The sequence below is a fragment of the Protopterus annectens genome, chromosome 13.part0 (assembly GCF_019279795.1).
Source record: "Protopterus annectens isolate FY-2018-M chromosome 13.part0, PAN1.0, whole genome shotgun sequence".
NCBI classification, from domain to species: domain Eukaryota; kingdom Metazoa; phylum Chordata; order Ceratodontiformes; family Protopteridae; genus Protopterus; species Protopterus annectens.
Genome location: NC_056747.1, coordinates 205,410,904 through 205,555,082, shown reverse-complemented (window position 1 = coordinate 205,555,082; position 144,179 = coordinate 205,410,904). Strand labels below are relative to the sequence as shown.

The window sequence follows — 144,179 nt, the reverse complement described above, 5'->3', positions numbered from 1 at the left end:
CGCCCCTGTTTCTCTGGCGTGAGGTAGGCCATCTGGGTGTTTGTGTCCAAATTGGCACCCAGGAAAATTATCTTCCGAGAGGGTATTAGCCTTGATTTCTTTTTGTTGACTATGTATCCCAGAGAGTTCAACAACATTATTACATAAGCCAGATGTTTCAGAAGAATGTGCTTGCTGTCTGCTTGGATCAGGCAGTCATCCAAATAGGGGTATATTTGTATCCCTTGAAGTCTGCAGTAGGCAATTACTGATGCCAGGCATTTCGTGAATACTCTGGGCGCAGTAGATAAGCCAAAGGGCAATGCAGAGAATTGATAATGGGTTGAACCTGCAAGAAATCTGAGGTACCTTCTACAATTTTGTCTGATTGGGACATGCAGGTATGCCTCCTTGAGGTCCAATGTTACCAGCCAAGACTCCTTGCCCAGCATGGGAAGAAGTTGCTGTAGAGTGAGCATCTTGAATTTTGGTATGAGTAGAAATGTGTTTAGGATGGATAGATCCAAAATAGGTCTCCACTCTTTTCCCTTCCTTGGCACCAGAAATAGCCTGGAATAAAAACCTTGACCTTGTTCGTGTGTAGGTACCTCTTGAATAGCTTTCATGTTTATGAGATCTATAATTTGCCTTTGTGTCTCTGCCCTTTGATTGTGTGGCAGGTTTGACATGCCTCTCATTTTTGGAAGGGTGTGAAAATGGAATTTGTAGCCTCTGTTTATAATGTCCAGGATCCATTTGTCCTTTGTGACAATATGCCAATTTTTTGAAAATAATGACAGCTTTCCTCCTAAGGGAGCTGCCATTTGAGACCTGGTTGGCATGCAAAGGGGAAAGTCATTGGGTTTGCTTTCTGAAAGATTGCGAGTTGTCCTCACCACCTCTTTGTGTAGGAGCTTGCCATTGTCTGCCTCTAAACGATCCTTGGGATTGTCCTCTGCCCCTCGGGTGCCTGTATCTGCCTCTTTGGGATCTGTCTGTGGCAGGAAAGGACCAGTTTTTGGAAGGCCAATTTCTACTAAACGTGGGGTTGAACCTGTAGAAATTCTTTCACAGTTTGCATTGATTTAGCCTTTTCCTCCATTTTCCTTAATACCTCCTCAGCATTAGCACCAAATAGTACATCCTTTTGAAGAGGGCGCCTAGTAATTTAGCTTTGACATGATCAGGCAAGGCTTGTTCCTTGAGCCAGGCATGCCTACGTATGACTGATCCTGTAACAGCAGCTCTACATGAGGCCTCTAGAGCATCAAAACCACATTGTAAGGTATGCTTACCCACTTGTTCTGCACTATGCATTAAATCCTGCAACTCCTTCAAGTCTGGTTGTTCAGGTTGTGACATTTTACTTTTCAATTGTGATAACAAAAACTGTTGGTATTTTAGCATATGAAACTGACAGTTTAAGGCCCTCATGGATAAGGTAGCAGAGGTATATACCTTTTTTCCCCACCTTTCTAAGGATCTGGAATCTCTCTCGGAAGGCAATGGATTTTTAGCAATGGAGGCCTTAACTCCCTTGGGGCCCTGTGAGATGGTTTCTGGGTCAGCAGCATGGCTTTTGTATAGAAATTGGTGAGAGTCAGGAACCCTGTAGTACCTGTCAGGCTTAACTAGAGCTGGAGGTAGAGAGTCCGGGTTAAGGCAGGGCTCCGAGTAAACATCATCTAGGATGTCCAAGACAGGAGGTATAGCCAGAGGCCTGTGCTGAGGTAGCAAGAGAAATTCCCTGAGCCTTTTCTTGGAATCTGAATAATCCTGGCCTTCCCAGTGGAAGTGTTCCCTTAAGGTATGCAAAGTTTCCCCAAATGAGTAATCTTCAGGGGGGGGATACAGAAGGGATGGACTCCTCCGCATCAGAGTCTTCAAAAGGGGAGTAAGAATGTTCCTGATCATCAGAGTGTTCTGAAATAATGGAGCCCTGATCAGAGGAGGGGGAATCTTCCTCCACTCTGGGCCTTTTGTCCGGTGGGGGCTGAGAACCTCTGATAAGAGTAATTAAATCCTCAGCCATTTTAAGCATCTGTTTCTTAGGCATGGGGCCTGGAGATGGGCCCTGTGTAGCTGGTCTCAAGAGTGCATGGTTGCTTTAGACTTTGTGAAAGCCTTGATGGAGAAGGAAGAGGAAGGTCTGAAGACACCTTGAGTGGAGGCGGACCTGTCCACATTCTGAGTTTCAACGCCAAGAGTGGCTTCGGTATCTGTAGTCGGGGTGTGGGCCGAGGAGCCTGCGACCTCGGGCACAGGAGACACCATCAAAGAAGTGTTGTCGGTAGTCAGGGGCTGGGTAGGCGCCTCGCTGAGAACCGGACCACGTGTAGTCGGCTTTGGCGTGGTGTTGGTAGAGGCCGCGGACCTCGTGTCGGTCCTTGTCTTTGCATTTTTTAGACAAAACCGGAGTCGGAGTATCCGACGACATAGTATAGTTAAATGCTTTCCCAAAATAATGCTGGGCGAACTCCGCCCGACGCTTAATAGTGCGTTTGTTGAATGTAGCACAAAAGCGACAGACCGAGACGTTGCGGTCTGGGCCTAAACAAGGTATACAGAGGGAATGGAAATCCTTATGCAGTATTTGCTTCCCACAAGAAATACAATTATTAACTTTGTCTGACATCGGTCTGAGGCAAGAAAAGTTTCCCCAACGGGGTACTTAGCTTTTAAGAAGACTTCGGTTTCCAAATTTTCGTAATCTCAGGAGCTGGCCGACCGGCACTTGCGAACTGCTTCTGCTTTGGGCACCGCACGACAAGAAAGACTGAAGAAAATGGCGTCGGCTGGCTCCTTTATACCCCTGTCGCATTGACGTCAGGGAAGAAGCGACGACAACCGACGCCGGACCTAGACTTTGGAATTAGGCCGACCGAGGACCTGCCTGACGGCAGGAGAACCCATCTGTTATGACTGCAGCTGTATGCACAATGAACATCCAGGACTGCAATAGTGAATACACTCAAACATCTAGTAAGTGTGCACAACTGCACTATGTTCTTTGTGTTCCACTGTTGCAGTCATCACACTTGGGTTGATTCTCAAAGCTGAGGAAGGGTGGAGGCAGTCAGTCAAGAAGTGTTAGGGCTGGCTAATAGGCCTTGCAAGACTGCTGTAGCAAACCCACCTCTGGATTTAGAAAAAATTGGTAAAGTGGTAATGCTCGGTGAAGGTGTGTACAGAACTCCAGGTTGCAGCTTCCAGAATGTCCCTGGTAGGGACTCCCCTGAGAAATGCTGTAAAGGTGGAAGTAGCCCTAGTGGAATGTGGTCTGATCCCCTGTGGGGTAGGTTTTCCATGGTGCTTGTAGCAGAAACAGATGCAGTGTGCTATCCACTTGGAGATAGTTTGCTTTGAAATGGCCTTACCCTTTGCCCCTGTAGCAAAGCTGAGTAGCAGCTGGTCAGATTTTCTGAAAGGTTTAGTCCTGTCCAGCAGAACCTGAGCTGTCTGTGCACATGTAAGGAGTGCAGGATCCTTTCCCCTTTATTCTGATGGTTAGGGAAGAAGGTTGGCAAATGGATGGATTGGTTTAGAGCCACACTGGACAACACCTTAGGCATAAAGGACGGGTTACTCCTAAGGGAAACCCTGTCAGCATGGAAAATATTGAAGGGCTCCACAGCCATTAGTGCCCATAACTCGGACACACTTTTTGCTGAAGTTATGCCTAAAAGCAAGGCTGTTTTCCAAGAAAAAAATTTTAACTCTGCTGAAGCTGCAGGTTTAAAAGGGGGAAGCGTGAGCTTTTCCAATACAAAGTTAAGGTCCCAGGCAGGGGTGGGTGTTCTCCTAGGGGGCCTTAAGTTGTTAGCTCCTCTCAGGAACGGTTTGATGAGAGGGTGAGAAAATAGAATTGGCTCAGTATTATAATGAGCTGAGATGGCAGAGGCATGAATCTTAATGGAAGAAAAGGATAGGCCTCTGAAGTAGCTCTGCTAGGTAATTCAGGATTAGAGGTAAGGAAGGCACTGCTGTGTCCTTCCCTTGAGACTGATTCCAAAAACAATATATTTTCCACTTTTCAGCACAGGATTTCCTAGTCCTAGGCCTTCTGGTTTCAAGAATGACATCCAGCACCTGTTTGTTGACGGTTGCCGGTGGTGTATTCAAGGGATAAGCCAGGCTGCAAGGTTTAGGGAATAGCAATTGCGGATGCAGAATCTGTCCCTCCTGCTGAGACAGCAGGATAGGAGTCTGGTGAAGATGTCAGGATGGCACTGTTGTCAGACTGCTCAAGAATGGGTACCAGTGCTGGCGTGGCCAGTCTGGGGCAATAAGAATTGCCCTTGGCCTGTCCTGTTTTATCTTGAGTAGTACATATGAGAGGAGGGGCAGAGGGAGAAAGGCATAAACTGAGAGGTTTTCCCATTGAAAAGATAGGGCCACCTCCAGTGTCCCCCACCTCTGGATCAGAAGGTTGAAGGTGCTGGGCTCCAATTTCCAGTTGTGTGGGTCTAGGAGAATCCTGCTTAAGTCATCTGCCAGTGAATTTTGTTTGTCTGGCAGGAACTGAGCTTGTAGATGCACTTGGTTGCTCAAGGCTGTGTTCCACAGGGCCATGGCTAACCTGTAAGTATGGGTTCCCCCCTGCTTGTTTATGTACCACATTAACTGTGGTCTTGTCTGTTTTTATAAGCAGTTGTCCTAGAAGGATTAGGTATTTGAAGACTGTCAGAGCATTCTGTACAGCTAGCATCTTTTTGATTGATGTGCAGGAGAATTTGGGCTGGGCTCCAGTGGCCCTGAATGCATCTGCCTGCCATGTGAACCCCCCATGCATAGTCTGAGTCTGTTGTCAGGGATTGGGAGGCGAGGGGTTGAATGAAAAGCAGTCCACTGTTGTGGTGGCATGCTTCTGCCCACCAAAGGAACTCTGCCCTTAGACAAGGTATGATTGGAATGACTGTTTCCAGGTCCTGAAAATGCTGGCACCTAAGACTTTTTAAGTACCATTGAAGTTTCCTCATATGCAGTCTTGCATATGAAATTAGAAGGATACAGGAGGCCATGAACCCTAGGGCTTGCAGTATTTTTCTTGCAGATAGCTGGGTTCTGGTGGCTGTTTTAAGTAGTTTGTCAGATGGACTTATTTTTCTGAAGTGAGACATGCCATCTGGGAAGTTGTGTCCAAGCTTGCTCCCAGGAATACAATCTTTTGACTAGGCACCAGTTGTGATTTCTTTTCATTGATGGTGTACCCCAATGAAGTGAGAAGGTTTTTTTACAAATGCCAGGTGCTGAAGTAGCAATTCCTGACTGTCTGCCTAAGCAGTCGTCCAAGTATGGGAATATTTGGATATTTCTCTTCCTGCAGTATGCAATGGTTGGAGCCAGGCACTTTGTGAATACTCTGGGTGCAGTAGATAAGCCAAAGGGAAGTGCAGAGAACAGATAGTGCAAAGAGCCTACCCTGAAGTGTAGATATTTTCTGCATGACTCCCTTATTGGGATCTGCAGATAAACTTCTTTTAAGTCTAGAGTGACTAACCAGGCATCCTTGGCTAGCATAAGGAGAAGCTGTTGCGGGGTAAACATCTTGAATTTTGGGACCACCAGAAAGGTGTTGAGAGTTGACAGATCCAGGATTGGGCGCCAAGAGCCCTTTTTTCTGGGTAGCAGAAAGTGTGGAGTAGAAAAGTACAGTTTTGTACCTACCATAAATGTAGATGTCCGAGAGGTATGCATCTGCAGTCCTAACAAATGGGTTGTTCTGGCCTCAGGCAGCCCTTCGGTCGGCCGGATTCCAAAGTCTGGGTCTGGCCTCGGCTGATGCCGCACTTCACCCGACGTCATAGCTGCAGTTCAGCGGGTATAAAGGCATCAGCCGACGCCACATTCCTCAGTGTTTCTTGCCCCAGATGCCAGGAGCCCTCTAGGAAGGCTAAATTTGGATAAATGCAAATGTTTCCAAACAATAGAGAGCAAATAGAAATAAACAAGTATATACATATATACAAACAAATACACCATAATAGATTCCCCCAGCTAGCTACAAGATGGGCAAATACCCTAGGAGTACCACAGAGGGGAAGGAGGGTGGGTAATCCTGACTGCAGATGCATACCTCTGACATCTACATTTATGGTAGGTACAAAACTGTACTATGTCCTTCAAGGATGCATCTGCAGTCCTAACAAATGGGTAGAATACCATAGCCAAACTGGGGGAGGAGGTAATAATTAGATTATGGTGTAGTTAAGATCCCTTGCAAAACAGCAGTGGCAAAACCTGCTCGGGATCTGGAGTATAAGGGTAGATTATAATGCTTGGCAAATGTATGCACGGAGCTCCAAGTAGCAGCCTCTAAAATGTCTTTGGTAGCCACTCCTCGTAAAAAAAGCTGTAGTAGTGGCTGTATCCCTTGTGGAGTGAGGTCTGATGTTTTCTGGAGTTGTCTTTCCATGGTAAGAGTAACAAAATCTAATGCAATTTCCTATCCACTTTGAGATTGTCTGTTTTGAAATTGCTTTTCCTTCCATTCCTGTTGCATATGCTACCAGTAGCTGGTCAGTTTTTCTATTGCTCTTGGTTCTGTCCAGGTAGTAGCGCAATTGCCTATGTACATCCAAGGTATGTAATAATCTTTCTCCCCTTTTCTGTGGGTTGGGGAAGAATGTAGGTAGGTGGATAGCTTGGTTTAGAGATACCCTGGAGACCACCTTTGGCATAAAAGTAGGATTAGTTCTCATGGACACTCTATCTTGATGGAAGATAAGGAAGGGCTGTACTGCCATTAATGCCTGTAATTCAGAAACCCTTCTTGCTGAAGTGATTGCAAGCAGGAAAGCAGTTTTCCATGATAAGTACTGTAATTCTGCTGTTGCTGCTGGTTCAAAAGGAGGGAGTGTCAACTTTTCCAGCACAAAGTTCAAGTCCCATGTGGGCAATGGTGGCTTCCTTGGTGGCTTTACATTTTTAATTCCTCTCAGAAACTGCCTGAGTAGAGGAGGAGAGAAGACTGGAGGGTCCATGTTGTATTCTGCTGAAATAGCTGATGCATGAATCTTAATGGAAGAATAGGACAGGCCATTGTGGAGAAATTCTGCCAAGTATTCCAGGATGTTAGCCATGTTTACCAGTGACACATCTTCTCCTTTAGCTGCACTCCAAATGAGATATCTTTTACATTTTGCTGAATAAGTTTTCCTTGTTGAGGGTCTGCGAGCCTCCAAGATAATGTCTTTAACCCTTTGAGAAAAATCTGGGTTATTTTGTCTTATGCAATGTTCCAGGCAGCTAGCTGCAACGTTTTCAAGTTTGGATGCAGGGTTTTGAAGTTGTTCTGTGTTAGCAGTAAGGAACTAGGGCAGAGGCCATATTTGTTCCCGAGACATACTCCTCAGTAATGGGTACCAATGCTGCCTCGGCCAGTCTGGAGCTATCAGGATGATCCTTGGGTCTTCTTTGATCTTCAATAGCACCTTGTGCATCAAAGGAAGAGGTGGGAATGCATATGCTGTCAGGTTTTCCCAACTGAAAGATAGGGAGTCCACCTTCCAAGCCAGAGGGTGGTAAGTCCTTGTGCAGAATTTTTTCAATTGGTGGTTGTGTGGGGATGCGAATAAGTCTATTTCTGGTAGTCCCCATTTCCTTGTAATGGATTTGAAGATGTCTGGATGCAGCATCCGTGGTAGTTCTGCTTAGGATGTCTGCTAGTATATTTTCTTTTCCTGGTACAAATATTGCCTGGAGCTGAATGTTGAAGCTCAGGGCCACATTCCAGAGGTCCATTGCCATCCAGCATAGAGGGTATGAATGTGTGCCTCCCTGTTTGTTGATGTACCACATAACTGTGGTGTTGTCCGTCCTTATCAGCAATTGACCCTGTTGAAGAAACTGTCTGAATGTCTGAATTGCCAGTTTTACTGCCAGCATCTCCTTTTGATTTATGTGTAGGTTCAGCTGGTCTTGAGTCCATAAGCCTTGTATGCACTTGTCCAGCATGTGTGCCCCCCAACCGAGGTCTGAGGCGTCCGTGGTGATAGTCTGGCTTGGTTGAGGGCTGTGGAAAGGCAGTCCTTTGTTCAATTGACAGGCCTGAGCCCACCATTGGAATCCTTGCTTCAGGCATGGAATTATTGGAATTTGGGTTTCTAGGCTGTGCTTGTGCTGAGACCATAAATTCCTTAGGTACCATTGCAACTTCCTCATATGTAGTCTGGCATGTGGAATCAATATTATGCAGGATGCCATGTAACCCAGGGCTTGCAGGACTTTCCTTGCTGTTAGCTGGTTCTGCGTTGTTAATGCCATGAAATAGAGAGGAAGGTGCTTCTGCTTTTCTGCTGTGAGGGATGCCATTTGATTTGATGTGTCCAGTTCTGCACCCAAGAAAGTTATCCTCTGGGATGGTATCAGCCTTGACTTTTTTATATTGACTGTGTATCCCAGGGCTTGTAGCAGATGAATGACCTTTTTCAAATCTTCTGCTAATTTGTTTTTGTTGTCCGCTTGTAACAGGCAGTCGTCCAGGTAAGGGTAAATTTGAATTCCTGAAGCCTGCAATGAGCAATTACTGATGCCAGGCATTTCGTGAATACTCTGGGTGCAGTAGATAAGCCAAAAGGCAATGCTGAGAATTGATAATGCTCTGATCCTGCAAGAAATCTGAGGTATCTTCTGCAATTTGGTCGTATGGGGATGTGCAGGTATGCCTCCTTGAGATCTAGAGTTACCAGCCAAGACTCCTTGCCCAGCATGGGAAGAAGCTGCTGTAGGGTCAGCATCTTGAATTTTGGAACAATGAGATATGTGTTCAGAGCGGACAGGTCTAGAATAGGTCTCCATTGGTTTTCTTTTCTTGGCACCAGGAAAAGTCTGGAGTAAAATCCTTGCCCTTGTTCCATAGACAGTACCTTTTCTATAGCTCTCATCCTTAAGTTGTCTATTTGTTCTAGAGCTTTTGTCTTTTGATTTGGAGGTAGGTTTGGCATTCCTCTCTTCCTTGGTAGAGTATGGAAGTGAAACCTGTAACCTTTGTCTATTGTCTGTAAAATCCATTTGTCTCCTGTGACGTAATGCCAGTTTACTGAAAATAAGGCTAGCTTTCCGCCTAATGGTGCATCTAGTTGTTCCCTGGTAGGCGGTCTCAGAGCCAAGTCACTGTGATTGTCCTGTGGAAGTGGTAGTGGCTGGATCTGTGGCAGTACTTCGCTGGTTGTTAGGCTGCCACTGACGTCCCCTGTAGGCACCTCTGGATTGACCCCTGCCTCTTGGGCGCCTATTCCTGCCTCTCTGTGCTCTGGTGATGTCTGGAAAGGACCAATTCTTGGAAGGCCAGTTCCTACTAAACCTTGGAGGCTGGACCTGTAAGAAATCCTTGACTGTCTGGACAGATTTTGCTTTCTCTTCCACCTTCTTCAGCACCTGCTGTGCAGGTGAGCCAAACAAATTATGCTTATCCATGGGAGCATCTAGGAGCTTTGATTTTACATGGTCTGGTAAGGACTGCTCTTTTAACCATGCATGCCTTCTGATCACTGTACCAGTCATAGCTGATCTAAAGGAAGCCGCCAGTGCATCATAGCCGCATTTTAAGGAATGATTACTGACCTGCTGTATGTTATGTACCATTTCCTGAAGAGACTTTTTGTCTAATGGTTCAGGCGAGGACAGTTTTTTTAGTTAACTGGTCTAACATAAATTCCTGATACTGAATCATGTGGAATTGACAGTTTAAGGCCCTAGCCGAAAGAGTAGCAGAAGTATAAACTTTTTACCCCATCTCTAAGGCCCTAGATTCCCTTTCAGAGGGAGGGGTTTTGGCAGAGGTAGCTGCTACAGCCTTGGGTCCCTGTGAAATAGTTTCAGGATCTGCAAAAGGAGCCTTATACAAATGATAATGTGTGTCCAGAACCCTGTAGTACATGTCGGGCTTAGCAGGGGCCGGAGGAAGTGAATCAGGGGCAGTACAAGCATCATTAAATGCATCATCCACAACAGTAAGTACTGGAGGAATGGCCAAAGGCCTATGCTGTGGCAAATGCAAAAAGGTCCTAAGCCTTTTCCTAGAGTCTGAAAAATCCTGGCCCTGCCATTGAAATTGTTCCCTCATAGCATGCAAGGTTTCCCCAAAAGAAAATTCCTCAGGCGGAGAGGCAGAAGGAATGGAGTCTTCTGCATCAGAGTCCTCATAAGGAGAATAAGGGCCTTCTGGAGGGTTTGTATTTTCTGAATCATCAGAAGAGTAATCTGAAGAAACTGGCTCAGGGGGCTCTGCTCTAGGCCTCTTCTCTGGAGGTGGGTGAGAGGCCCTGTCAGGGGGAGGTTGGGATCCCCTGATCAAAGAAATGAGATCCTCTGCTAGACTAAGCATTTGAGTACTAGAGCTAGGCCTGTGAGAGGGGGTCTTAATAGGCACAGTCTTGGTTGATTTTGCTGCTTTAGCCCTGGCAAAAGCCTTAATCGACATGGATGCAGGAGGCCTAGCAGCTCCACGTGCAGGAGTGGATATATCTAAAGGGATAGTATCAGATAAATCCTGTGAACCTGTAAGAGCAGGTGGAATTTCAGTAGCAGATTCAGCCATGCTGGATGAGGCCTCGGTGAGAGGCAAGCTTTTGGCCGAAGGAAGAACAGAGGGCTCTGTTTCAGCCGAAACCGAGACACTCGCGGTTGACTTAACCGCGGTTTCGGCCGAAACCGCGGACCGCGAGTGTCGGTCCTTTTCCTTGCGCTTTTTAGCTAAATGTGAAGTCGGAGTTTCCGATGGCATGTTGTAAGCAAAAGCGGAGCAAAACTCCTCAGCAATTCCGACCGCCTAAGTGTCCGTCGGTTGAAAGAAGCACAGGCTAGACAGGCTGCTACGTCGTGGTCTGGGCCTAAACAGGGTAGGCAGTAAGAGTGGAAATCTTTATGAGGTATTTGTTTCCCACAAGTTAAACAGTTATTCACTTTTTCTGACCGGCTGAGGCAAGAAAGAGTCCCCAACGGGGTACTTAGCTTTTTAGAAGTCTTCGGTAGTAGCAATCTCTGGTTCTGACCGACCGGCACTTGCGAACAGCTTCTGCTTCGGGCGCCACGCGGCAAGAAAGACTGAGGAATATGGCGTCGGCTGATGCCTTTATACCCGCTGAACTGCAGCTATGACGCCGGGTGAAGTGCGACATCAGCCGAGGCCAGACCCAGACTTTGGAATCCGGCCGACCGAAGAGCTGCCTGAGGCCAGGACAACCCATTTGTTAGGACTGCAGATGCATCCTTGAAGGACATCCCTGCCCCCTTTGTTCTACTGGAACAGGCTGAATAGCTCTGATATTGAGCACGGAAAGTACTTGCTTTTGAGCCTCTGCCCACTGGTTTGGAGGAAGGTCTGGAAACCTGCTTGGGGTTGGCAGTGTATGGAAGTAGAATCTGTACCCTTGGGATACAATGTTTAGGACCCATCTGCCCTGAGTAACAGACATCCAGTTTTTTTGCATGGAGGGCAAGCTTTCCTCCTAGGGGCACAATTAATTGGACAGGGCTGGGAAGGAAAACTGAAAAGTCATTGTGAATTTTTTCATAAGGGGGTGGCTTACCACTCCCTGTTTTTGAGGGGAGGGCACTCCATTGTTTAGATCTCTGCAAACCCTGAGACTGTAGTCTGGGTGGCCTGTTTCCCCTGAGTTTGGTCTGAGAAGGCCTGGAAGGGGCAGGAAAGAACCAGTTTTTAGAAGGTCAATGCCTACTGAATCTAGGTGGTTGCACTTGTAAGAATTCTTTAACAGTTTTCATATATTTAGCTTTTTCTTCCATCTTTTTAATGCTTTGGTGCCAAATAAATAGTCCTTATTTAAAGAAGCATCTAGTAATTTGGATTGGACATTATCTGGCAAGGTTGGTTCCTTCAGCCAAGCATGCCTTCTCAGTACAGACCCAGTGACTGAAGCCCTGCAAGATGCTTCTAGGGCATCCAAGTCACACTGCAAAGTATGCTTACTAACTTGGTTTGCAGAATGCTTTAGCTCTTGTAAATCTTTATTTTCTGCACAATCTGAAATTAACACCATTTTTTGTTTAATTAGTTCCATAATATGCTGCTGGTACTTCAACATGTGAAATTGGCAATTCAATGCCCTGATGGCAAGAGTTGCAGTGGTATATACCTTCTTACCCCCATCTGTCTAAAGCTCTGGAAACCCTGTCTGAAGGGGTAGGATTTTGGGCTGTAGTAGCCTTAATACCTTTAGGTCCCTGGGAAATGGTCTCTGGATTCACAGTAGGATTCTTGGAGAAATTTGTGGGAGTCAGGTACTCTGTAGTACCTGTCAGGTTTCCTAGGGGCCAGGGGTAAAGTATCTGGAGTAAGACTGGATTCCATAAAAACATCATCTACAACTTCCAGGAAAGGGGGTATAGCTAGAGGCCTGTGCTGAGGCAACTTTAAAAATTCTCTGAGTCTCTTTTTGGACTAGTCCTGGCATTCCCAGCGGAAATGCTCTCAAAGTATGCAAGGCTTCACCAAAAGAAAAATCCTCTGGAGGGGAGGCAGAGGGAATGGATTCCTCTGCATCTGAATCCTCATAGGGTGATAAGGGCATGTCCTGATAATCAGAAGGGTCACAGTTATCGGACTCCTGGTCTATAAAATCAGAATGAAACTCAATTATTTGTCTCTGAGCAGGGGGAAGGCTGGCTTCCCCTAATTAGGGTAATATATTTGTTTTTGTGGCATGGGAGCTTGAGCATGCGCTTTGGTCGTTGTTCTAGGCATAGTGCGTAATCTGGGCCTCAAACTCGGTAATTTTAGCTAAAAACGAAGTCGCTGGTTTAAGTTGAACATCGGTAGGTTGGAATACACCCTTAGAAGCAGGTGCCTGCACAGCGGCTCCAGACCCATCCAAGGTAGAGACATCCGCAGGTTCCATAGTTGAAGAAGCATCTCACGGCATACCGGACTCCAAATGGGTCTCAGCAGAGGCCTGCAAATCTGTAGAAGCGGGCATCAGGGGTTGCAAAGGCACCAGAGTACCGGTGGACTGGCGACTAGCTTAACGGAAGCGTCGTCGGCAGTTTTGGACTTATGCGGTCTGTCTCTGTCTTCATCTTTGTTTTTTTTTCAGAAGATTGGTAGTCGGATGGCTTATAGAAGCCATTTCGGAATATGGAGAATGAGAGCAAAAGAATTTAGCAACAAAGATAGCCCGATGATAAATGGTTCGGGCGTTAAAACAAGGCACAAAACAGACAGTGAGGGACCTTCATGGTCTGGGCCTAAACAGGCGACGCAGTACGAATGAAACTCTCTGAGGTATTTGCTTTCCACAGGCAAGACAATTAACTTTTTCTGACATCGGTTAGAGCAAGAAAAAAGGATCCCCAATGGAGTACTTAGCTTTAGAAGACTTCAGGATTACAAACTCGAAAACGAAAACTTCAGGTAGCGGCCGGCCAGCACTTGCGAACTGCTTCTGCTTTGGGCTCCTCCACGGCAAGAACGACTGATGTAATGGCATCGACTGCTTGTTTTATACCCCTGACGACATGACATCATCCGATGCACAAATCCCAAGACTCTGGTATTCGGGTAGACTGAAGGCTACCTGCAGGCAAATAACCCAGGTGTGATGACTGCAACAGTGAAACACGAAGAACATTTGCACTTTGAGAGTATAGAAACTCTCCCTCTTTGCTGCACTGCAGTGTAAGTACTGGATCATTAATCCAAACACCCAAATGCAGGCTCTTTAATAGCTCTGGTCTCCAAAAACTGGTGAACCAGGTCAACCTCCGCACTAAGTAATGATAAAAAACCTGCCTCTGTCACACCATAAGGTACCCTCTGGGGTCAAAAGTTCACTAGAATTGTATTAAGTCCAGTTGGACTTTCCTGGTAAACAAATGTAAAATACACACAAAATCAACCACTCTTCCCCCCTCATCTTACTTACCAAACCACCTTTTTCTGCATGCCTCTCTCGCCCCTCGCTCTACTACCGGTTACTCCCTCCTCATCTTGTAAAATCAATATTTGTATCTGTACACTGTACATGTACCTTATCTTTATTTATAAATGTGGAGCTTCTCACCGGGCCTCAGCTGAAACAAGGCATTTTGTCCAGTGGGACTTTCACTGTAAAAAAGTGTAAATTAAATAAAATACATAAATACATTTTGGACACCAAGCATTAATCACACTGCTCTTTTAAATGAGTCAGTATCAGTAATGCCAATTGGCAAAATTATTTTACTCTTTGTGAGGTGGAGTCTTTTCCTGTCCTGTAGAAATTCACTAGTGGTCAGCATACCGGTCACCGTAGAAAATGTGCCAGCACTATTTTCAAGATCAAGAATTCTCTTTTCCTATTAAATGATCCCTTGTATACAAGCTTGCAGGATTATACAACCCTGCCCAAACAAACCATTTCTGAAAGTGACAAAGACATAGAAGCTTTGTAACCAGGCTCACCATGAGCACATCTCACTAGACCATAATTGCAAGCCCCTCTCCACCAGGAATACCATCCAAACACCAGCTCCTGCTACCCAGGACCTAGGAAGCTACTCTGTACACAATAGACAGCTGTGAAACTAAGCTCACCATGAGCACATCTCGCTAGACCCTAATCGCAAGCCCTCCACCAGGAATACCATCCAAACATCAGCTCCTGCTACTCAGGCCCTAAAAAGCTACCGTGTACAAAATAGACAGCTATGAAACTAAGCTCACCACAAGCACATGTAAGCTAGTGTTCTATCTTCCAACTGCTAGAGCATTCCCCAACAGCAAGCATACTCGCTCTCTGCTCTATACCAGTACCACCAGCGTTTTTCCACAAGGCGGAAGTAAACATCCACTCCTCCCCTAATACCAATTCACCATTCCGAGCCAGTACATACCCCTATAGCACTCCTGCTCCAGGATCAGACAGCACCTCTCCCTAATCTAAACAGCCTTAAGCCCACAACTTACCCACTGCTGCTTTACAGGTTGTAAGGGATTGCAAGGTTCTACTTAATTTAAGTGGGGTGCAACAGTACTGATTGCAACCAGCTGATTTCACACCCAGTTCCCTCAACCAACTAGCCACTACCTGCATCTGAAATCAGCTATCACAGATAGAATTTTGCTCACCACAGCTGGGGCTGTAACCCTCTCCGTTCGCCCTGAAGGCTCACTCCACTCCCCTACCCTGCCCCCCACTACCTGTACACATTTATTCCAACCACTGCTCCACCCATTTCTCCCAAATAATTAACACTTTGCCACACCCATCACACACTAGATCCTCTCATACTTTCCACCCAATAAACTATGCGTCCTACCTCACACCACCTCCTACACCTTATCACCATTCTTACCTTCCTCACTCATATCACCTATCTTACTCAACTTCCACACCCCAACCATACAGCCCCTTCTCATTCCAACCTACTTACACACCACCTTTCTCATCTATAACACAAACTCTACTCTTCTAACCCAATTCTATTTAAATACAAAATTCTTCCCATCCTACATACTCAACATACACCCCCTCACCCCCATTCCAACAAATCCTTCCCCTTTCTACACTCAAGCACTTCACTCGCACTGAACCACCTTACACTTATCCTCCATCAAATCATCCTATCACTCTCCATTGACATTCACCCCAACCACAGACCCAAACCCACAACTATAACCTCCAACTCCACTCACACACTCCCACCCCTAAATCTATTCGCCTTGCCACATTCAATGCCCAAAGCCTTAGAAATAAAATCCCTAATCTCCATGCCTGGCTTTCCCACAACCATCCCGATATCACTGCCATCTCAGAGACCTGGCTTAAACCCTGCATAAAATACAGTTGTGTACCTACCATAAATGTAGATGTTCGAGTGTATTCACTGTTGCAGTCATTACAATTGGGTTATCCTGCTGGCAGGCTACCCGCAGTCAGCCCGAGTTCCAAAGTCTAGGTCCGGCGTCGGTGGTTGTCGTCTCTTCCCTGATGTCAGTGCGGTAGGGGTATAAAAGATGCAGCAGACGCCATTTTCTTCAGTTTTTCTTGCCCTAGATGTCAGGTGCCCCCCAAAGGGTAGGCGAAAAATATGTCTATAAAGCATGCATGCACCAAGTAACAAGTTTCCTTCATCTACAAGCAAATACACCACATAGGTTGTATAGAATAGAGAAGTACAGGTAAGGTCTAGCAAAGATAAGGGGGATGGTGGGAGGGTAACCTGGACTGCAACAGTGAATACACTCGAACATTTACATTTATGGTAGGTACACAACTGTACTTGGTTCATCATGTTTCACTGTTGCAGTCATTACAATTGGGTTGAATCCCAAAGCTAAGGTTGGGAGGCTGGAACTAAACAGAACTAGGAGCGGCTATGAGGCCCTGCAGGACTGCAGTGGCAAAGCCTGCCCTGGATTTGGAGTAGAGTGGTAAGTGGCAGTGTTTTGTAAAAGTGTGCACTGAGCTCCAGGTTGCAGCCTCTAAAATGTCTTTGGTTGGAACTCCCCTGAGGAAGGCTGCTGAAGTGTCTGCTGCTCTGGTCGAATGTGGCCTAACGCCCTTAGGCACTGACTTGCCATGTTGAGAATAGCATAAACGAATGCAGTGACCTATCCACTTTGAAATAGTCTGCTTAGAGATGGCCTTTCCTTGTGATCCTGCAGCATATGCCACCAGTAATTGCTCAGTCTTTCTGAATGCTTTGGTTCTGTCCAAGTAGAAGCACAGTTGTCTGTGTATGTCCAAAGAATGCATAAGTTTCTCACCCTTATTCTGTGGGTTTGGATAAAAAGTAGGCAAATGAATAGTTTGGTTGAGGGCCACACTGGACACTACCTTAGGCATAAATGTGGGGTTTGTCCTTAGAGAAACCCTGTCTGGATGGAAAATGATAAAAGGTTCCACAGCCATGAGTGCCTGTAGCTCTGAAACTCGTTTTGCAGAGGTTATTACTAGGAGCAGAGCTGTTTTTCATGATAACAATTTTATATCAGCTGAAGCAGCTGGTTCAAAAGGAGGCACTGTGAGTTTTTCAAAGACATAATTGAGGTCCCATGCAGGTATTGGTGATCTCTGAGGCCGTACGTTTTCGGCTCCTCTGAGGTACTGCCTTCATAAAGGATGAGAAAAAATAGGTGGCTCTGTATTGTAAGGAGCTGAAACGGCAGAGGCATGAATCTTAATTGATGAAAACGATAGTCCTTTGTCCAGCATCTCAGTTAAGTATTGCAAAATCTGAGGGATATTTGGAACAGTCATGTCGATTCCTTGTGCCTGGTTCCAAACACAGAATCTCTTCCATTTTTCTGCATAAGATTTTCTGGTACTGGGCCTCCTAGCCTCCAAGATAACATCCATCTCTGCTTTAGAGAGAGTGGTGTTTTGAAAATCTACATTATCCGCCATGCTGCCAGATTTAGGGTCTTGAGTTGGCTGTGCAAGATCTGATTGTTTTGTTGGGTCAGTAAGTGAGGAATTTGAGGTAATGTCCATGCTGGACATTGAGTCAAGTTCCTTAGGATTGGGTACCAGTGCTGGCGGGGCCAGTCTGGGGCAATCAGTATAATTGTTGGCTTCTCTTGTCTGACCTTTAGGAGTACCTTGGGGAGGAGAGGCAGTGGGGGAAAGGCATATACTGTTAAGTTTTTCCAGCTGAAAGATAGAGCATCCACTTTCCATGCTTGTGATAAGTCCTTGTGCAGAATGTCTGTAGTTGGCAGTTGCGAGGGGAGGCAAATAGATCTATGTCTGGGCATCCCTAATTCCTTGTTATCATGTTGAAGAGTTGTGGATCCAATTTCCACTCATGGGGATCCATGAGGTTTCTGCTTAGTTCGTCTGCCAGAGTATTTATCTTTCCTGGCAGGAATTGTGCTTGCAGATGTACTTGGTAAGTCAATGCTGTGTCCAACAAAGTCATGGCTAGTCTGCAAAGGGGGAAGGAATGTGTGCCTCCCTGCTTATGTACCACAGGACTGTAGTATTGTCCGTCTTTATCAGTAGTTATCCTGGATGAAGTAGGTCCTTGAAGGCTGTCAGAGCATTTTGAACAGCTAGCATCTCTTTTTGATTGATATGCATTGGATTGTAGACCATGAGCCCTGAATACATCTTCCTGCCATGTGGGGCCCCCCCAGGCATAACCCGATGCGTCTGTTGTCAATGTCTGCCTGGCTGGGGGTATAGTGAATGGCTGCCCCTTGTTGTGGTGACAGGCCTTTGCCCACCATCGAAACTCCTGTTGCAGGCAGGGAATGAGGGTAATTATTGTTTCCAGGCTGTGGCAATGTTGAGTCCAAACACTTCTACATACCATTGTAGTTTCCTCATATGCAGTCTTGCATATGGAATTAGCAGAATGCAGGATGCCATGAAGCCCAAAGCCTGCAGAATTTTTCTTGCAGTTAACTGGGTGTTTGTTGCCAACTTTTTGAAATAAGTAGTCAGTTGCCTTTGTTTGTCTGGCGTGAGATAAGCCATCTGGGCAGTTGTATTTAAGCTTGCACCCAAGAATATTATCTCTTGAGAGGGTACAAGTTTTGATTTCTTTTCGTTTACTGTGTACCCTGGGGATGTTAGTAATCTTTTTACAAACGCCAGATGCTGTAGTAGTATGTCCTTGTTCTCTGCTTGAATAAGGCAGTCGTCCAAGTAAGGATATATTTGTATTTCTCTGTTTGCAAAATGCAATTACTAGTGCCAGGCATTTTGTGAAGACCCTGGGCACAGCAGACAAGCCAAAGGGCAGTGCAGAGAATTGGTAGTGCATTGAGCCACTTATGAATCTGAGGTATCTTCTGCATGATTGTCTGATTGGGACCATGCAGGTATGCCTCTTTTAGGTCTAAAGTGCCAAGCCTTCTTGCCCAGCATGGGTAGAAGCTGCTGCAGAGTCAACATTTTGAATTTTGGAATATCCAGGTATGTGTTTAGAATTGATAGGTCCAGTATTGGCCTCCAGGCTTTGTCCTTTCTGAGCACCAAGAAAAGTCTTGAATAAAATCCTTGTCCCTGCTCTTGCTGTGGTACTTGCTGAATGGCCCTCATGCCATGGGGGATGAAACTTGTTTTTGTGCCTCTGCCCATTGATTTTTTGGCAGGTCTGGCATACCGTTTGCCCTTGGCAAGGTGTGAAAGTGTAACCTGTAACCTTGTGACACTATGTTTAAGACCCATTTGTCCTGGGTGATTAGGTGCCAGTTTTGAGGAAAAAGTGTTAGCTTCCCCCCTAAAGGAGCTGCCAGAAGAAAAGTGCTTGGCGCTGGCAGGGGGAAGTCATTGGGACTGCTTTCTGTATGGCTGTGATTTGTCTTCTCCGCTTTTGGAGGTAGAAGCACCCCATTGTTTAATCCTGTATGAGCCTTGGGGCTGGGATCTGCCTCTAGGGCGTCTGTATCTGCCTCTTTGTGGCCTGACACTGGAAAGGACCAATTTTTTTGTAGGCCAGTGTCCGCTAAATCTTGGAGGCTGTACCTGTAAGAAACCCTTGACTGTCTGCATAGATTTAGCTTTGTCCTCCATTTTCTTTAACACCTCTTCTGCTTTAACGCCAAAGTATTATGCTGTAATGGAGCATCTAATAATTTTGCTTTAACATGATCAGGCAGATTCTGTTCTTTTAACCAAGCATGCCTCCTAATGACAGAACCCGTAACAGCGGCTCTGCAGGAGGCCTCCAAAGAATCAAAGCCACATTGTAAAGTATGCTTTTCCAACTTGTTCAGCTGCATGCAATAAATCCTGCATTTCTTTATTTTCTGCACATTCAGAATTTGTCAACATTTTCTGTTTAAGCATTGACATAATGTATTGCAGATATTTAAACATATGAAACTGACAATTTAAAGCCCTTGTAGCCAAGGTAGCAGAAGTGGAAATCTTTTTTCCCCATCTATCCAGTGCTCTGGAATCTTTGTCTGAGGGGTAGGGTTTTTTTTGCAGTGGAAGCCTTGACCCCCCTTGGGACCCTGAGAGATAGTTTCTGGGTCAGCAGCAGGGTTTTTAAATAGAAATTTGTGGGAGTCTGGAACCCTGTAGTATCTGTCTGGCTTGACAGGGGCTGGAGGAGTCAGACTGGACTCTGAAAATATGTCATCTACAATGTCTAGCACAGGTGGAACAGCCAGGGGCCTGTGCTGAGGCAGTAAAAGAAAGTCTCTGAGCCACCTCTTAGATTCTGAATAATCTTGGCTCTCCCAGTGGAAATGCTCCCTCATGGTATGCAGCGTTTCCCCAAAAGAATAATCCTCAGGAGGAGAAGCTGAGGGGCTAGATCAGCATCAGAATCCTCATAAGGAGGAAGAGAGTATTTCTGATCAGAAGAGGAATCAGATGAAATGGAAACCTGATCTGAAGATTCATATTCTACCTCTTGCCTAGGCCTCTTGTCAGGAGGGGGATGAGAACCCCTGATCAAAGTAATCAGGTCTTCAGCCATTTTGAGCATCTGTTTTTTAGGCATGGAGGCCTGTCCATGGGGCTGTTGTACTGGTTTCTTTGTCTTTAAAGCTGCTTTAGTCTTTGAAGCTGAAGTTGTTTTGATATAATTGTGTAGGCCTGAAAATGCCCTCAGAAGACTGTGCCTGCTCAGCGGCTCCAGACCCATCTGAGGGAAAGGTTTCTGAAGGTCCAATACCTTGAGTTTCTGTAGGCCTGGTTGACTCCACGTGGGAATCGGTATTGGCCTGTGGCTCTAAAGTTGCAGTCGTCAGGGGCTGTGAAAGCGCCTCACTGAGAACCGGCGACTGTCCTAGAAGAAGCCTCGTCGGTTTTGGACCTCAGATGCCTGTCCTTCTCTTTTTCCTTACTTCTTTTTGTAAACTCCAGTAGTCGGGTGTTCTGACAGCATTATATAACTAAAATCTTCTGCTAAAGTAATGAAATGCAAAATCGTACCGACACTTAATAGAGCACTGGTTAAATCTAGCACAAAGCAGGCAACTAGCAACGTCGTGGTTAGGGCCTAGGCAAGGAATGGAGTAAGAATGAAAATCTTTATGAGGTATTTGCTTCCTACAAGAAATACAATTATTAACTTTCTCTGACATCGGTCTGGAGCAAGAAAAAAAAGTTTCCCCAACAGGGTACTTAGCTTTAAATGAAGACTTCAGATCTGAAATTCGAACTTGAAAATCTCAGGAGTCGGCCGACCGGCACTTGCGAACTGCTTTTGCTTCGGGCACCGCGCGGCAAGAAAGACTGAAGAAAATGGCTACGGCTGCATCTTTTATACCCCTGCAGCACTGAAGTCAAGGAAGAGGCGACAGCAACAAACACCGGACCTAGACTTTGGAATTCAGGCCAACTGCGGGTAGCCTGCCAGCAGGATAACCCAATTGTAATGACTGCAACAGTGAAACACGATGAACATCAGATAACAAAATTCTCCCTCCAGGCTACCACTTCAAACAAGAAAGGGGAGGTGTAGCTATTATCTACCCTTCCTCCTATACCATCACCCCATATACCAAACTAAAGCGCTACTAAAACTCAATCACAAATCCATATGCATAGCCGTCATATATATATATATATATATATATATATATATATATATATATATATATATATATATATATATATATATATATATATATATATATATATATATATATATATATATATATATACACACATATACATATACATATACATATATATATATATATATATATATACACATATCTACATATCTACATACACACACACACACACCCCCCCTGCAACTTTAGAGCCACAGGCTGATACAGATTCCCACGTGGAGTCAACCAGGCCTACAGAAACTCAAGGTACTGGACCTTCAGAAACCTTTCCCTCAGATGGGTCTGGAGCCGCTGAACAGGCACAGTCTTCTGAGGGCATTTTCAGGCCTACACAATTTTATGTCAAAACAACTTCAGCTTCAAAGACTAAAGCAGCTTTAAAGACAAAGAAACCAGTACAACAGCCCCATGGACAGGCCTCCATGCCTAAAAAAACAGATGCTCAAAATGGCCGAAGACCTGATTACTTTGATCAGGGGTTCTCATCCCCCTCCTGACAAGAGGCCTAGGCAAGAGGTAGAATATGAATCTTCAGATCAGGTTTCCATTTCATCTGATTCCACTTCTGATCAGAAATACTCTCTTCCTCCTTATGAGGATTCTGATCTATCCCCTCAGCTTCTCCTCCTGAGGATTATTCTTTTGGGGAAACACTGCATACCATGAGGAAGCATTTCCACTGGGAGAGCCAAGATTATTCAGAATCTAAGAGGTGGCTCAGAGACTTTTTTACTGCCTCAGCACAGGCCCCTGGCTGTTCCACCTGTGCTAGACATTGTAGATGACGTATTTTCAGAGTCCAGTCTGACTCCTCCAGCCCCAGTCAAGCCAGACAGATACTACAGGGTTCCAGACTCCCACAAATTTCTATTTAAAAACCCTGCTGCTGACCCAGAAACTATCTCTCAGGGTCCTAAGGGGGTCAAGGCTTCCACTGCAAAAAAAAACCCCTAGCCCCTCAGTCAGAGATTCCAGAGCACTGGATAGATGGGGAAAAAAGATTTACACTTCTGCTACCTTGGCTATAAGGGCTTTAAATTGTCAGTTTCATATGTTTAAATATCTGCAATACATTATGTCGATGCTTAAACAGAAAATGATGACAAATTCTGAATGTGCAGAAAATAAAGAAATGCAGGATTTATTGCATGCAGCTGAACACGTTGGAAAAGCATACTTTACAATGTGGCTTTGATTCTTTGGAGGCCTCCTGCAGAGCCACTGTTACGGGTTCTGTCATTAGGAGGCATGCTTGGTTAAAAGAACAGAATCTGCCTGATCATGTTAAAGCAAAATTATTAGATGCTCCATTACAGCATGATACTTTGTTTGGCGTTAAAGCAGAAGAGGGGTTAAAGAAAATGGAGGACAAAGCTAAATCTATGCAGACAGTCAAGGGTTTCTTACAGGTACAGCCTCCAAGATTTAGCAGACACTGTCCTAGAAGAAGCCTCGTCGGTTTTGGACCTCGGATGCCTGTCCTTCTCTTTTTCCTTACTTTTTTTTGTAAACTCCAGTAGTCGGGTGTTCCGACAGCATTATATAACTAAAATCTTCTGCCAAAGTAATGAAATGCAAAATCGTACCGACGCTTAATAGAGCGTTGGTTAAATCTAGCACAAAACAGACAACTAGCAACATCGTGGTTAGGGCCTAGGCAAGGAATGGAGTAAGAATGAAAATCTTTATGAGGTATTTGCTTCCTACAAGAAATACAATTATTAACTTTCTCTGACATCGGTCTGGAGCAAGAAAAAGGTTTCCCCAACAGGGTACTTAGCTTTAAATGAAGACTTCAGGTCTGAAATTCGAACTTGAAAATCTCAGGAGTCGGCCGACCGGCACTTGCGAACTGCTTTTGCTTCGGGCACCGCGCGGCAAGAAAGACTGAAGAAAATGGCTTCGGCTGCATCTTTTATACCCCTGCCGCACTGAAGTCAAGGAAGAGGCGACAGCAACCGAAGCCGGACCTAGACTTTGGAATTCAGACCAACTGCAGGTAGCCTGCCAGCAGGATAACCCAATTGTAATGACTGCAACAGTGAAACACGATGAACATCAGATAACAAAATTCTCCCTCCAGGCTACCACTTCAAACAAGGAAGGGGAGGTGTAGCTATTATCTACCCTTCCTCCTATACCATCACCCCATATACCAAACTAAAGCGCTACTAAAACTCAATCACAAATCCATATGCATAGCCATCATATATATATATATATATATATATATATATATATATATATATATATATATATATATATATATATATATATGTGTGTGTGTGTATATATATCCTCTCCTGGTTTTCCTCCAACATTAAAAATGAAACCTATATCCTAGGTGACACTAACATTAACTGGGCCACAATAATTTCACAAACCCCATCTCGCTCAGTCAACCTCAACTTCATCCAACTAATAAACTACCCAACCAGACCAAGCAAAAATGGGTCCTCTGGCAGTATCACTGACTGGATCCTTGCGTGCCATCCCACCTTTGCTCAAACTCAGGAATCCTTCCAAACGCTCTCAGCGACCACCTTCCTGCTTTCGCCGAGCGCCACCACTCCCATCTCCAGCATCATCACTACATACACACTCGCAATCTCTCTCATTTCAAACCTCTAATATTTGCAGAATGTCTAAAGCTTACTAACGAGTCCCCCCTAAGAATCCTGCCCCTCGATAATGCCATTACCTACTTCAACTATACCTTCTAAATCATACTCAACAAGCATGCTCCCCTAAGAACCAGATGAATCAAAGCCAAACCCTCCACTTGGCTATCTAAAGAAACCACACACACCATGCTACAAAGAGAATAAATATGGAAAAAAATAGCAAAATCCGCTCAACTTCTTACTAGAATTCAAACAACTTCAAAACTCAAAAATAATAACCAGAGACCGTAACATTTACTACTCCAAACTTCAATCCAAACACTCAACCAACCCTAGAAAATTCTGGAACACAATTTCCTCCCTCCTCCACCCAGGTAACAAAGAAAACCCCTGCCCCAAACCAAACCTTACAGATCTGGACACTGCCACTCAATTCAACTCCTTCATAGATTGCATTTCCAAATTGCCCTCCTCTATCCCTCACACCCCCAACCCCTACTCCTTGGGTCCCTCCAAACCCCACCAAACTCCTTTCACATCCTCCCCTCCTCCTTCAACCTAAAACCCATCCCTACAAGTACTATAAAAAAAAAAAACGACTTCAACTAAAACCTAGCCGAAATGCACCTGAGAATCTTCCACTAACCCTCCTAAAATATGTGCTGACAGTATTGCCTTTCCCATTTCCATCTTAATGAACAGATCCATCCACGAAGCCTATATGTCCCTTTCATCTGGCGCCATGCATACATCATCCCACTTCACAAAGGGGGCAAAAACACATACCTCCAATTTCAGGCCTATAGCTCTCCTTTCCCCACTTTCAAAAATCATGGAGAAATGTATCCACACTCAACTTGTGTCTTATCTGACTCAAAAATCTTCTCACCCCCACTCAAAATGGCTTTAGTCCCGGCTACAGTACCATGACTGCTCTGCTATCCTTCCTCAAAACCATAAACCAAGCACGCGACACTGGTAAATTCCTGTCTTCCCTGTTCCTTGACTTATCCAAAGCTTTTGACACAGTCTCACAGCCTAAAGCACCTAAACAAGCATGTTCAGGGGTCAGCTTCCAGTGATTTCTCCTGTCCACCTAGTGAATATGGGCATACTGGGGCAATGCGGCAACTGCCTCATGTACACAGACAACCCTCTCCTTTTACCACCCAACACTACAACCTGTGAGAGATGCACTTACATAGCCAAACTGGAAGCAAAGCTCTCTCCAGCCAAGATTGTGCTAGACAGTCAAGAGAACAAGGTTAACACCTGCACTACACATCAAGCAACACATAGCCCTTCAAAGCCCACACCATCAACACCCACACCTATCAACAGTAAACCCACATATGCAGAGGCCCTTAACATTACCCTGGCCAAGCAACAAGGACTTCCAAAGCTGAAACGCAAACAAACACCAGTCACAACCAAAGTGACACACAGCTCACACCAGTGTGCCACTCAACAGCCTCTAAGGCAAGACAATGTACCCAACACTTAAGTCATACGTGACTCTATAGTCAGGCACACTGATGTCCCACTCACTAGACTGAACAAGAAGAAAGTTACAGTCAGCCGCCTGTCGGGTGCCAAGATCCGCCACATAACGCATGCACTCAAGTCACTCCACAACAAGTACAAATACAACTCTGTCATTGTCCATGTTGGAGTGAATGACTTGAGATGTACCTCCCTGGACTACATGAAGAGACATGGAAGAGTTCTCAGATCATGTGGCCCATGCAGGTATGACCCTAGCCCTGAGTAGCATCCTGCCTTCGCCCAGAATGATACCACAGTATAAGGACAAAATGACTGACTTCAACAACTGGCTAAGCTTCTGGTGTCATTCAAAGGGGATCCAGTATCTGTCTGCCTGGGAAGACATGATCGACAAACCACGATGCTTTGCCAGAGATGGTCTGCACTAGTCACCCCTGGGATTCAGGTTACTGGCTAAAACTCTTGCCAACCCTATAGTGCCTTTTTTAGGCAAGGTTCAAAGAACAAAACCACCACCATAACAGATACAAGTATGCAAAATCTAAAGGTAATGCTACTCAATGCTAGACGTCTAAACCTCAAAATGCACTCTCTCGAGGCACTCCTAAAAATGGAGAACATCGATATCTGTGCAGTAACTGAGACCTGCTTCAAGGCTCCGGAGAGCATCCCTGCAATACCAGGCTACAACTCTTACCACACTTTTAGGCCACCAAACCAAGACCGAAACACTAAAGGTGGAGGAGTGCCCATATTCACCAAGGATATTCACACCTCCAGGCTAGTTGCCCAACACAATGCATCTGAAATTCTCCAGGTGCAACTAACACTAGGTAAGACTGCGATCCAAACTGTAGCTTGCTACAGATCCCCCACCACGCCCCAAGATTCTTACTACACCTTTCTAAACATACTGGAAAACATTAAGATACAACCAAATACCCTAATACTGGGTGATTTCAACTACCCTGCCATTAACTGGGAAAACTACTCTGGTACCAACACCTTTTCCCATAGGTTCTTGGAATTCAAAAATTCCAACGCCCTGGATCAACTAATCCATTATCCCACCAGGGGCTCCAATATCCTAGACCTGGTCATTACCAACATGGAAGATGGATGCTCCACATCAGTGGTCATGCCCTCATTGGTCAGGTCTGACCATAAGCAAATCACCCTTGACATCCACATCCCACCCCCACCCCACAGTAAGTAAACCTCCATAAAAAACTTATCCAAAGCCAAATTAATGCTACTCAAGTCAAAGGTGACAAACTTCATGACACCCATGCAGATGGGATCTAAAAGTTCGACTGCTGAATCCTACACTACGGCACTGTACGAGCACATCCACTCATGCATGAATCACGCCATCCCAAATAGAACCAAGATGCTCTCCTCCAAAAAAAGGAAGCCAATCTGGTGGTCCCCTGTCATAAACAAACTATACAACAGAAGGAAGAAACTGTTGCAGAAAAGAAGAAAATCCCAGGATGAAAAAAACTCCCTTACCAGCCCTCAGTAAGAAGCTGAGATCCCTCATAAAAATCCTCAAAAACTAGTTATGAAAATAAAATTGCCAAAGATTCCAAAGACAACCACAAGGCATTCTATAGTTATGTCAAGAATCTAAATGGCAATGCTCAGATCTGCTCTGAGCAACAACAGAATGGCATTAAATATACCGATTCCCAAGGATATTGCCAATATTCTGGCAGATCGATTTAGTGCCAACTTTATCCCCCTCTCACCCCTTAAAGGGCCCATCTCAGTACCAAAAGATTGCCAAATTCCGGTAATCACGGCCACACATGTATAAACCGCACTCTCCAAAGCTAAGAATACAGCATCCATGGGACCAGATGACATCCCGGGCTGTGCACTACATAAACTACAAAATGAACTGGTGCCTCAGCTAAGTGTCATGTTTAACCATAGCCATACCTCAGGCTTTGTGCCCACTGAGTGGCGCACAGCTACAGTTATCCCACTCCACAAGGGAGGATTCACCTCGGATCCAAGGAATTACCGTCCCATCAGTCTGACGAGCCTGATCTGCAGGGGCATAGAAAGCATGATCATGGAACTTATAAACAAAGACATTGGCAACCTTCAAACACTGGACCCCACCCAGTTTGGGTTCGTGAAGGGCCGATCATGTCTCCTGAACCTGACTTGACTTCTTTGAATCAGTCTCCAGAGCTGTGGACGAGGGTAAGGCGGTCCGATACAGCCTATCTGGACCTTGCCAAGGCCATCGACACCATTCCCCACTCTGGAATCATAGATAAACTTACTAAACTGGGCTTAATTCCCTAAGTCACTCGATGGGTTACCAACTGGCTTACTGACAGAACCCAGACTGTAAATGTAGCAGACTCCAAATCCAGCTCCAGACAAGTGGAGTACCTCAGGGTTCAGTCCTGGGACCTCTCATTTGGCATCTACTTCTCAAGTACAGACCAACACTAAAGGACTCTGGCTAACAAAGTTCGCAGATGACTGCAAACTGGGAGCCATTATTGAATCCCCAAATGATGTGGATATTCTACAAAAGGGCCTTACACAAACAGATGCTTGGTGCCAGAGCCATGGGCTCAAGCTTAATACCAAGAAATGTACAGTTGTGCCCTTTGGGAAAAACCATGTACCCATGAATTACCACATAGGTGGCAGTACACTAAACACCGAAAGTGTGATGACAGACTTCGGGACACAGGTGGACAGTGGTCTCACCTTCGATAACCACATCACCACAACAGTCAGGAAATCCTTTATGTGGCACACCTCATCACTAAGGGCTTTTCATCCAGGAAAAAGGAGGTCATTGTCCCACTGTACTCATCCCTCATTAGACCCATTATAGAGTACAACGCCCCATTTGGTATGTACCTCACAAGACATCTGCAACAGCTGAAAAGGCCGCAGAACTACCTCACTAAAAGAATCACAGGCCTAAAGCAGATGCCATATGCTGACCGTCTAAAAAACTCCAGCTATACTCTGTGGCATATCGTCTACTCAGAGACCATCTCTGCTTAACATACAAGGCCATGTCAAACCCTGAGCTGTTGGACATGCTCCACTTAAAGAAACCATTTTGAGCAACTGTTTTTTGAGCATAGAGGCCTGTCCACATGGCTCTTGAGTTTGTTTCCTTGCTTTAGAAGGTGCTTTTGTCTTTGCCTTTGATGCTGAAGTTGTTTTAATGTAAAGATGTTTAGGTCTGAATACACCCTCAGAAGCCAGTACCTGCTCAGTGGCTCTGGACCCATCTGAGGGATTAGCGTCCGAGGCGCCAATACCTTGAGTATCCAGTGGCATGGCCGACTCCACGTGGGAGTCGGTAGCAGCCTGCGACTCTAAAGTAGCAGGCGTCAGGGGCTGCAAAAGCACCTCACTGAGAACTGGCGACTGGCTTAAGAGAAGCTTCGTTGGTTTTGGGCCTCGGTTGTTTTTCTTTTGCTTTGCGTTTTTTGTAAACTCCGGTAGTCAGATGGCTATCAGACGACATTTCAGGATAATTAAACTGGAGTCCAAAAAAGTTTAAAGCAAAATCATACCGACGCTTAATAGTGCATTGGTTAAATCTAGCATAAAACCGACAACCAGTAACGTTGTGATTAGGGCCTAGGCAAGGAATACAGTAAGAATGAAAATCCTTATGAGGTATTTGCTTTCCACAAGAAATGCAATTAACTTTTTCTCACATCGGTCTGGAGCAAGAAAAAAAGTTTCCCCAATGGGGTATTTAGCTTCATTGAAGACTTCGGATCTGAAACTCAAACATTAAAACCTCAGGAGTCGGCCGACCGGCACTTGCGAACTGCTTCTGCTTTGGGCACCGCGCGGCAAGAAAGACTGAAGGAAATGGCGTCAGCTGCTTATTTATACTCTTGATGACCTGACGTCAGGGAAGGGGCGACAGCGGCCGATGCTGGACCCAATACTTTGGAATTCAGGCCGGCTGAGGGCAACCTGCCAGCAGGATTACCCAAATGTAATGACTGCAACAGTAAAACACGAAAAACATTCTCAGTCCCTCAGAGCCACACACTCCAGGGATCTAAACCTTGTCATCACAATGAACAAAACATGCTGGAGGGGTAGGTTCCTGACCCACAGACTCCCCATACTCTGGAATAGACTGCCCCCATACATGTCAAGCAGAGCACCTCCTTGGCCCTCTTCAAAAGGAACCTTGATGATTGGATGGGAGATAGGAAATTCACCCCGGGGATCATGTCAGTCGCCATGCTAGACAGGGGTCCAGGGAAGTAAATATTGTGGGAAGAAATATCCAGGGAATTATTATGGTTAGGCTTGTATAGGCCCTAGGGCAGATTGCCTAGTACCAACCTATGAACCTTTACTCTCAAGTCAACTCTCATCTCTCAACCACTCCAACTCTACCTCTCTGAACGCTAACAAGCCGTTCAATGGAAATCCTCTATCTCTCCCATTCTGCACACCCTCACCGGGGTGACAAGGTTCAATTCAAGGACCACTACTATTCAATATATTCAACAACTTTTATAACACCATTCCTGACTCCTCAATAATCCAATAAGCGGAAGACTCTACAATCATCTGCTAAGCTTACTCCCACCCCCGAACTACTTCAAAAAAACTCAATCAGCCTTCTCCAAAACTGAACCCTGGATTTACACCTACCACCTTGTCCTAAATGCTAATAAAACTAAACAGCTGATCTTCTCCCCCCCAGAAACTCCCCAAGTGACAAAAACTCTATACTCAGTAATGATAATATATCCACTGAAATTGTATCCAATACCAAACTCCTTGGTGTCTTCATTGATGAGCATCTAAAATTTGACACCCATATCTAAATCTGTCACCAAAACACCCACCAAAAGCTAGGTCTCCTATACAGGCAACTGCTACCACACTCACCCTCCACCAGGAAAACGCTAGCTTCCTCCTACCTTCTCCCCTCTCTTATGTATGGAGCTCCACTGCTAAACAATCTCTGACTTGGACTACAATCCAAACTCTAATCATAAATAAAATATGTAAATTCACCAGCAACTCAAAAAACTCCTCCCACTACTGCAACTCTCTCCATATCCTACAATGGCTCGAACTGCCAAATTATTTGTGCTTGCTTAAACTCACCAATGCCCATAAACTCTTATACAAACCTGCCAGCTGCCCCTCTCTCTACCAGATTAACCCCTCACATCCCTAACTGCTCATTCAGATCAGAAAACCAAAACCTCCTACAAGTGTACAAGCCCTCATATGGCCCCCTGGCCATGTCCTGCTTTCCTGCTCCACTTCTAAACTGTGGCACTCCCTCCCTTCGCTCTACCCCTGACTTCAACAAAGTCAAATCTCTCCTGTTCTCTCATCTTATACATAATCCCCCCCCCCAAGTATTCATTTTCTCCACCATCTACTACACCTACTTTACATATCTACACTAACCTATTACAACTCTCTATTACAACCTTACTGGACAGTCACTGACTGCACCTAACTTTACTCCCTATTATGAATTGTATTCTTACTCACTAAAAAAAAAAATCCACCTGTATTCTAACTTGTCTGTACCAAGTTTATGTTATCACATCTATAATAATTTTACACTATTGCTATGAATATAAAAATGATTGTATAACTGTATACTTTGTATTTCTATGAACATAAAAATGTTTGTATTGATTGTTTGCAATGTCTAATCATCACTGGTGCTTTTCGCCCCGGGCCTCCACTGAAAACGTGCTCTTCGTGGCCCAGTGGACTTCCCCAGTCACCAAAGTGAAATAAATAAAATAAATATTAGTGTTAAACATTTTCTTCATTAACACATTTAAAATAAATATGAACCACAGATCAAGTTACAGAGCAATACAGGTTTTATTTATGCAGAAGCCAGTAGTGTGTGTGACCTAAAAGAAACAGGAAGAGTCACTGATGACTACAATGCATATGGTAGTTAACAAAAGACAGAGGTTTCACCCTGGATCCACTGCATACGGGGAAGAAAAAAAAAAACACTACCTCTGCTCAAAAGGCGCAGAATACCAATACATAATTTAGTTTTCATGGAATGTGGAGTACTAAGGTTTACTTCAAAAACTTTGAAAAATGAACGACAAGTCAACATATAGACTGGAGATTTTCTCAGTGCTTTTAAAGAGGACTGATCCAGACAACTTCCATTGTAGCTTCAGTGGGTAAGCTTCTCTTCTGAGCAATGCCCAACACCTGACACAAGAATCTTTAGAATGCAAGGAGTCTAAATCATTGAAACCATCCTCTTCTACGGACATCATTTTTCATAAACTGGAAAATCTCATTTTACTGGAACAGAACGGACCAAAATTACACTGCAAACTTAAAAAAAAAATTCCAAATTTGTTTCATCTGCCATCACTTACTGCAGTTCAGTATTACACAGAAGGCTTTGTGGTACTGAACTGCAATACACAGAACGCTGTTTTCACATAGTAAACGGACACATTTCAAATCAGACTCAAATAAAAATTTAAAAATGTCTCATTTTTATACTGGCCATCCACAGCAATTCTCCAAAAGGTGTCGAGCTGCACTCTGCTGTTTAGTTTAGACCCAACCCCACCAAGCAGCTCTTTGTGGTTCATTAAATATTTTTGTGTGTGGTTTGCAATATAAAATCTTACCACCACAGAGGAGGTGTAAACTAATACCACAACTATGAAAGAGTTCTTTAAAAATCTGAATGATTAAAATTCTTTTACTGCCATCAGTTCAGTAGTATGGTCGTCTTGGATTGTTCTGCAATGACAAAAAGAAAACAGGATGAAAATTACTTATCTTGGACAACTAGGTTAGTGGGCAGATTTACAATCGATAGCAGCTGCAAGTTAAAAATGCGATATAGTAACAATTTATACATTTACGTACTGGAAATGACAATCACAGACAAAGGAATACTGTCCTACTACAGGTGAAAAAAAATATTCTGAACCCAAGCATGTCAACAAAGCTATCAGAATTTACAGAATTAATGAGGGAGAAAAATAGGTGTTAGGATAAGGAAGTTGTTGTTGTTGTAGAGGGATGGAAAAAAGAAGAAAAAAAGGACATTCAGAAACACTTATTTGAATAGTGTAAGCTCACAGCCCTGAATACAGGAGGGACATAAGTTTTTGAATGAGAGGGGTGATGGAAAAACAGCAGACTAAGAAGAAATATTCCCTTCATGAAGGCCTTGCATAACCTACATGTTGAAATGGAAGCTAACAGATGTGAATCATCTGTGATGTGAAAATTAGCAACTGCTGCCAACTGCAATTTTAATGTAGAGAAACTGGCTCCCTCTTGGAAAACAGAACTTAAGAAAAGTAGGATGACTGAAATTGGAGCAGAGAAGAGCTCAATGTTCTGATTCCATGTCCACACTGAGAATCTTTTCCATTTATTATTGTAAACTGTTTTGGTAGCAGGTTTTTGAGATGCAAGAATAATGTGTCAGATGGGAGAGGCTAGCCTGGACTTTTAGAATCACTGGAAGTGGAGAAACCAAGTGCTTAGTCTCAAGGATCTCAGGTTGGGGGGCTGTTGGTCTGACAGGTGAGAAATCAGATCCTGTCTAGGATCAAGTATCCATGGTGGATACTTAGTGGGAGACCGCAGGAAGTGGAACCATAACTGTCGATGCCAGAAAGGGGCTGAGGATCAGTGTGCTCTTGAACCTGATGTTTTTTCTGTAGGACTTATATCAATGGAACTGGGGGGATAGGTGACAAGAGTCCCAGCAGCCAATTGTGTACTACAGTATCCCTGGGTGACTCCCGTGTTGAGGGGATGAGAGTGAAGTACTTGCTGCATTTGGTGTTCAATGGGGGTGCAGAAAGTTCACAGCAAGGTTGCCCAAATCAGCGAAATATCTGGTTCACTACTGACTGACTGATTCAGGGAACACTTGTGTGGACTCCGAATGGATCGGCTGAGTTGGTCTGCAAGAACGTTGGTCTCCCCAAGAATGTGCATTGCAATCAGAAGGCAGTTCAAGGAGATCACCCATTCCCACACTCTCATGGCCTCTATGCATAATGGGTAAGAGTGGGTTCCCCCTGCCTGTTGATATACCAGAACCACTGACACGTTGTCTGTATGAATTGCTGTAACCAAAAGAAATAAATGCACTTACCAGAGGATTGTTCAAGTTTAAAATCCACAAATTCATAAACAGTTAATAAAACAACTTTGAGCGTTTTTGTCCCTAACAAACTAGGGACTTCATCAGAATATAATAAATGCTGTCCCTAAATGTTTTAAATGTACAGAAAAATCATTGCAATTGGTTATAAAACCACCAATAGTATTGAAATATTTCTCACATGATGTTCACATAAAACAGCACATCATATACCAGAAAGTGTCATCCTATTACAAGAACCCAATACAAAAAATAAAATTAATATGAAGGGTATATTTCCTTCTAAAAAAAAAAAAAACTTTTTTATATATTTTTATATATGTGCTTCCAAATTAAAAAAGCTCTTTATATATCATGCTCTTACTCAAAAACATGTATATATTAAAAATGTATACATGCACCCCCCATTATAATCAGCTTTTTCTTTTAGTACTGCGGCTACAGAAAGTAATTTAACCTTGGTGGAAATGTCTCAGCTAGTCTCAGCTGCCACTGCAATTCCCTCTTAATAAGCAAATTCTTCCAATCACCTCCCCTGGGACTTATTGCAATCTGCTCTAGGATACTGAAGGTAATTTTTTTTTAAATTTCTGCAACAAAGGAAGTGCTTATACAAAGGATTAGTGTCTTTTGATTGCATTTCTCAGAGCACGCTCTGCTTTTCCAATGTAAAACCCTCCACAAGTTTCACAATTAGCTAAATACACTTTTTGTTGAACAACAATTATCTCCCCTAAAGACAACTCTGCTTTGCATTTTGTTTTGTAAAATAATACTCTTAATCTTAGTGATGTATCCACACTGGTGACAAGAACTGCAGGGTTTAGTACCTGTCCCATCTCGACCATATTTGTTATTTTTGTTTTCCAACAATCTCTTGAGGTTAGCACCAGATTTTAGTAAAAAAAATAACGGCTCATCCATCACTAACTTATCTTCAGGTCAAATTTGAAAATATTCCAATTTCTCCTAATGTTGTCCTTCATTTCCTTTGATACATGGTTACAAGGAATAATACATGCCTTCTCAATTTTTTTCCAAAACAATATTTTCACTATTACTATTTTTGTGGAGACCCACGCCCAACAGTGGCTTGTACTTACCCCCTCCATTCCTTATAAACCTCACCAATAATGTCTTCCACCATTCTCCTTGGATAACCTCTCTCACAAAACATTTGTAATGCTTTGAATAATTCTTCCCCAAGGTCTTCAAAATGCGAGGTCATCCTTGCTACCCGTATGACCTGCCCCCTTCGTCAAACTCTTTCTGTAATATAGGATGACTTCTAGCAAAAAGCAAATATGAATTACAAAAAGTGTCTTTACTATATTCATTGGACTTGAGTCAATCCATCCCTGGTGTGTGAAATATGTGTGTCTAAATAATTAATCTTAGGCTTGTGCCTTTCATTACTGTTCAAATATAGTATAACGCCATCTACTTTTTCCCTTTCGCCTTTCCACAGAATAAATATGACATCCAAATATCTAATGTACAGGTGAATAAAGCACCAAAATTTACTGTTGAAAACTTTTTTCCGATCTCATCCTAGGAGGACATTATTGGCATATACTGGGGCACAAAAGGCCCCCAATCACTACACCTTTGATTTGCTGAAAATACATCCCCTCAAATTTGATCATAGTTTAGATCAGAACACGAAGTGAGGGTTTCCTCAAAGAGCTCCAACCACTCAGTTTTTGGTATTTTAGAAAACAAATCCTTGACATCTACAGTCAGGAATATTAAATCCTCACACTAAAGATCTTTAAGTTGCCCCAAGAGTCTTTGACCAGGTGTGGAGCCTTCTCAACCACGTTTGACCCATATGTCAACCAAAATTGCCAGAGAATGGGTTTTGGAGCGGTTGGCCGAAACAACTGGTCTAAAAGGGGATTCCACTTACATTGTTATGCACCTTGGGTATTCCAAAACTGGAGAGGACAATAGGGTTAGTGTTGAGCAGGAATTAATACCTTGATGGATACGTAGACTTAGAATAGACTCATACCTTGTAGGATATGTTAAGTGTATGAACTGCTATCGTTCCATGATGCAGACAGTCTTGAAAGACTTGCAACGTCAGAAGGAACGATCTCATCTCCAGAACACAGATGTGCAATTTGATCAAGACGGATCATAAGACTTGGACCAATCTTCCTCCAAAATGTCCCCCACCCCAACAAGGAAATATCCACCGTCACTGTGGCTGATGGGGGATGGGAGAGAGATGGGTCTGCCTACGTGAAGATCATCTGATGACATCCATCATCAAAGATGCTGCCTGCAGATTGCAGCTGCTCTTACGGGAACATTTAAGGGATGACATAGGATGGACCACTGGACCTCTAGTGTCCAGTGAAGTACTCACATATGGAACCTTGCTAAGGGCACAAAGTATGGCAGCTGACATGGAACCTAGAGCTCTTAGGACAAGTCTTGCTGGGGGAGAGCAGCTAAACTTACTGTCATGGAGACAATACTCACTGTAACGGCAGGCTTAGTATTTGTGTGACAGTGTTCAGTTCTATTCCTATTAATTCTATTATCTGCACAAGCATCAGATTCAGTTTTGCCAAATTTACTGTGATGCCTAGCTGATGAAAGCCATGCAAGAGGTACTTTGTTGCCAATTCCAGCTGATGCCTTGATAAAGCCAACAGGAGCGAATCGTCTAGGTAAGGAAACACCTGGAATCCACACAGTCTCAAGTGAGCCACCACTACCAACATGCATTTGTCAAACACCCTGTGGGATGTGGCGTGTCCAAAGGGTAGTGCTCTGAACTGGTAATGATTGGCTCCCAGCCGGAAGCGCAGATGTCTCCTGGAGCACTTGTCGATTTTTATGTGACAGTATGCATCTGGTCTAATGAGCACATCCAATCGTCCTTGCGCAGTAATGGCAGAATAGACTGAACTGTTACCATGTGGAACTTCAACTTCTTGACAAACAGATTTAGATTGCTCAGGTCCAATATGAGGCTGCAGGTCTCCTGTCTTTTTAGGCACCATAAAGAAGCGTGAATAAGTTCTGCATCCTTGCTGTGCGGCTGGGACCAGTTGGATGGCTGTCTTTTCTAAAAGTTTTTGAACTTCATTCATGGTGTACTCCCTCTGACTGGGTGGAACATCAGGGAGCTTCTTTCCGGGGGTGGGGTGGGGGAGAGAATGTAATAACCTCTGGAAATTATGTTTAGCACCCAGGTACCATTTGTTAGCTTTTGTCAAGGTGTCTAGGTGCAATGAATCTGCCCCCCCCGACTGCCTCCAGAGTACGACAGTCAGGCCAAGCTTCAACACAAATATGGCCGGTCAGAAAAGGGTTCCCTGAAGCCCTGATTCTGTGGACCCCCTCTGCCTTTCAGGCAGCGTCTTCTGCCTCTAGATGAGAATTTCTTGAGAATCTGGGAAAGAGCCCGGAGACTTTTTGAACAACATTTTCTTCCCACTATGCTCACTCCTTGGCAAAGGCACCTGCAAGGGAGAAAACTAGCTCCCTACAGCAGATAAGTTCTTGCCTTCTTGCTCACTCTGGGTAAGGGTATCTTACCGATGGTCTATACAGTGATGACCCGAAGGGGGCCTCGGTAAAAGATGCCTTAAAATGTTCCACAAACCACCAAAGTCTCAACCAAGCATGTCTCCTTAGGGCTATGCCTGATTCGGCTTGCCCAATAGGTACCTTCCCCAACATTGGAATCAACCTCATCGATGCATTAATTAAAGACTCAAGAGTCGACAACTGGAGAGAGACCTTACTAAAGTCCTCTTCTGATATGCACTCTGACAGAGACCTGGTGACAACCTGGGCCAGGTCTCTCTGAAGACTTGTGCCAAATAATTTAGTGCTCAGCAAAAAAAAAAAAAAGTTACTGAGGTGTATACATACTTCCCATCTCTGTCTAAGGCCTGGGACTCCTTGTTCGGGGGATGGACAGAGCAGGTCTGCTCTGCTAGCTCCTTCTTTGTGGCCACAAACAATATAATGGCATCAGGCATAACACCTTTACTCCAATGGGAGAGATCCGGAGGGGGGCTCAAGAACTTGTCAGCACACTTGGGAACAGGCTCCATGGCATCAGGTTCCTTCCAAACCCAGCGGGAGACCAAATCAATAAGCTCATCTGCCAATGGAGAGACCCAGGATGTAGATGAGCCCATCCTGAATACCTTCAGAAATAGAGTATCCTTTCTCCCTCATTTTTAAGACCAGTTGGAAAAAAAAAGAAGAGAAAATGGATAGTTTGGCTAAAAGTAAGCTTGGATACCACATTAGGCATAAGAGACAGATTAGCTCTCAAAGACCCCTGGCATAAGAGAGAGATTAGCTCTCAAAGACACCCTATCATGGAAGATGAGATAGGGCTAACTCACTCTTCTTGCAGTGGTCAGAGCAATTATTAAAATTGTTTCCCAAGTGAAGAACCTCAAAAAGTCATCCAGATTAGCTGGTTCAGATGGGGCAAGTGTTAGCTTCTCCAACTCAAAATTTAAGATCCCAAGAAGGGGACTCTGGTTTTCTTGGAGGTTTATTAAGTAAAACCCCTTTGAAAAACATTTGACATGAGAAAGCCTTGAAAGAGGGGGATCCATGGGCAGACATGCTGAAATGGCCAATAAATGAACTTTGATGGAGGGGAGGAGTAAGAAAGGCAATAGGAAACTAATTCATACAACTATTGTAAAACCAGAGAACAACTATCCCTGAATGGGTGCTGGTTATGTTGTTACTGGCACAAACAAGAAAAAAATTATCCATTTGTTAATGTATGATTTTTCTTGCAGCAGGGCTTCTCTCCATTCATACCTGTTGCACATCCTCAGTAAACAGATGCCTAAAGGAAAAGAAGACCATCATTCAGTCAGTTGAAGTTGGTTTGGGGGGTTGGGGGGTCAGGTTTATAAAGAACCCCTGTTCTTGTGTCAGTAGCTCCATTCTGTGAGGAAGCTTGTAGTAACTGCCTCTGACCATTTCCAAAGGAAGAGAGCCACTGCTACCTTGGTCAAAAAGGGAGTCATGACAAAGATCTTGGAGGATTCCTTCTGAATCTTCAGAAGTACCCTGTACATCAGTGGAAAGGGTGGAAAACTATACAGGAACATTCCTGTCAAAGAAAATGAAAAAGTATTCGGTCTTTCAAGCCTTCTAGCATGAAGTCCTGGAAAAGTGTTTTGCCAGCTGATTAGACAAGAGGCAAACCAGTCTACTTGAGGAACTCACCAAAGATGGGTCAAATCATGAAAGACAACCTGATCTAGTTTGCATACATGACAGTCTACCCTTTCCTGTTCAGCTTGTCTGCCTCACAATATTGCTGGCAGAATGAAGGCTGTCTGAAGAGTGAAGCTATACCCCAAGCTAACCTGGCTAGTCTACAAAGGGGGTACAGCCTAGTTCCCTCCTGCTTGAAGATGTGCCACATAACCATCACATTGTCAGAAACAACTTGAGATCCTGGAGTCCAAAGATGATTTAGAGAAGAGTGCTTTGATGAGGGCAAGCACCTCTTTCATCTTTATGTGCTTGCAAATGTCCTGAGTGCCCCACATATTTTGCACCATTATCCCTCCAGAAACTGCTCACCAAGCCAAGTTCAAGAGGTCTGTGATGACTGACTGCTTTGGAACAAGGAAGGATAAGGTGAGACCCAAATTTAGGGATATTTGCTGCCTCAAACAAGTCATTTTTCTACTGCCAAATCTCAGCACTGCAATTTAAAAAGAGAAGGGATATTGATGTCCAGACCAGACAGACTTCTAACACTACATCTCTCTCTAATGTGGAGTCTTGTCAGGGTTACCATGACAATCACAGATGCCATGAGACCCAAAATTCTGAAATATTCCCTTGCAGTGACCAAAGTCAGAGTGGAATATCTTAGAAATAGATGTAGATAAAGATTTACTGTTCCTGTGGTAGAAAAAGCTCATTAAGAGGTCCAGCTAACACCCCAGGAATACAATCCTGTGTGCAGGAGTCAAACAGAACTGTTGAATGTTCTCTTGGAATCCCAACTTTGTGTAAGAGATCTCTCACCCAAGTAAGAGATTAATGACACTTCAGATGACTTGCTTATCTTTGCAGAGTCTTTTCCAAATATGGAAAAAAGAAATAGGATACCAAAGTAGTCTGCAACAAGCTATAACTGGAACAGCCACTTAGTGAAATTTCTTGGTGCAGTGGACAGTCCAAAGGGTAAAGATAAGAACCAATGAAGTGATCCAAATACACACATGTTAAGAAACGCCTGGATGAAAATGAATGAGAAGCATCTTTTAAAAGCAGAGTTGCCAGGAAACTTGAATGAGCAAACAAAAAAGAGGTAACAGATTGTGAAGTTACACCATTCTGAAGTTAGGCACCAACACAAACAAGTTTAAGAAGAAACAAAATTGGTCTCCAAGCATCTTCCTTCTTTGTCAGTAAAAACATCCTTGACCAAAAACTTTTTCCTAAGTTGAGGAGGAAGAACTGGTTCGATCACTCCCTGGAACAGCATGAAGGACAGGTGTAGATTAACTTGTCTGGTGGAGGAATAACTCACGGCAAAGAGGAATACCCCATCACTACCATCTATAATATAACCTTGATGAATGATCTTCAGAACAAATTTCTCTAAAACGGTGTGCTGCCAAAGAGAAAAATGGAGATTCAGACTTCCTGGAAAGGAAGAGTGGGTACTATGGTGGGACAGGGAAAATCATCAGACTAGTTGGACTGTCCTAGGTTTGGGGGGGGGGGGAATTCATGATTTTTTTCTGGATTACCCTTCTCATTCTGCCAGAACTGGATGAGGGGTTACAGATTCCCTTAGAAAATTAGAAAAAGGAAGGCAGAAAATCTTAACAGATACCCTGATTTAACTTACCCATTTTATAACACTTTTTGATTGCTACTGCAGCAAAGGAATCAAAAGGTGAATCTCTATATGAAAGAGAAAATACAACTTTATTCACATCCTCTTGGGATGGTTTGAGAATGTAGCCAGGCAAACCTCAAAACAGTACCAGAGGCCATAGCATAGCCTGGTAGACTTATCAGAGTCATACACACACTGTAAACAGAGAGCACTGGTTCCTACAATGGAAGAAATTAAGTAATTTAAAGCAGATGTTTCCTAACAAGAAGAAACTGCAGCTCAAACGTTCATCATATTTTCACAAGTCAGAACAAACTAACACGTGAGCCTGACGATTCAAAATTCTGAAAACCACAGTTGCAGAAGCATACACTATTTTCCCATACACATCAATAATTTCCCATCATTATCAAAAAGAGTAGTCACCTGATGGTGTAAACCTTGGCTCAAGATGAAAGTCACTATTGAAGGGACACCCTGACCCCATGTGCAAAAATGTGAAAGAGGGGTTGTGGATGAATGTATCAGAAAGAGTAAGATTGGAATTGAACTGTTTAGCAGCAGTCGGAATAAAAATAAGTCATGTACTTACCATAATGTTCCATCTGTGTTGTCCATTTTCATATTTCAACACATGAGTTCGGATCCAATGCTCTGATCAGACTGCCATTATTCTATCTCATGGCCACCAACAAACCCTCAAGCTCCTTCCCTACCCATAATGCACTACCCCTAACATCCCTCAGATCTTATTTACAGCTTGACATGAAGACCATAAAGAATTTAATTCCTCCAGAATTCACTTGTGATAAATGGAAGGGGATGGATGGTGGGGAGATGAAGAATGAAAATGGACAACACAGATGGAATGTTATGGTTAAGTACATAAATTCTTTATCTGATGTTGACCATTTTCATTCTTCCTCAATGCATGGGACAGAGTTCCCAGCTATCAAAATTTCTGGGCGGACTTTAATGAAGGATATCCCCGAGTATGGTTGAGGCAAAGGTCTCTCAAGACTGGCTACAATTTGTAATGAATGATAAAGGCATTAGGATTTGACCAAGTAGCTGTCCCATAACTAGACTCCATGCGTAGTCTAGACTGGAATACACTGGAAGTGTCATAGGTGTAGTTGAAAGAGCCTCTAGTGGCTAGTTAGGGGGAAATTCAATTTAATGGAGACGAACAAAATATAATCTGTCAACCACTTGGTTATAGTTATATTTGTGACCAATTTGCAGATTTTGAGATGTGTCAAGGATGCCAAAAATTGATCAGTCTTCCTAAGTTTTTAGTTTTGCGCAGGTAGAACCACCATTATCTATAAACATCTAGTAAGCACAGCATATACTCTCCTTTATTTGGGAAAGCCTGGGAAAAACAGCAGGTTAATTTGGTTGGTTAATGCTGGATTCTGACTTTAGCCTCATTTGGGAGGAAGCATCAAAATGTGGGTCTATATTAGACACTCAGTTACTGAACTTCGAATACGATATGTTCAACACCATATCATCTAAGTTCAGTAACATCGAATCCCTAATAAAAAACAGTTAAAAAAAGTCAGGAAAAAAACCTACTTGCTGTAAAGCAGGGGGGCAAGCCCCCCTGCACCCCCCGCTACTTAAATATACCAACTCAGAGACCGCACTACACTGAAGTAAATGGAAATCTTCCCTTACAGAGATTTCTGTTTACCTCTTCAATGTTCTGCGGTTTCGCTGTTCACGTGTCGACAATGTCGGATTCGACATTGTCAACATTCGTGGATTCAATACAGACCCGTGAAGTGTCCCTATTCATGTGGAAAAACAAGGGCGTAGAATATAATGCTAGAAGTTCTGACATTATCCAACAGAAGTAAATGCGACTAAAAGGATAGTGTACCAGGTAAAGAAATTTAGATTACATCTGTCTGTAGTTTGAAAAGAGGGTGGCCTGATGGTTAAGGTGTTTGCCTTATAAACACAAGGTGCAGGGTTTGAGTCTCTCAAGGGATAATTGGCTAGGGTTCAAATGGCTCGCAAGGGAAGTTAGCCTAGTACTAATCTTCCAGCTCTATTCAGTCGCTTACCACTTGCTCAGAGGTGACCTGTGCCTGACATACAAGGCCATGTCAAACCCAGATTTGATGAACATGCTTCACCTCAAAAAATCTAGATCCCTCAGAACTACAAGGGCGGGAGACTTAAACCTTGACACGGTTATTAATAGGACGTGCTGGAGGGACAGATTCATCACCCAGAGACTCCCTATGCTGTGGAACAAAATCCCGGTACATGTGAGGCAGAGCACCTCGCTGGCCTTGTTCAAGAGAAATCTTGACCAATGGATGGGAGATCGCAGATATACCCCAGGGATTACCTCAGTGTCACTGCTTGACAGAGGCACAGCAAAATAATGGGCATAGTTTCCTTCAAACTAAAGGGGTGGCGAAAGCCACAAAACTCTGGGCTAGGCTTATAAATGCCCTTGGGCAGATAGCCTAGTATGAACCTATGAACCTAAGAGTGTGTCAATGTTCGCCGTACCAAATGTATATAGCATGGAGGTATGGGACCTTTGCAAGGAGATCCAAGTAGAAGAAAACCATTAAAAAATGCTTTGCAACGTTTACAGGAGGCTAGAGAAGAATTCTGAAAATCTACATAGAAATTTGAGAAAGTTTATCGAATGTCTAACTTCTCCTCACAACCTAATACCCTCTTAAAATCAACTGGCTAGAAATTCAAGGAGAGAATGTATCGGAACTGTGAAAGGTTAAAACTGATACTCCCCTATTCAAAGAGAAAAAAAATCTTCTCCATAAATTTCTGTAGAACTTTCTCGTAAAGAGTTATCGGAAGGTAACAGAAAGGAACAGACAGGCGAAAGAGAGAACACAGGTTGCCTGGCTATCAATATAAAGAAGCCATGCAGTCAGTTTTAGGCTAGAGATGATGTGGGGATGAATCATGCCTGTCAGGTAAGACAGAAGTTCTGTAGACAGATCTAAATTCAATGGTGAGTACAGGACAGAAAAAAAAAAAAAAAAAGGAAAGGAAAGGGAACCATCCTAGTCTAGGTCAGTAAGATACAGTGAGGATGGCTTGTTTTTCAACATGGCTGCTTTCTGAAGTAATTTTTATTAAGATGCATTTAAGTGCCTATCATGTTTTATATTCTTCTACCTTGTTGTTGTAGTACATGTTTAGTATGCATAAACTGTTTTTTCCATTTAAATATGCAATTTCATTTGCCTCAAGTCTGTACTCGGGCACACAATGAAAAATTGCTCTTATAAGTGAATGAATAATCACTTTGCTGCTGAGACACAAGCCATAAGAAAATAAGATGGAGCTGTTCAAGTTGACAGCTATCAGGCTGAACTTCCTCAGAAAATGGTCTATAATTAAGTGGTTGGAAAAAAATCGCCCACTGCCACACCATCAGTATATTTAAGTTGGCCTTCTCAGGGGATCAAGTGCCCTGGACTGTACTCCTAAGAAATTGTCCACGCCGTTTAATCTGAACCACTGAGTAAAGAGGCACACAGAAAAAAACAATTGGTTAAAAAACAAAGAAAAATCTAGCAAAGCTAGACTTTCCACTGTGAGACTCCTTGATCCTCTTGTATTAGAGGTGACATGGGATATATGCAAATTACTCTTTAAGAACATCAGATGTTTCAGCTAAATAGCAATTCTGAATGTCCATGACTTCTTTTAAGTCTATTTATGGACAAATTCAGGCAATAAAGCCGAGCTCCACTAGCTGTGGACATGCATGTTTCTAGCTTCTTATGGCATCATCAGCACAGTATAAATGGAATGTTTGGCTAACATTTGGAAACACTGGGTTGTTGTACCCAACTGATATCCATAAACCTTAGGGTGACTGCAAAATATCCCAACTAACAAACAATGAGTAAAAAGGTCACACAGAAAAAACAATGGGTTTGAAACACGTCAAGTGCTTAAAGCGTAATTTGCATATATCCCATCCCACCTCTAATACAAGAGGTTTAAGGAATCACACAGTAGAATGTCTACCTTTGCTAGATTTTTCTTTTTTGTTTAACAGATTGTTTTGGTTAGGTGGGACACGAAAGGAGAAAGATGGAAGAGAGTTTTTTTTTAACTGATGCTGAGTGCACAGGGATAGGGTAGAGGTAAAGGAAAGATAAGACGGTACCTGCAAAGAAGTAGTAGTAGAAGAAAAGAGAGGAAAAGACCACAATATAACTTGTTACTGTTAAACGTAGCTTGGAACTGAGGAACTATGCTGCTGTTCTGACGAGCAGCAAATGAGATCTGAGGGGAGGAGGAAGACAGGGGCATTATGGGTAGGGGATGAGCTTGGAGCCTGGACCGAAAGTTGTAGTATGCGGCTGAGTCGGATCTGTGGCCAGATATGGGTCCCTCGGGTTGAAGATGACATGAGAACTACATCAGATCAAGTTTTTTAAATACTTGAAACAACTTTTAAACTGACAGGAAAAATGAACACTCACTTTTAAAATAACTTTCCTGAAGAGGAAAGTAATAATAAAAATAAGTGAATGGAAGATTTTTTTTCCACCAAAGAGAACTTGTATGCCCAGCAAAGGAACACCACAAGTTGACTGTCAATCCTCAAAAGCCTCAAAGGAGCATACTCTTAAGCTCTCTGCGAACCATAGCTCTTTCTATAGCAGGCAACTGAGTAAATGTAAAGAAAATCCTACTAGGACAGCTGAACTTTATTTTGGGTTAATCAGAGTCTCTAACTGATGGCAGGTGTGTACCCAAGAAGACTGAAAGCTGTGATTAAATCAAAAGGTGCTTCAGCAAATTATTAGTTTAAGGGTGTGCACGCTTATGCAACCAGCATATTGTAGGTTTTTTATTTTTATATTTTATCCCTAACAGATTAGTTTGTTTTTCAATTGAATTATACAGGTTATAGGTCACATTAAAGGTGGGTAAAGTTTTGAAATGATTTATTGGGGTTCTTATTTTTTTAGATCACAAAATCCTGGCATTTTAACAGGGGTGTGTAAACTTTTTATATCCACTAAACCTCAGAACTGAAAAGCCCCAGAAGGAACAGCAGTCCAAGGAGAAAATGAGAAACATGCATCCAGAAAGAAAAAAGTACAGTTGTGTACACTTGCCATAAATGTAGATGTCAGAGTGTATTCACTGTTGCAGTCATTACATTTGGGTAATCTGCTGGCAGGTTACCCTCAGTCAGCCTGATTAACAAAGTCTTGGGTCCTTCATCGGTCACTGTCCCTTCTTCCATGACGTCAGGGGTATAAAACATGCAGCCGACGCAAAAAAAAAATATATATATATATATATATATATATATATATATATATATATATATATATATATATATGTGTATGTATGTATAAAATAAACACAAAACATATACCTCTAAACAAAAGCAAATACACCAAAAAGGCTACTGAAGATAGTAGCAGAAATGTGAGGTATAGCTAGAGAAACACAGGGGGCTGGTGGGAGAGTAGCCAGGACTGCAACAGTGAATACACTCGAACATCTACATTTCTGGTAAGTGTACACAACTGTACTATGTTCTTCGTGTTTCACTGTTGCAGTCATTACATTTGGACAGAATCCCAAAGCTATGGTTGGGAGGATGGATTTATACAGCATTAGAAGCAGCTATAAGGCCCTACAGGACAGCAGTGGCAAAGCCTGCTCTGGGTTTAGAGGAGAGGGGTAAATGGTAATGTTTGGTGAACGTATGAACTGAGCTCCAGGTGGCAGCTTCTAGAATGTCTCTGGTACGAACCCCTCCGAGAAAGGCTGCAGAAGTAGATGCAGCCCTGGTGGAATGAGATCTGATCTCCTTGGGGACAGGTTTACCATGGTGCATATAGCAGAAATGACTACAATGGCTTATCCATTTGGAAATAGTCTGCTTTAAAATAGCCTTTCCCTCTGCAGCAAATGCCACCAGTGATTGTTCAGATTTTCTTAAAGATTTTGTCCTGTTTAAGTAGAATCTTAGTTGTCTGTGTACATCCAATGAATGCAGAAACCACTCACCCTTGTTCTGTGGATTTGGGAAGAAAGTTGGCAGATGAATGGTCTGATTAAGGGCCACACTAGATACCACTTTAGGCATAAAGGATGGACTGGCCCTGACAGCCATCCTGTCAGGGTAAAAAAACAATGAAAGGCTCCACTGCCATAAGAGCCTGTAGTTCTGAAATCCTTCTAGCTGAAGTGACTGCTAAGAGGAAAGCTGTTTTCCATGAGAGAAATATTAGGTCCGCAGTAGCAGCTGGCTCAAAAGGAGGTAGAGAGAGTCTTTCCAAAACAAAATTTAGGTCCCATGCAGGAGTTGGTGCTCTCCTGGGAGGTCTTAAATGTTTTGCCCATCTGAGGTACTGCTTTAGCAGAGGATGAGAAAAGAGGGGAGGCTCTGTATTGTAATGAGCTGAAATGGCAGAGGCATGGATTTTTATGGAAGAAAAAGATAGGCCCTTGTGAAGCATCTCAGTTAAGTATTGCAGAATCTGAGGAATATTGGGTAGTGCTGTGCTTATTTCTTGCGCTTGGGTTCCAGGCACAGAATCTTTTCCATTTGTCAGCATAAGACTTTCTAGTACTAGGCCTTCTAGCCTCCAAAATGACATCCATCACGGGTTTGCTGAGAGATGTAACTGGTGAAATTAGTTGATTAGCCATGCTGCAAGATTCAAAGTTTGGAGCAGTGTGTGCAGAATTTGATAGTTCTGCTGAGACAGTAGGTGAGGTGTTTGAGGCAGGTACCACGGAGGAAGGTGCGACATATTGGGCAGGAGCGGGTACCAGTGTTGGCAAGGCCAGTCTGGAGCAATCAGAATCATTTTTGTTTTTTCCTGTCTGACTTTTAGTAAGACCTTGGAGAGCAGAGGCAGAGGGGGAAAGGCATAGACTGATAGGTTTTTCCAGCTGAAGGATAGAGCATCCACTTTCTAAGCTTTTTTGTGATGAATTCTTGTGCAGAATTTGTCCAACTGATAGTTTTGGGGTGAGGCAAAAAGATCTGCACCTGGGCTCCCCCACTTGCGTGTCAACATGCTGAAGATTTGTGGATCCAGTTTCCATTCGTGTGGGTCCATAAGATTTCTGCTTAGTTTGTCTGGCAGAGTATTTTGCTTTCCTGGCAGGAATTGAGCTTGTAGATGTATTTGTTAAGTCAAGGCAGTGTTCCACAATGCCATGGCTAGTCTGCATAGGAAAGTGTACCCCACTGCTTGTTTATGTACCACATGACTGTGGTGTTATCTGTCTATCAGTTGTCGTCCTGGATGAAGATGGTCCTTGAAGGCTGTCAAAGCATTCTGTACAGCTAGCATCTCTTTCTGATTGATATGTGGGTGCATTTGATTTGGGCTCCATTGGCACTGAATGCATCTCCCTGCCAGATGCACCCCCAAGCATAGTCTGATGCATCTGTACTCAAGGTTTGGGCGGCAGGGGGTGGAATGAATGACAGTCCCTTGTTTTGGTGGCAGGCCTCTGCCCACCATAGGAACTCTAGTTGCAGGCAAGGAATGATAGGAATCATTGTTTCCAAGCTGTAACAATGCTGACTCCATAAGCTTTTTAGGTACCATTGTAGTTTCCTCATATGCAGTCTTGCATATGGAATTAGAAGAATGCAGGAGGCCATGAACCCCAAGGCCTACAGAATTTGTCTTGTAGATAGCTGGGGTTTTGTGGCCACCTGCTTGAACTAAGTTATCAACTGAATTTGTTTTTCTGGCATAAGGTAAGTCATCTGGGCAGTTGTATTCAAGCTTGCACCCAGGAATGTAATTATTTGAGAGGGTACCAGTTGTGATTACTTTTCGTTTATGGTGTACCCTAGACAAGTCAGAAGCCTTTTTACAAACGCCAGATGTTTTAGAAGAGTGCCCTTGCTTTCTGCCTGAATTAGACAATCATCCAGGTATGGATAAATTTAAATATTTCTTTGCCTGCAAAATGCAATTACTGGTGCCAAGCACTTTGTGAAGCCCCTGGGTGCAATAGATAAGCCAAAGGGCAGTGCAGGGAACTGGTAATGCAAATAGCCTGCTTTGAAGCAGAGGTATCTTCTGCAAGATTCCCTGATTGGTTTATGCAGGTAAGCCTCTTTTAAGTCTAGAGTTACCAACCAGGCATCCTTGCCTAGCATAGGTAGTAACTGTTGAAGAGTCAGCATCTTGAATTTTGGAATGTCCAGAAATGTATTTAAAATGGATAAGTCAAGAATTGGACGCCATGATTTGTCTTTTCTGGGTACCAGGAAAAGTCTTGAATAAAAACCTTGTCCCTTTTTTCTTTTCTGGTACTGGTTGAATAGCCCCCATATTCATAAGGGACATAACTTGTTTCTGGGCCTCTGCCCACTAATTTGGAGGCAGGTCTGGCCATCCGTTTGGGACTGGCAACGTGTGGAAATGAAATCTGTATCCCTGGGATACTATACTTAAAACCCATTTGTCCTGGGTAATCAGTTGCCAATTTTGTGCATGAAGTGCCAGTTTTCCCCCCAAAGGGGCGGCCAAAAGATAAGTGCTTGGTGACTGCAGTGGAAAGTCATTGAGACTGGTTACCATAGGAAGGTGCCCTGTTACTTCCAGATTTGGAGGTGGAGGCACCCCATTGCTTTGTTCTAAAAGTTCCTTGCGACTGAAACCTGGAGTCTTTGGAATGTCTGGGTTTGACCTGAGCAGCTCTAGTGGGTACTGGAAAGGACCAGTTCTTAGTAGGCCAGTGCCTACTAAACCAAGGCGGCTGCACTTGTAGGAAATCTTTCACAGTTTGCATAGATTTAGCTTTATCTTCCATCTTTTTCAAAACTTATTACCAAATAGACTGTCTTGTTGTAAAGGAGCATCCAACAATTTTGCTTTAACATGGTCAAGCAGATTTTGCTCCTTGAGCCAAGCATGCCTTCTTATCACAGATCCAGTTACAGCAGCTCTGCAAGAGGCCTCCAAGGAATCAAAACCACATTGCAAAGTATGTTTCCCAACTTGTTCAGCTGAATGCAATAAATCCTGCGACTCTTATTTTCCACACATTCAGAAATCAACATAATTTTCTGTTAAAGTAAACCCATGACAAGCTGTTGACATTTAAGCATATGAAATTGACAGTTTAAAGCCCTGATTGCCAAGGTTGCAGACGTGTAAACCTTCTTACCCCATCTATCCAGGTCACTGGAATCTCTATCTGAAGGGGTAGGATTTTTAGCAGTAGAGGCCTTAACCCCCTTGGGACCCTGAGAAATGGTTTCAGGGTCAGCAGTAAGGTTTTTAAAAAAGGAATTTGTGGGAGTCAGGAACTCTGTAATATATGTTTGGCTTACTGGGAGCCGGAGGCAGGGAATCAGGAGTCATACTGGATTCTAAGAAAACATCATCAACAATGTCTAGAACAGGAGGTACAGCCAAAGGCCTATGCTGAGGAAGAAGAAGAAAATCCCCAAGTCTCTTTTTAGATTCTAAGAAATCCTGACTCTCCCAGTGAAAGTGTTCCCTTAAGGTATGCAAAGTTTCTCCAAAAGAAAAATCTTCAGGAGAAGCAGAAGGGATGGAAACTTCTGCATCAGAGTCCTCATAAGTGGGAATAGATAATTCCTGATCAGAAGAGGAATCAGAAGAAACAGAAACCTGATCTGAAGATTCATAGTCAGTGCCTTGCCTAGGCCTCTTAGCAGGAGGGGGATGGGTACCACTGATCAAGGTAATTAAGTCCTCAGCCATTTTGATAATTTGTTTTTTAGGAATTGAGGCCTGTACATGTGGCCCAAGCGTCAGTTTTTTAGACATAGAAGTAGTTTTTGGCCTTAGTTTTGAAGAAGGTGTCTGTTTAACATGCAGATCTTTAGGCCTGAAAACAACCTCAGAAGCCGGTGCCTGCTCAACAGCTCCGGTCCCATCTAAGGTAGAGACATCTGCGGGTTCAATACTTAAGTATCGCGGCATTCCGGACTTCGAATGGGTCTCAGTAGAGGCCTGCGAATCAAAAGTGGCAGGTATCAGGGGCTGCGAAAGCGCCTCACTGAGTACCAGCGAACCAGCGACTGGCTTAGGAGAAGCTTCGGTTTTGGACCTCGACGGTCTATCTTTTTCTTTGCATTTTTTAGGTATTCCGGTAGTCGGATTGCTAACAGACATTTCTGGATAGTTAAATCTTGAGCCAAAATATTTAGAGGCAAAAATATACCGATGTTTAATAGTGCACTGATTAAATTTAGCACAAAACCGACAGCAAGGCACGTTGTGTTCAGGGCCTAGGCAAGGAATACAGTACAAATGAAAATCCTTATGAGGTATTTTCTTCCCACAAGTAATACAATTATTAATGTTTACTGACATCTGTAAGGAGCAAGAAAAAGTTTCCCCAACAGGGTACTTAGCTTTTAGTAGAAGACTTCAGTTCTGAAACTCGAAAACGAAAATTTCAGGAGTCGGCCGACTGGCACTTGCGAACTGCTTCGGGCACCGCGCAACAAGACAGACTGAGGTAATGGCATCAGCTGCATGTTTTATACCCCTGATGACCTGACGTCATGGAAGAAGCAACCGACGCAGGACCCAAGACTTTGTTAATCAGGCCGACTGAGGGCAACCTGCCAGCAGATTACCCAAATGTAAAGACTGCAACAGTAAAAACATGAACAACACTGGGGGGGTGGGGGTAAGCGAATACTGCAACAGTGAAGGAAGAACATTTACTGTCCTTCCATATCACTGTTGCAGTATTCCTTACTAAAGGGAGAGTATAAAAGCTCAATAGGAGGAAGGCCCAGCAGGGCCCTCAAGAACGCCATGCAGGATAGCCCTGACAAAACCAGCTCTAGCCTTGGAAACATCACCCAGCTTTTAATGCTTAGCAAAGATATGGACAGAAGACCAAGTAGCAGCCTCAAGGATGGAAATGATATCCAAATCCCTTGAAAAAAGCATCAGAGGAAGCCACAGCCTTGATAGAATGAGCCTTTACAGAAGCAGAACAGTCTTTCCCATGAAAGGAACAAAAAATAAATGGCCTGAGAAAATCAAAGACAATGTTTTCCTTACAAACAGCCAAACCTTGAGATCTACGAAGAAAGGAAACCAAAAGTTGATCAGATTTCTGAATGACCTTAGTCTTATCAAAACAATATCTGAGCTGCCTACGCAAATCCAAGGTGTAAAGAACCTTCTCACTGGTAGACTGCAGAGAAGGGAAAAAAACAGAATTTATGTTCTCAATATTCGGTGCGGTCCATTTTCACTCTTCAACAGTTGGGCTCAGATCCAATTCTCGGATCAGACTCTTCCACTTCTTCCAGATCGCAGAATACTTGAACTCGTGAGCTCCTCCCTTTACCCACAATACCCCACCAACTTAACATACCTCACATCTACTTTGCTAAAATAAAGGAACAGAAGCTAGATGGAGTAGATGGATGGGAAGTTGAAGAAGAATGAAAATGGACAATACAGACGGAACGTTATGGCGAGTACATAACTTATTATTCTGATGTTGTCATTTTCTTTCTTTCTTCAAAGGTTGAGAGAGTCCCCAGCTACCTAAATCCCTGGGGAGGACTGTAACGAAGGATATTCCTGAGCAAAGCTGAGCCAAAGGCTGCTGTTCCCCTAGCAACCAGATCTAGTTTGTAATGAGCAATAAAGGTATGAGGATTAGCCCAAGCAGCAGCTGCACAATCATCATCCAATTAGTTATACACATAAAAAGGCTCAATATTATCATAGACCTCATGGACTAGACTCTTGGAGGTAAAGGCAAACCCACTTTCTCATAAAGGTAATACAGTTAGTTAACCATTTGGCCATAGTTACTTTAGATACTGGACTGCCTAGTTTTGAATCAGAAAAGCAAATAATTGTTCATATATTCTGAAATCTTTGGTTCGGTGAAAGTAAAAATGAAAGTGTCGATGGACATCCTAAAAGATGCAACATGCATTCTCATTTGAAAAATTAGGAAAAAAGACTGGGAGGTTGATGACCTGACTAAAATTGAATTCAGATACCACCTTTGGTAAAAAGGAAGGATTAGTCCATAAACAGACTCTACTGAAAAATTAAATAAAGAGGTTTAGAAGACAGTGCTTGAAGTTCAGATACTCTTTTGGCAGAAGTGATAGAAACTAGGAACACAGCTTTCCAAGTCAAAAACTTCAGATCAGTCTTACTTTATGGTTGGGGGGGGGGGGGGGTTGAGTCAAGGTCGGAACAATATTTAAATGCCAAGGAGGAGGAATATCCTTTAAGAGAAGTTTAAGAAGGTAGGTTCCTCTGAGAAAGGCTTTACAAAGCTTGGAGAAAACTAAAGTTGAATTATTTATTCCTATATGAAAGTTCGAAATGGCTGCTAATTGTACCCTGATATTTGAAGAGCTAGCACCCTCAAGGGACCTTTGAAATCAGTGCTGAAAAAGGGTCTAAATTCTTTCTATGGGTCCAAAAAACAGATTTTTTCCATTTACTTTTGTAAAGTTTTCTAGTGGAAGCTTTATGGAAAGACAACAGAATATGATGGATGGGAGAGGAGAGCCTGGGTTCTCCAGCAATCAACAGAACTGGTGAAATCATGGGGTCAAACTTCAGGCCTGAAATGTCTGGATGAGTCATGCCTGTCGGGTGAGACAGGAAGTCTTGAGTTGGATCCAGAATCCATGGCGGATGTAGAAGACAAGGTCAAAGGAAGAGAAACTAGATCTAACAAGGCCAGTAAGGGTCAATGAAGATAACTGTGCTCTTTAATCTATATGCTTTCTGGAGAAATTTGGGAATGAGGGGTAATGGGGGTAAGCATACAGGAGACCAGATGACCAAGCATAAAGTAGAGTATCCCTCAGGGACTCCCCCCACTGCAGGGATCAGGGCAAAGAACCTGCTGTTGAGGGGAGATGAAAAAAGATCACAGCATGGTTGGCTGCATCAACAGAAAATCATTTCTGCCACCTTGATACTGAGAGACCACTCGAAGCATCAGTATGGACCTGCACAACTTGTCTGCAGTCATGCTGTACTTCCCTGTGATGTGCACTGCTATCAGAAAGCGACTGGCGGAGATCAACCATTGTCATACCCTCGTAGCTTCTCAGCAAAGATGGTAAGATCTGATTCCCCCTTGCTTGTTGATGTACCAAACCACTGACATACTGTCCACCTAAATCGCAATAGTCATGGTTGGGAGAGTGTCTTGAAAGGCTTGCAACACTAGGACAGCTCTCATTTCAAAGACATTTATTATGCATGCTGGCCTCTTCAGGTGACTATGCGCCTTGGACTGTTCTTCCCAAGTAGTCCCCCCTCCCACTTAACTTGACAGGTGTCAGTGGTCACTGTGGTCTTGGGCTAAAGAGTAAACAAAGAGACATCCTTTGTGTATTCGACTGAAGTGAATCCATCAAGAGACAGAATCTATGAGCTCATCAGCAGGTGGAATCACCCAGAAGTAAGATGGACCTGACCCAAAGGCCTCCTGAAACATGGATGCCTCTTGGGAAAGGTTATTGGAGACCAACTACCCCTTTGTTTGAGGAGTTCTAAGATGAGACTTAATTGTGTGGTGATCTGCGGACCCTTCCCCTCATTAAAATCAGTGCCCTTAGTGACAGACTCTTGCAGAGAGTCTAAGTGCTGCTTTTTGCACTTTCTCTTCTGAGGGACCTCCTCCATGGGGTGTTCTGGGGAGGTACTGGAAGAGATAACTACACCCTGCTTGGTGGCCTGGAGACTGGTTCAGGCTGGCTGTCCCAGTGGAATGGATGACTGAGGCTCTGGATGGAAAACTGAATGAGATTGGAAAGCTGGAACCAAGGTGGACAAAGTTGTCTGAACTTTAGATATAGAGAATGCTCTCTCCACTAGCTTTTTAAGCAGAGTGCCTGGGAGAAGCAGAAACCGATGAATCCGATACGGCAGACTTGTGGATCATCATCTCCCACTGTCCCACAGGCAAACTACCTGAAGAGGGAGTCAGAGTAGAGCTAACAGCAGTGCTCCAGTGGGAGGAGACTACAACAACGTCAGAGTTGAATTCAACACCCCAGAGCCAGCGCCAATGCTTTGGCTCGGTCTCTTCTGGTTCCAGGGTACTTGAGACTGGACAGCTCAGAGACACCATTAGAGTCGAGAATACCAATATCTTTGGATCCAAGGCTTTCGGATCTGATGGCTCAAAAAACTAAACACTAAGGACAGTCTCCAGACCAGATGGGGCTGCAGCCAAAAGGACTCCCATTTTGCCCAAAGGAACTTCCTTAACTTATCCACATCTTCCTCGGATAGGTTCTTGGAAGACTGAAGGAAGGAAGCCTTGGACGAAGGTCTCAAGTGAAGTCGGAGAGACTGCTCCAGAAAGAGTGACAGAAGCAGCTTAGACAATATCAGTTCCGATAGTAAAGGAGGAAAATGGATCCGAAGAGATTTTTTGGATCTTAACTTTGGATCCGATATCCAAGGATGGAACTGAGGGTCTAAGCTGAAGTGCATTTCAGGGATCTCTTATGAGACTCTGGAAATAAAATAGCTCTTTTTCTTCTGGTCTTTTGGGAGGTTTGAGTCCCAGCAGCCATTCAGAAAGACTTGGAGGGAAGTAATCCCCTAATGATTACCTTATCCTTCCTGTCTGAGTGCGGTAGTTGAAATCCTTACAAATATCAAAATGTCCAAATGTCTAGGACCTAAACAATAAACACATTCAGCGTATGCATCTATATTCGGTATTTTCCGTACATGCCACACATTTCTTAAAGCCAGAGAGCTTAGCTGACATTTTCAAAAACAATTTTACACTACAATAGAAAAGAATAGCATTTTTTTTTTTTAAACAAAAAGAAATAAAGGAAAGGGAAGGTAATTCCCAATTATGGTAATTAAGAGTACTAATGAAGTAAAAGAAAGGGAAAATACCAACAGTGGTATTAAAGTACACAGAGTGCAAGGAGAAAAGGGAGGGTAAAAAGGAGTAAAAAATAAGTATGCAAAAGCCAAGAAAAAGAAATTAAACTCATCGACCTGAGAGAAAGAGATGAGAGGGGAATTAAATTCAAAACTCGAGAGTCAGCAATGTACATACGAATGCTATGGCAGCAAACAAGATCTGAGGTATGTTAAGTTGGAGTATTTTGGGTAAAAGGAGGAGCTCAAGAGTTCAGGCATTCCACGATCTGAAAGAAGCAGCTGAGTAGGATCTGAGGATTGGATCGTCGGATGTGGGCAAATGAATAGACTGATTAAGAGACAATTCATTAACCATTTGGGCATATGAAGAGACACCTGGCCCTATGAAAAACTAAAAAAGGAGAGAGAAAGACAAGGGCCTGATGTTCAGACACCCTTCTAGCTGAAGTAAGGCCCAAAAGAACAAACTTCCATGGACAATGCTGCAAGGAAGCTGAAGCTGCAGGCTCAAAAGGAGCCTGAGTCAATTTTTCAAAAACAAAATTAAAGGTCCCAGAAAGGGGGAACAGACTTTCTGGTAGGCGTAATATGAAGGACACCTTTTTGTTTGACTTCAAACCTAGAAGCCACAGAAAAAGTCAAAGGCAGACAAACAGCTGAAAGGTGAGCTTTAAATGAAGAGTGTCAACCCTGCATGGAGCAAATCACACACAAGACAGAACCAAAGGAACCTCTACAAAAAATGGATCCTGGTTATGAGCAAGACATCAGATAGAAAAGCTCTTCCATTTGGATAAATAAGATTTCCTGGTAGTGGGTTCCTGCCCTCCTGAAGAACCCAGAACACATCCTCAGAAAAAAGGTGCCTAAAGAGATCAAAATCCTATCACCCACAGTGCTAGATGGAGAGAGGACAAGTGATGATGGATGACAGACCCGTTTGTCTTGTGTGAGTGGGTCCACACTGTGAGGTAGTTAGAAACCACAGTAGAACTAAATATCAGGTGCAGCAACAACAGATCACACATGACCATACCTCTCAACCTGGAATCATCAAAAATCTGAACAGCCCATGAAAAGTAGGTACAACTGGCCAAAAATCGGAATGCTGATTAATATAAAATTTGCATACATAATTATGCAACTCCACCCACTCCAATGGGGACACCAAAACACAAACTGAAGAACAGACAAAATATTAAACACAAAATATAACCAGTCAGACAGCATAGTAAACAAAGGAAGTTTGCTCAGAGGATAAAACTCCCCTATTGCCTACAACACCATAGCCAATAATTTTTTTTCAAGTCTAGAATATGGTTTGCCATTACTCTGCTTCTGACTGTTCTTCCTACAACACACAAAAAGATTACAAAAATAAAAAGTTGCCAGGTTTGCTCCCTTAGCAGGCTCTCAACTGGCTTCCAATAACACAAAAATCAACCTCTCTGGTTTCCACATTATTGCACAAGATCCTGGAAGAGGGCTGTTGTCCCCCTCCAAAAAGAAAACTATCATTTCAGAGAATAAGCATATTCTTTAAGAATTAGCCAAGACAATGCCCTTTTGCCCAACTATCCCCTTTCAAAACATCAAATGGACTGCAGCTTTTCTATACATGATCCGGCTCTGTAGAATAAGCTCACTCCTAAAATCAAGTCACAAGATTGCCAGTTTTCAAGAGATCACTTTCTGAGCACCTCCAACAAAAACTGAAAATTGCACAGGTACAATGGCTAAGAAATGACTTAATTCAGAGACCACTGTCCTGACTACTAACCTTGACATTATCAATTTGTTTAAATGAGTTGTTAGCTAGTCATCATTTAACTTTAATGCTTTTCATTTGCTTGGTTTATCACTAATTTACATTTCTGAAAGTCTTAAACATTAACTTTTTAATCAGCACCATACGTAGAATGGCTTAATGCACTCCAGTCTATCTGCTTTTTGTTAATGTTGCTTGGCCTCTGTCAGTCTGAAATGGTTCTTTGGGCCTGACCATCTATCCAGTAAACAAAAGGCAAATCAAATAAGTATATAGTCTGGGGGCAGAGTGTGGAACTGCAAAGGCTCAAAGCCAAATATCTCAAATCTAAGCAAACTTGCACTACCCCAGACAATTCTGTGAAGTAAATAACACCTCTAGGAGAGCTCGTCCAAAAGAACTTTCCTTTCAAGGACATATTACCGCTCACGCTAGCATTAGCATGCCTTCTCACTTCCTCCATACAAATTAATTCTCCTTCCCAGACACTGTCTTTTTCCCCTGAGTGTGGGTGAGTCTGTCTGTCTCATACCTCTCAACCTCTTTCGTGCAAAAATCAGGACAAAGGACCAAATAGGAGCATATTTTAAACATTGCTCTTATAAACTTAGAAAGTTGCTAGAATAATAGGATTTGTGTTGGCTTGAATTGTTGAAGGATATAAAGTTTGAAACTCAAATATGTCATAATTTAGTGATTTTCACTCAACAGCGATTTGCCAGAATACCACAAAATTTATGAGGAACAGACCAAAAATATGAGGCAAAAATCTGGACAGTTCAGAGGTATGCAGACTTCACGTTTAATCATTTTACTGTGCTGCATTAAAGGACAACCACACTCAAAAACATGTTTATTTAATCATGGTTTGGTGTTTCCTACATTTTAACACCACTCTGGGGCTATTTAGAGCTTTTAGATATTTTTATACACAATTTCTGAATCTGACCACATGGGGTCTGGCATCTTGAAGTAATTCTGACTGTTTAGTCTGCCTCTACGTATCCCAGAATGCATTGTCTCCAAAAAATTGCATCAGATCTGCCACATTTTCCCTAAAGCTCCTGTCAGCACACTGATTTTACAGATTTTGGTCAAAATTGTATCCTTTTTCAAGGACTACTTCAAACACAAGCAGTGCAATGCTACAGAACAGAACTGAAAAGTGCATTTTATTGCTCTTTCTTCTTAGAAATGCTAACTTGATTTATTTTGTGAAGGCTGAAATATAGTTCTTCAAGGTATCTCCCCTCCCCCTTCACACATACCTTCCCTAGCTGTCAAAGAGCTAAGGGTAATTTGACCAATAATCTGCACGTGATTGACAGCTCACTGCAAGTGACTAGACTAACGTACTGTTTTCTTGTCAGCCTTTCCTTCCTTACAGTGGGAGACTTTCTTTGTTGCACTCCTCCTGTCAAATTTAGAACCAAGCTCCATACCACTGGGAATAATCACTGTTTTGCAAAGCATCAAAACTCCCACTTAATTTTCCTTCCTGTTTGGTTAAACAGCTAACAAACGATGCACTATAAACACAAAATATTTCACAAACTTGCATGACAGCACCCACATGCTTTTTTTTTAAGTGGTAATTTAAGAAAATTACGGTATTGCTTACCTCTTGTAATCTGTAGTGTTGTTTGTGACAGACATCTGCTTCTTATGTAAAAACATGCAATTAATGTCTATGCATGGTCATTGCAAATTTATGCTCTTAGATTTTGCAGCTGTTACTGTGCTTCTGCCTGTACTTTGTCACATCAGTAGGGCTCTTCAGAAAAGTGAGATTATAGTTTGACATTTTTGCTAGGTTAAGAGTGGGCTGGGCAAGGCAGCTCCGACATCACAATGTGGGAGGTCCACTGGCTCTTCTATACAGCATGCAAATCAGGCATGGATTACATCACTTTGAGGGAGGAAATGTCCCGGTAGCTAGAGCAAGAGTTCTGGCAGATGTGACATCATTTCAGAGCCAGCTAGAGGTTTTTCAACTTGGTTTTCAAAGTGAAAGTAAAACAGTACGGAATGGTAGGAAGCCTAACAGGGAAAACAGTTGAGTGGATTAGTTTTTAAAGCTGCAGGGGTAATTTTTCGAGGCTGTATCAACGAACAGGGACTAAAAGAGACAGTAGGTTGAGCAATCTGCTTTAACATCCCATTGTTGTCCTTTAATACTTTCATTTAAACCACTACAATCCACTTTATTATTAACTGGGAGAGACTCAGTCCTATAAACTGTGTAGATTGTGAGAGCACAGAGTATGATTACACCACCACTCACCTTTTCTCCACCATTCTTTAGTTTCTTGTGCCCAGCCTCCTCATTTCCACTGTTCACCTTGCTCTCTTGTTCTTGGGGTCAGGACTGATTGGACTGTCACCCTGCACCAGGAACACCACGTCACCTCCCGAAACATCAGCCCCACGTGGCTTAAAAGCTGATCGGTTTTCCCTGTGAACCATGAACAGGTGGACTCAACTGGGCGGCTGTACCTCGCAGATGTGCCCTACCACCTGTTGATGACCTCCATTCTCTATGTTCTCACCGTTCACCTCTACCAAGAGGTCTCTGGCACGCAATCCCAGAGTGCTCAGCCAGACAGCCTTCTTCCACCAGGTAGATAAACTGGCCAGTTTTACCCTTCTTGCCGTGCAGATGGAAGCCATAACCATAGGAACCTTTTGCCAGGATGCATAGTTGGGGTACCAAATCTGTTCTCTTACTAGACATCTTGACTTGACCACAGTCCACTGCAATGGAGTAAATTGCTACTACCTCCCTGTAACAGGACACAAGCCGTATACCATCTTTTCTAAGTTCCCAACTCTAAGCTCTTAAGCAGCGAACTTACAGCGCCCTAGTCCCACTCCAACTTACAAGCAAACTTGCTGAGACAGTAACTAGATGCAGAAAATTGCAGTTTCACAGGAGGCAAACTGATCCACATGAGCAAAGACAGAACAAAATAACAGAACCTCTAAAAGTTTGTTGCGAAACACCCAAAATCCGTTACAGGACTCTTTTTTTTTTTTTTTTTTTTTTTAATACTGTTGGGAGGTGTACATGGATAGAAAATACCAAAAACCAAGCAAAATTCTACCAGACAAAATATTTCTGCCTATCTGGAGCTGCAGAACCAAGTCAAGTTGGCTTTGGGCAGAGAAATCTTAATCCCACTGTAGTAGGTGAGCATGGCAGCTAGCTTAGCACTGAACTTCACAGGAAGTTAATATTCTTAGTTGCAACTTACAGGGTTAAAAAGTTTGCTTAGCCATAAAATTCACTGCATCTCTTAGCTTCAGGGTTTTATCTGTTTACCACTGAGTGACAACTGTGTATAACTAACTCAATGACACATTAAGAATTACTGCTAGTTACTCTGTTCTAAATTTAGGTAAAAAATCACATATCAAATAAAGCGAAGGGCATTAGTATAACTGCAGTAATACATACTTTCAGATGTTATAAAAGTAAAGGAGGGCACCACCCTGGTTTGATCCAATCCACACTTCTGACATTATTATGGGAAATCGCTATGCACAGTTAATTTTAACAAAGTAAGACGCAGTAAACGTGGTTGTCACTTCATTAGGATGAAAGCAAATCAATGAAACAGAGTTTCCATTTTGCCAGTTCAATAATCTCAAGCCACAAATTTGAAGATGAATGTTCGTTAGGTCACTAAAGGAGTGGGACTGTGGGATACGCCTCAACAGTATTAAAGGGATGGAATATTATTTATTTATTTATATTTGTTGACCGGGAGTGTCCGACTGGACGTAGGTCCATTTTCAGCAGAGGCCCAGGGAGAAAAGCTCCACAGTTAAAATAAACAGACAGTAGTTACATCGGATTACATAGCGATTAACAATTTACATAGCAATTACAACATATTTACAGATGAAGAAAGTACAGTTTTGTACCTACCATAAATGTAGATGTTCGAGTGCTAATACAGCTGCAGTCATAAAGTACAGTTTTGTACCTACCATAAATGTAGATGTCCGAGAGGTATGCATCTGCAGTCCTAACAAATGGGTTGTCCTGCCAGGCAGCCCTTCGGTCGGCCGGATTCCAAAGTCTGGGTCTGGCCTCGGCTGATGTCGCACTTCACCCGACGTCATAGCTGCTGTTAATTGGGTATAAAGGCATCAGCCGACGCCATTTTCCTCAGTGTTTCTTGCCCCAGATGCCAGGTGCCCTCTAGGAAGGCTAAATTTGGATAAATGCAAATGATTCCAAACAGTAGAGAGCAAATAAACATGTATATACATATATACAAACAAATACACCATAATAGATTCCCCCAGCTAGCTACAAGATGGGTAAATACCCTAGAGTACCTCAGAGGAGAAGGAGGGAGGGTAATCCTGACTGCAGATGCATACCTCTCGGACATCTACATTTATGGTACGTACAAAACTGTACTATGTCCTTCAAGGATGCATCTGCAGTCCTAACAAATGGGTAGAATACCATAGCCAAACTGTGGGAGGAGGCACTAAGGAGGCACTAAGAGTTTATGGTGTAGTTAAGATCCCTTGCAAAACAGCAGTGGCAAAACCTGCTCGGGATCTGGAGTATAAAGGTAGATTATAATGCTTGGCAAATGTATGCACGGAGCTCCAAGTAGCAGCCTCTAAAATGTCTTTGGTAGCCACTCCTCGTAAGAAAGCTGTAGTAGTGGCTGTAGCCCTTGTGGAGTGAGGTCTGATGTTTTCTGGAGTTGCCTTTCCATGAAAAGAGTAACAAAATCTAATGCAATTTCCTATCCATTTTGAGATTGTTTGTTTTGAAATTGCTTTTCCTTCCATTCCTGTTGCATATGCTACCAGAAGCTGGTCAGTTTTTCTATTGTTCTTGGTTCTGTCCAGGTAGTAGCGCAATTGTCTGTGTACATCCAAGGTATGCAGTAATCTTTCCCCCCTGTTCTGCGGGTTGGGGAAGAATGTTGGTAGGTGTATTGCTTGGTTTAATGATACCCTGGAGACCACCTTTGGCATAAAGGTAGGATTAGTTCTCATGGACACTCTATCCTGATGGAAGATAAGGAAGGGCTGTACTGCCATTAATGCCTGTAATTCAGAAACCCTTCTAGCTGAAGTGATTGCAAGCAGGAATGCAGTTTTCCAAGATAAGTACTGTAATTCTGCTGTTGCTGCTGGTTCAAAAGGGGAGTGTCAACTTTTCTAACACAAAGTTCAAGTCCCATGTAGGCAATGGTGGTTTCCTTGGTGGCTTTACATTTTTAATTCCTCTCAGAAACTGCCTGAGTAGAGGTTGAGAAAAGACTGGAGGATCCATGTTGTATTCTGCTGAAATTGCTGATGCATGAATCTTAATGGAGGAGTAAGACAGGCCATTGTGGAAAAGCTCTGCTAAATATTCCAGGATGTTAGCTATGTTTGCCAATGATGCATCTAACTCCTTTTGTTGCACTCCAAATGAGATATCTTTTCCATTTTGCTGAATAAGTTTTCCTTGTTGAGGGTCTGCGAGCCTCCAAGATAATGTCTTTAACCCTTTGAGATAAATCTGGGTTATTTTGCCTTATGTAATGTTCCAAGCAGCTAGCTGCAGTGTTTTCAAGTTTGGATGCAGGATTTTGAAGTTGTTCTGTGTTAGCAGTAGAGGTAGTAGGGGTAGAGGCCATGCGTGTTCCCGAGACATACTCCTCAGTAGCGGGTACCAATGTTGCCTCGGCCAGTCTGGAGCTATCAAGATGATCCTCGGGTGATCTTCTTTGATCTTCAGTAGCACTTTGTGCATCAAAGGAAGAGGTGGGAATGCATATGCTGTCAGGTTTTCCCAACTGAAGGATAGGGAGTCCACCTTCCAAGCGAGTGGGTGGTATGTCCTTGTGCAGAATTTTTTCAATTGGTGGTTGTGTGGGGATGCGAACAGGTCTATTTCTGGCAGTCCCCATTTCCTTGTAATGGATTTGAAGATGTCTGGATGCAGCATCCATTCATGGGCATCCGTGGTAGTTCTGCTTAAGATGTCTGCTAGTATATTTTCTTTTCCTGGCACAAATATGGCCTGGAGCTGAATGTTGAGGTTCAGGGCCACATTCCAGAGGTCCATTGCCATCCGGCATAGAGGATATGAATGTGTGCCTCCCTGTTTGTTGATATACCACATAACTGTGGTGTTGTCCATCCTTATCAGCAAATGACCCTGTTGAAGAAACGGTCTGAATTGCCTGCTTTACTGCCAGCATCTCTTTTTGATTTACGTGTAGGTTCATCTGGTCTTGAGTCCATAAGCCTTGTATGCACTTGTCCACCATGTGTGCCCCCCAACCGAGGTCTGAGGCATCCGTGGTGATAGTCTGGCTTGGGTGAGGCCTGTGGAAGGGCAGTCCTTTGTTCAATTGACAGGCCTGGGCCCACCATTGGAATTCTTGCTTCAGGCATGGAATTATTGGAATTTGGGTTTCTAGGCTGTGCTTGTGCTGAGACCATAAATTCCTCAGGTACCATTGCAACTTCCTCATATGTAGTCTGGCATGTGGAATCAATATTATGCAGGATGCCATGTAACCCAGGGCTTGCAGGATTTTCCTTGCTGTAAGCTGGTTCTGCGCTGTTAATGCCATGAAATAGAGTGGTAGCTGCTTCTGTTTTTCTGTTGTGATGTATGCCATCTGGTTTGGTGTGTCCAGTTCTGCACCCAAGAAAGTTATCCTTTGGGATGGTATCAGCCTTGACTTTTTTGTGTTGACTGTGTATCCCAGGGCTTGCAGCAGGTGAATAACCTTTTTCAAATCTTTTGTTAATTTGTCTTTGCTGTCCGCTTGTAACAGGCAGTCGTCCAGGTATGGATAAATTTGAATTCCCTGAAGCCTGCAATGAGCAATTACTGATGCCAGGCATTTCGTGAATACTCTGGATGCAGTAGATAAGCCAAAAGGCAATGCTGAGAATTGATAATGCTCTGATCCTGCAAGAAATCTGAGGTATCTTCTGCAATTTGGTCGTATGGGGACATGCAGGTATGCCTCCTTGAGATCCAGAGTCACCAGCCAAGACTCCTTGCCCAGCATGGGAAGAAGTTGCTGTAGGGTCAGCATCTTGAATTTTGGAACAATGAGATATGTGTTCAGAGCGGACAGGTCGAGGATAGGTCTCCATTGGTTTTCCTTTCTTGGTACCAGGAAAAGCCTTGAATAAAATCCTTGTCCTTGTTCCATAGCCGGTACCTTTTCCATAGCTCTCATCCTTAGTAAGTGGTCTATTTGCTGTAGAGCGTTTGTCTTTTGGTTTGGAGGTAGGTTTGGCATTCCTCTCCTCCTTGGAAGAGTATGGAAGTGAAACCTGTAGCCTTTGTCTATTGTCTGTAAAATCCATTTGTCTCCTGTAATGTAATGCCAATTTACTGAAAATAAGGCTAACTTTCCGCCTAAGGGTGCTTCTAGTTGTTCCCTGGTAGGCGGTTTCAGAGCCAAGTCACTGTGATTGTCCTGTGGAAGTGGTAGTGGCTGGATCTGTGGCAGTACTTCTCTGGCTGTTAGGCTGCCACTGGCGTCCCCTGTAGGCACCTCTGGATTGACCTCTGCCTCTTGGCGTCTATTTCTGCTTCTCTGTGCTCTGGTGGTGTCTGGAAAGGACCAATTCTTGGAAGGCCAGTTCCTACTAAACCTCGGAGGCTGGACCTGTAAGAAATCCTTGACTGTCTGGACAGATTTAGCTTTTTCTTCCACCTTCAACACTTGCTGTGCAGGGGAACCAAACAAACTGTGCTTTTCCATGGGAGCATCTAGAAGCTTGGACTTTACATGGTCTGGTAAGGATTGTTCTTTTAACCATGCATGCCTTCTGATCACTGTACCAGTCATAGCTGATCTAAAGGAAGCCTCCAGTGCATCATAGCCGCATTTTAAGGAATGATTACTGGCCTGCTGAGTGTTCTGTACCAAATCCTGAAGGGACTTACGGTCTAAAGGCTCAGGTGAGGACAGTTTTTTAGTTAGCTGATCTAACAGGAATTCCTGATACTGAATCATGTGGAATTGACAGTTTAAGGCCCTGGCCGAAAGAGTAGCAGAAGTATACACTTTTTTACCCCATCTCTCTAAAGCCCTAGATTCTCTTTCAGAGGGGAGGGGGTTTTTGGAAGAGGCAGCTGCTACAGCTTTGGGGCCGTGTGAAATAGTTTCAGGATCTGCAATAGGAACCTTATACAAGTGATAATGTGTGTCCGGAACCCTGTAGTATCTGTCGGGCTTAGCAGGGGCCGGAGGAAGAGAGTCAGGAGCAGTACAAGCATCATTAAATGCATCATCCACAACTGTAAGTACTGGAGGAATGGCTAAAGGCCTATGCTGTGGCAAATGTAAAAAGGTCCTAAGCCTTTTCCTAGAGTCTGAAAAATCCTGGCCCTGCCATTGAAATTGTTCCCTCATAGCATGCAAGGTTTCCCCAAAAGAAAATTCCTCAGGAGGAGAGGCAGAAGGGATGCAGTCTTCTGCATCTGAGTCCTCATATGGAGAATAAGGGCCTTCTGGGGGATTTGTATTGTCTGAATCATCAGAGGAGTAATCAGTAGAAACTGGCTCAGGGGGCTCTGCTCTAGGCCTCTTCTCTTGGGGGAGGGGGGGGGGGTGAGAGGCCCTGTCAGGGTGAGGCTGGGATCCCCTGATCAAAGAAATGAGATCCTCTGCTAGACTAAGCATTTGAGTACTAGAGCTAGGCCTGTGAGAGGGGGTTTTAGCAGGCACTGTCTTTGTTGATTTAGCTGCTTTAGCCCTGGCAAAAGCCTTAATTGACATGGATGCAGGGGGCCTAGCAGCTCCACGTGCAGGAGTAGATATATCTAAGGGGATAGTATCTGATAAATCCTGAGAACCTGTAAGAGCAGGTGGAATTTCCGTAGCAGATTCAGCCATGCTGGATGAGGCCTCGGTTGTAGGAGGCATGCTTTCGGACGAAGGAAGAACCACGGACTCGGTTTCAGCAGAAACAGAGACACTCGCGGTTGACAACCGCGGTTTCGGTCGAAACCGCGGACCGCGAGTGTCGGTCCTTTTCCTTACACTTTTTAGCTAATTGTGAAGTCGGAGTCTCCGACGGCATGTTATAAGCAAAAGCGGAGCCGAAAAACTCCTCTGCAAACTCCGACCGACGTCTAAGTGTCCGTCTGTTGAAGGAAGCACAGGCTAGACAAGCTGCTACGTCGTGGTCTGGGCCTAAACAAGGTAGGCAGTAAGAGTGGAAATCTTTATGAGGTATTTGTTTCCCACAAGTTAAACAGTTATTCACTTTTTCTGACATCGGCTGAGGCAAGAAAGAGTCCCCAACGGGTACTTAGCTTTTAGAAGTCTTCGGTAGTAGCAATCTCTGGTTCTGACCGACCGGCACTTGCGAACAGCTTCTGCTTCGGGCGCCACGCAGCAAGAAAGACTGAGGAAAATGGCGTCGGCTGATGCCTTTATACCCAATTAACAGCAGCTATGACGTCGGGTGAAGTGCGACATCAGCCGAGGCCAGACCCAGACTTTGGAATCCGGCCGACCGAAGGGCTGCCTGGCAGGACAACCCATTTGTTAGGACTGCAGATGCATCCTTGAAGGACATCAGATGGGTTTTCCTGCCATCAGGCGGGTCCTCGGTCGGCCGAATTCCAAAGTCTACGTCCGGCGTCTGTTGTCGTCGCTTCTTCCCTGACGTCAGAGCGACAGGGGTATAAAAGAACCAGCCGACACCATTTTCTTCAGTTTTTCTTGCCCCAGATGTCAGGTGCCCCCAGAAGGAAGGCAAAACATACATTTATGTAATAAAGCAAATGCAATATAATCAAAAAACAGTAGTTGCAAGCAAATACACCATAAAAGAATACCCCATGAGGTTGTATGAGGAGGTGTTAGCAATAAGGCCTGTCCCAAGAGGGGAAGGAGGGAGAGAAACCTGGAATGCAGCTGTATTAGCACTCAAACATCTACATTTATGGTAGGTACAAAACTGTACTATGTTCATCGTGCATACAGCTGCAGTCATAACAGATGGGTAGAATCCCAAAGCTAATAAAGGGGTGGTAGGCACTAAGTGGAACTAGGTGGAGCCAGGATGCCCTGCAAGACTGCAGTGGCAAAGCCCGCTCTAGTTTTGGAGTATAATGGAAGGTGATAGTGCTTGGAGAAAGTATGTACAGAACTCCAAGTGGCTGCTTCCAAAATATCTTTGGTAGGAACCCCCCTGAGGAAAGCTGCAGAGGTAGCTGTGGCCCTTGTGGAGTGAGATCTGATGCGTGTAGGTACAGTTTTACCATGAAAGTGGTAACAAAAGCATATGCAGTGGGCTATCCATTTTGAGATTGTCTGTTTGGAAATAGGCTTCCCTTGAGCACCTGTAGCATAAGACACAAAGAGTTGCTCTGATTTTCTGAAAGGCTTTGTTCTGTCCAAATAATAATGGAGCTGTCTATGAATGTCCAAGGAATGTAGTAGCCTCTCCCCTTTGTTTTGTGGATTAGGGTAAAAGGTAGGTAAGTTGATAGCCTGATTCAAGGCTACCCTGGATACCACCTTTGGCATAAATGAAGGACTGGTTCATAAGGAAACTCTGTCCTGATGGAAAATGATAAAAGGCTGCACAGCCATGAGGACTTGTAGTTCCGAAACCCTGCGTGCTGAGGTGATAGCTAGAAGGAAGGCTGTTTTCCATGACAAATATTGCAGATCTGTAGAAGCAGCTGGCTCAAAAGGAGGCAGGGTTAGTTTTTCTAGAATGAAATTGAGGTCCCAAGTAGGTACTGGTTGCTTCCTTGGGTTTTATATTCTTAGCCCCTCTGAGGAACTGTCTTAAGAGAGGGTGAGAGAATAAAGGAGGATCAGTGTTGTACTCTGCAGAAATGGCTGAGGCATGGATTTTGATAGAGGAGAATGAAAGTCCACTGCTTAGCAGCTCGGCTAGGTACAGTAGTATTTGAGGTAAATTCGGTATTCCAGGATTTTGACCCTTTTTCTGATTCCAGAAACAAAACCGTTTCCATTTTGCGGAGTAGGCTTTTCTAGTAGAAGGCCTTCTGGCCTCCAAAATGACATCCTGCACCGCCTTGGAGAGTAGGGTCTGCTGTGAATTTAAGGAATCCTCCATGCGGCTAGATTGACTGTTTTCAGCTGACTGTGAAGAGTTCTGAAGTTGTGCTGAGTCAGTAGAAGAGGCATTAGAGGCAGAATCCATGGTGGGGAATGCGTCAGGCTTCTCAGGAGTGGGTACCAGTGTTGTCTTGGCCAGTCTGGAGCAATGAGAATCATCTTTGGTCTGTCTGCTCTGGCTTTTAATAGAACTTTGGCCAGCAGTGGAAGAGGTGGAAAGGCATAAACCGTCATTGTTGTCCAACTGAGAGAGAGCGCATCCACTTTCCAGGCCTGTGGATGAAAGGTCCTTGAGCAGAATTTTGTCAATTGGTAATTTCTGTGGGTGGCAGTCTGGCCTTCCCCATGCTTGAATTATCATTGTAAAAACTTGAGGATGCAACTTCCATTCGTGTGGATCTGTCATATTTCTGCTCAGGTTGTCTGCCAGTGTGCTTTCCTTTCCTGGCAGGAATTGTGCTTGAAGTTGGATTTGCAATTTCAGAGCCGTGTTCCAAAGGGACATGGCTAGTCTGCACAGGGGATATGAATGAGTTCCTCCCTGTTTGTTTATGTACCACATCACTGTGGTGTTGTCTGTTCTTATCAATAGCTGTCCTGGATGCAGTAGGTCTTTGAAAGCCATAATAGAATTTATTACTGCTAGCATTTCCTTTTGATTGATGTGTAGGTGCTTTTCTTTTTGTGACCATTTGCCCTGAATGCACCGATCTGTCATGTGCGCCCCCCAGGCGTAGTCCGAGGCGTCTGTTGTGATGACTTGATTTGCTTGAGGCTTGCAGAATGGGAGACCTATGTTTCTTTGGCATGCTTGAGCCCACCACAGAAATTATTTTTGAAGACATGGAATCAGTGGTATGATTGCTTCCAAACTGTGGCTGTGTTGAGACCATAAGTTTTTTAGGTACCACTGAAGTTTCCTCATATGCAGCTTTGCACATGGGATTAGCAGGATGCAAGATGCCATGAATCCCAGAGCCTGCAGGATTTTCCTTGCAGTCAGCCTGGTGAAGGTTGCCAGTTTTCTGAAGTATTGAGTTAATTGCCCTTGTTTCTCTGGCGTGAGGTAAGCCACCTGGGTGTTTGTATCCAAGCTGGCACCCAGGAAAATTATTGTTTGAGAGGGTATTAGTCTTGACTTCTTTTTGTTGACTGTGTATCCCAGAGATTTCAACAACATTATTACAAACACCAGGTGTTTCAGAAGAGTGTGTTTGCTGTCCGCTTGGATCAGGCAGTCGTCCAAATACGGGTATATTTGTATCCCTTGAAGTCTGCAGAAGGCAATTACTTATGCCAGGCATTTCGTGAACACTCTAGCTGCAGTAGATAAGCCAAAGGGCAATGCAGAGAATTGATAATGGGATGAACCTGCAAGAAATCTGAGGTATCTTCTGCAATCTTGTTTGATTGGGACATGCAGGTATGCCTCCTTGAGGTCCAAAGTTACCAGCCAAGACTCCTTGCCCAGCATGGGAAGAAGCTGCTGTAATGTGAGCATCTTGAACTTTGTGCAGTAAATATGTGTTTAGGATGGAGAGGTCCAAAATAGGTCTCCAATCTTTGCCCTTCCTTGGTACCAGGAATAGTCTGGAATAAAAACCTTGACCCTGTTCTTGTGCAGGTACCTCATGAATAGCTTTCATGTCCATGAGATCTGAAATTTGTTTTTGTGCCTCTGCCCTTTGATTGTGTGGCAGGTTTGGCATGCCTCTCATTTTGGAAGGGTGTGAAAGTGGAATCTGTAGCCTCTGTCTATAATGTCCAGGATCCATTTGTCTTTTGTGACAATATGCCAATTTTTTGAAAATAATGCCAGTTTTCCGCCTAAAGGTGCTGCCATTTGAGCCTTGCTTGGCATGCAAAGGGGAAAGTCATTGGGTCTGCTTTCTGAATGGCTGTGAACTATCCTCACCCCCTCTTGGTGTAGGTGTTTGCCACTGTCTGCCTCTAAATGATCCTTGAGATTGCCCTCTACCTCTCGGGCGCCTGTATCTACCTCTTTGAGGTCTGTCCGTGGCTGGAAAGGACCAATTTTTTGAAGGCCAATTTCTACTGAAACGTGGCAGTTGTACCTGTAGGAAATCTTTCACTGTTTGCATTGATTTTGCCCTTTTCTCCATTTTCTTTAATACCTCCTCAGCTTTAACACCAAACAATACATATAAATATAAATATAAATAAAAATAAAAATAGAACCAAACTGTCTCTGATAGTTGAAGATGCCTTCTGAAAACCAAAGGAATGGATAACGATAAGAACAGAAGGAATCACCACAGGAAAAAACTCCGTCTTCTAATCAAAACATCTTTATTGGAAACAAAGAATGAGCGCTTTCACGTAGGTTAACTACGCTTCTTCAGATACAATTAAAGGTAAAAAATACACATCTATTTATATGAAGTTTTGGCGGGCAAATGAAACAATAGTAGAAGCAATAAATCAATTAACACACTTATTGAGCAATCAAGCTCTTAAAGTGACTACATTCTGGAAATGTTGAAGTTCCTAACCTACTAAAGGTTCACCGAACATACCACATATCCAATGCGTTTTATATTTATATTCATGCTTTTTTAGGAATATCAAATCTCCAATGTTTAATAAAGAAATATGCATTGGTTAACACATGATTCTAATAGATATCTGTAACTTCTGTTAACAATACATAAGATAGTAAAATGTTACTGACAGGTAAACAATGCGTTTCTGTATGTCGATTCGAAACGCAGTTTTACTGCTTACTTGTTTCTAATTCGGTCAACAACTGATGCAATTCTCTAATATAGTAAAATAAAGCGCTTCTATTAATTCATCATGGTTCCTTGACAATTAATTTAAAAGCTGATTTAAAAAAATAATTTAAAAGATTTTTATTAAATAATTAGGTCTTAAAAACTGTTTTAGTTCAAGTTAAATATGATTAAAGGACAATTTGATTAACGGACAATTTAAGGAGCATTTAAAAAATATTAAGCATTCCATAGCATAATTCTGATTACTTCTTATAGTGCACAATGGCAATGTGTCGTGCGCAACTGAAATAACAATATACCATGCGCTACTATTTAATACAAGAGACCTAAACAAATCAAATGTGCAGAATTGGTAAAGGGTGTCTAATATGTAAGTGTTAAAATAAGATGCCAGAATTGAGACTATCATGTAAAACCAATTAGAAAGGTCACTGTGGGAATAAAAGACACGTTTTTACAGCAAAAGACAGCAAATAACAGAAGAGGCAAATTGATGTTATACTTCATCATATCGCCCAATGGTCAAGCTGTAATCAATGAAATTTTTTTAGAATTTACACATTTCTGTATTATTCTTCAAAGTAATTAAACAAATGAAAAAATTTTTATAAAACAATAATAAAAATGTCACCTACTGGGAAATTTGTATATATGTATATGAAACAAAAATAAAAAAATATAATAAATATGTTAAGGTTGGAGATAAAAATCAAATGTAATAAATATGAAGTTAATATAATACATCTATAATTTATGTTCACAGTATTATATATAGCAATAATTATCAATTCTGAATCATACAATATAAGTAATAAATTCTATTTAAACATCAAAAAACAAGTAATAGATAATAAATAAAATAATCAGTGACTTCAAAGCTTCCTATTTAATATGGGTTTAATTGAAACAAACTGATTAATACCTGGACTAATGTGAGCTTTTAGAGTAAATATCCATTTGAGTTCAATACAAGGCAGTTGATTAATATTATCACCTCCTCTAGAATTTATGGTGACCAATTGTAGGGCTTTGAAACTAAATCTGTGTGTTATATGTTCTAATAAATGTTTCGCCAACGCGTTTTGCTCATTGCCCTTTCTAATGTCGTACAGATGGTTATAGACCCTATCTCTCAATCTCCGCTTTGTTAAGCCAACGTAGAATGCATCACAGTTATCACAAGTTGCAAGGTATATAAGGTTTGTACTGTCACAATTACAATAATTGGAAGGTACAAACCTAAAAATGCCTTCAGGATGAGTGAAAGACTGTCTTTTAGAAATATAAGGACACATATGGCAATGGCCACAGGGGTAAGTTCCATACTGAACAGGTTCAATCACCATTTGGGAATGACTTTTGTCTATACACAACAATTGCTTAAGATTGCTACAATTCTTATAGCTAAATCTGGGGCGTTCACCTACAACATTTTTAGTAAACAAATCCATAATAAGTACATTCCAATTTTTATTTATTACCTTTCTGAGTGAATCTATGTCACTGGTGTATTTTATGGTGAAAGATAACTTCTCAGTAAATCTGCCTTTAGTATATGAGTTATTCAATACCCTTTGTTTAACCTCACAACTAGAGTAAGCCAAGCCTGGTAGTATGGTGCCAAACATTTGTTGTTTACAGTTACTAATAATTTTGTTAGTATAACCCCTGTCCTTAAATAATGTAACTAAATTATCCATTTCAGTCTTAAAAACTTTATCATCACTACAAATCCTTGCTATTCTACTAAATTGGCTAGTAACAATTCCTGGGAACATGAATCTCGGATGCATACTCTCAAATTTCAATAATGTATTTCTCCAAGTGGGTTTTCTATAAAGGGAGATGTCTATCATTCCATTAGTATTAAGATGCAAAGTTAAATCTAAAAAATGAACACATTCAACTGAGGTTTCTATGGTAAACCTCAAAAAAGGGCTGGTAATCTCTACATCTTTAATGAATTGGATGCAATCAGTTTCAGTGCCTTCCCAAATGAACAGGACATCGTCCACAAATCGTTTATACAACTTAATATTGCTATATTGTCTATGTTTAAATAGATAATTCCGTTCCCATTCATAAACTAAATTAGCATAACTATTCGCACAGGGGGTGCCCATAGCAACCCCCCATTTTTGCAAATAGTATTTGTCTTTATATAAAAAGATGTTGTTATTCAAAACTAATTCCAGCAGATGGTTTATCAATATTTGTCTATTGTTGGTGTAATGGGAACATGTCACCAGAAACTCTCTTATGGCTTGAAGTCCTAACTCATTCGGAATGCATGTAAATAAATCTTTCACATCCATAGTAACCAGTAAATAATTAGAAGGATTTCTATCTAACTTGAAGTCTCTCAAAACTTGTATTAGCTGATATGAATCTTTAAGAATATTTGGAATGTCATTTACTATGGGTCTTAGCAGATATTCTATGAATGATGAAATTGTAGAAGTACTCCATCTTTCACTGGAGACAATAGGTCTCATGGGCACAGGCAAAACGTTTTTGTGTATCTTAGGTAAGCCCTTAATAACAGGGATGGTGGGAAACTCAATAAAAAAATATTCATATGTTTCACAACTTATTTGGCCACACATTAGGAGATCATAAAGATCTTCTTGTATTTTTTTAATAGTATTAGTAACAAAATTGTTTGAAACAATTTGCTAGGTATTTTCATCAGAAAGTAAAGAAACCATATTTTTATCATAATCAGATGTGTTTAGTACAACAACGGCTCCACCTTTATCTGCTGGCTTAATAGTAATATTAACATTTTGTTTTAACCCAATTAGTGACTTCTGTTCATCTTGAGTTATATTAAAATAGGTGCATCTTTTTTGTTTCATGGCAAACATTTCATAAAAATCTTTCTCACACAATTTCATGAAACATTCTACATTGTGTGGTATTACAGGCACGAAACTGCTTTTACATTTAAAAAAAGTTTTTTAGAGTGTCAGTCTGCATAGCTGTCTTATCCTTAAAAAACACTAAGTGACACATTACGACAGAATAACCTTAAATCAGTCAAAACTTCATTTAAACAGCTGGTTTGAGAAGGAATGAAGTTGAGACCTTTGTTAAGAAGGGAAACATCAGATTCAGTAAGTGTTAAATCAGATAAATTACATACTAGGTTATTCAGTTCCTTTGTTTCATTCGTGTTCCGTAACTTTCTTCCGAACCCTTCCTTTTGCGTGGTCCCCTGCTGTTGGAGCGGCCTCTCCAACCTGTTTGTTGTTTTACTGGAAAGGGTAAAAAACGAGCAGAAGCAGTAGCCGTGTCTTTTGGTATAGCTCCTGCTGAAGCATAAGTCTTAGCCGCTTGTTGATTAGGAGATGGGGTATCACTGGGTAAATTAACATCATTGGTACTAATTAGCAGAGGAGTATTTGAAGGTGCTTCATTATAGACCATCTTATTGAAGCTGGAAGTTGACAAACTAACGGAAGGTTCTATAATAGAATCAGTAACTGCAGAAATTCCATGTACAGCCTTATCAGCATGCACGATATTAGAACCAGTAGTTGACCTCATATGTTCAGTTCTCGGCCAAACGAACACTTGTCCGAGGGAAAAATCATTTGCGTCTCTAATGAGCTTTCTTTGTTTAGTTTGTTGTAGCCTCTCACTAAATAGATGAACTTGAGACCACATACTATCAAGTCTCTTGTTGAAGTAATCAGATTTGAAATGTTCATTAAAATAACTTTGTTGTTTATCTATCTTATTCCGTAACTCAGTTTCCAAAGGAGCAAAGTATTCTAATAAAAGTTTGATATAATTGAAGCAGAGTTCAATATTCAAGTCCTGCCACTTTCTTAATAATACGGGGTGGCTGTCCCCATATGTGGGCATGCAAAAAATGCGCATGCCTCTAGGAACAACTTTAAAGTGGAGGCAGGCTTCTAAATGCAACTGTTGCCAAGAATACCTTTGTAATTTATAGAGATCATCCTGGAAGTCTTTGTCTATTAAATTCAGTAATTCTCTCACCATTATTAGAAGCTGGTGTTGAAACCGGATTATTTGTTAGTTCCAGGGTCAATAAAGGGTTGTCATTCCGATGCAGCAGTAAATCCCATACCGGCTTGGTAGTGGCCCTTTAATTGTATCTGAAGAAGCGTAGTTAACCTACGTGAAAGCGCTCATTCTTTGTTTCCAATAAAGATGTTTTGATTAGAAGACGGAGTTTTTTCCTGTGGTGATTCCTTCTGTTCTTATCGTTAACCAAACAATACATCTTTTTGAAGAGGTGCATCTAGTAATTTAGCTTTGACATGATCTGGTAAGGATTGCTCTTTCAGCCAAGCATGTCTACGTATGACTGATCCTGTAACAGCAGCTCTACAAGAGGCCTCTAAAGCATCAAAACCACATTGCAAGGTATGTTTACCCACTTGCTCTGCACTATGCAACAAATCCTGCAACTCCTTCAAGTCTGGTTGTTCAGGTTGTGACATTTTGCTTTTCAACTGAGATAACAAAAACTGTTGATACTTTAACATACGGAACTGACAAGTTTAATGCCCTCATGGTTAAAGTGGCCGAGGTGTATACCTTTTTCCACCACCTTTCTAAAGCTCAGGAATCTGTCTTTGAAGGTAATGGATTTTTGGCAGTGGAGGCCTTAATTCCCTTGGGACCCTGTGAAATAGTTTCTGGGTCAGCCGCATGGCTTTTGTATAGGAATTGGTGTGAATCAGGAACCCGGAAATACCCGCCAGGCTTGACTGGAGCTGGAGGTAAAGAATCTGGGTTAAGGCTGGCCTCTGAATACACATCATCTAGTATGTCTAAGACAGGAGGTATAGCCAGAGGCCTGTGCTGAGGGAGCAAGAGGAAATCCCTGAGCCTTTTCTTGGAGTCTGAGCACTCTTGGCCTTCCCAGTGGAAGTGTTCCCTCAAGGTATGCAAGGTTTCCCCAAAAGAGTAATCCTCGGGGGGGGGGGGCAGAGGGAATGGACTCCTCTGCATCAGAATCTTCGAAAGGGGAGTAAGAATGTTCCTGGTCCTCAGAATGTTCTGAAGTAATGGAGGCCTGGTCCGAGGAAGGGTATTCTTCCTCCACTCTGGGCCTTTTGTCCGAGGGGGGGGGTTGAGAACCCCTGATAAGTGTAATCAAATCCTCAGCCATTTTGAGCATCTGCTTTTTAGGCATGGGGCCTTGAGAGGGGCCCTGTGGAGCTTGTCTTTTAGAATGCATGGCTGCTTTAGATATAGTGTAAGCCTTAATGGAAAAAGAAGAAGGCCTGAAGACACCTTGAGAGGTGGCAGGCCTGTCTGAACTCTGAGTTTCCCCGCCAAGAGTGACTTCGGTATCTGTAGTCGGGGTGTGGGCCGAAGAGCCTGCGACCTCGGGCACAGAAGACACCGCTAATGAAGTGTCATCGGTAGTCAGGGGCTGCGTAGGCGCCTCGCTGAGAACTGGAGCACATGTAGTCGTCTTTAGTGTGGTGTCGGTAGAAGTCGCGGACCTCGTATGTCAGTCCTTCGCTTTACATCGTTTACTCAAAATTGTAGTCGGAGTAACCGACGACATGTTGTAATTAAACGTTTTGCCAAAATAGTGTTGGGCGAACTCCGCCCGACACTTAATAGTGCGTCTGTTGAATGTAGCACAAAAACGACAGGCCGAGACGTCGTGGTCTGGGCCTAAGCAAGGTATACAGAGGGAATGGAAATCCTTATGCGGTATTTGCTTCCCACATGAAATGCAATTATTAACTTTGTCTGACATCGGTCTGAGGCAAGAAAAGTTTCAACGGGTACTTAGCTTTCAAGAAGTCTTCGGTTGAAAAATATTCGTAATCTCAGGAGCTGGCTGACCGGCACTTGCGAACTGCTTCTGCTTCGGGCACCGCGCGGCAAGAAAGACTGAAGAAAATGGCGTCGGCTGGTTCTTTTATACCCCTGTCGCTCTGACGTCAGGGAAGAAGCGAAGACAACCGACACCGGACCTAGACTTTGGAATTCGGCCGACCGAGGACCCGCCTCTCGGCAGGAAAACCCATCTGTTATGACTGCAGCTGTATGCACGATGAACATAGTACATCAGTAGACAACTAGAATATATCTGTGAAGTACATAACACACTAACAAATGTTACAATAAGAAGTTCCTGCTGTATAATAAGTACTAGGCTTATGATTATCTAAGCTTGTTATAATCAAGGTAGTTAGTGGAGTGGAAAGAAAGGTAGTGGTTGGATGGGGTGGGTGATATTAGAGTGGGAGTTGCAAGGGCATAGCCAGCATGTTTTAGGTGTGCTTTTAGTAAAGTTTTGAAGTGGGTGCATGATGGTATGGAGGTAATTGTGGGTGGGAGGGAGTTCCATAATTTGGCTATGGCACAAGAGAATAGTGCTTCACCAGCAGAGTTATTGGCTTTAGTGATCTGCAAGTGATTTTTGTTGCTGGATATCAGTGGTCTGGTGGTGCGAAAGGGTTGGAGTAGATTCTGGAGGGATGGGACATTTAGTGGATGGTTTACTAGTTTGTGGGCGAGTGAGAGTTGATACCATTGAAGGAGGTGAGGGAGTTCAAGCCAGCCCAGTTCAGCAAGTGAGAGACAGTGGTGACTATGGCAGGATGCCCCTGTGGTGAATTTGGCGAGTTTGTTGTAGCAGGTCTCTAGCTTGTTTAGATTGCATTGCCTTAAGTTGGTATATACTGGAGAGGCATAAAGTAGGGTGGAGATAAGGTGGGAATTTGCTATTGAAATCTTTGCTGCTTTGGTGAGAAGTTGCTTATTTCTGTATAACGCTCCTAGTTTTTTGTGGACTTTTTTATGGTCATGGATATGTGAATGTCAAATTTTAGTTTATTGTCTATTTCCACTCCTAGCAACTTGGTGTGTTCAGTTGAGTATATAGTGGTGTTGTCCTTTGCTGTGATGTTAAAGTGAGAGTTGTTTTGAGTATGTTTGGTGGGTTGGAATATGAGTAGTTTAGTTTTGTTTGGACTGAGTATTAATTGGGCATAGGATAACCAAGTTTCAACAGAGGAAAAGGCTTCCTGTGTGACTTTTTGCAGTTTGGGTAGGGACTGGGCTGAGCAGATGATGGTTGAGTCATCTGTGTATTGTATGAGTGTGCCATGTTTGGTGGCAGAGGCTAGATTATTGGTGAAAACAGAGAAGAGTAGGGGTCGATGGATCCCTGGGGAACCCCTATGGAGGACAGGTAGTTGGGGAGATATGTCACTCTGCCAGACAACGGATTGTTGGCGGTCAGACAGGTAACTCTGAAACCAGTTGGTGACCGACTGAGAAGGATAGGTTACTCAGGACAGAGATAAGTTGTTTGTGTGGGACCATATCAAATGCTTTAGATAGGTCTAGGAAAGTAGCAGAGGAGAGATAGCCATTGTTTTTATGCTGAAGGATAGTGTTAGTAAAGGACAGTAAGGCAGTGGTAGTGCTATGGTTTGGTCGGAAACCATGCTGAGTATTGGAAAGGAGGTAGTCTGAGACCTGAGAGTGTATGCATCGCTCTAGTATTTTGGAGAGTGCAGAGAGAATAGCTATGGGGCGGTAATTGGTTAGTTCTGTGGAGGGTCCGCCTTTGTGGAGGGGAATTATATGCGATTCTTTCCACAGTGTGGGAACGTAACTTTCTGATAGAGCTCGGTTAATCAAGATGGATACTGGGTAGGCCAGAGCATCGGCTGTGATTTGTAGGTATTCACTTGGGAGGTTGTCTGCTGCTAATTTGGTGGGCTTAAGTTTAGTTAAGAGTTTTTTATGTTGGAGGTAGGTACAGGAGAAAAAGAGAAGGCAGTGGGGAGATTACAAGTTGAAGGTGTGGGTTGGAGGGGAGGGGGGTTGTGTTGTTTAGCTAGTGATAGGATGGCTTGTGTGAAGTGTGTGTTGAATGAGGTAGCAATATTTTCTGAGGAGTGAGGGATGTTAGGAGGAGGGGTACTTACTTTACCTGGGTGGAGCATGGAGTTTATGGAGGACTAGAATTGTTTGGGGCTGTGTTGGGAGGAGTCTAGGGCAGACTGGTAGTATTGGAATTTGTCCTGTTTTATTAGCTTTGACTCTATTGCGTAGTTCTAGGAATTTCTGTCTAGTTGAGGGGGTTTTGGTTTTGCACCAGTTCTCCCAGGCTTTATCCCCATTTTTCATTTCTGACTTAGTGGTGTTCTGTAGCCATGGGGAGGGTTGTGCTTTGATTCTGGAAAGTCTTATGGGGGCATGGTAATTAAGGATGATCAGGAAGGTATTATTAAAAAATTCAACTGCATCATCAAGACGGAGGTACTTTAGAGGATGCCAGTTACATTTTTTGAGGGATGAGATGAATGTGAGTGGGTTAAAGTTTAGTTTTTTACGTATTTGACGGTAGATTACAGGTTTAGCTTGGTATAGGTATTTTTTTAAGTAGGAATGTTGAGGAGTGATCACTGAGGCTATCTGATAAGCAGCCTGTTATATATGACTGGGGGCTCTTACTGACTAGTATCCAATCCAGGGTAGTGTGCTTGCTGGAGTTATTATTTATCCTGGTTGGCGACTGGACTAGTTGGGTGAAGCCATGAAGGTTTACATGATGGGTTGGATGGTTGCTAGAACAGGATTGCCAGTCAATATTGAAATCACCTAAAATTAAAGTTTCTTGGGGGAGATGGTGGGTAGACCAGCTGAGGAGGTTTTCTAGTGGAGGGATGTTTTAGCCAGGTGGGAAGTAGCATCCAATTATGTTGATGGTTTTATTTGTTTTGGAATATGATGTGAACTAATGCAATATGCATAATCATCAAGCAAGCAAATAAACAAAATGTTATATTGAGAATATATGGAACCAAGAAATGAAAGTGAATGCAGAGGTGCCTAATTCACAGGCAGGCAGTTAGAGGTCAGGGTAAATAAAGAAAAAAATCGTGATTTCAAGGGGCCACTCTGGAATTCGTGGCACCCCATTATTTTAACCTCAAAACCAGGAAATTCCAAGGAATTCAGTATGATTGAGAGGTATGCACATGACCAAGAATCCACCAGTTTTCTAAACAGTAGTATTTTATTCAGATAAAATCCACGCTGTGAGGTAACCTGTGGTGACTGCCCTTGGCTAGGTGAAAAGGGAGTCACCAAAAAGATTTTGGGGGAATCCACTCCTACTTTGAGGACCACCCTAGGTATGACAGTAAGGGGAGGGAAGGTGCAGAGAAACATCCCCTGCTAAGAGAAAAAAAAAAGAAAAGGTGTCCACCTTAAGCCAGAGAACATGGAACTCTGGTACAAAAGAGAGAGGAAATTATCTTGTTCAGAAGGGAAGAAAAAAGATCTACCAAAGGAGTACCTCAGTAGTGGACAATGTCCAGAAATGCATCTCTGTGAAGCATCCACTCGTCAGTCTGTGTTAAAGACCTGCTCATAGAGTCTACCACAGCATTTTGTTCTGAAGGAATATAAACAGCCTGAAGACAGTCACCTGATACTGGACAGCCAGATCCCAAATTTGAACAGCTGGTCTGCACAGGAGGAAAGACTACATCCCCCCTTGTTTGTTAATGCACCACATCACTGTGTATTGTCTGTAAAGGTTTTGAATGGCTCTGAAAAAAAAAAAAAAGACTATGGAAGGCCCAAAGAATGAGGAGAGCTCTCATCTCCTTGACATTGATATGGTCCACCCTCTGATGAATAGGCTAAAGGCCCTGAACCTTTACAGGGATGAAAGAAGCCTTCCACTCTGTCTGAGACATGTGAAATGAGTTCCTGAGAGGAGACTGAGGGCTGAAAAGGCAGCCCTGGGTTGAGAGAGCTGACAAATCCACCAATGAAGCTCTAGCTTGAGGCATGGAAGAGGAGGAATTAGAAAGTCTAAAGGATGACAATGTTAAAGTCACACTGGCTATAGAAACTGCTAAAACATCCTCATATGGAGTCTGGCTAAGGGAAGAATAAGGATGGTGGAAGCCATGTAACCTACAGCCATTAGAATCTCTCGGGCTGTAACTGACACCCGAGGAAGAAGACATTGAAAAAGGGCAATTAAGAGTCAGAGCCTTGGGTGGTGGCAGGTATCCCAGCACAGGAATGGTCTGGAGCCTGCACCCTGCACCAGAGAAAAACATGATCCTTAAAGAACGAAGAGACAAAGGAACCTAAAGATGGAGGGAAGAGAGCCAAACAGAACCTAACTTAACTGGAAAAGGAGGCTTCTGAATCATAGGAGTCAACAGTAGACTTACCAGGAGGAGCCCTTCTAGAACCCTTTTTATCTCTAGGAGGACAGAGACTGTATGTACAAAGGCAGGCTTAGGATAATTCCTCTGAAATATGGGAAGAGGGGAAACAAAAATATGTTTTAATTCCTGCGAGGCTTTATCCTTCACCAGACTTAAAAAGCTCATCAGCAGCAGAACCAAAAAGATTTTTATTGTTAAGAGGAGCACCCATCAATTTAGCCTAAATATCATCAGGAGAAGGTTGGAGGTGAAGCCAAGAATAAAGTCTCAACACAGAAGCAAAAGTAACATCTCTAGAAGCAGCATCAGATGCATCATTAACCACATTTAATAGAATGTCAAGCCACTTGAGAAGACGAGCCCAACAAAGAGAGGGCTGAAACGTTCCTCTCAGAATCAGGAAGATCAGAAATAGCTCTTCTTTCTCAGCCCTATCTGGTTAAAACATACCTGGTCAAACAGGTCTGATAATTAATAGCCCGAAAGGCCAGGGTAGCAGCAGTATACACTTATTTTGCCCATATTCCAAAGCCCTACTTTCCTTTGTCAGAAGGAAGCAATTTAGTAGAAGGCAATCATTTGGAAGGTTTGTCAGAAGAGAAACTTAACAGAGAAATCATCAGGACAACATCTGTACAGAAACTTACAATCAGGCACCTTATAAAACCTTATAATAGTTTTTATGGGGGCTGGAGGCTGCTTATCAGGAGAATGAGAATCTGCTGAAAAGTGTCCAAGAGGGCAGCAAGGACTGGAGGGACAGCAGAGAGCTTGGGGACTCCATCTGAAGAGGTTCATAACAGCTCATCTGGATGTCAGAAACTTGGGTACAGTCCCATTTAAATAATTCCATCATATGAGAGATAGTATCCACAAAGGAAAGTTCTTCAAAGAGAATCTTAGATAATGGAGTTGTCCTCCTTAGAACCATAATATAATGGAGAAAGAATCTCAGAAGAATAAGTCAAAAACTCTTCTCCAGAGTCCAATTCCTTATGAGAAGAGCCCTGTTCTCTAGGAATCTAAACAGTAGATGACCAAGGAGGGGCAGGAACAGAAACTCCCTGGGGGGTTTCAAGGTCATTAGTACACTAAACAACCCCTGTATAAAATCCTGCCCATTCACACTAGGGATCCTTAGGAGCAGGGAAAATATGTTTTGTTTTCCGTTTCTTTTTCAAAGAGATCTCAGCCCTAAAGCTCTTATGAGGTTTGGACCCTAGCCGATAATCAGTGCAGTGGGAATCTCCTCCCAAAGAATATGCAGAACACCCCTTGGTCCCTTAGATATGATCAGCCGAGGATCCCCCTCAGCATTCATAACAGATGCCTGTAGAGCCTCTGATGACATGCATGAAGCCTGATCCACGCCAGCCTCCAAAACAGTCATAGGGGAAGAATCTGACTGAGCAGCCAGACCATCCTCCGCAGCCAAATCTGACCTTTGTTCTTCTTGGCAGACAGCTGACCCTTGGGAAGGGGCGATTCCATTATTGCATCCTGTGCCAACTTCAGACGGTTCTCTAAGTAGACAGACAAGGAGGACAGACAACTGTGAAGGGTCTTGGGGACAATCGCTTGACAACTCTGGCACAACTGATGGTCATGAGAAGCACCCAAGCAAAACAAATACTGCTCATGATGGTCCTTATGTGGAATCTACCTCCCGCATTAACCAATAACATGTAACTTCACAACTGAAAAAACAAGATAAAAAGAAAATCCCAATGGGGCACATCTGAAAACGGCTTGGTAACAAGTAGAAACAAAGGAGCATTCAGACAGATGACTGAAAGTTGTTGTGAGGTATGTATGTCTGCACATCACCTTTATGCCCTACACCATGAGCAGGAAGCATACATTTGACATACTACTACCACTAAAAATCCTAAGGCTTTGTTACACTAGCCGGACATTAGGCTACCCTTGGCAGGAGACCCCTTTAGTAAAAAAACAAAACAAAACAAATACTGCAACAGTGACATGCAAGGACATCTACAGGAATCCACTTGTTACAAATCACAATAATTTTGCTGGGGGATTGGGACTTCATTCTGTTCCCACTGAAACAATTCTTTGATTTCAGTTATAATTTCAGAAAAAATAATTCTTTTGGAGGGAAATTTGACGAAATATTTCCCTCAGAACCAGAATCTTCAGCCTAAGAAGTATTCTTTCATTCCATACCCTTTTTCTCTGTGTCAGAGTGCAAGGCAAATCCTTTTCTTTTTCTATTAGGAGTCCGTGAAGAAACATTAAAGAGAAATTGTACTCTCTTGCCAAATCCAGCAAGTCTTCCCTGTCCATATTTAAGGAAACAGCAGAAACAATTTTACCTTTTCCTTTATTTTCCTGGGAGAGCCCCTGAGAAAAGGCAGACTCATGTCAAGGGCACTTAATCATGGATTTGGCACCCCAACCTGACTATGTAGTACGACTTCATTTGCTCCTTTTCCTTGGACCAATAAAAGTGTTCCTTCACTGCCTGAACAGGACAACACTACAACCACAGATGAAATGTCCAACTCTTAGTCCTTAGCGCCTTCATGAGGAGCTATACCACAGGGTCTAAGATACAATGATGAGAAGCCTGAAAAACCAGACCTGGCCACAGCAAAGTCACCCACTGAGAGATGAGGCACTGAAGGTGCCTGCCTGACACTCATACTTACTAGAATTTTTTCTTCTTGCAGATGGGAGAATGAAAAACTAAGGAGACAGAAGATAGTTCTATGGTTAAAAAAAGGAAAGAACCTACAAATTGGGGAGTGAAGCCTGGAGGAGTTGGTAAACCTCTTGAAAGAAAGTCAGGTTCTGGGGTAAAAAGTATAGTGACAGTCCCCAAAAACACAACATTATGCCCCATAATTCAATATTCTACATAAACTTATAGAAAAAAATAAAAACAGCTTTTTACACTGTTCACACAAGTATTTTCAGTAAAAAAAAATTCCTTGAACTGTCAGTTCAAAACAAACATTTCCTAGCATAAAATACTCTAACAGAATAAAATACTTTTCTTCAGGAAAGCTATTAAAAGGGAAGGTTTACTTCAGAAAGTACTTGTCTGCCCATCCTTGAAGGATTACTAGCCAACAGTCGGTTCCAACAAGCCTGCAAAGGAAGCATACTTAGCTGGCAAGAAAGTTCTGAAGCTTCTGGACACTAATCTCTACTTTTAAGAGATTCTCCTCAAGCCACACAGAGGTTTGAGTGCACAGATGATGTCCTACAGCTTTGAAAAGCTGGACAGTGGTCATACCCTTAGCATGATACAATCCATACAGCTTAGGCTGCTATTACACTGATCTAAAGGTTGAACACCTGTTTTTTTTCTAACGAGTACAGCAATGGAGTCCCTATATGGGCCAGTCACCAAGATTTAGAGCCATGTGGTGCTTTTCACTAGCTGCAGCTCTCAATGCAAGGATGACAGCAGGATGCTAGACCAAAAATGAGTGCCCCACTGGAGAGTGGTATTAATCATTAAGCAATGGTGGACAGTTAATTCACAATATTCCAAGCTGATTTCATTACTGACAGACTGGGTGCACTACTCAAGCCCCAACACCCTCGCCCAATGGTTCCTAGAATTTATAAACTCAAATACTATGGAGCAACTGGTCACCACTCCCACAAGAGGGGAAAACATATTGGACGTGATCATCACCAACATAGGGACTCTATCTTCCATACCAGAGGTATACCCCTCCATACCAGAGGTATACCCCTCATTGGCAAGACCTGACCATAAATTAATCTCACTGGACATCCATATCCCGTCCCCACCCCCAGCCAAGGAAACCACGGTGAAGAACTTCTCAAAAGCAAACTTCACACTTCTCAAAACCGAGGTGGAGTCCTTCAAAGCCTCCGGGCCAGTGGAAAATATGGCCCAAACTGCAGAATCCTTTACAAATGCATTCTATGGACACCTACAGGAATGCATGGATCGTGCTATCCCAAATAAAACAGAGACTCACTCCTCCAAAGGCAGGAGACCTGTCTGGTGGACCCCAGCCATAAATAAGCTATACAACAGGAGGAGGAAGCTACTACATGATAGAGCAAAATTCCAAAAACAGTCTTCGTCTCTGATCAGTACTAGCAAGAAACTACGATCCCTCATAAAATCATCTAAGGCCAGCTTCAAAAGAAAAATTGCACAAGACACTAAAGATAATCACAAGGCCTTCTTTAGTTATGACAAGAACCTGTGCGGCAACTTCCAGATATGCTCCGAGTTAGTGCAAAATGACAAAAAATACACTGAACCCACAGACACTGCCAACATCCTGGCAGACAGGTTCAATGCAAACTTCTCCTCCCCTTCCCCCACAAAAGAGCAAATGTCTACCCCAACAGAGTGTAGCCTCCCTGGCATCACAGATGCACAGGTGAGAGCTGCCCTCTCCAAAGCAAAAAACACAGCATCAATGGGACCAGACGGTGTCCCGGGCTGCATCTTACACAAGCTCCAAGAAGAACTGAACCCTCACAAAGTCACTGTTCAATCTCAGCCTTACGCTGCAGCATGATGGAACAAGTGGTCCCCAGATTAAGGGACGGCAGGCTTCTGAAGACTTGCCATATGATAGTGCTCTGCAGCTTTTTGTAGGGGACAGGTACAAAACTCCAGTTGAAGTTGCAGAGCAAAGGAGGAGCAGGAAACCGTGGCAACTCTGACACCGGTAATGTTGTAGAGTGATGGGCCAATGGTTATGAAAGAGGAGAAACTCCTAATGATGTGGACATCCTACAAAATGGTCTCACTGAAACAGATGTCTGGTGTCAAAACCATGGCCTCAAGCTCAATGCCAAAAAGTGCACTGTCATCTCCTTTGGTAAAAATTCTATCCATGAGCTACAAGGGTGGTAGTCTACTTAACACCAAAAGTGTGATACGAGACCTTGGGACACGGGTGGACAGTAGTCTCTCCTTTGATAATCACATCGCTACAGTAGTCAAGAAATCCTTCTACGTGGCACACCTCACCACAAAAGGTTTCTCATCCTGGAAAAAAAAAGAGGTCATTGTTCCCCTCTACTCATCAGACCCATTATAGAGTACAACTCCCCTTTTGGTATGTACCTCACAAGGCATCAACTGGAAAGGCCGCAGAAATACCTCTCAAAGAGGATTACTGGCCTCACACAGATGCCCTACTCAGATCGTCTCAAAAAAACTCCAGCTTTACTCCATCGCATATTGCCTTCTTAGAGACAATCTCTGCCCAACATACAAAGCTATGTCAAACCCAGAGCTGTTGGACATGCTCCATAAAGAAATCCCAATCCCAATCCCTCCGAGCTACACGCTCTAGGGACTTAAACCTTGTCACAACAATAAACAGAACATGCTGGAGGGATAGATTCCTATCCCAGAGACTTCCCATACTCTGGGACAAACTATCTATATCAAACAAAGCTCCTCATTAGCACTCCAAGAAAAATCTTGATGACTGGATGGGAAATAGGAAATACACCCCGGGGAACTCCTCTGTGACTCTGCTCAACAGGGGTACAGGAAAATAAATTTTCTTGGGTGGCAAAACCTAGGGTACCTTTTTGGCTAGGCTTATACACGCCCGAAGGCCAATTGCCTAGTACCTACCTGTAACGGTGATGGACAGTAATCCCCATTATATGTCAAAGGCATAAGAAAACCCCACTACTTCATGTCTAGCATAACTCATATAAAGTAGACTTGAAATGGATTATAGAGAAGAGAAAGGCTTGAAGAAAAACTAGATCATGCTGATATGGCAACCATTTTGTAAAAACATATTAAAATTCTATAAGCAGCAGTCAGACTGATTTTAGGTGTTAAAATAGCTCAGAAATTGATAGGGTGAAAACAGTTTTTTTTTTTTTTTTTTTGTTCTAAGGTAGAATTTTCCTTTAAGACCAGAAGTAGTACTGTTAAAAGTATATAGAAAAAGCAACAAATCAAAAATGTTTAGAAACGTACAGTTGTGCACAGTTACCATAAATGTAGATGTTAGAGTGTATTCACTGTTGCAGTCATTACATTTGGGTAATCCTGCTGGCAGGTTGCCCTCAGTTGGCATGAATTCCAAAGTCTTGGGTCCTGCGTCAGTTCGTCAAGGGTATAAAAGATGCATCCGACGCCATTTTCTTCAGTTTTTCTTGCCCCAGATGTTAGGTGCCCTCTAAAAGGGTTGCCAAATATATATATATATATATATATATATGTGTGTGTGTGTGTGTGTGTGTGTGTGTGTGTGTCTGTGTGTATATAAAAACATACATGCACCAATATAAACTTTACCTTCATCTATAAGCAAATACACCACATAGGTTGTATAGATCAGAGAAGGAAATATAAAATCCAGCAGAAATAAGGGGGATGGTGGGTGGGTAACCTGGACTGCAACAGTGAATACACTCGAACATCTACATTTATGGTAAGTGTACACAACTGTACTATGTTCTCCATGTTTCACTGTTGCAGTCATTACATTTGGGTAAAGTCCCAAAGCTATGGTTGGGAAGCTGGAGCTAAACAGCATTAGGAGCGGCTATGAGGCCCTGCAGAATTGCAGTGGCAAAGCCTGCCCTGGATTTAGAGTAAAGTGGCAGATGATAATGCTTTGTAAAGGTGTGCACTGAACTCCAAGTAGCGCCTCTAAAATGTCTTTAGTTGGAACTCCCCTGAGAAAGGCTGCTGAAGTGGCTGCAGCTCTGGTTGAATGTGGCCTAATGCCCGTAGGCACTGGCTTGCCATGTTGTGAATAGCAGAAATGAATGCAGTGGCCTATCCACTTTGAAATAGTCTGCTTGGAGATAGCCTTTCTTTGTGATCCTGCAGCATATGCCACTAGTAATTGCTCTGTCTTCCTGAAAACTTTAGTTTTGTCCAAATAGAATCTAAGCTGTGTACGTCCAAAGAATGCAGAATTATCTCCCCTTTGTTCTGTGGATTTGGATAAAAAATTGGCAAATAAATAGTTTGGCTCAGGGCCACAATGGACACCACCTTAGACATAAATGTTGGGTTCGTCCTCAAGAGAGACCCTGTCTGGATAAAAAATGATAAAAGGTTCCACAGCCATGAGTGCCTGTAGCTCTGACACTCGTCTTGCAGAAGTTACTGCTAGGAGCAGAGCTGTTTTCCAGGATAAAAACTTGATATCAGCAGTAGCAGCTGGCTCAAATGGAGATAAGGTGAGTTTTTCCAAGACATAATTGAGGTCTCATGCAGGTATTGGCGATCTCCTTGGAGGCCTTAAATGTTTGGCTCCTCTGAGGTACTGCCTTAATAAAGGATGAGGAAAGATTGGTGGGTTCTGTATCGTAATGAGCCGAAATGGCAGAGGCATGAATTTTAATTGATGAAAAAGATAGGCCTTTGGTCCAGCATCTCAGTTAAGTATTGCAAAATCTGAGGAATATTTGGTACAGCTGTATCACTTCCTTGTGCCTGTTTCCAAGCACAAAATCTCTTCCATTTTCCAGCATAAGATTTCCTAGTACTAGGCCATCTGGCTTCCAGAATGACATCCATCACAGCTTTACTGAGAGGTATGCTTTGTATGGCTAAATAATCCGCCATGCTGCCAGGTTTAGAGTCCTGAGTTGGCTGTGCAGGATCTGATTGTTTTGCTGGGACAGTAGGTGACGTATTTGAGGTAAGGCCCAGGCTGGGCATTGAAACAAGTTCCTTAAGATCGGATACCAGCACTGGCAGGGCCAGTCTGGGGCAATCAGTATCATTTTTGGTTTCTCCTGTCTGACCTTTAGGAGTACCTTGGGGAGGAGAGACAGTGGAGGAAAGGCATATACTGATAGGTTTTTCCAGTTGAAAGATAAGTCGTCCACTTTCCATGCTTGCTTGTGATAAGTCCTTGTGCAGAATCTTTTTAGTTGGTAGTTGTGAGGGGAGACAAATAGATCTATGTCCGGGCATCCCCATTTCCTTGTTATCATGCTGAAGACTTGTGGATCCAGCTGCCACTCGTGTGGATCCATGAGGTTTCTTAGTTCGTCTGCTAGGGTATTTTCCTTTCCTGGCAGGAATTGTGCCTGCAGGTGGACTTGGTAAGTCAATGCTGTGTCCCACAAAGCCATGGCTAGTCTGCAAAGGGGGTAAGAATGTGTGCCTCCCTGCTTGTTTATATACCACATCACCATGGTGCTGTCTGTCTTTATCAGTAGTTGTCCCGGATGAAGTAGGTCCTTGAAGGCTGTCAGGGCATTTTGAACAGCTAGCATCTCTTTTTCATTGACATGTAGATGCATTTGGTTTGTGGGCCAGGTGCCCTGAATGCATCTTTCTGCCATGAGGGCCCCCCAGGCATAATGTGATGCATCCGTTGTTAGGTTCTGCCTGGCTGGGGGTAATGTGAATGGCTGTCCCTTGTTTTGGTGACAAGCCTTCGCCCATCGAAACTCCTGTTGCAGGCAGGGAATGAGAGTAATCATTGTTTCCAGGCTGTGGCAATGTTGTGTCCAGACACTTTTTAGGTACCATTGAAGTTTCCTCATATGCAGTCTTGCATACGGAATTAGTAAGTTGCAGGATGCCATGAAGCCCAAAGCCTGCAGAATTTTTCTTGCAGATAACTGGGTCTTTGTTGCCAATGAACTGAAGTAGGCAGTTAGTTGCCATTGTCTGGCATGAGATAAGCCATCTGGGCAGTTGTATTTAAGCTTGCACCCAGGAATATTATCTCTTGAGAGGGTACTAGTTTTGATTTATTTTCGTTGACTGTGTACCCTAGGCATGTTAAAAGTGTTTTCACAAACGCCAGATGCTGTAGTAGAATGTCCTTGTTCTCTGCTTGAATTAGGCAGTCATCCAAGTAAGGATATATTTGTATTCCTCTGTCTGCAGAAAGCAATTACTGGTGCCAGGCACTTTGTAAAGACCATGGGCGCAGTAGATAAGCCAAAGGGCAGTGCAGAGAATTGGTAATGCATTGAGCCAGCCTTGAATCTGAGGTATCATCTTCTGCATGATTGCCTGATTGGGACATGCAGGTATGCCTCTTTTAGGTCTAAAGTCACGAGCCAAGCCTATTTGCACAACATGGGCAGGAGCTGCTGCAAGGTCAACATTTTGAATTTTGGAATATCCAGGAATGTGTTTAGAACAGATAGGTCCAGTATTGGTCTCCATGCTTTGTCCTTTCTGGGTACCAAGAACAGTCTTGAGTAAAATCCTTGTCCCTGCTCTTGTTGTGGCACTTGTTGAATAGCCCTCATGTCCATGAGAGCTGCGACTTGTTTTTGAGCCTCTGCCCATTGATTTTTTGGCAGGTCTGGCCAACAGTTTGTCCTTGGCAGGGTATGGAAGTGAAACTTGTAGCCTCGTGATACTATGTTTAGGACCCACTTGTCCTGGGTTATAATGTGTCAATTTTGAGAAAAAAGTGCTATTTTTCCCCCTAAGGGTGCTACCTGGAGATAAGTGCTTGGTGCAGGCAGGGGGAAGTCATTGGGACCGTTTCCTGTATGGCTGTGATTTGTCTTCTCCACTTTTGGAGGTAGAAGCACCCCATTGCTTTGACCTGCATGAACCTTGCACCTGGGATCTGCCCCTTTCAGGTCTGTCCGACACTGGAAAGGACCAATTCTTTGTAGGCCAGTGTCTACTAAACCTAGGTGGCTGCACTTGTAAAAATTCTTTGACAGTTTGCATAGATTTAGCTTTGTCCTCCATTTTCTTTAACACCTCTTCTGCCTTAACACCAAAGTATCGTGCTGTAAAGGTGCATCTAATAATTTAACTGACATGATCAGGCAGACTTTGTTCCTTTAACCAAGCATGTCTCCTAATTACAGAACCCGTAACTGCGGCCCTGCAGGAGGCCTCCAGAGAATCAAAACCACATTGCAAAGTATGCTTTCCAACTTGTTCAGCTGCATGCAATAAATCCTGCAATTCCTTGTTTTCTGCACATTCAGAATTTAGCAACATTTTCTGTTTAAGCAATGTCATGACATGTTGATGATATTTGAGCATATGAAACTGACAGTTTAAGGCCCTTATAGCCAAGGTAGCAGATGTGTAAACCTTTTTTTCCCCATTTATCTAGTGCCCTAGAATCGGTCAGAAGGGGTAGGGTTTTTTGCAGCGGAAGCCTTAACCCCTTTTGGACCCTGTGAAATAGTCTCTGGGTCTGCAGCAGGGTTTTTGAAAAGGAATTTATGAGAGTCAGGAACCCTGTAATACCTGTCAGGCTTAACAGGAGCTTGAGGTAAGGAGTCAGGGGTCAGACTAGACTCTGAAAACACATCATCTACAATGTCTAACACAGGTGGAATGGCAAGAGGCCTGTGTTGAGGTAGTAAAAGGAAGTCCCGGAGCCTCTTTTTAGATTCTGAAAAATCTTGGCTCTCCCAGTAGAAATGCTCCTTCAATGGTATGCAAGGTTTCCCCAAAGGAATAGTGCTCAGGAGGAGAAGCTGAAGGAATAGATTCTTCAGCATCAGAATCCTCATAGGGGGGAAGTGAATATTTCTGGTCAGAAGAGGAATCAGAAGAAATGGAAACCTGATCTGAAGATTCATAGTCTGTCTCTTACCTAGTCCTCTTATCAGGAGGGGGATGGGAACCCCTGATCAAGGTAATCAAGTCTTCGGCCATTTTGAGCATCTGTTTTTTGGGCATGGAGGCCTGCCCATGTGGCTCTTGAGCTTGTTTCTTTATCTTTGAAGGTGCTTTAGTCTGTCTTTGCCTTTGAAGTCTGTTTAATGTATAGATGTTTAGATCTGAATACACCCTCAGAAGCCGGTACCTGCTCAGCAGCTCCGGACCCATCTGAGGGAATAGTGTCAGAGTCTCCAGTACTTTGAGATTCCAGCGGCACAGTCGGCTCCACGTGGCAGTCGGTAGCAGCCTGCGACTCTAAAGTAGCAGGTGTCAGGGGCTGCAAAAGCGCCTCACTGAGAACCGGCGAACCGGTGACTGGCTTAGGAGAAGCTTCATCGGGTTTCAGCCTCGGTTGTCTACCCTTTTCTTTTTCTTTGCATTTTTTATGAACTCCGGTAGTGGGATGGCTATCATACGACATTTTATAATTAAATCTGCGCCCAAAATAGTTTAATGCAAAATCATACCGATGCTTACTAGTGCGTTGGTTAAATCTAGCACAAAACCGACAACTTGAAACGTCGTGGTCAAGGCCTAGGCAAGGAATACAGTAAGAATGAAAGTCCTTATGAGGCATTTGCTTTCCACAAGAAATACAATTATTAACTTTTTCTGACATCAGTCTGGCGCAAGAAAAAAGTTTCCCCAATGGGGTACTTAGCTTTAATGAAGACTTCGGATCTGAAACTCAAACACGAAAATCTCAGGAGTCGGCCAACCGGCACTTGCGTACTGCTTCTGCTTCGGGCACCGCGCGGCAAGAAAGACTTAAGAAAATGGCGTTGGCTGCATCTTTTATACCCCTGATGACCTGACGTCAGAGAAGAGACGACAGCAACAGACGCAGGACCCAAGACTTTGAAATTCAGGTCGACTGAGGGCAACCTGCCAGCAGGATTACCCAAATGTAATGACTGCAACAGTGAAACACGAAGAACATCTCAGACATGGTTAAAAGCACTGCACAGTATCAAAACAGACCAGGATTTATCATACACTACTGCTGCCAATAAACTAAAAATATCATCACAAGCAGAAAATAACTATAAGATATGGAGATAAACCAAGAAAAATACAAAATAAGCAACTCACTGATGACCCAAAAAGATTTTACATAGAACTGAGAAACAATGTAGAAGGAATAGACCCATTTTATTTATTTTATTTTTTTTTTATTTTACATTTGTTGACCGGGCTAGTCTAGCTGGATATATTTCCATTTTCAGTAGAGGCCCGGGGAGAAAAGCTCCACACAAAACATAACAATGAGACATGTTAATAATAAAGAAATAAAAATAAAAATATAAAATTAGTAATAAAATCAACAAAAGTTAATGCACACAAACTACAGTAGTCATGAATAGTACTAGGTCAGTTTCAAAGCATCTTAATTAATGGATAAAGGCTATGCCCAAAAGTATTTACAATATAGCAAAAAAGTTAGAGTACAAGAGACTAGAGAAGTAGGAGTAATACAAGAAAGAAAAGAGGGAGAGACAGTAGTCAAGAAGTGAGAAAAGAAAAGAAGACAAAAGAGAGGAGATGGGAGAGATGAGAAGTAGGTCAGAGCATAGGACAGAAAAGGGGAAAAGAAAAAAACAACGTATTTGCTAACTATTAAGCACAGAGTAGGGTTAAAGGTAGGGAGAAGGGTAGTGAGGGAAGTTATTCTGGTGTACTACATGAACAAAGCCAGTGATTTTGGAAGTACAGTTTGATTTTTTGTTTGAAGAGAGGAAAGGATGTAATCAGAGTTATATCCCTAGGTAGCAAATTCCATACTCTACCTACAGTATTAGTGAATAAAGATTCGCCAGCTAAGTTGTGGGCCTTTATGGATTTGGTCATGAGTTTACAAGAGGATCGAAGGGAGGTAAGACTGTTATAAGGGAGTAAAAGTTGAGAAAGTATAGGGGTGTTATCAGGTTGGTATAGTATTTTGTGGGCAACAGTAAGTTGTGAGGTTATAAGATAGTTTTGTAGTTCTAGCCAGCCTAAAAGTTTCAAATTTATGCAGTGATGGGTTCTGAAAGGGTTACCAGTGGCAAAGCGGGCTATGTTATTATAGCAAGTTGCTAGTTTGTTTAGGTTAGCTTTATTGAGGTTGGTGAAGATAGGAGAGGCATAAGAGAGAGTAGATATAAGATGGGAGTGGGCAATAGTAGCTCTAGTAGATGGGGCGAGAAATGGTTTAATACGGTATAAGGATCCTATTTTTCTATTAACTGATTTGATGGTGTTATTGATGTGTTGATCAAAAGTGAGACTGTTATCTATGGTTATTCCTAGCAGTTTAGTTGTTGAGTCAGGAGAGATGACAGTGGCATTGTTTGACAAGATGGTGAAGTTTAATGGGGAGGTACGAGTGGTGGGGGTGAAGAGGAGTTGTTTAGTTTTTTTAGCATTAAGAAGGAGGTATCGTCTAGTAATTAGAAGTTATGTACTCACCATAACGTTCCATCTGAGTAGGTGTATTCATTTGTCTGCAACCTGTGGAACCTGTGGGTTATGGATCCGATATCGGATCCGAACCGGCATAGTTTTCCAGCTATGGATCCAAGCTCTCAGCTCCTCCCCTCACCCATAATGCCCTGCTCTACCCTCATGACCTCAGATCGAGTTTGCCAAAGCAACAATACCCTCAAAAGGGTAACAAGGAATATGCAGGAAACTGAAAGGCCAGGGGGATAGGAGGGCGGGATGGTTGCAGACAAATGAATACACCTACTCAGATGGAACGTTATGGTGAGTACATAACTTCTAAATCTGAAGTAGGATATTCATTTGTCTGCAACCTGTGGGACAGAGTCCCCAGCTACCTGAATCTTGGGCCATCATGGAAGGATATTCCGGTGCACCGCGGAGCCAAAGGATGCTCTACCCCTAGATGCATGATCCAACTTATAGTGAGAAATAAATGTATGAGATGAAGCCCACGTGGCTGCTGCACAAATATCATCTAGAGGAATCCTAGCCTTGAAGGCTGCGAGGTAGATACTGACCGGGTTGAATGGGCATGAACACCCCGGTGCGGCCTTCCTGGCCTTGATAAGCCAATAAAATGCACTGTGAAATCCAGCGGGACAGAGAAACTTTAGAAATTGGCTTGCCCAAATTGAATTTTGCAAAGGAAATAAACAGCTGGTCGGATTGCCTATGACCAGCTGTCCTGTTGATATTAAATCTAAGTTGCCTGTGAACATCTAGTGAGTGTAGCTTATATTCACCTTTGTTTTCATACTTAGGGAAGAAAACAGGGAGGTTAATGGATTGATTGATGTTTGCTTCAGAAGCGATTTTAGGAAGGAAGGACGGGTTGGTCCTGAGGGAGACACGGTCCGGATGAAATACCAAGTAAGGAGGTTTAGCTGATAAGGCTTGAAGTTCAGAAACTCTCTTGGCTGATGTAATGGCTACCAAAAGGCTGTCTTGTAGGACAAGAATTTGAGATCCACTGTAGCAGCGGGCTCGAAGGGGGCGGTCAAGGCCTGTAGAACCAAAGAAAGGTCCCAAGGAGGAACTGCTTGCTTTATAGGGGCCTGAGAAGGAAAGTACCTTAAGAAATGTTTTGCACAATTTGGCTGACATAAGAGGATTAGACTCTTGACCAATGTGATAGTGAGAAATTGCCGCCAGTTGAACTTTGACTGTGGAACTGCTGGCACCATCATTAAAGAGAGGTTAGAAAATCAAGCACTACAGGAGAGGAACCGTGAAGGGATCTAGGCCTTGCCGCTCCGCCCACACAGAGAAGCGTTTCCATTTGCTTGTAAACCTTTCTAGTGGATGGTTTATGAGCCGCCACCAAAATAGCCTTTACCGGTGAAGAAATACGGGAGTCCTTATCAAGACTGGAACTGGAGCAGCCAAGCGGTCAGCTTCAGGTTGTCCAGGTTCGGAGGAGGAATGCAGGATGGATGGGATATCAGATCCGGAATGGGATCTAGAATCCAAGGAGGATTCACCGAGTGAGACCTTAGGAAGGGGAACCAGATCTGTCGAGGCCAGAATGGAGCAATGAGAATCATTCTGCAACCCACCCGAGAGGCTTTCTGAAGAACTTGCAGCATCAGAGGCAAGGGTGGATAGGCATACAGAAGACCGGGTGGCCAAGCATGCACCAGAGCGTCTCTTGGGGTACCTCCGGGAGGAGGTATTAGAGCGAAAAAACTGTCGCACTTGGTGTTTGAGGGAGAAGCAAAAAGATCGCATGAAGGGGTTCCCCACCGTGCGAATATGCGTTCCGCTACATGACAATTGAGAGACCACTCGTAAGGGGTCAGAATGGTGCGACTGAGCTTGTCCGCTAGGATGTTGGACCGACCGGAATGTGCGTTGCTATGAGAAAGCGATTGGTGGAGATTGCCCATTCCCAAACTCTCATGGCCTCTCGACAAAGAGGGTAAGACCTTGTTCCCCTTGCTTGTTGATGTACCAGACAACAGACATATTGTCCGATTGAATCGCAATTGTTCCCAAGGGAAGAAAGTCCTGAAGTGCTAGCAACGCTAAGAGCACTGCTCTCATCTCTAGAACATTGATATGCAGTAAGGTCTCTGAATCGTTCCACGTGCCTTGGACTGTCCGGCCCAAAGTGCCCCCACCCGAGGCGGAGGCGTCCGTGGTCACCGTGGCGAGAGGGGAGAAGCACAAAATGGGCGACCCTCGTGGAGATCCGGGAGTGGAGCCACCACAAGAGGGACCGCTTGCAAGCCTTGCTGATCGCTATGGGATGATGCATGGGGAGAGCAAGGTATGACCACTGTACTAAGAGCGTCCACTGTAGAATGCATATTGAGCCTGGCAAGAGGAAGAAGTGCTATCGACGAAGCCATGGACCCTAGAGCCCTCAGGACCAACTCCGCTGGAACAGAACATGAATGGAGAATGGCCCGCACCTGGAGCTGCAGATTTAGAACTCTGTCCGCAGTGAGGAAGGCTCGTAAACTCCTTGTGTCTAGCATGGCACCTATGAAATCTAAGAGCTGAGTGGGGGCAAGGTTGGACTTGTTTGTATTTATTGTGATGCCCAGAAATGGAGCAAGATGGAGAAAGGAGTCTCGCCGAGAGAAGTAGATGCCTTGTTGGGCGGTAAGGAGACAGTCGTCCAGGTAGGGAAAGACCTGCACCCCTGAAGCCTCAGGTGGGCCGCTACCACTGCTAGTACTTTGGTAAACACCCTGGGGGCTGTGGTGAGACCAAAGGGAAGGACCCGGAACTGGTAGTGACTGGCTCCCAGCCGGGCGGAGAAACCTCCTGGGCGTCTGTCCATTAGGATGTGGTAGTGCGTCCTTGAGATCTATCGAGCACATCCAGTGGCCTTCTCCCAGAAGGGGAGAATAGATTGTAGAGTGACCATTGAATTTTTCTTTGGGGACTGCCAGATTCAAGAGAGAGGTCTAGGATTGGTCTTAGTTCCCCGTCTTTTTGGCACTAAAAGAACCTGGAGTAGAACCCTGATCCGATCTGGTCTGGGGAGCGGGCTGGATGGCTCTTTTCTCTAGCAGATGGCCAATTTCTGCCAGCGGCCTCCCTTTGACCGGGTGGTACGTCTGGGAGGGACTTCATCTTTGGAAGGTGAAGGAAAGGAATGCGATATCCCCTGGATATGATTTGGAGAACCCAGCGGTCCGATGTTATGGACTCCCATGCCGCTAGGTGCCCAACGTCCCCGACTGCCTCCAGAGTAGAGCAGTCGGGCAACCCTCAGGGTTGCTGCGGGCCGTTCAGAGAAAGGTTCCCTGGACCCGAAGTTTCTGGGAGCCCCTCTGCCTCTAGGGCGGCGTCCTCCCTGTCCTCCTCTGCCACGGAAGGACTGGTTGTCCGGAGCAGGCTGGGACTGCTGCGACTTCGGAACCACATCTTCTTCTGACCCTTTTGGTTCCTAGAATAGGGCCTCTGGGGTGCAGAGAAGCGGATTCGGCGGCAGACAGCGTCTTCCCGTCCTTCTCGCTCTGGGTCAGCGTCACGAACGGTCTTGCCAAACAGAGCAGAACCATCAAAGGGGCGTTAAGCGGCGCCTTGAAGGGCTCAGAAAAATGCAGTGGCGGAGCCAGGCCTGACGTCTCGTGACCAGTCCTGTCCCGCAGCTCTAGCGGCGCCTCCGTAGCATGGGAGAGTAGCCGCATAGAAGTATTGTGACTGACCTAAGAGTGGCCATTTTGGTGGAGTGCAGAGCTCTGTCCTCCTCCGAAATGGACTCAGGGGGGGATGCAGCGTACTCCTTAATAAGGTCTCGCTGCATCCGAATAACATGTGCCAAATAGTTCAGCGCCCTTACCGAGAAGGTCGCGAACTGAACATCCGCTTCCCCAAGCGGTCCATCATCGAGACTCCTTGCTCGGTGGGTGGACTGAGGGACTCTCCTGAGCCAGTTCCCTCTTTGTGGCCGCCGCCATCAACATGGCATCTACAGGAGGCCCCTTACTCCAATGGGTCCTGTCGGAGGGCGGGCTAAGGATCCTGTCAGGTCTTTTGGGAATTGGCTCCATGGTGTCCGGTTCCTTCCACGCCCTGGTGGTAATAAGGTCCACCAGGGGTCGGCAGGGGACACCCAAGAGGTAGACGGGCCCGTTTGAATGCCTCCAAGAACACGGACTTCGTCGAGGAAGACTTGGGGCAGACCACCCCTGTCGGAGCATTTCCATGATGTCTCCGAAGGAGACATCCTCGAGGGTGACCGTGGGAGCCTTCCCTTCCTCCAAGTCCGTGTCTTCAGTGAGTGACTCGGGAGTCAATGTGCCTCCTTTTGCAGTATGCTGCGAGGGCCTCCTCTGGGGGCTGTCAGAGGAGTCCTCAAACAGCAATTTGCTCCATGGGAGCAACTTGGGGCACAGAAGCGGGCTGTCCCAGGGGCGGATGGTGGAAGCCTGGCCCAGTGCAGAGGAGGGGGCGGGCGAAGCAAGTGCGGGGTCCGGAGACCCTCAACAGAGCCCTCTCCACTACATCAAAAGCCGAAGGGAGCCGACCTCGATCAAAGGATCCGACAATCGGCTCCCCTCGGATCGAAGAGTGGATCGGAGCGGCGCCCGAGCACTCGGATCCGAAGGGACAGTGCGCTCCGACACAGGCGGCGCCGAAGGAGCACTGATCCCCGGATCCGGCTGGATCCAGGCTCCGAGATCGATCCGGCGCACTCGAGCATGGTCGGATCCGAAGTACCAAGTACTATCGGCTCCGACCTCCCCGGCTCGAAGCTGCTCGGCTCCAGTTGCTCGAACCCGGATAGCGGGTGGGAGAAGGAGCAATAGGCTTAAAAAGGGTGTTGAGCTCCCCGGGGAGGCAAACACTCCCATCTGCATCTGGGCCTGGATGAACCTTCTCATCATCCGGTCCAGATCAGCATCGAAAGGCTATGGGTAGATCTCGGCGAGGCTACCGAGGTAGGCCTGGAATGCCTCCTCGATAGCCTCGGAGATCGGGTCTCCTCCTCCACAGGACCCGGTGAGAAGCACACAGGGGACCGGAGCCGAGAAGGAGGAGACCGGACCGACAGGAAGCCGGGGAGAAGCCGCTTGGCTGGCGGGGCGAAACAGAGGTCTCGGCCCGCGCTTGTGGTGCTTCTCCTCCGGTCCTAGATGCATCCCTCTCCTGTCCTGAAGCAGGAGTTTGAGTCCCAGGAGCAGGAGGGGTGCCACAGGAACAACTGCAGCCGCAGGAGTCCCGAAGGAGGCGGAGGTCGGAGCCGAGTCCCGGTAAAGTCCCGCCAAGACCAGCTTGGACCTCCGCTCCCTCAGTGCCCTGGGGTTGAACCCTGCACAAATGGAACAACCAGATGTGAGGTGTTCAACCCCAAGACACTAACACACAGTGTGGCCATCAGCGGTGAGCTTATGGCCACACTCGGGCTTTTGAAAATATGGACTTAGGCTGTTCAGCCATAGTCTATAAACTTAACCTAAAGTTACAGAAAAGTAACTTAAACAATAAAAAGCACACAGGCCTCACACACACTCTACCAGCGAGGGAGGGAATAAATTACTACTGAAAATTAAATTAAACTAAAAACAGTCAATAATAACAGGAAACCTACAACTTTCACACAAAAATTGTTAAAGAAAGAAAAAATTCTCTATTTTTCAACAAGAAAATAGTCTACTTAGCTGAGAGCTATGTATCCACATCTAGTTACCAGCGCGGCAAACAAGATCTGAGGTCATGAGGGTAGAGCAGGGCATTATGGGTGAGGGGAGGAGCTGAGAGCTTGGATCCATAGCTGGAAAACTATGCCGGTTCGGATCCGATATCGGATCCATAACCCACAGGTTCCACAGGTTGCAGACAAATGAATATCCTACTTCAGATACCATGTTTCTACTGTGTTGAAGATATTTTGAGTTAGTGAGATTAGATCTGAAGAGGAGGATGCTGAACAAATAATAGTGGAGTCATCAGCGTATTGAATGCAGGTAGCTTGAGGGATTATAGAGTGAAGATCATTAATATAAAGGGAGAAGAGAAGTGGACCAAGAATAGAGCCCTGAGGGACTCCAATAGAAATGGGCAATAAGGAGGAGATGTGGTTGTCCCAAAGAACGTCTTGTTGTCTGTTACTGAGATATGAACTAAACCATTTGATGGCAAGATTGTCAAATGAGAGGGATTCGAGGATGTTAATTAAAGAAGAGTGGTTAACCATGTCGAAAGCTTTAGATAGGTCAATGAATAGAGCAGAAGAGAATAGATTATTGTTGCGATTGCTGTTGATGGTATCTACGAAGGAAAGGAGGGCAGTGGTGGTGCTATGATGCGGTCTAAAGCCATGTTGACAGTTAGCTATAATGTTGTGTAAAGAGAGATACTGTACAAGTTGCTGATGAATACATTTTTCCATAATCTTTGTTAAAGGTGAGAGAAGAGCAATTGGTCTAAAGTTGGAGTAGTCAATAGCGTTACGCCTTTGTGTAGTGGGATAATATGAGAGACTTTCCAGATATCAGGATGGTTCCCTCTTGGACAGTCCTATTTATGATTTGATACATAGGGTTTTTAGAAATATTATGAAGACCGTTTCCGGAAAAATTAAGCAAACAAAGCTCCTCACTAGCACTCCAAGAAAAATCTTGATGACTGGATGGGAAATAGGAAATACACCCCGGGGAACTCCTCTGTGACTCTGCTCAACAGGGGTACAGGAAAATAAATTTTCTTGGGTGGCAAAACCTACGGTACCTTTTTGGCTAGGCTTATACACGCCCTAAGGCCAATTGCCTAGTACCTACCTGTAACGGTGATTGACAGTAATCCCCATTATATGTCAAAGGCATAAGAAAACCCCACTACTTCATGTCTAGCATAACTCATATAAAGTAGACTTGAAATGGATTATGGAGAAGAGAAAGGCTTGAAGAAAAACTAGATCATGCTGATATGGCAACCATTTTGTAAAAACGTATTAAAATTCTATAAGCAGCAGTCAGACTGATTTTAGGTGTTAAAATAGCTCAGAAATTGATAGGGTGAAAACAGGTTTTTTTTTTTTTTTTTGTTCTAAGGTAGAATTTTCCTTTAAGACCAGAAGTAGTACTGTTAGAAGTATATAGAAAAAGCAACAAATCAAAAATGTTTAGAAAAGTACAGTTGTGCACAGTTACCATAAATGTAGATGTTAGAGTGTATTCACTGTTGCAGTCATTACATTTGGGCAATCCTGCTGGCAGGTTGCCCTCAGTCGGCATGAATTCCAAAGTCTTGGGTCCTGCGTCAGTTGCTGTCGCCTCTTCCCTGACGCCAGGTCGTCAGGGGTATAAAAGATGCATCTGACGCCATTTTCTTCAGTTTTTCTTGCCCCAGATGTTAGGTGCCCTCTAAAAGGGTTGCCAAATATATATATATATATATATATATATATATATATATATATATGTGTGTGTGTGTGTGTGTGTCTGTGTGTGTGTATATAAAAACATACACGCACCAATATAAACTTTACCTTCATCTATAAGCAAATACACCACATAGGTTGTATAGATCAGAGAAGGAAATATAAAATCCAGCAGAAATGAGGGGGATGGTGGGTGGGTAACCTGGACTGCAACAGTGAATACACTCGAACATCTACATTTATGGTAAGTGTACACAACTGTACTATGTTCTCCATGTTTCACTGTTGCAGTCATTACATTTGGGTAGAGTCCCAAAGCTATGGTTGGGAAGCTGGAGCTAAACAGCATTAGGAGCAGCTATGAGGCCCTGCAGAATTGCAGTGGCAAAGCCTGCCCTGGATTTAGAGTAAAGTGGCAGATGATAATGCTTTGTAAAGGTGTGCACTGAACTCCAAGTAGCGCCTCTAAAATGTCTTTAGTTGGAACTCCCCTGAGAAAGGCTGCTGAAGTGGCTGCAGCTCTGGTTGAATGTGGCCTAATGCCCGTAGGCACTGGCTTGCCATGTTGTGAATAGCAGAAATGAATGCAGTGGCCTATCCACGTTGAAATAGTCTGCTTGGAGATAGCCTTTCTTTGTGATCCTGCAGCATATGCCACTAGTAATTGCTCTGTCTTCCTGAAAACTTTAGTTTTGTCCATATAGAATCTAAGCTGTGTGTTAAGAATGCAGAATTATCTCCCCTTTGTTCTGTGGTTTGGATAAAAATTGGCAAATAAATAGTTTGGCTCAGGGCCACAATGGACACCACCTTAGACATAAATGTTGGGTTAGGTCCTCAAGAGAGACCCTGTCTGGATAAAAAATGATAAAAGGTTCCACAGCCATGAGTGCCTGTAGCTCTGACACTCGTCTTGCAGAAGTTACTGCTACGAGCAGAGCTGTTTTCCAGGATAAAAACTTTGATATCAGCAGTAGCAGCTGGCTCAAATGGAGATAAGGTGAGTTTTTCCAAGACATAATTGAGGTCTCATGCAGGTATTGGCGATCTCCTTGGAGGACTTAAATGTTTGGCTCCTCTGAGGTACTGCCTTAATAAAGGATGAGGAAAGATTGGTGGGTTCTGTATCGTAATGAGCCGAAATGGCAGAGGCATGAATTTTAATTGATGAAAAAGATAGGCCTTTGGTCCAGCATCTCGTTAAGTATTGCAAAATCTGAGGAATATTTGGTACAGTTGTATCACTTCCTTGTGCCTGGTTCCAAGCACAAAATCTCTTCCATTTTCCAGCATAAGATTTCCTAGTACTAGGCCATCTGGCTTCCAGAATGACATCCATCACAGCTTTACTGAGAGGTATGCTTTGCCTGGCTAAATAATCCGCCATGCTGCCAGGTTTAGAGTCCTGAGTTGGCTGTGCAGGATCTGATTGTTTTGCTGGGACAGTAGGTGACGTATTTGAGGTAAGGCCCAGGCTGGGCATTGAAACAAGTTCCTTAAGATCGGATACCAGCACTGGCAGGACCAGTCTGGGGCAATCAGTATCATTTTTGGTTTCTCCTGTCTGACCTTTAGGAGTACCTTGGGGAGAAGAGACAGTGGAGGAAAAGCATATACTGATAGGTTTTTCCAGTTGAAAGATAAGTCGTCCACTTTCCATGCTTGCTTGTGATAAGTCCTTGTGCAGAATCTTTTTAGTTGGTAGTTGTGAGGGGAGACAAATAGATCTATGTCCGGGCATCCCCATTTCCTTGTTATCATGCTGAAGACTTGTGGATCCAGCTGCCACTCGTGTGGATCCATGAGGTTTCTTAGTTCGTCTGCTAGGGTATTTTCCTTTCCTGGCAGGAATTGTGCCTGCAGGTGGACTTGGTAAGTCAATGCTGTGTCCCACAAAGCCATGGCTAGTCTGCAAAGGGGGTAAGAATGTGTGCCCCCCTGCTTGTTTATATACCACATCACCATGGTGCTGTCTGTCTATCAGTAGTTGTCCCGGATGAAGTAGGTCCTTGAAGGCTGTCAGGGCATTTTGAACAGCTAGCATCTCTTTTTCATTGACATGTAGATGCATTTGGTTTGTGGGCCAGGTGCCCTGAATGCATCTTTCTGCCATGAGGGCCCCCCAGGCATAATGTGATGCATCCATTGTTAGGTTCTGCCTGGCTGGGGGTAATGTGAATGGCTGTCCCTTGTTTTGGTGACAAGCCTTCGCCCATCGAAACTCCTGTTGCAGGCAGGGAATGAGAGTAATCATTGTTTCCAGGCTGTGGCAATGTTGTGTCCAGACACTTTTTAGGTACCATTGAAGTTTCCTCATATGCAGTCTTGCATACGGAATTAGTAAGTTGCAGGATGCCATGAAGCCCAAAGCCTGCAGAATTTTTCTTGCAGATAACTGGGTCTTTGTTGCCAATGTACTGAAGTAGGCAGTCAGTTGCCTTTGTCTGGCGTGAGATAAGGCATCTGGGCAGTTGTATTTAAGCTTGCACCCAGGAATATTATCTCTTGAGAGGGTACTAGTTTTGATTTATTTTCGTTGACTGTGTACCCTAGGCATGTTAAAAGTGTTTTCACAAACGCCAGATGCTGTAGTAGAATGTCCTTGTTCTCTGCTTGAATTAGGCAGTCATCCAAGTAAGGATATATTTTTATTCCTCTGTCTGCAGAAAGCAATTACTGGTGCCAGGCACTTTGTAAAGACCATGGGCGCAGTAGATAAGCCAAAGGGCAGTGCAGAGAATTGGTAATGCATTGAGCCAGCCTTGAATTTGAGGTATCATCTTCTGCATGATTGCCTGATTGGGACATGCAGGTATGCCTCTTTTAGGTCTAAAGTCACGAGCCAAGCCTCTTTGCACAACATGGGCAGGAGCTGCTGCAAGGTCAACATTTTGAATTTTGGAATATCCAGGAATGTGTTTAGAACAGATAGGTCCAGTATTGGTCTCCATGCTTTGTCCTTTCTGGGTACCAAGAACAGTCTTGAGTAAAATCCTTGTCCCTGCTCTTGTTGTGGCACTTGTTGAATAGCCCTCATGTCCATGAGAGCTGCGACTTGTTTTTGAGCCTCTGCCCATTGATTTTTTGGCAGGTCTGGCCAACAGTTTGTCCTTGGCAGGGTATGGAAGTGAAACTTGTAGCCTTGTGATACTATGTTTAGGACCCACTTGTCCTGGGTTATAATGTGTCAATTTTGAGAAAAAAAGTGCTATTTTTCCCCCTAAGGGTGCTACCTGGAGATAAGTGCTTGGTGCAGGCAGGGGGAAGTCATTGGGACCGTTTCCTGTATGGCTGTGATTTGTCTTCTCCACTTTTGGAGGTAGAAGCACCCCATTGCTTTGACCTGCATGAACCTTGCACCTGGGATCTGCCCCTTTGAGGTCTGTCCGACACTGGAAAGGACCACTTCTTTGTAGGCCAGTGTCTACTAAACCTAGGTGGCTGCACTTGTAAAAATTCTTTGACAGTTTGCATAGATTTAGCTTTGTCCTCCATTTTCTTTAACACCTCTTCTGCCTTAACACCAAAGTATCGTGCTGTAAAGGTGCATCTAATAATTTAACTGACATGATCAGGCAGACTTTGTTCCTTTAACCAAGCATGTCTCCTAATTACAGAACCCGTAACTGCGGCCCTGCAGGAGGCCTCCAGAGAATCAAAACCACATTGCAAAGTATGCTTTCCAACTTGTTCAGCTGCATGCAATAAATCCTGCAATTCCTTGTTTACTGCACATTCAGAATTTAGCAACATTTTCTGTTTAAGCAATGTCATGACATGTTGATGATATTTGAGCATATAGAACTGACAGTTTAAGGCCCTTATAGCCAAGGTAGCAGATGTGTAAACCTTTTTCCCCATTTATCTAGTGCCCTAGAATCGGTCAGAAGGGTAGGGTTTTTGCAGCGGAAGCCTTAACCCCTTTTTGGACCCTGTGAAATAGTCTCTGGGTCTGCAGCAGGGTTTTGAAAAGGAATTTATGAGAGTCAGGAACCCTGTAATACCTGTCAGGCTTAACAGGAGCTTGAGGTAAGGAGTCAGGGTCAGACTAGACTCTGAAAACACATCATCTACAATGTCTAACACAGGTGGAATGGCAAGAGGCCTGTGTTGAGGTAGCAAAAGGAAGTCCAGGCCTCTTTTAGATTCTGAAAATCTTGGCTCTCCCAGTAGAAATGCTCCTTCAATGGTATGCAAGGTTTCCCCAAAGGAATAGTGCTCAGGAGGAGAAGCTGAAGGAATAGATTCTTCAGCATCAGAATCCTCATAGGGGGGAAGTGAATATTTCTGGTCAGAAGAGGAATCAGAAGAAATGGAAACCTGATCTGAAGATTCATAGTCTGTCTCTTACCTAGTCCTCTTATCAGGAGGGGGATGGGAACCCCTGATCAAGGTAATCAAGTCTTCGGCCATTTTGAGCATCTGTTTTTTGGGCATGGAGGCCTGCCCATGTGGCTCTTGAGCTTGTTTCTTTATCTTTGAAGGTGCTTTAGTCTTTGCCTTTGAAGTCTGTTTAATGTATAGATGTTTAGATCTGAATACACCCTCAGAAGCCGGTACCTGCTCAGCAGCTCCGGACCCATCTGAGGGAATAGTGTCAGAGTCTCAGTACTTTGAGATTCCAGCGCATAGTCGGCTCCACGTGGCAGTCGGTAGCAGCCTGCGACTCTAAAGTAGCAGGTGTCAGGGGCTGCAAAAGCGCCTCACTGAGAACCAGCGAACCGGTGACTGGCTTAGGAGAAGCTTCATCGGTTTTCAGCCTCGGTTGTCTACCCTTTTCTTTTTCTTTGCATTTTTTATGAACTCCGGTAGTGGGATGGCTATCATACGACATTTTATAATTAAATCTGCGCCCAAAATAGTTTAATGCAAAATCATACCGATGCTTACTAGTGCGTTGGTTAAATCTAGCACAAAACCGACAACTTGAAATGTCGTGGTCAAGGCCTAGGCAAGGAATACAGTAAGAATGAAAGTCCTTATGAGGCATTTGCTTTCTACAAGAAATACAATTAACTTTTTCTGACATCAGTCTGGTGCAAGAAAAAAGTTTCCCCAATGGGGTACTTAGCTTTAATGAAGACTTCGGATCTGAAACTCAAACATGAAAATCTCAGGAGTCGGCCAACCGGCACTTGCGTACTGCTTCTGCTTCGGGCACTGCGCGGCAAGAAAGACTTAAGAAAATGGCGTTGGCTGCATCTTTTATACCCCTGATGACCTGACGTCAGAGAAGAGACGACAGCAACCGACGCAGGACCCAAGACTGTGAAATTCAGGTCGACTGAGGGCAACCTGCCAGCAGGATTACCCAAATGTAATGACTGCAACAGTGAAACACGAAGAACATCTCAGACCTGGTTAAAAGCACTGCACAGTATCAAAACAGACCAGGATTTATCATACACTACTGCTGCCAATAAACTAAAAATATCATCACAAGCAGAAAATAACTATAAGATATGGAGATAAACCAAGAAAAATACAAAATAAGCAACTCACTGATGACCCAAAAAGATTTTACATAGAACTGAGAAACAATGTAAAAGGAATAGACCCATTTTATTTATTTTATTTTTTTTTTTATTTTACATTTGTTGACCGGGCTAGTCTAGCTGGATATATTTCCATTTTCAGTAGAGGCCCGGGGAGAAAAGCTCCACACAAAACATAACAATGAGACATGTTAATAATAAAGAAATAAAAATAAAAATATAAAATTAGTAATAAAATCAACAAAAGTTAATGCACACAAACTACAGTAGTCATGAATAGTACTAGGTCAGTTTCAAAGCATCTTAATTAATGGATAAAGGCTATGCCCAAAAGTATTTACAATATAGCAAAAAGTTAGTACAAGAGACTAGAAGTAGGAGTAATACAAGAAAGAAAGAGGAGAGACAGTAGTCAAGAAGTGAGAAAAGAAAAGACAAAAGAGAGGAGATGGGAGAGATGAGAAGTAGGTCAGAGCATAGAAGGACAGAAAAGGGGAAAAGAAAAAACAATGTATTTGCTAACTATTAAGCACAGAGTAGGGTTAAAGGTAGGGAGAAGGGTAGTGAGGGAAGTTAGTCTGGTGTACTACATGAACAAAGCCAGTGATTTTGGAAGTACAGTTTGATTTTTTGTTTGAAGAGAGGAAAGGATGTAATCAGAGTTATATCCCTAGGTAGCAAATTCCATACTCTACCTACAGTATTAGTGAATAAAGAGTCGCCAGCTAAGTTGTGGGCCTTTATGGATTTGGTCATGAGTTTACAAGAGGATCGAAGGGAGGTAAGACTGTTATAAGGGAGTAAAAGTTGAGAAAGTATAGGGGTGTTATCAGGTTGGTACAGTATTTTGTGGGCAATAGTAAGTTGTGAGGTTATAAGATAGTTTTGTAGTTCTAGCCAGCCTAAAAGTTTCAAATTTATGCAGTGATGGGTTCTGAAAGGGTTACCAGTGGCAAAGCGGGCTATGTTATTATAGCAAGTTGCTAGTTTGTTTAGGTTAGCTTTCTTGAGGTTGGTGAAGATAGGAGAGGCATAAGAGAGAGTAGATATAAGATGGGAGTGGGCAATAGTAGCTCTAGTAGATGGGGCGAGAAATGGTTTAATATGGTATAAGGATCCTATTTTTCTATTAACTGATTTGATGGTGTTATTGATGTGTTGATCAAAAGTGAGACTGTTATCTATGGTTATTCCTAGCAGTTTAGTTGTTGAGTCAGAAGAGATGACAGTGGCGTTGTTTGACAAGATGGTGAAGTTTAATGGGGAGGTACGAGTGGTGGGGGTGAAGAGGAGTTGTTTAGTTTTTTTAGCATTAAGAAGGAGGTATCGTCTAGTAAACCATGTTTCTACTGTGTTGAAGATATTTTGAGTTAGTGAGATTAGATCTGAAGAGGAGGATGCTGAACAAATAATAGTGGAGTCATCAGCATATTGAATGCAAGTAGCTTGAGGGATTATAGAGTGAAGATCATTAATATAAAGGGAGAAGAGAAGTGGACCAAGAATAGAGCCCTGAGGGACTCCAATAGAAATGGGCAATAAGGAGGAGATGTGGTTGTCCCAAAGAACGGCTTGTTGTCTGTTACTGAGATATGAACTAAACCATTTGATGGCAAGATTGTCAAATGAGAGGGATTCGAGGATGTTAATTAAAGAAGAGTGGTTAACCATGTCGAAAGCTTTAGATAGGTCAATGAATAGAGCAGAAGAGAATAGATTATTGTTGCGATTGCTGTTGATGGTATCTACGAAGGAAAGGAGGGCAGTGGTGGTGCTATGATGCGGTCTAAAGCCATGTTGACAGTTAGCTATAATGTTGTGTAAAGAGAGATACTGTACAAGTTGCTGATGAATACATTTTTCCATAATCTTTGTTAAAGGTGAGAGAAGAGCAATTGGTCTAAAGTTGGAGTAGTCAATAGCGTTACCGCCTTTGTGTAGTGGGATAATATGAGAGACTTTCCAGATATCAGGGATGGTTCCCTCTTGGATAGTCCTATTTATGAGTATAGTTATTGGGTATGCAATTTCTTGCATACCTATTACCAAAAAAAAAAAAGAAGAAATGGGTATATTTTATAGAAATATTTATGAAGACCCAGTTGAAAATAAAGATACTGACTGGATAAAAGAATTATAAAGTAAAGAGTTTTAATATAGAGGAAATGAAATTGGATGAAGTAATAGCTACAGAAATGGAGACAAAATTAAGCAATGCACCTAAATGGAAAAACCCAGGCCCAGATACAGTACCCAACTTCTGTCCTGAAACATTAACATTTTTACACAAAAATGTAGCCCACAGTAAGAATTACTTGTATGCACATCCTGAACAGACACCACCTGGTTAACGAGGAAAATTATATTCCTCCTTAACAGTGAACTTGAAGCTCATCTTAACTACAGACTAAAACTTCCCTTCCAAAAATATACAATTATACATGGGAACTGATGCAGACATTTGGAAAAAAAATTCAGTTATGGCACAAGAACAAAATGGTAACAAAATAGTCATATGGAACAAAGGACCATTTATTACTAAAGTCATAGCAGAGAATTATAAAAAGAAGAATTTAAGTATGGCATGGACAGATTACAAAACATTTGACAACATGCCACATTCATACATAAAGGAATGTTTACAGACATACAAGACACAGCCCACAATGACTAATTATATTATAGTGACCATGAACCAGTCTCAAACCACTATGCAGTTAAAGCCATGACAAATGGCAATTATTGTGCCTCGGATAAAAATTCAAAGGGGGGCATTCCAGGGAGATTCTCTCTCACAGTTGCTATTTTGTCTTTCGCTTATCCCATTAAAATGCTAACTTAACAGATTATGGCATAGTTAATCAGGATCACAGAAATCACCCTTGTTTAAAGATTTCTCATCTACCTGACTTAAAATCGTATAACAGTTCTCAAATGAGAAATTGAAAGCACAACTTCAAATGGTTAAAACTTTCAGATGATTTAAGAATGACATTTGGTCTTAATAAACTTTCAAAAGCAACATTTAAAACTGAAAAGCTGCAGTATCAGGAAAATACCAATGCAAGACAGAAATGCAATTTGAAGGAACTTGAGCAGAAGGGAGTGTTTAAATATTTGGGAGTAAATGGAGGGTCGATAAATAAACAGTGAAAAAGTTTTAAAACAGGAGAAGTCATCTGAGATGACATCTTTGCTTAGTTCAGCAGAAACACTTTGGTATCAAATGGGAATGGAAATCAAACCAGAAGTAGACAAATCAGACAGTAACTGAATATGCCAAGAAAACAAAAGTATATAAGGAAAATGATCAAATGAGAAGGAAAAAACTGGAAAAGCCATAAATATAGCTGCAAGTACAGAGATTTCATGGAACAATCTTGTGTTGACCAAGATACGACGTGGGAGTGGTTAAGGAGAGATGAACTGAAACTAAAAGATGAGAGGAGGCTAATAATGGCAGCCCAGAAGAGTGGACAATGTACGCACACACTGGTTTACAAAATCCACTGAAAGGGTGAGAGAAACAGACAAATGGATATTCTATAAAAAAAGAAAATGGAAACTATCGCAAATCTTGTCACTTGGTGAGATACACTCATGGCAGAGGGCCTGTATACTAAAAGGCACAAGACTGTTGCAATGGAGACTGTGCAAACACTAACAAAGAAGAAGCTGATGAGCCCTAGAAACATGAACCACAAAGCATACATGGGATCGCTCATTAACAGTTCAAAACACTGATGCGAGAGAAACAGGTTTAGTACTCCATTAAAAATGACAGAAGCAGCACTGATCACAAACTGCCATACCCAGTGAATACAGTGTCTTAGAGAGAGAGACAAAAAGTCATAAAATATCAGGATTTGCAGACAGAAACAAGAGCAATGTGGAAGAAATATACCAAGATAGATCCCACAGTAGTAGTGGGTGCAATGGGTCTAATAAAGAATTTACAGTGATACTTAGATATGCTATCAATATATGTTCATACGTGATTACTGGGCTAATGACCTTAAAAAGCTTAGCCATGCTTTCCAAAGGACAGAATCAAACCCAGTACCTTGCATTTGTAAGGTAAACACCTTAACTATTATGAAAATCCCCAACCCTGTGTGAATTATAAGAGGAGGTAACTGGGTACACTGCAAATGCTGAGAACACTCGCCAACATTAAAGACTGAAACAATACTAATTTTATGAACTCTAATCATGCCCTGACTTAAGGAAGAGAGTCCATTCTCAACACTGTATCGGAACCCAACAAACTTGAAGAATTAAACGGAAAAAAAGACAAAGAAGGAACGAAACTGGTTGGGATGCCTTTTTGTCACTGTACAATCAGTCGCAGCTTTGATAGTTACACAAATTCTGGAGGGCTTACAAGATCTACCAAAAATGGGCCCATCTTCAGAAAATACATCTCCACTAATGGTGGGTTAAGCATTCCTTACGGAAGTTTCAAAGAGAAGTCTTTTGTGAGAAGATTTCTAGAGATTAATGCTTTAAGGCCTCCTAGGCCGTTGGAACCAAAGGACCTCCAAACCCTATTTCTTTAGGGAAACTCAAATACTTGACATCTAAGTTAAGAAGAGTCACCTGGTGAGAGAGCTCACAGCCATCAAAGATATCTAGAGGACAGCTGCTCTCTTTCAGGGAAACATACTACACCATATATGACACCAATACGGTTTCAACATCCACCTTCAAAGAAAAAGGTGAAAGAGTGAATGACAATTTGCTGATGCTTTTTACAGTGAAAACTTGCTTATGAAATGTCACGAGCAAAAAGACGACTGTAGTCAAACCCTACAGTGGGAGATCTTAAGTTGTGGGATTGCTTTTTCAATGACAAGGAAAATGCATCATTTAAGTGTCGTCCTACAGGATCATTGCATCCTTTTAAAAAAAGGCACGGTCTGTTCTTATAAAAGTCAGTCAAACAGATGAACTTAAAGAATTCATCATTTTTTGGCCGACTGTCTAAACAGGGGCAAAAAAATCAACTGCTTGTCCCATGCCACCATTTTCTGGCCACACACACGCACTTATGAAATAGCAATTCTCATTCCGAAAACAATTCAAATATGAAGAAATAACAGTTGATAAAATTTAGGACAGTAACAGAACTCAATAAAACATAAGAAAAAAATTCAACAACAAAAGCTAAGAAAAATGATAATAAAAATGAAAACTATTAGCCAAGAGCACTTGAAGGATGAGTTCCATCTCTCAACTGGCAAGAGGCAAATAAGGGACACAAGAGACATCCCCCTCTTTCTAGAAGCAGTCCTTTCACATCACTGAGACATAGGATTTCAAAGATAAAGGAGACAGACCCTTGTAGCACTGCTAAAGTGTAGCAGGAGCTTTCCCTTACTCGACTGAAGATCACACAGAAAACTGACCTGATGACTGCCAACCTGTAACCGTACCCAAAGTTATAATCCCCTTTTTAATTGCACAGGAGACCGTACTGATTGTTTTCAATGGGTCTATGTTTAATCATCGAATGGCATGTTCATCGAACAGCAGTACATCAGCACTAATCATTGAAATTTCCTTTAATTGAAAGGCCATATCACTGTAAAGATTTACATCAAACAAGGATAGTTGGCCAACATAAAGGAAGTGGAATGTAGCACTTACCAATCAGTAACTTCAGTATAAGGAAACCTGCCCTTTCTCCACTGTAGTGTGATCTCAGAGCTGGTATTTATAATTAACTGGGGGTGTGAGTGGGGTGAAGCCCTCACACAAGGAGTGTACTGTGTTCACCAAATACACCTTTTGTAGGGGGCTATGCTCCTCACAGCCCCTCCTCTAATTATTTGTATATATATATATATATATATATATATATATATACCAACTCAGAGATCGCACTACAGTGGGGAAAAGGCAGGTTATCATTGGATGCAAATCTTTACAATGACATGGCAATGGGTACCCATTTTTAACTTAGCAAGTCAAAACACTAGAGTCAAAAAATCAAATTTGCAAAGCAGAAAGGGTGATAAATGCTGGGTATGAAACTTTAGTAAGCAGCAGTGACTGGTCCAAGTGTGAGAAATACACCTGTGAACACAAAGCATGTATGATCCTAACATCTTATGATACATAATTAGATCTGCAGACAATGTTTGAAAATTTGGTTACTAGGAGGTGAATCAGCACTATAATCAAAGTACAAGCTACCACACTTGCCCATGAACAAGCAAATTACTTGAAACCTCTGGATTAATGCCTTGACATCCAAGGAAAGAGAACAATACCTGAAAATATAAAGATGCAAGGCAATACTACAGCACTGTGTAGTTACATGTTCCCAGTAAAACAATGTCACCTTCTTCTGTGATAAAAGTAGTTATTTATTAAACCAGAAATAACGTAAGCGCTTTCACAGTGTAACCCACTGCTTCTTCAGACGTACTTGCAATGACATCAAAAAAGAACATTTAAATACTAAATTTAATTAAAGTAGCCAATTAAAAATCTCTTACCAAAAATACCACCATTTAAAGACATATTACAAAACACCGAAGAACCAAACTTAATACATGTGAAAGCTTTCATGGAATAAAAGATAAAAACATTTAAAATGCATACAAAACTATTTGACTAGATATAATATATAAAAATGTGTGTGTATGCTATAAAAACTAAAAGCCTATGCCTGAATAAACAATAAATATGCAAACTGTCCCCCTGAATAGTGAACTGATAGAATGTCAAGTGAAAAAAAGGGGGGGGGGTTTGGTTGTTGCACTGAAAACCCATAAATTAGGGTGTATAAATGATATATGAAAATGGACAACTATAAGTAAACTCTATACTACTTCCTAAGTGGTGTAGCTTTTAGAACAGATTTTATCGGGACTTTATTATTAAGTCCCTTGCCTACATCAGTCCTTAGTCTAATTATTCATTTTGTCTTATTTACTTCTGTTTTATTACCAATATCCCCTACACTATTGCTAACCCTGGTATTTTCTATTACGTAAAACTTAAATGTGTGTAAATTAGAGGTATTCATAACATGTTTAGCTAAGGCATTTGTAGAAACCTGCTTCTGTACATCATATAGATGTCCCTGAATTCTAAACTTAAACTTTGTCTGTTTTGCCTACATAAAAGGCCTTACAGGTTTCACAGATAGCAAGATGGACAAGATGTTCAGTGTCACATGTTCCTTCTGCATTAAACCAAACAGTTTTCTTCAGGTCTGGATGGAAAAACTCCCTCAATACTTCTACATATCGGCAGAAGTTACAATCATTACATGGTTTAACCCCCTTTTTTCGCCCTTTTAGTGCCATTAGAGTAGCACAACATTCTCCAAGTTAGTCATATTTTTATAAACAAAAGATGGATACCCACCTACCACTTTTCTAATTTCAGGGTCAGCCGTTAATACAGGCCAATATTTCCTAAAAATATCTGTTGCTACTTACATAAAATTAGCATATTTAACTGACATTTTGTACTGTACACCATCTCGGTTGCGTCGGTAATGACCCATAGACTTTCTATTACCTTCTACCCTTTCTGAGAAGTAGGGTCTGCCTGTCATATCTCTAACTTGATTCAGGATTGTTTCTAATTTATCCTTATGATACCCTCTCTTCATAAATCTTTCTTCCAAAAGTGTCATTTTTCTCAAAATCTTTCTCTTCTATATATAGTCTTGATAGTCTCATGCCTTGACCCTTTACTACATTATTAAAAATGTGCTGTGGGTGAATACTAGTTCTATATAGATAGGTGTTCTTATAGCATTTTTTTCTATATATGTCTGTGGTTATTTTCCCTTCTTCTGTAATGTTTAATGGCGGCATCAAGAAAATCTATACTTTCAATAGAATATTTTGAGGACAATTTTAAAAATGTAGATGTACGGTTTAAATGTTCAACTCACTAACAGTTGTTCTATGGAGCCTTTCCAAATGAAAAAGAGATCACCCAAAAACAGCCTAATTTTAAGAGCATATATAAAATTTTATATTCTACTACATGTTCTTGTTCCCATACCGCCATAACTATACTGGCATAACTGTTAGTACACAGAGTGCCCATGGCTACTCCATGTGCTTGCAAATACAGTTGGTTTTCAAAAGTAAATATATTATTTTCTAGAACTGACATTCTATCAGTTCACTACTCAAGAACAGTTTGCATATTTATTGTTTATTCAGGCACAAGCTTTTTGTTTTTAAATCATAAACACATTTTTATATATATCTAGTCAATATTTTTGTATGTGTTTTAAATGTTTTTATATCTTTTATTCCATGAAAGCTTCCAGCTTCCACATGCATTAAGTTTAGTTCTTCTGTGTTTTGTAATATGTCTTTAAATGGGGGCATTTTTGGTAAGAGATTTTTAATTGGACACTTCTTTAATTAAATAATTTAGTATTTAAATGTTCATGTTAGATGCCATTGCAAATACGTCTGAAGACGGGTTATACTGTGAAAGCACTTAAGTTATTTCTGGTTTAATAAATAGACTAATTTTATCACAGAAGGTGCCATTGTTTTACTGGGAACATATAACTACACAGTGCCATAGTATTGCCTTACATCTCCATATTTTCAAGTTTTTTTCTCTTTCCTTGGATGTCAAGGCATTAATCTGGAAGGTTCAGGTAATTTGCTTGTTTTGGGAACGTTATATTTTTTACCTGACCACTGGAACTACGGCTGAACAAGAAATCTAGTTGGATTATACACCAGAGGGTCGTTTAACAGAAGCTACCATCTCCATTAAGAGTAAGTTGCAAGATTCTATGAATAGAGTGAGCAATCCCCTACTGCAAGGACATAATCCAGTGAGTAATATCTTTGATAGTGACTATGATAAAAAAAACTTGAGATTCTAAAGGAAAAAGTTAATTATTTTGAGGACTGCTTATTTAGGTTAAATAAGCTACAACGTTTTCATTTTCAGGCATGCCTGATGTTGAAAGCAATTCCGAGAGGTTTACGTATTCTCAAAATGCCAACTTATGGCAATACGTACCCCTTATTAGCAGAATGGCAGAAACTAAATAATGAGTTAAGCTTTAAATATATGAGCTTAATGATTAATTATTTCAAACCGGAAGAACTCTCAAATAAGCTGCTTAGAATACAATCTGAACTGCACACAGAATTTCCTGAAGCATTAATAGACATAAAAATCAGGAATATAATGGATTCCCTAGCTTTGTTTGAGAAGAGATCTCTGCATAATAAATTGTAAAAACTAGAAAGAGAGAAAAGGGATTTTTCTAATGGCCATGTCTTTGCCTGGCCAACAGAGAACAGTAGCACCAATCAGCGAGCAGCAACAGGGACAGCACCCACTGCAGGAACCTATGAGCAATGTAATACAACTTCAACAGCATGCAGCATACCCCAAGGGAAAAGCATCATAACCGCTGAAGCAGGAAATGAGGAGTATATGCAGAACTCTGCAAAAGAAGGGAATGTTCAACAGCTAAATCCCACAAATCAATCCAAGGGAGAGTTGACTGGGGCGAGACAGAAGGTTTTTTCATGTTCAGCAACAGTAGTGGACAACATTAATCCCTTTCCAGCAAAAATTAAAGAGACGGTGCACACACAGCCAGCAGAGAAACAGGAGAATTTAAATTACCCTTTACCGATAAACGTAAAAGGAACCAGCATCAGGGACAGGTCCAGGAATAGAACCAGACTGAAAAGGAAATATGACCACATCATGAATACAACACATACCATCAAGAAAATGTGGTCAAACAACATGATTCAATAATATGGAACATCTCTACCAAAGAACTTACTTGTGAACAAGCACAGATTTTGGAGAAAGGTCTTTCCTTCATACCTGCCCAATCGGCAGAGGTAACTGACTATATTCTTGATCTAAAATGTTATACTAGGACAGTAATGTTAAAAATTTTGTATGGGAATAATGATTCAACTGAAGGCTCTAACAATAGTTTAAATGTATGTCGTAATTTGCATAAACTGAGTACCTATATTCCCATCAATCATCCTGTTCTTAATGTTTTTGAAAAATGATGTACAGAGGCATTATATCAAGCTTTTTATTGCGACTTCGATAGTACTAAGAAAAATAAATGTTTTAACTTAGACTTTAAACAAAGGGCAGCTTTAAAGTCTTTACAGGAGGATGAAACTATATGTATAGAACCCGCAGATAAAGGTGGGCCCATAGTAGTCATGGATAGAGTGTTTTATGTTAGCAAAATGAATGAAATGTTAAATGATGGTATAAATAGGATTAAGAATACTTTGCAGGAATGTTTAGCAATGAGACTACTGGAGCTGAACTTGCATGAATATTTTACAATAAAGGACCCAGTAATACCAGTGATGCAAGGCATACCCAAAGTCCATAAGAACCTCCTAGACCCACCCATGAGGCCTATAGTCTCAGGCAAATGATGCTGTACAGAATCCATTTCTATATATCTAGGAAAAAGTTTGAAGACCATATGTAAATCAGAATTGTTTTATTTTGAGAGACTCTAAACAATTTTTAATGGACTTATAAAAATGTTACCATACAAATATGGAGTTCAAAGAGAACATTATGGTGACTTTGGATGTACAATCCTTATTTACAGTTATTCTGAATAACCAAGGTATAGCCATGCTACAACATTATTTAAGAAAACATTCCAATTTAGAAGCAGCAAAGAGGGATATGACAGCACTACTGATGGAACTTGTTCTAGAGAATAATATATTTACTTTTGAAAACCAACGATGCCTGCAAGCACATGAGTAGCCATGGGCACTCTACGTGCCAACATTTATGTCAATATAGTTATGGTGGTATGGGAACAAGAACATATAGTAGAAGATAATTTTAGAGCATATATAAAATTTTATAGATGGTTTGTGGATGACCTCTTTCATTTAAGAAGGCTCCATAGACCAACTGTTACAGTGTGTTGAACGTTTAAACCATACATCTACTTTTTTAACTTTTCTTTAAAATATTCTAGAAAAAGTATAGATTTTATTGATGTCACCATTAATATTACAGAAGGGAAAATAACCAGAGAGCTATATAGAAAAGAATGCTATAAGAACACCTATCTATATAGAACTAGTATGCACCCACAGCACATGTTTAATAATGCAATAACGGGTCAAGGCATGAGGCTATCAAGACTGTGTATAGAAGAGGAAGATTTTGAAAAAGAAATGACACTTTTGTAATAAAGATTTATGAAGAGAGGGTATCATAAGGATAAATTAGAAACCATCCTGAATCAAGTTAGAAATGGCAGAGATATGATGGGCAGACCCTACTTCTCAGAAAGGGTAGAAGGTAATAGAAAGTCTATGAGTCATTACCAACGCAACCAACATGGTGTACAGTACAAAATGTCAGTTAAATATGCTAATGATATGCAAGTAGCAACAGATACTTTTTAGGAAACGTTGGCCTGTATTAACGGCTGACCCTGAAATTAGAAAAGTGGTAGGTGGGTATCCATCTTTTGTTTATAAAAATATGACTAACTTGGAGAATGTTGTGCTACTCTAATGGCACTAAAAGGACCAAAAAAGGGGGTTAAACCATGTAATGATTGTAACTTCTGCCGATATGTAGAAGTATTGAGAGAGTTTTTCCATCCAGACCTGAAGAAAACTGTTTGGTTTAATGCAGAAGGAACATGCGACAGTGAACATCTTGTCTATCTTGCTATCTGTGAAACCTGTAAGGCCTTTTATGTAGGCAAAACAAAGTTTAAATTTAGAATTCAGGAACATCTATATGATATACAGAAGCAGGTTTCGACAAATGCCTTAGCTAAACATGTTATGAATACCTCTAATTTACACACATTTAAGTTTTATATAATAGAAAATACTAGGGTTAGCAATAGGCTAGGGGATATTGGTAATAAAACAGAAGTATATAAGATGAAATGGATAATTAGACTAAGGGCTGATGTAGGCAAGGGACTAAATGATAAAGTCTCGTTAAAACCTATTCTAAAAGCCAGACCACTTAGGATGCAATATAAAGTTTACTTCCAGTTGTCCATTTTCATCTATCATTTATACACCCTCATTTATGGGTTTTCAGTGTAACAATCAACCCCCTCCCTTTTTTTTTCACTTGACATTCTATCAGTTCACTATTCAGGGATAGTTTGCATATTTATTGTTAATTCAGGCATAGGCTTTTAGTTTTTATAGCATACACACATTTTTATATATTATATCTAGTCAATAGTTTTGTAGGCGTTTTAAATGTTATCTTTTATTCCATGAAAGCTTTCACATGTATTAAGTTTAGTTCTTCTGTGTTTTTTAATACGTCTTTAAATGGTGGTATTTTTGGTAAGAGATTTTTAATTGCATACTTCTTTAATTAAATAATTTAGTACTTAAATGTTCATGTTAGATGCCATTGCAAATATGTCTGAAGCAGTGGGTTACACTGTGAAAGCACTTCGTTATTTCTGGTTTAATACATAGACTACTTTTATCACAGAAGGTGCCACTGTTTTTCTGGGAACATATAACTACACAGTGCCGTAGTATTGCCTTACATCTTTACATTTTCAAGTACATATATATATATATATATATATATATATATATATATATATATATATGTATATATATGTGCATATGTATATATATGTGCATATATATATATATATATATATATATATATATATATATATATGTGTGTGTGTGTGTGTGTATTTATGTATATAACACATATACAGAGACAGAGAAAAGGAAAAAAAGAAGAGATCCTACCAGTGGATTAGGTCTGAACCTATAAGCCAGCATCATTCTCTTTCTGAAGGCTTCATATTCATCATCACTTTTGCTTAGTTCTGCTGGACGATCAATTCCAAATCCTGCTCCATCGACAGCAACAGTGCCTCTGTGAGGTAATTGAAAATTCAAGATGAAGTTTTCTGCTATGCAACACATGACCTATATTTGAACATGAAACTGCTACATTTAACCTTTGTAAAACTCAACTAAAGGATATGTTTTTGAATACACGTGCAGGACACCATGGTAAACAAGAATGGAGAGACCTGAAATCCGAGTGTGTTCAAGTCTGCTGTAATGTACTAAACTAGATACTCTTCCAATAAATGTTCATCATATTGACCACAGTAACCTTAGGTATTTGGGTTGCATCCTGTCAGGGAAATAACAGCTGGCCAGCTTCCAAAGCTTCACAGCAACCTCCTGAACTGTCAAACAACTTGAACTGAGTTGACTAAGACAAGTCTGAGCATGAAGCCCATAGAGTGCACTCCTCTGAGGCTTTCGAGGATCAATTATCAGCTTGTGCTTTCCTTTGCTGGGTAGATAAGTTCCCTCTAAGGAAAAACATCCATTTTCTTCATTCTGTTGAGGTTTTACTGGTTTCCTCTTCAGAACAGCTATTTTAAAACTGGGAGTGTTCTGTTTTAACAGACAGCCTTGAGACTGTAATGTACAGTTTTAAACGGAGCACTCATTTTTGCTGTCAGTTTAATAGTGTAAAGTAAGCGAAAACATTTTTTATTTGGAGAAACTGTGTTTAGTTTTCTTTTATGCGGCTAGCACAGACTGCTTTTTACTACATTTTTCTGTTAAAAAAGTAACTTTTGAGGAGTAGTAGTGTTTATCGGCATTTGCTGCTAGTCTTCGCAGGGAAACGAGCACCATTTTCTGCTTGACCACAGAACAGACTACCGTCCCACAGTTGGCCCTTCTACTAGCTAAAGGGAAAAAGTTAAGCAAACAGTTTTGCCAACAGAGCAGGCTAGCAGTTTGCCCCAGCCACAGGTGGGTGACTCTGCTATGGCCATTTGTGTACCTCAGACAACTCGCCTTTTGCCGTGGATCCCTCTGGTGTAGCACCCAGAGCTACTGTGCACTGGAGTCTAGCTATGTCCTCTGCGGTTGTTGGGGTTCCCCTTTCAATGGGCAAGGGAGAGCCACTCTGGTCAGTCCTAGAAGAGGAAACATGGAAGGTATGCCTGTTGTGTCAGAATAGTGTCCATTCCTAGGGAAGTAGCTGTTCCCATTAGTAATAGGGTTAGCCCAATTTTTCCTTTCAAAAAGAAGAAAAACAAGCATGTATCTATTCCTCCTCAAATTTCTTTGGATAGGAGTGGTTTACTGTGTCTGGCTCGGGTTTAATTGAGGCTACTGATCCTTCTTGGAAACTAGTTTCTGGTTAAAGAAAAGATTCCTCTTTTCACAATGATATTTGAGATTCTGAATCTTTATAGGAAGATACAAGGATGGATACCAACCCCCCAACCCCCCCCCCCTCAGATTTCTGATTCAGACTCAGAAGAACTCACTTTTTGATTTTCCTTGTGGAGGGTCCTTTTTCTCTGAGGCTACTGCTAAAATGTGCCAATGTTTTCAGGGAAAGCACATTGTGGTGTCTCAGTCCGTCATAAAATACTGAGTTGTTTCAGAAGGATTTTCCAAAACCTACACCCATTCTGCCTGTTCTATATGATTTACAGGGTTGTGTGTTACTGCCTGATATTTTTTCTGATAGGCAGTTGCCCTTAAAAAGGCGGTAGGATGCATTAAGTTCCTCAGTCTTAAATTTTTATACAGTATTCCCAAACCTGACCCAGCAGCTGTAGCTTTAGTTGATCACATTATTGCTAAACACTTAGTTAATTCCAAATTCTACTCTCTCTGGTAAGGAGGGGAAATTATTGATAAGTATGGGAATAAAATGTATACTTCTGCAATTCGGATTCTCAGAATTTTGAATGGTTAGGTTTACACGTTTAAGTTTGTTTTGACATCGTGAAAGCATGAGAAATGTTTTATACGCAGTTTCTTCTTGTGAGGAAAAATCTACTTTAAATAACTTAGTTTCTTCTGCAGTGCAGGCCACTATTAATTGTTCGCAGTGTATATAACTCTGTTGATACTTCTTCCTGGGCTGTGGCCACTGGTTCCCTTTTGAGGAAGTCTGTATAGCTGCCTTGGATAGAGATTTTCAGAGATAATCAAAAAAAGTGTAATGAAAGGGGCAAGCTCAGGGAATCTCCAAGACTTTTCAACCCTCCTTTTCCAAACCGTCCAAGAGATTTTCCATCTCTTCATCCAATTTTAGCAAAACACTGAAGAAACAGTCAAACATCAGGTAAACAGACATTTATGAGGAAATTGTAAAGGAGTTCCAAAAAGACCGTCCAACAAGTCTGAATGACTGTTCAAGAGATCTCGAGACCACTCGCACCCTGTCCATTTTTATTATTTTTTCTTCCAGAAAGTCAATCTTTTTACTCTTTGGCAACAGACTACTTCAAACAAATGGGTCCTGAAAACCATTCAAGATTACAGATGGTAGTGGGAGGAAATTCCTCCTTTCAAGGGGATAATTCTTCATCCTAGAGTGCAGACTCTCATTTTCACCTGTTCTTCGCACGCTGTCCCAAACAGCGACAGAAACAGTTTTTCCTTCCCAGGTGGCGAAGGATTTTTATTCAAGGGTGCGATTAGTGCCAAAGAAAGAAAGAAAATCCCTGGAGACCAGTACTGGGTCTTTCTTTCCTAAACCCATTTCTGATTGAGCCCAAATTCAAAATGACGCCACTTCACGACTTATTTCTTTTTTCAAATTTACTAACACTGGACTTAAAAAGATGCTTATCATCCATCCCTATTCATTCAGATTTCAGGATGTTACTTCACTTCATCCATTCACTGCCTTGTCCTTTGGTATTATCCAATGCACCAAGCATGTTCAAACTGTCCAGGCTCCAGTTACACCTTACTGAAGGCTACAGGGTATCCACATATATATATATATATATATATATATATATATAAAGTGGAGGAATCTCTCTCTTGGTTGAGAGATTCCTTACACAAGCTGAGATTCCAAGAGAACATTCAAAAGTCTTTCTTGACTCCCTCACATAGGACTGTGCTCCTGGGATTCAACTAGACACCTCAGTTCAAAGGGCTTTTCTCACACACAAAAAAAAGTTAATTAGATCTTTAAATCTATTTCCAAGGTTTTCCACTCAGACTAATCACTGTGAGGGAATACCTCAGGAATTTGGTTCTTGTGACATGTATGATTTTAATAATCACCCCAGCAAGACTCCACAAGAGAAAGATGCAGTTATATCTAAAACCTCTTCAGGCCCAGCATCAAATTTATTTATTTTACATTTGTTAACTGGGTAGAGTCCAGATGGGCAAGTAGCCCATTTTCAGCAGAGACCCGGGGAGATAAGCTCCATAACAATAGTACAAAAAAGATTACAAAAATTTTTAAAAGATTTACAAACAATATACAAAAAGGTTTGGCAGTTGCCAACAATCACATCTTACAAAAAGGTGAATTAAAACAGAAAACATTACATTTTTTAAGCCTTATTACAGACAGTAATATGAAACATTAGATATATAACTAAAAACCACTGTGACATTTTCATTTGGTAGAAGTCAGACAAGAAGATAACAGAATAGAAAATATTTGATTGAAGGCATGAGAAACTAGCCAGGAGTATTACAGGAGAATAGCCATTTCCTTTAGGAGTTTTTTGAAGCTATGATGATCTGTGTTTAAGATACTCTGGGGTAATAGGTTCCATTATTTGGCTACTTTGAAGGAGAAGAGAGTCAAGTAATCATGGGACTTTGTAACCTTGAGTACAAGTTTATCGGATGACATAAGGGTCCTGGGGTTGGTATTTAGTTGCACTAGGTTGGAAAGTGCAGGGCAGTTTTCAGGTTTGTGGATAATGCAGTGGCATTGGTGAGCTGACTGAGCAATAACAGCATGTGAAATTCAAACCAATGTAATTTTTGAAAAGCAAGGCAATGATGAGTCCTGTTGGGTATATTAGCAGCAAATTTTGCTATTTTGTTATAGCAGGAATCAAGTAGATGTAAATCAGACTTGTGCAGGTTAGTGAAAAATTAAGAAGAGTAGATAGGAGGGGGGATCTGGCTGTGGCTAGCCTGGCATTTTGAGTAAGGTAAGGTTTGGCTCTGTACAGAGCAAGTTTGATGTGAACTTTCTTTACTGTGAGGGATATGGGTTTACTGAATGTTAGGTTGTTGTCTATTGTGACACCAAGTAGTTTTGTTTGGTTAACTGGCTCTATTATAGTGCCATTAGTGGAGCAGATGGAGAGAGGTGGTGGTTTTGCTTTGGGTTTCCTGCTACAGATAATCATTAATTTTGTTTTGTTTGGATTTAGGATGAGTTGAAGTTCATTTAGACAATTTTCAATATCTAGAAATGACTTTTGCAGTTTATCTTGAAGTACTTGGGATGTGGGAGCAGAATAAAATAAGAGCAGTGTCGTCAGCATACTGAACAGAAGCATATTTAGTGGCAGTGTTTAGGCTATTTGTAAATATAACAAAAAGGAGAGGGCCAAGGATGGAACCCCGAAGAACCCAAACAGAGACTGGGAGGAGTGTGGAGAGTGTATTATCCCATTTAGTTGCCTGTTGTCGATTAGTAAGGTAGCCAAAGAACCAGTGGAGAGCTGAGGATGATGAAGGCTAACGTGTTGAATAGTGGTTGGTGGGATACCGTATCAAAAGCTTTGGACATGCCAAGGAATATGAGAGAGACTAGTTGTCCATTGTTTTTGAGGAGACTGATGCAGTTAGTGAAACTTATGATGGTTGTGGAGGTACTGTGTTTTGGATGGAAGCTGTGCTGTGAACTACATAAGAGGTTATTTGTAGTGAGATGGTCTAGGAGCTGCTTATGGATACATTTCTCTAAGATTTTGGCTAGGGGTGAGAGAATGGCAATGGGCTGATAATTAGAGATATTTAGATGGGCCTCCCTTGTGGAGGGGGATTACATGGGATATTTTCCACAATATGGGGACATATTGTTCTGCAATGGACTGAGTGATTAGGATAGATACAGAACAGGAGATGGCGCTTGCAGCAGTTTTTAAGAAGTCATTAGGGAGTTGGTCAGCTGCTAGACAGGCACATTTTAGTTTTGATAGGAGTTTTGTATACCAGAGGTTTGTATGGGTTTAAAAGAGAGGTAGTTGGGTTTAGAGTTAGTTGAGGTAGGCACTGGAAGGGGTTGGTTAGATTTGTTGTTTAAAAGTGAGGTGACAGTTGGGATGAAATGAGAGTTAACTTGGCAGTGCTATTTGTTGTAGATGGTGCATGGGGTAGAGGTTTTGTCAGGGTTGAGGAAGTAGTTAAGGTTTTGCCAATTTTTTGTGGGTTGTGTGTTTTTGCTGACAAGCTAGAAAATAAATACTTTTTTGTCAGATAATATTTGCTTCTTAGTTAGGTTTCTTAGTTGTTTATAAGATGTGTGGTTTTCTGAGGTTTGATAAGCAGTCCAGGTTCTATCCCTTTGTTTAATAAGAGATTTAGCATATTTGGTTATCCAAGCTAGGTTTTTGGCTTTGGAGCAAATTTTTCTTGTTAAAGCAAGGTTATTAAGGATGTTGAGGAAGGTATCATTAAAATATTGTACAGCTTGGTCTAGGTGGAGTGATTTTAGAGGTGACCAGTTGCAGTTTTGAAGTATGGAATTTAAGATGGTAGGGGGAAAATTTATTTTGTTGCTTATGTGTTTGAAAATGACATTACAGGGGGAGTGAATGCATTTCCTTAGAAGAAAGGTAGGGGAGTGACCACAAAGAATCAGAGAGGCACCCAGCCTGGTGGGCAAAATTGAGCTTATTGGTTAGTATCCAGTCTAGAATAGCTTCTTCCTTAATCTTTCAATTTTGAGGAAATTTTTATATATGATGGCAATGGCTCCACCACGTTTGTTCAGCCTATCTTGTCTAATAAACATTATAACCACTAGTAAGTACTTCCTCATCTTTAATGCGGGGTTTTAGCCATGCCTATAATAATAATTACTGTATCAGGACTGTAGGTAGTAAAGGCTGCATGAAATTCACTAGTTTTTTTTTGTGATCCTTCTGAGGTTAAAATTAGTTATGACCAAGTCAGATTTGGAATTTTTTACAGGAAGAAGGTGGAGGGCAGTATTAGCAGGTGTGGTGGGTGGTATTGGGTGAGGTGGGAGTAGCTGTGTGGGTCATGGGTTAGGATGTATGTCAGCTTGGAGTTTGATTTCTGTCAGTGAGTGTATAAGGCGAGTGAGTTTGAACTTGGATATTAGTCGATGATAGAAATCTGGATAGGAAGGAGGGTTGGGGGTATGGACATATTTACAGTGGAAGAGCAATATGTTAACAGTTAGTGTAGAAGTTAAAACAGATGTGAAATGGATATTTGGTTTTGTATGGCATGTAACAGTGGGGAGTGTAGGAGAGGGGTAGTGTGTTATGTTTGATGTAATGAAGGAAGTGGAGTGGGAGGCTAGGTAGAGGGTAATGAGTAGGAGAAAGTTGCTCAAAAGAGTGGTGATAACTGACATGGTGAAATAGTAGGCAAATAGGAGAAAAATATGGGTGGGTTAGTGTCTGCAGTTTAGTAGAGAGATAAGGGATGAAAATAATGGTTAGTGAGGTGGGAGGGGAGAAAATGAAAAAAAACTGACTGCGGGTGTGTTGGATGAGGTAGCTGCAAGTTATAGGATAATGAGTTAGAAAGGTGTGGTTTACGTTAATAAGTGTAAGGAAAGTGGGGTGGGTAGGGGAGTGGGTTGAGCCAAGCCCAAAGGCAAGCAAACTCCAGAAACAATCAGTAAAATGTCTAATAGAAAAAGGCTATGTACTGTTAATAGTAAGAAAAAGGCTATGTACTGTTAATAGTAAGAAAAAAAGAGGTTTTATTGTGTAGTACTATCAGGTAAGAAATGTCAAAGCAGGCTGATTAGTCCAGCATTTAACAGACATAACTTTGTTGAAAACTAACAGATTCTTTTAAGAATGTGTGGTTCCTTGCTGACAAGCTGCTTCCCAGTGTACCAACTCGTTAGAAAGTACATAAAGCCTTAAATAAGTATATTTTAAGACTTAAAAAACTAAGCCAACATACTTTGCAGAGAAAGAAAAGATGCAGCAAGATGAGAAATAAGAAAGCTGAAAGATAAGCGATTTTTATTGCAACCGTTTATTCAGTATGCAAGAAAAATCCTTTTTCTTTTCAAATCCCAGTGCTGGTATATGTCAGAAGAGAAATATTTTGGTGGAGATGACAGATGTCCTTAAATCCATGTCTCTCCTCCTTCCCTGCTGCAAAGCAGTCACCACAGGTGCTTGGATTTTGCTTGGGGAGCAGTTTCCAGAGAGATAAAAATGCAGGTTGTGTGGGACACCAAGGACAAATTTAAGCACATAAATATGATGATGCTTTCCCTGAGTAAGGCACTCAACTCTCTGAACCATCTGTGGTCTCCAGGAGGTCTGCAAGTGGTTACTGACAATAACACAGTCATGTGGTACATCTATAAGCAAGGGGGAACCAGGTCATACCTCCTTTGCAGACTAGCCATATTAGCTTGGGATATATATCTCCCACACCATTTCTAGAACCTGGAATAGCCTCCCCTCTTCTCTGACGTCTACATCCACTATCACAATGTTCAAAAACTCATTTAAATCACATCTTATGCACACCTGGCTATGTCCATGTATTACATAACATTTATTTTGCTTCTTCATATACCTTCCTTCCTAGTATACTTAACTGTATATATGCTACACTACCACAACTCTAATTTATTTATCTCTAGCATGAAATTTCCCACTGCAACCATATATATTTTTTTACTTCATACATTGTTCATATTTCTCTGTCTGTTTTACATTTCCATCTGATTTTTTTATCGGATTGTTATGTAAATGTGGAGTTTTTCTCGCAAGGACTCTGCTGTAAATGGACCTGGTCCAGTCGGACTATCCCAGTAAACAAATGTAAATAAATAAATTAAATAGCTTCACAGCACAATCTCACTCTAGGCATTCTACAGTCTGTCATAGCAAAACAGTATGGCAGACAAGCTGAGCAGGACTAGGGCAGACTCTCGTAACAGGAAACTAGATCAGGAGGTCCCCATCTGTGGGGAGTTCCACAGGTAGACCTCTTTGGCACTTATCCGAACAACCAATTAGCAAGATTCTGTTCCAGGACTTCATGCAAGAAATCCTGGAAGCATACTTCTCAACCTGGAAGCATCACAAATCTGGACAAAGGCCCATAATAAGTAGGTACAACTGGCCAAAAATAGTACAGTTGTGTACACTTACACTTGAACATCTATGTTTATGGTATTCACAGTTGCAGTCATCACACTTGGGTTATTCTGCCAGGGTAACCCTCAGTCGGCCCAAATACCACTAATATTCAGGCTTAGTATTTATGCGTCGGTTGCTGTCGCTCCAGGAATGACGTCAGGTCGTCAGTGGTATAAAATCAGGCAGCCGATGCCATTACATCAATTTTTCTTGCCCCAACTGTCCGGAGCCCCCAAACAGGGAGCTAGGTTATGGTGGAAGGACACCACCAGTAGAAAGTAAATACCAAAAATTCCCTGTAAGGAGAGAGGAAGAGAGAGAGAGAGAGAGAGACAAGGGGGATACAGGGTGGGAAACCAGGACTGCAAAAGTGAATATACTCGAACATCTACATTTACGGTAAGTGTACACAACTGTACTATGTTCTTCGTGTTCCACTGTTACAGTCATCACACGAGTTGATTCCTAAAGCTGAAGAAAAGAGTGGAGGCAGTCAAGAAGACTGGGGGCTAACTAGCATGCCCTGCAAGACGGCGGTGGCAAAGCCTGCCCTGGATTTGGAGAAGATAGGCAGGTGGTAATGCTTGGTGACGATATGAACAGAAGTCCATGTTGCAGCCTCCAGGATGTTCTTGGTGGAGACCACTCTGAGAAAAGCAGCAGAGGTGGAGGTTGCCCTGGTGGAATGCATCCTGACCCCGTTTGGAGAGCCCCATGCTGTATGTAGCAGAAATGGATGCAGTGTGCTATCCATTTGGGGATTGTTTGTTTGGATATGGCCTTGCCCTCTACCCCTGCTGCGAAGCTGACTAGCAATTGGTCAGTTTTTCTAAGAGGAGTCCTATCCAGACAGAATCTGAGCTCTCTGTGCACATCTAGAGAGTGCAGAATCATTTCCCCCTTGTTTTGTGGGTTAGGGAAAAAAGGTGGGTAAATGAATGGATTGGGTGAGAGCCGCACTGGACACCACCTTAGTCATGAAGGATGGGTTAGTCCTGAGGGAGACCCTGTCAGCATGGAAACTAATGAAGGGGTCTACAGCCATGAGTGCTTGTAGCTCTGAAACTCTTCTAACTGAAGTGATGGCCAGAAGCAAGGCTGTTTTCCAAGAGAGGAATTTTATCTCTGCTGAAACTGCAGGCTCAAAGGAGGGTAGGGTGAGCTTTTCCAACACAAAGTTAAGGTCCCAAGATGAGGTAGGAGCTCTTATGGGTGGCCTTAAGTTGTTAGCCCCTCTCAGGAACTGTTTGACGAGAGGGTGCAAGAAGAGAGGTGGCTCTCTGCTGTAATGAGCAGAGATGGCAGAGGCATGAATTTTAACAGAAGAAAAGAATAGACCCCTGTGTAGTAGGTCTGCTAGGTAATCCAGGATGAGAGGTAGGGAGGGCTGTGCTGTTTTGGCTCCCTTAGCCTGGATCCACTTGTCAGCATAGGATTTTCTAGTGCTGGGGTATCTGGCCTCATGTATAACATCCAGGACTTGTTTGCTTAGGCTGGCAGCTTGAGGAGAGGTCAGGGAATAAGCCAGGCTGCCAGGTTCAGGGTCGGCAATTGTGGACGCATGAAGTCTCCATTCTTCTGGGTTAGGAGTGTTGGGATATGAGGTAGGTGCCATGGTAACAGGCTGCACAGCAGTGGGTAACCAGTGCTGGTGTGGCCAATCTGGGGCAATCAAGATTGCCTTGGTTTTTCCTCCCTTATTTTGAGCAGTACCCTTGAAATGAGTGGTAGTGGGGGAAATGCATAGATAGAGAGGTTTACCCAATGGAAGGCTAGAGCATTCACTTCCCAGACCTTGCTGTGAGGTTCCTGGTGCAGAATTTGCTGAGCTGATGAGTGGAGTGGGAGGCAGAGAGATCCACCTTCGGGGTGTCCCATTTCTGGATTACAAGGTTGAAGGTTCTGTGGTCTAGCTGCCACTCGTGTGGCTCTAGCAGGCTTCTGCTTAAGTTGTCTGCCAGAGTTTAGGGAGCCTGGCAGGAACTGTGCTTGCAGGTGTATTTGCTTGGCTGAGGCAGTGTGCCAAAGGGTCATGGTGAGCCTGCAGTGAGGATGAGAGCGAGTCCCTCCCTGCTTGTTGATATACCACATCACTGTTGTGTTGTCTGTTTTGAACACTAGAGGCCCCGGGGAGAGTAGGGGTCTGAAAGCTGTCAGGCCATGCTCAACAGCTAGCACTCTCTTTTTGGTTGATGTCAAGTTGCATTTGATTTGGGCTCCAATGGCCCTGAATGCACCTGCCATCCAGGTGTACACCCCAGGCATAGTCGGATGAGTCTATGATGTGGGTCTGGGCAGCGTGGGGTTGTGAGAAGGGAAGTCCCTTGTTGTGGTTGCATGCTGCTGCCCACCAAAGAAAATCTTTCCTTAGACAGGGTATCATAGATATGATAGTTTCCAAGTCTTGAGAGTGTTGACACCAAAGGCTTTTTAGGTACCATTGTAGTTTCCTCATATGCAGTCTGGCATATGGAATGAGTAGAATGGAGGCCATGAATCCTAGAGTTTCAGGATTTTCCTTGAGGATAACTGGGTTCTGGTGGCTAGTTGAGAAAGCCTGTCAGGTAGGCTTGTTTTTCTGGAGTAAGGAATGCCATCTGGGATGCTGTATCCAGGCTTGCTCCCAGGAATACATTTTTTTGTGTGGGGACTAGTTTTGATTTCTTTTTTGTTGATAGTATACCCCAGGGAGGTCAGTAGGGTCCTTTACAAAGGTCAGGTGCTGTAACAGCTTTTCCTGACTGCCTGCCTGAATCAGGCAATGGTCTAAGTAGGGGTAAATTTGAATATTTCTTTGTCTGCAAAAAGCAATGGCTGGGAGCAGTGGATAAGCCAAAGGGAAGCGCAGAGAACTGAAAGGGCATAGCTCCTGCTCAAACGTAGATTTTTCCTGCAAGATTCCCTGATTGGGACGTATAGGTAGGCCTCTTTTAGGTCTAGGTTGGCTAACCAAGCATCCTTGGAAAGCATAGGAAGAAGCTGCTGGAGGGTGAGCATTTTGAATTTTGGTATCACCAGAAAGGTGTTTAGAATGGATAGATAGAGGATTGGGCGCCAGGTGCCCTCTTTTCTGGGTACCAGAAGAGTCTGGAATAGAAACCTTGGCCTATCTGGTCTGCAGAAACATGCTGTATTTCCCTCATGGAGAGCAGGGAATGGACTTGCTTTTTGGCCTCTGCCCACTGGTTTGGACGAAGATCTGGGAACCCTTTTGGGGTTGGCAGAGTGTGGAAATAAAATCTGTATCCCTGTGACACTATGTTGCGCACCCATCAGTCGCTGGTAATAGAGGCCCAGTTGTTTGCATGGAATGATAGTTTTCCTCCTAGGTGCACAAGCAGGTGGACCGAGGTAAGGGATGGAGGTGTAAAGTCATTGTGAGTTCTTACCATAACGGGGTGGCTTAGCACTCCCTGTTTTTGAAGAGAAGGAACTCTAATGCTTAGATCTCTGCATTCCCTGGGACTGCTGTCTGGGGGATCTGCTTCCCCTGGGTCTTGGCTGAGCTGGCCTGGAGGGGGCTGGAAAGGACCAGTGCTTGGAGGGGCAATGCCTACTGGACCTGTAAAAAGTCTAACTGTCTGCATAGATTTAGCTTTTTCTTCCATCTTTTTTATGACATCTTCTGCCTTGGTACCAAACAAATTGTCTTTGTTCAATGGAGCGTCCAATAATTTTGATTTGACATGGTCTGGCAAGGTCTGTTCCTTAAGCCAAGCATGCCTAAGGACATAACCAGTGACTGCTGCCCTGCAAGATGCTTCTATGGCGTCAAAGTCACATTGCAAGGTGTGCTTAGTAACTTGGCTTGCAGAATGCATAAGCTCTAGTAATTATTTTCTGCACAAGCAGGAAAGGAAGATTTTTTTTTTGTTTTAGGAGTTCCATGGTGTACTGCTGGTATTTCAGCATGTGGAACTGACAATTTAGTGCTCTAATAAGAAAGAGTTGCAGAGGTGTATACTTTTTTTTACCCAATCTGTCTAAAGCTCAGGAATCCCTGTCTGAAGGGGTGGGATTCTTAGCGGAGGTTGCTTTAATTCCTTTAGGTCCTTGGGAGATTGCCTCTGGGTCAGCAGTAGGTTTTTTGAAAAGGAATTTGAGAGAGTAAGGGACTCTAGTACCGGTCAGGTTTCCTGGGAGCAGGAGGAAGGGTGTCAGGAGTCAAAGTGGATTCCATAAAAACATCATCCACAACATCTAGGACAGGAGGAACGGCTAAAGGTCTGTGCTGTGGTAAATCTAAGAATTCCCTGAGTCTCTTTTTTTGACTGAGGATAGTCCTGACATTCCCATTGGAAATGCTCCCTTAAAGTATGTAGGGTTTCACCAAAAGAAAAATCCTCGTGAGGAAAGGCAGAAGGAATGGATTCCTCTGCATCAGAATCTTCTTAAGCAGAGAGAGGTTGCATGTCTTCATATTCAGAAACTTCAGAGTCATCGGACTCCTATTCAGATAAAACTACTGGGGACAAGTCTCTTTCTTTTGGAAGGGGTAGCCTGGCTTCCCCCAATAAGCATAATATGGTCTTCCACCATTTTAAGCATTTCAGATAGAGGCATGGAAGCAGGTGCCTGAGCTTGGGTTGTCGTTTTTTTAGGTGTAGTTCGTACCCTGGGTCTTAGAAACTCTGTAGTTTTAGAAAGAACTGAAGACATGAAAGAAGTCGGTATGTGCAGAGTATCGGTAGTGAGAACTTCCTCAGTAGCCGGTGCCTGCTCAGTGGCTCCAGACCCATCCAAGGAAGAGACATCCACAGGATCCTTAGTCAAAGAAGAGTCTCACGGCATACCAGACTCCGAATGGGTCTCGGTAGGGGCCTGCGAATCCACAGGAAGCAGGCATCAGGGGCTGCAAAAGCATCTCACTGAGGACAGGAGAACTGACTACTAGCTTAACGGAAATGTCGTCAGCAGTTTTGGATCTGCTTGGTCTGTGTCTGTCTTTATCCTTACGTTTTTTTCGGAAGATCTGTAGTCAGATGACTTACCGAAGCCATATCGGAATACGTGGACTGAGAGCTAAACTATTTAGCTACAATAAGGGCCCGACGACGTATTGTTCTGGCATTGGAACAAAGCACAAAAGCAACAGCTAGAGATGTCGTGGTCTGGGCCTAAACAGGTGACGCAGAAAGAATGGAAGTCTCGGTGTGGTATTTGCTTTCCACAGGCGAGACTATTGTTAACTTTTTCTGACATCGGTTAAAGCAAGAAAAAAGGATCCCCAACGGGGTACTTAGCGTTAGAAGACTTCAACTTCAATTCGGAAACGAAAACTCAGGTAGCAGCCAACCGGCACTCGTGCGAACTGTTTCTGCTTCAAGCTCCTCGGCAAGAAAGACTGATGTAATGGCGTCGGCTGCCTGATTTTATACCATCGACGACCTGACGTCAGTCCTGGAGTGACAGCAACTGACACAAATGCTACGCCTCTGGTATTCGGGCCGAATGAGGGTTACTCCTGGCAGGATAACCCAAGTGAAATGACTGCAACAGTGAAACACGAAGGACATCTGTACACTGATTAATAAAATTTTCATACATAATTACAGAACTCCACCTACTCCACTGAAATTGTGGAATACCAACATTCAAACGCAAACTGAAACAGACAGAATATTAAACACAAAATATAACCAGAACAATACTGTTTTATGTATACATTTGAACTTGTGTAAATCTTTTAAGATCAGACCCTTATAAAGTGAACCTCTCATATTAAACTGTAAAGTAAAAGGAAGAAACTATTTACCATCAATAAAACTCCATCTCTACAACACATACAAAACAAACTTATGGCTGCTACTTCCACTAAAAACAATATAATTTTCTTCAACTGTGTTAAAAAATTAGAAGTACTGTAACACCCAGCAATGTTCCAAGCTCATTCATAACAATACCATATACTTTGCTTTCAAGTCAGTAGCCCATATCCTAGCAGATATATTTATCTCAGTCTTCACACCACTTAGTCATCCTACTGTTTTCCCTATTCCACAGTTGGTTTCCCTCCCCCAAAAATCACTTTTGATTAAGTCTTGTTGGGCCTATCTATAACCAAGAATACAGCATCCATGGGGAGTGATAAGGTACTGGGGCTATCTCCTCATAAAGACCATGGTGCACTTAGAATCTTTCACTGGTGGAACATCCATCACAACCCCCTTTTCCCTGTTTTTGCACATGGCGTTGGGGTGTCACTTCAACTGCGACAATCATTTAGAGGCAATACCATCAGTTGGCTTGCCCTGCCACTGCAGTTCTTCCACAACACACATTCACACATATGGCCAATTTAAAGTATCCAGTCCACCTACTGCATGTCTGAAATGTGGGAGGAAAGCAGATTTAGGCACACATGCATGCATTTTACAATACTTTGATATCTGGCTCTATACAAAGGTTTTTTTGTGTTTGAGTCTCAAACTTTGAGAACAATGTGGGTCATGCTGACAAACACTTAAAAACCATATCAGATTTGAGTGTCTAAAATGTAATACAAAACAGCAGTTAAACTGGGCATTAACTAGCTGAAATGCCGTTCCATCTCAGTTGAGAATTTCCTTCTCAGAAATCTCTTAAAGTTAATATCTTAAAGACAAGTCATTGTGCTATATATCTACAGGTTATGTACAGTTCGACTTCCTGAATAGATGCAACTTAACCCCTATAAAACAAAGCATACATTTACAATACACTAAAGTGTTTTCAGATGACTGTCACTCCAGCTGTGTAATTTCTTACCTTAAACGAAGTGAGTGCGCTTCTGATCACATACCCTTAATAAAACTGGGAAAACTACTTTAATTCCATTTGTAAGGGGGAGGAGCTGGCATTCCCCTTAATCAGGAGGAGTACTTTGAAATGTATATATTGTAGTCAAACACTTGGCTGTTGCCACGCAACTAATCATTTAAAAATGTGCTTTAATCCTTGAAATGTTGTTCTTGCATACTTTGTCAAGGAATGCCTCATTTCCCACTGTTGCTTCACTTAAAACTGCAGAAGGCCATTTTGGACTTGCATTCTTTCCTATCATATAACCATATTTTGTAATGCTCTATAGACAATACCCAGACATTTTTAAACATTCCGTGCCCTTTGAGCCATAAAGTTTCTTAGAAATATTCATAAAAAATACGCACTTATCTGAGTGACTGTGAATAGTAGGATTCACCTAACTTTGATACCCTTCCCCACAAATCTTGTGACCCCAGTGGATTTCTTTTTTTTTTGTGGGGGGGGGGGGTTAAACTTTGTAACTACTCTCATTTGAGTACACTACCTATGCCTAGCTACCAAATCACCCTTAACTCCTTCCCATTGATCCAGTCCCCCATCCCTTACTAACGAAGTTAAGAGAAAATACAGCTTGCAGTTACAGATGCGGAATTAAGGTATATCGCCACTTTCAAATATGCTGAAATGCAATACCACATAATAAAAGCTGTAATAACGGAACACTAATGGTTAACAGCTGTAGCCTGCTATCAGCTGCAACTGTACTGTGCTGAAAGTTCAAGAACAGCAGCAGTAGACTAAAAGCTATCAGAAAAAATACAGAACAGCTTTTAAAGTGCAAGTCAATACTGCCCACGTTATTAAAACGACCAAAAAATCTTTGCTGATATGTGTGTGTACTATGCGTGCACACACTAACAAACCCCCCTCTAGTGCCACAGACCCCACGGATCCCCAGATATGGAGCCATTACTCATGTAATTCACCTTTTAAAAATGAAATGATCACTCATAGCTGTATCAGTACTGTATCACTTTACAGTACGACTCCATACAGGACATTCCTTGACAAAGTTAGTAAATGGTCTTGTCCCACTTTATGGAAAACAGCTAATGGTCCCTCTAGAATTACAGAGCCAAACAACGGACAGGGTCGTCAAGGATATGCAGTACCAAAAAATATTTTTAGCACTTTTGTTCCTCAGTTTTGTATTAAATAAATAGGAACAGCGCTAAAAATATTTTTTAATAATGCATCTCCTTGGCGACCCTCAGTTTGGTTTTTTGGATTTTAATCCCTCGAGTTGCTTCATTTTTTGAAAGGACAGCTTGCCATGAAGAAAGCAGCAGGATGAATGTACTACTCTGACTGGTCCCCCCCTCACTGTTCTTCAACTCCTAATGTGAACAACACTCTTGACAATACACTATCAGCAGCACCGGCACAGCACCATCTTCAGTCTCAGAGACTGTTACAGCCATCATCTCCATCACTATTTGTGACTGCCTATCACAAAGAACACAACCAGGCCCGCATTGTTTATTTCAACTCTCCAACCTCCATCCTTACTTACACAATCCTTACAAATACAAAGCAAAACCAATGAATGCCCTAATGTTAGCTAACTGAAACAAATAGATTAACTTGAGGTCAAGCCGCTGGACTCAGAGCAATGCATTTCCTCATCGTGCACTCAATATGGACAAGGTGGGCACTGGGTGGGTGTGTGGTGCTGTGTCTCTGTCTGTCCCCTCAGGCTCAGCCCCTACTACACTGAACTAGTCTGTAGAACTTAAATTGTGCACACTGCTGTGCTGCTGCTAAGCTACTCCATCCAAACCAAAACAGAAGAACAGTCCAGCATGGCAGGCAGATCAATCAAGCAGACTTTAACGCAACGTCTTTGCTCATTAAATTACAATGGTTAGCTGTGCCGCAAGTCACTCGTGGGTGGGCTGTGCTGTGGCTAACAAATGAAATTTGTTTTTTTAAACTGTAAAAATCAGGAATTGAAGGGGCCACTTGGGAATTCGTGGCACCCCATTATTTTGGCCTCAAAACCAGCAACTACCAAGGAATGTGGTACAGTTGAGAGGTATGCCTGGAAGATAGATGCCTTTTATTTTACTTGGGCAAGAATATGCCTTTATGGTTTTCCACACTTTCCACTAATATTCAGGGTACTTCTGAAGATTCAGAAGGAATCTCCCAAGATCACTGCGCTAACTCCCTTCTGGCCCAGGCCATGGTCATTCCTCACAGACTAGACAGACTCGCACAAGAATAGGAGTATTTGTTTGATGCAACCAAACATCAATCATCTTCATTTATCTGCCTGGATGCCAGGGTCTTAATTCCTTTCAAGCACCTGAGATTGCAAAGTCATCCCACAGCATAAACTGGCAGCCACAATCAGCTGCAAGCAGTGAACAGAGAAGGTTCTAAAGTCAGAGAGTAGACTAAAGACTTGTAAGTTGACTGGAGTAAAAACAAGAGAGTTCAAGGAGTTAAAGATGACTGGCAGCATCTCAAAACAGCATATATATGAAGGGTATAGAGCATACATGAGGCCAAGCCAGGAATGGAAATAAGGTACACAAGAAAAGCTGGCAGTGGAATGCATAAGCCCAGGAAGTTATCAAGAGAAAGGATGATTGCAGAAGAAAAACATAAAAAAGATGGTTCAGGCTACGAAGGAATGCTGGTTGGCTAACAAAAGGCGAAGAGAGCAGTTGCAATAGGGAGGCAACAAGGCATCAAGAGCCACTCTACCAGCTTCTGAAAAAGTAATTCAGCAGATGGCACCAGGAAAACCAGATCATGTCACAAAGCAGAGACTGGAAGTCATCAGACACGATTCATTAGGGATACCAAAAACAATCTGCTCATCAGTCCTCAGGACTAAGGCAAACATAAGCATTTCCAGAAGTTTCTAAATGAAGAAAAACCCACAGAACCTGTAATACCCAATACATAGTCTATGACAAAAGAGGAAGAGCCCTCCCTAGAAGTAGTAAGAGCAGGACTAAAGAAAATGAAGTCAGAGAAAGCAGCAGGAGCATACGAGATCACAGCAGATATGATTAAGAAGCTGCGAGTTGAGTGAGAAACCACTCTTGAAGATACTCATATCAGTATGGGGGGCATACCCAAGATGATTTGAAAATAAGCATTTGAATGCCAATACACCATGAAGGAATATTCAAACTGTGGGCAGTAAAATCACAACTGTGGGCAGTAAAATCACATCAAACTCATGTCACACTACATGAAGTCCTAGAGAGGGGGATTGCTCAAATATGGACAACAGAAAGGAGGACAGGAAATGAACCGTTTAGGTTTAGATCACGGTGCAGTACAACCGACCTGATGTTTGCGGTAAGTCACATAGTAGAGGAGAAACTGGAGATGAGAGAGCGAGTCCAAATGGATATTCCTACATTTGCAGAAAATGTATGGCAAGATCCCAGGAAAGCTGCTTTGGCATCCTGCAATGGTTCCAAGTCCCAACAATAGCGACAGAATTAGAACAGGCTATGTACATGGACCAAATGACAAGAGCAAACAGTGCTCAGAATCACAGAGGGGTTCCCATTGGGAGATGATGTGGATCAGGGCTCAGCTTTGAGCCCACTGCTGTTCAGAGTGCTGATGGACTACATCTACAAACAGTTTGGAGAGGACAGACAAACAAAGCTGCTGTATACAGACAAGGTATTATGGGTATTACAAGCAGACTCTGAAAAGGAGCTTCAGCAAATGATAGGGGAATAGAATGTAAAACTGAAGGCTCAGGGAATGGAACAGAATACACGCAAGACATTTGTCAAGGCAGCAAATGGGAGGAATCAGAAGAATCTGAAAACTGGGAAAACAGTGAAACAGGTCAGTATCTGGGAGGGGCAGCCAAGGAGAAGGGAAATTCTGAATGAGGAGGTCAAAGCTTGAATTAGAGGGGCTACATCCAACTGAAGCAGTGTGCCAGGTGTGGTGTGCATGCTTCCCATGTGGCCTGATTTTCACAGAATTTACAGATTTATGCATCACATTTCTGGTCTGTTCATAATAAAATTGGTGGTTTTCTGCTAAATGCAGGACTGAAGTCACTAAATGACACACACATTTGAGTTTCAGATTTCACATCCTTCAAAAATGCATGCTAATACAAATCATGTTATTCTGGCAACTCTCCAAGTTTATAACTGCAACATTTCAAATCTGTCCTCGTTCTGGGGCCTTTGTCACAGTATTATTTAAGGCTTTGTTCAAATTTCATGCCTCAAGCGGACATACATACTGTAAAAAAACAGTGGTGTTGTCATTGCTTCTACATGGCACAGAAACCTGAGCAGTAAAGGCAGAGCAGCTGCTGAAGCTAGAGGTGACACTCGAAGTGGCTGAGATGGTGGGTAGGATGCACACTCTGGAAGAGATGAAGAAAATATGACAGAGTAGAAGTCAAAGCAGCTCCAACTATAATGAAAGTTAAAGAGCAAAGACTATGGTGGTTCAGGTAAATGTAAAGGAAAGCAGATGATTTTGTGAAGACACAGAAAGAGGGTAAAATGAAGAGAGGACATCCAGCAAAGACATGGATGCAGTGTGTGAGAAAAGATCTGAGATGGTCAGGTATGACCAAAGAACATAGGAGAGTAGAAATGAATTGACAGAGGTGGCAACAAATGATGCAACACCACAGTGAAAACAATGGGGAAGAGGGTGGTTGATAACATACCCCCAAACACATATGGGGGTATTAAAAAAAAAAAAGATGCAATGCAGTGCAGTACTAAATACCAAAGATGTCGCAGAAGGATTCAGCTCCATACTGCTTACCTGCCATAGCATTAGGATAAGTATATCCTTGTTATTCATGAAAAAAGGCCTGCATGAATAACAGCAATCGCATTCCTGGCAGAATTTGTACAACGGCATGGTAGTGAAATGGTTGGACTAGGAGCAAATTACTATTATAGGTCATTATATAAATGCAGACAAAAAGGGAAAATGCAAATGGCAGAAATGGAGTGAGAGCAAACAGTGGAACATGTGCAAGGGTAACCTTAAGGAAAGGTAGGTGATAAACTAGGGAGGAACATGACATTTTGGGGATAACTTTCCATTGTACTTTTTTTATATATGACAGATGGGGAAGAGTGCAAAAAGCTTTTGCAGAAAACAGTAGGAAAGATAGCATTAGGTAGACAATACATGGAGATGGGAGCTGCATGCACACAAGGTGGGACCAACAATGAAGGGATGCAGATGCGCAGACAGATAACTGATGACTGGGTGAACTGGACTACAAATGCTGTATGAGAAAGGAGAACTTCATGATGGGAGATAGTGCAGTGTACACAGGTCCTCTGGTCAGCCTAGAGGAGACCTTCTATGGATGACGTTATGAGCAGGGTTTGCTCCTGGTGGCCAGAAGTCAGGGGCTGGCTGTTTGCACAAATCAGCCATACCAAGTAGCGTTTTGGGGACTTAATGAGACACTACAGCTGCTGGTGCACCCAAGACCCAACCAGCTATTGCACCTAATAAAATTCCCTATTTCATTCATTCACTCCTGAAACATACCCTTGCTTTGTCACAAAAAAAGCTAACTGGCTATCTATCCAACAGATGGTACAGCTACTACATAGTACCCTACTTTTCAAACATTTAAACCTCAACTCCTTCACTTACTTTGCAAGTCGATACACAAATACAGCAACACCATATACAATCTTAGATTTCAATCATGTCAAGCTTCTTCAGTACATACTACCCTCAACTTATAGTAGGCCGATCATAGCTCTTCTCCTTGAGTACTAACATCTGGCAACCTATTTCAACCAAAATAAAAGTTTCAACTCTTTAAATACAGAAAAAGCTAAAATGACCACCTCTAAGGTTAAATGCTGCAGTTTCTCCCAATATTAGCTGGGTTTTTGTCCACTAGAGTCCTATATTCTCTACTACTCTCTTTCATAACTGTTTTTGACCAAATCATATAATACGGACATTTCGGGTCTATATGAGTTTGCCGAATGACATTTTCAGCAAACACCTGTCCATCGACCCCTATTTCAGCAACAAAAACTTTTGCAATTCGCTAAATTTACCAAGGGCAAGGAAACAATTGCACCACAGCACAACAAAACCCACAACTAACTAAATAAAACTGACACAAGTGGGGGGCCTCCATGTGGGAGACTGCAACCCCCTAACTAAATATATACCAACTCGGAGACTGCACTACAGTGGGGCTAAGGGCAAAGTTGTGAATCTTGGATTTTATTAAACATTCGGATTTTTATCGGCCTGTTGGTTTGTTGCTCTTCATTTTTAAAGTTGTGTAGTTAGCCAACTACTTCCTTGCCCTTGGTAAATTTATCAAATCACGGAAGTGATTTTCCCTGAGTAAGGGTCGCTGAAAATTTCTCTGTTGAAAATAACTTTCAAACTAATTTAGACCTGGATATTTCAATGGCATAAAAAATATCACTTTCTTTCCTTTCATTCACTAACTTTTGGCGAACTAAAACAGACCTGGATATTTCAATGGTATAAAAAGATACTACTTTCTTTCGTCTCATTCACTTCTAACTCACCCGTATCCCCTTTACTCCATCCTTCAACTACTCCTTCACAATCTTTTCATATTCTTGTCAACTTCTTTTTTCTCATCCTCATCTTTTTGTATCTAAATTTTTATTTCTCTGTACAATTTCCATATACACTTCCTTCTTGCTTTTCACTCTCTTCCTACCCTTCATTTTACCTGCTTCTCCCATTCCCCAATTTTTCTTCCATACTATAATCTGTTACAAATTATACACACACTTTTATATATGTGTCTGTCTCTCTCTCTCTCTATATATATATATATATATATATATATATGCATGCAATTATGCAATGTATATATATATATATATATATATATATATAAATATGCGCACATACATACGTATATATGAATATATACATATATATATATATATATATACATATACATATACACACACACATGTATATATGGATATGTGCATATATATATATATATATATATATATATATATATATATATAAAGCGCAGAACGCCGAAAACACATCATACATATACTGAGTTTAAACATAAATCATAGCACTTTCCACCAAATGTAAGCAGGGGGCAAGCCCACCTGCACCCCCACACCCCCTGCTACCTAAATATATCAACTCCAAGATTACACTTAGTGTAGTAAAGTGCAATCATGGGGTTGATATATATAAGTAGCAGGGGGTGTGGGGGGCGCAGTAAATATATATATATATATATATATATATATATATATATATATATATATATGTGTGTGTGTGTGTGTGTATATGCATATATGCTTTGTGAACTTCTAAATATAAAAAATTAAATAAAATGAAAAGCGGCTGCAACAACAGACAAATGATGGTGGCATACACGTTAGTATGCCTGCTGCAGTTAACACCATTTTATATGATACGAATGCTGTTGCCAGGCTCTCTGCGAGAATTTCTGAGAAGGGATATGACAGCAGCTTACAATATAGTATGACTACTGCAGTTAATAGTAACTTACAGGATTTTTGACTGTTACAACAAATGTGTTTTGCTGTATTCAACCTCACTGATGGGACATTTTCAAAAGATCACTCTGTTTTACATAAAAGTCTGAATTTCATTCCTTCTCAAAGAGCACAGTTGTCAAATCTAGTACTAGACCTGGTCTTTGTGCCAGTCCCAAGCCCGGACAAATGGGGAGGGTTGCGTCAGGAAGGGCATCTGGCATAAAGTTTTGCCAAATCATACATGCAGATTACAGTACAGATATACATACCAGATCAGTCGAGGCCCAGGTTAACAACGACCTCCACCAGTACTGTTGGTGGAAATTGGGCTACTGTTGGCTAAAGGTGGAGAAGAGGGGAAAGGCATGCCCAAAGGTAGGTTAAGGCTAGGACTGTGATAGTGAGGGTCAGAATTTTGAATGTTGGCAGTATGACTGGTATAGGGAGTGAGCTAGCTGATATGACAGACAGAAGGAAGGTTGGTATATTGTGTGTGCAAGAGACCAGATGGAAGGGGAGCAAGGCTAGGTGTATCAGAGGTGGGTTCAAATTGTTTTACCATGGTGTGGATGGGAGGAGAAATGGCGTAGGGGTTTATCCTGAAGGAGCAGTACGCTAAGTGTGTTTTGGAGGTGAAGACTGTCAGAGTGGTGTTTATGAAGCTGGAAATTGATGGTGTAATGATGAATGTTGTTAGTGCATATGCTCCACAAGCTGGCTGTGCGATGGATGAGAAAAAAATTTTGGAGCTAGTTGGATGAAGTGGTGATGACTGTACCAAAGTGTGAGACAGTGGTGATTGGAGCAAATTTCAATGGGCATGTTGGTGAAGGGAACAGACGGGATGAGGAAGTGATGGGTAGGTACGCTGTTAAGCAAAGGAATGCAGAAGGTCAGATGGTAGTGGATTTTGCGAAAAGGATGGACATGGCTGTGGTGAATACGTATTTTAACAAGAGGAGCATAGGGTGACATACAAGAGTGGAGGAAGATGCACAAAGGTGGATTATATCTTACGTAGAAGGGCCAGTCTGAAGGAGATTTGAGACTGTAAAGTGGTGGGCAGGGGAAAGTGTAGTTAGGCAGCATAGAATGGTGGTTTGTCGGATGACACTGGTGATCAAGAGGAGGAGGATTGTGAGGGCAGCACCAAGGATCAAATGGTGGAAATTGAAAAAGGGTAATTGTGAGGTGGAGTTCAGGGAAGAGTTAAGACGGGCACTGGGTGGCAGTGAAGCATTACCGAATAGCTGGGTAACTACAGCAGAGCTAGTAAGGGAGATGGCTAGAAAGGTGCTTGGTGTGACATCTGGAAAGAGGAAGGTGGACAAGGAGACCTGGTGGTGGAATGAGGAAGTACAGGAGAGTATACAGAGAAAGAGGTTGGCAAAGAAGAAGTGGGATTG

The 144,179-nt window shown here is 42.5% G+C and overlaps 1 long non-coding RNA gene across 1 annotated transcript; it reads right to left on the bottom strand.

Annotated features, from left to right (window-relative positions):
• Positions 1-31,454: 31,454 nt before the first annotated feature.
• LOC122787156 lies at positions 31,455-138,559 on the bottom strand. The gene is made up of 5 exons (XR_006362544.1): positions 138,549-138,559; positions 136,111-136,113; positions 122,901-122,906; positions 120,075-120,204; positions 31,455-32,373 (listed from the first exon to the last, which is right to left on the bottom strand). It is a non-coding gene; the product is annotated as an uncharacterized LOC122787156 (long non-coding RNA).
• Positions 138,560-144,179: the final 5,620 nt, after the last annotated feature.